Raw genomic sequence first — 121,896 nt, 5'->3', positions numbered from 1 at the left:
TTCTCAAGTAGTGAAGAAGACTTAATGGAAAGCAATATGCAACTGGGTAAGGCAAAAAGGAATTGCAAGTCTGATGAAATAAAGCTGTTCAGGTGACTATTTTTTCCCCATTAAGCCCAATATACTTATCTGCTGTTCTCCAAGAAGTTGTTTGACAGATGAATTATTCAGCATTTGATATATGTTGAGCTCCAGATTGGACTTTTAATGTTAGATGATTTCCCACATCTTTTGGGATAACAGCCATGGGGCTCCAGAGCGTGACACATAGGCTATTTGCAGATCCTGTTGTGGAGAACATCAAGAGCTGGTCTTGCACGAGCTGGACGAGGACTGCCATCACCTCGTTTGACCTGGCGACACTCCAGCATTCAAGGAGGTCTCAGCTAGGGGTTGAGGGCATAGCATATAAATGACATCATCTCCTTCAGCTCCCACCTTTCTTTCCTATGGTTTCAATGAACATACAACAGACGCCCATGCTTGTCCTGGGCTCTAGGAAGAAAGCCTTGTAGCTGGCCTTGCTTGGTTCTCCCTCCCTGAGCAATCTTAGGGCTTACTCCATTCAGACCACATTTCAAAAAGATGTTTCAGGAGATTTCAGGGGAAATAACTACTCTATTTTTTTCTTTCTTTCTGACAGAAGAGGCAAGCACTAGTTGTGCCTATTCTGTATTTCCTTCACTAAATCAGTTGAACTTAAACATCCTTTTGTACAGCGGGCAGCTCAATTGCTGAAGCTTCTGCAATTGCTCCAGCTATGCCTTGCAACAGTTAGAGGAGGAAATGCCCACAAAAGATGAGGGTTTGCAAAGCCCATGTAAAAACATATTCCCCCACGAGGGCCTATTTTCTGTCTTCTGCTCTGCTGACTGCTTTTAAAGCGAACCAATGTGATTGGAAGGTCAACATGGAGCTGTAGCAGATAAACTGTGCCTAGGTCCTCCCCAGGAAGGAGAGGTGTCCCTGCTGGGGTCAGCCGTCCCTCGTACACGGAGACCTAAGACTGAAGGGGAAAACTGACAAGTCAGCTGGAGAGGAGAGCCCATAGCAAGACCCATGAGAGAGCAGCGGGCTACGTAGTGGGCTACAAAGCACCGTGCAGTCTGTGGGAGAAGGCAAGGAACAGCATGAGGAATTCCAAGACTAATGCTAAATGAGAAAGGGGGATACAGCTCTTCCTGAGTACATTTGAGCACTCCTGCTCTGCAAAACTTGGCATACCAACAGCCTGGTTTAGAGGAGAGCTTCAGGCTGCCTGTTGTGGCAAAGACACCCTTGGCTAGACCCCTGCACTTCTATGCAGAATCAAAAGAAATCTGGGGTTACGGGCCAGGGGAATAAACAGATGGTCAGCATGGGGGGAAAGGGACACTTCACTGACAAAGTCCTAGGAGCTGTTGAAATAATTTCCTACACCAAATAGAATTTTTTTGGAGGTCCAAGTACATCGCTGAGGATATGACTTTCTTCATGATAACTATTCCAAGAAAACAGAGGAGGTGGGGATGCCTGAGCCGCATAAACACTGACCGACAAGGCGACGATAATTCCCCAGGCTTTTTTTCTTCAGAGAGAGAAGATGAACTCTGCCCTTTCCTGGATGAATATGATCTATCACAGACCATGCAACACTGTACAGAACGCAGAAGTAAGATGAGTAAACACGACACAAGCCCATGCACGTCTTATTGCAAACATTTCTGCTCTTGCATCTTAGGCACATCAACCTGTTATGAGCTGGATGACCGCAGGCACACAAGAGCCCTAAAAAAAATCCCCTATAATGCTGAGAAATAATCTCTAAAGAAGTTGCGGGACTGAAATGTGGTAACAACTACTGAAATGGTACTGAAAAGAATCTGGATGGGCCCCTGCCCCTAAGTGCTAGTGTGAGGTTGCAAGCACCATACCTGGTTTCTCATACAGCGTGAGATTAAATGTCAGTCATACAAAAGAAAAGGTGAAAGTTAGCTCACACTCAAAGTGTGATTCGCCAAGGAAGTTTGTTGTTAAAAGGCAACAGTTTCAGTAACAAAAAAACACAAAAAGAAAAAAACAAAACACACGTGCTACAGTAAAATTAGGAACCCTTTCTTCTGTCAATCAAATTAGCAACACTTTCTCCTCTGAAGCCCACAGAAATTCAGAAAAAGAGGACAAACAATTTGTGATACAGCTGGTCTAGACTGCTCAGAAACACATCAACAAACAGGTGCACAAATCATCCCCCAAAACACCCGGGGCAACACTGATATGCGACACTGTCCCTAAGGCCTCAGGGAACCCTCTGGTTCCTCGTGAGAGACCAGATCCGCCTCAAGGTCACGGTGTTCATCTTGACGGTCCGGTGCAAGTTAGAGCTGGATAACCGGATACCTTCTCTCCCTGGACGCAGGGGATCACCTCACGACTGGCGACGCATCCGCCAACGCGAACTTGGGCAGCGCGGGTAATAAGGACACAGCAGCACGAGGGTTCAGCCTGAAAACCCGCAGGAGACACCGCCACGCTCGGAGAGGTGGCACCTCCTGCCCGTGGGACAAGAAACTTTTGGGGTCCAGCACCAATGCGGAGTGCCAGGGAGTCGCCCCAAGGGAAGGCAAGGGAAGAACCCCCTCCTCAAGCCTCTGAGCACAGGGCCCGTTTCCCCAGCTCCAGCCGAGCGCGAAGGAGGCCCCTGTGGAGGACGCTCGCCCGTTACCTCATGCTGGGCCTGGCTGCAGGAGCGGCGCCATGTCCCGCCCGGGCACGTCGAGGCCGAGGCGCGGCCACGCGGCGGACGGGCTGGCCGGTGCCCGGGCTGCCCCGCGGGCTCCTCCGCGTGCCCGGGGCCAGGCGAAGGCGGCCCCGCCGCGCCGTCCCCCGCACGGGCCCGGCCACCCCGCTACGGCAGCGCGGGCCGCGCTAGGGCGGCAGCCGCCGCCCCTCCCCGCGCAGGGCCTCGCCCGGCGCCGGCCCGCGCGCAGCCGGCCCGGCCACGAGGCTCGGAGCCGCGGGGAGCCCCCGCCGCGCCCGCCCCGGCCCCCCGGCCCGGCCCCGCACCTCGGGCCGCCCCGCCTCCCCCGCCGAGGAGGTGGCCGCGTCCGCCCCTGCACTGCAGCTGCCGGCACGCCATCCCCCGCTCCTCCCCCCCGCCCCTCTCGGCAGATGGTTCGCCCCACCCCGGCACGGCTTCTCATTGGCGGCCGCGCCGCCTCGAGCCCGCCCGGCTCCCGGGGCATCTTGGGAAGGTGAGTCCTCGGCGCGGGCCCACTCCCCCGTTGGCTGCCGGCCGCGGGCGGGGGGCGAACTACAGTTCCCGAAATGCTCCGCGCGCAGCCCCGGAGCGGCGCGGCCCGCAACCCCCTTCCCCCCCACACCAGCCCCGCGACCGCCCGCGGGACGCCCCTCCCCCCGCCAACGGCCGGCGCGGCCCCGCGCCGCTCACCTTGCCCCGCCGCCGCCTCCCGCTGAGGCCGGCGTGGGCCGCGCATGCCCCGCGCCGCTCAGTGCCGCTCGCCGGGCTCGGTGGCGCCGGCCGCGGGCGCTGCGGCTGCGGCTGCGGGGCGGGGGAGGGCCGGCCGCGGGCGCATCCTCCCCTCGGAGCCGCGGCGGGCGGCGGGAGTCGCCCACAATGCAGCGCGCGCCGCGCCGCCAGCAGCAGGCTGACATCACCCGCGGCCGCCGCCCGCCCCCCGGGCCCGCCCCGCCGCCCGCTGCGGCCCCGGCCTCCGCGGCGCTTCCCGGCCGCTCGCGGATCCCACCGGCTGCCGCAGGCCGGGTCTCCTGCCCCGCTGGAAACGTCCCCTGCGGGCTGCGGGGGGACTCCGTCCCTGCCGTGCGGAGGCTGCGTCCCGGTGTCCTTGGTAGCCGGGGCATCAGCTGCGGGAGAGAGGCCCGCGCGGGTCACCCAGCGCTGAGCAGGGCGGCCTTGGATCTGTGTGGTCACTGTGGGGCTGTCCAGCAATAACCAGGCTGTGTCTGAGCCCGGTTCCTGCCCTACGGTCCGAGCCTGAGCTGCGCGTTGACCTGGCTCAACTTTCCACCTAGCTCACCGCAATCCTGCCCGTGATGTAGACTCGCGGCTGGAGCCGGGTGCCATCCTCGTGGCTGGCTTGCCTGGGTACCGAGCCCTGCTGGGCTGGTGGAGCCCTGGGCCTGAGGACTGGGTCACTGGCCTCCTTTCCATGATCCCCGCATAGAATCATAGAATCATAGAATGCTTAGGGTTGGAAGGGACCTCTAGAGATCATCTAGTCCGACCCGCCTGCATACGCAGGGACACCTAGAGCACGTGGCACAGGACTGCGTCCAAGCGGGTTTTGAAGATCTCCAGAGAAGGAGACTCTACAACCATGAGGATGCCTCTGATGCAGCCTCCCACTCCAGGTAGGACTAACTTCACAGTTAGGTCAGGGTCTTGTTCAGGCTGGTCTGGAAGATCTCCAAGGCTGGAAATCTGTACACATCACCTGGGTTGGCTACTGGCAACAGCGGAAGGGAGAGTGCAGGCACTGACAAGACAGGAAAGCCAGAGAAAACAGTCATTCCTCTTCTTTCCACGTTGGATCCAGAGGCCGTCTCAAGGCACTAGCTACACCAAGGAATGACTCTCTGAGCAGTGGAGACCACAACTCTTTGGGAGTCTCCGAAATCCAAGGATAGACTCCTGAATTGAAACATAATGAAGAGAGAAAGCAATTCCATATCATTTTTTTTCCCTCACAGCTTTTAAATGGCTACAGCCTTTGCTGTTGGGCTGTAAATCCAGATTAGAACTGTCTGCAAAACCAGTCACAGGAGAAAAGGATGAGGAAGTGTAAAAGTGAGGAAAATGAGGTCATTTTGATTCCTTTTGTGTTTCCTTTGGCATGGGAGACTGCGTGCGTGTCTACACAAGGAGGCACTGCGGGGTTTTCTGGTACTTGACATAAGATAGGCTTTCTCGTGGGGAAGCCCTTGGGCTGTGTTTGTGGGAGGATCTGTGTTCTGCCATTTCTGAATGCCTTGGTAATTAATAGATGTCTCCACTTTGCAATTTTATTTTACATTCTCCTCCTGAGCTACTTGTCAGCCTGTTAGATCGGAAATTCATGCAGTGAATGCGAAGGCTGTGACACACTCCATTTTTACCGGGAAAGCAGCAGAGAGGTGATATTCCCTGTCAAAACCAGCGGAGGACTGAGGGCACTGGCTGCACGATGCCAGAACTGCAGATGAGGCCTCCCCTTCAGGGCCTTTCTTCTGCCACATCCCTGTTCCTCACCCACTCCGGTAAATCCTCCGTGAATCCAGCTGCGGAGACATGGGCAGTCCAGGAAGAAGCTCAAGGCTCTCTGAGAGCACGTGAAAGTCCTTCAGACATCCCAGATGGCTGGCGTAAAGAGCGCAATGAAAACCAGGATGCACTTGGACAGGAGGTGCGTTATGGTGGGGTGTTTTTTGTTTTTGTTATGTTTTGGTGCTGAAAAGAGGGCTCATTTTTAAGCTACCCTGAGAGAACCCATTTTAATGATGAGAATTGTTGTAATTTCCCCCTGCTTTTTTTCGTTAAACGCTGGCCTTCACTTCCAGAAAGTCCTACCTGGGAGAAGCAGCCATCGCAAAGTCTCAGATCAGAGTCTCACCTGCCCTTGTCCTGATAAGCAGCCCAGCTGGATGGGGAGACCGCGTGACCTCCAGGACTGGATCGTGACCGTTGAGGATGTTAGGATTTTTTTTTGTGTGTCTGGGGAAGCACGAGAGAGGAAAAAAAAAAAATGAGAGGTGGAAAACGAAAATCAGCCTTAAATGGAGAAAACTGGAGAATGGCAGCGTTCCCAGAAGATTTCAAGGTCTGCAGCAGTCTAGGCAGATTAAATAGCTAGGTTCTCAACCCCCCAAAATTTAATTTAATGCTCAGTTTTTGGATTTAGGAAACCAAACAAGCCCCCATTTGTTGCTTTCATAAAAAGCATGCGGCTGGAAACTTGTTTGTTTTTCCTTTTAAATAAAATTTGGAGCAATTCTTGGGCAAACCAACCAAATGACCAACTTTCTGTACTGCTCTCCGGCACAAGGTGGCACACGTGCAATTGGTTATAACTCCTACCCCCTAGTAAATACACACGTTCAGAAACCAGGGAGGATGCAAAGAATTACACTAGCGGTGCAGCAACACCTTTGACTTTACAAGGCAGCTGGAGTATGTTCGTTCCCCTGTGCTAACTATGAAACACAGCTGAAAACATCCAAAGTGCTAAAAAAAACAAATCCCGATAAGATCTAGGTTATTTGCCTAGATAAGATCTCTGGTGACATTTCTATGGTAGGGAAATTTGCAGAAAACGCTGCCAAGGTCAGGAAAGGTTCAAAGTGGGCCAGAAGGGCAGGTTGAGGTTGTTGCCTGGCGTGTGACGTGCTTGGACCGCAGCAGCTCGCGCGGCTCTGCCTGCCTGGCCGTGACGGTGTCCCCGGGGCCACGGGTAGTCGTGCGGGTGCACCCGGGGCTCCGTGGCGACACGGCGGCTGCTCCGGGCCCGGCCCGGGGCGCTCCTTCCCCGGCGGGAGGTGTCTCCCCGCAGGGGTGTTGCCGCGGCCGGCGGGGCGGCGCCGCGGCCGGCGGGGCCGGGCTGTGCGAGCCCCATGGCGCTGGCGGCCGGCGCGCGGGGGCTGCGCGCCCTCGGCCGCCCGCTGCCCCGCGGCGCCCCGGCCGCCCGCGGCTGCGCCCGCGGCGCCGCTGCGAGCCCGCCCGGCGCCTACAGGGCCTGGCAGGAGCGAGCGGCCCGCGACCCCGCCGGCTTCTGGTCCGAGGCGGCGCGGGGGGCGCTGCGCTGGGACAGCCCCTTCCACACGGCGTGCGAGGCCGGCGCGCCCGGCGCCGCCCGCTGGTTCCTCGGCGGCCGCCTCAACGTCTCCGGTAAGGCCGGCGCCGCCGCCGGGCATCGCCTTGGCCGCGGGGTCACCCGGGGGCTGCGGCGGGGGCGGCCGTTGGGGCCGTTAGTGCCGGCCGTTGAGGCCGTTAGCCGCGGCCGCTGGCACCGCTGGGACCTCCCGGGGTGGCGGCAACAGTCCCCACGGTCCGTGCCGGGACATCGCGGCATCGCCGGCCCCATCGGGCTCTCCCGGAGGTCTGGAGCAGGGCGGCTCCCGCTCGGGCCCCTCTTCGGGGGCAGAATGAGGAACCGGCCTCGGTAGCGCAGTGTCCCGGCGTGAAGTGCCAGCCGGAGAAGTTGCAGCGGCGTTGTGAAATACTCCCAGCTGTAGAGAAAAGGAAAAGCTTTTTTTTTTTTTTTAAATACATTATTTCTGTCTTAAATGAGGAGCCAGTTTGGCTTGTGTCTTCCAACTTCATTGCCCAAAGAAAGAGAAGATAAAGAGAAGGTGCGACCGTTGTTGTGACCGTTCTGTTTCCAAGGCTGCGAATGGCAAGGATCCCCATGCGAAGGAGAAACATCCCATGAGAAACGTCCCCAGCTGCGCTGGGGAGGACTAGGAAGGGCAGCGGAGGAAGCCCCAGCCCCTGTCTAGAGCCTTTGTGTGGAGTCTTTAACAGGCAGTTTAACTTAGGGTGTTTACCTTCACCTCTCCTTTCTGGAGGGAGTGTTTGGAATGCCAGGCTGCTGCTCAGGAACGCAGAAGCTGGGACATCGTCAAACACAGCACTGCGGAGCCACAGAGCAAACCCTCCTCCAGTCTTGCAGGGAACAGAGCCGAGCACTTGTCCACGCGGGAGGGTTCCCAGCTGTGGTTCCCCCATGAAGGGGGGTGCGTGCCCGGATTTCATTGCAGCACCCGAGATCCGGAGAGAAGTAAGGTTTTTAGCTAGGCTTCAGTAAGAGAATTAAGTTATTCCCGCTGAAAGGAAGATCCTGGCTGAGCACAGAGATACTTAAATCTCTTTCTCTCCTCTGGATAGTGGGGCCAGTTGGTTCATTTCTTGCATCTGGCTCTTCTTCTGCAGGCACTAAATGCCAAAGTACGGAGCCTACCGAAAGCGCATCTCATCTAAACAGTCCCTACGTGCTTTTCCAAGCACTGCAGAGGAGGCAAGAAAGCGCATGGAAAACCCATTACAGCATAGCCACGAGGGGAAGGTCACTCTGTTCTCTTCTGTAAAGTGAGTGGAGGACACTTGTAAGAGCAGGAATAAATTAATGGAGTGTGGCCTTGATTCACCCGTGAGTTCTTACTGAGCAAAGAGCTCAAGCTCACGCTTGGCTCAGCGGGGCTTATTGCAGTGCAAATTCCCCCTGAAAGCCAGTCCTGCCACTTGTGAGGAAGAAGAAATGTTGCTGGGGAAACGAATCCACGTTAATATGATTTACCAGTAGCGTGCTACAATACATAGGGGTGTTACTACAATGAGCTTGGAGGTAGGAATTGCTAGGGATCCTGCACCAAACTGCACCTCATCGGCTATGAAATGACAAAAGAGTTCTTGTAGGAAACTATATAATAAATGTTTGAAGCATTCCTGAAGAGAGCATTTGCCCTCCTGTATCATACTAAGATGGTGTGAGAAATTATTTTCCTTAGAGTATTTCTACAGGAATTTTCATTAAAAAGTGAAAGACTTTAAACACTTCCAGGAAGTATGATCTGAAGCACTTGCACTTCTTTTTTTTTAGGGGTCTGCATGGTTCTTGGTCTTTTTTTTTTTTTTTTTTTTTTTCATAACAGTGTATTGAAATAAAGTAGCTGCTTTTAGAAGAATGTAACGAAAAGAGTATGTTTATTATGAGTACTCCAAGTGTAGGCTTGGAGTTAATACCTTGCAGGGTTAATCTCTAACTATGAACCAACAGTGAACATGCCGGCAACTTTCCCAAATGCATTCTTTAAAAGTTCCTTTAAAGTAGGTGCTCTCCCAGTTCACTTGGAGCATCCCAGCTCGCACAGGCTTCCAGGTTCCCTCTACGCTTGCTGGAGGGAGGGACATCTCTCCGGGAGGTAATGCAGCCATCACATTTTGGGAGGTGAAGCCCACAGAATGGCACCTTTCTTAGATGTCTACGTGAGCTGGACTGACACCCTGTGTACGCTCCCTGACTTCACTGTAATTTCTGATCTTAGGCTAGATTCCAAATTTTTAGGTGTTTTCATTTAGGTGAGAGATTCAGCTTTCCCATTATGCCTGGAGGATGAGAGATATTTTGCATGGGTTCTGACTAGAAAACTCAAATAATGTAGTGCTATAAAATGCAAATTAGGAAGAGTCTGTCAGGTTTATGTAGTGAAATGCCCTTCTAGGGAGGACATCATCATGGACAAGTCCTGTGTTGTGGGAGCAGGGAGAGATTTCTTGCTGGTTTACGGACAGCTCCTTTGGGTGTCACTGGACCTGAGCTGACCTGAACTGGCCAAGACCTCACATGGGGTTGCCATCTCCAAGGCAGCTGTAGTTAGTAGAGTGTTACTACAAATACAGTAAAGGACAACTTTTCCCAGGGACATAAAGGAGTGTGTGGCTAGCTAGCTTACCCGCTGATGTTTCATCTTATTTACCTGTATGCTTGGCCAAGCTAAGGTCGCAGGACACCTCCTGTAAGATCAGGCTTTGTTTAAACCTCTGCTTTCTTGCAGTGAATTGCTTGGATCAACATGTCCAGAAGTGTCCGGACAGAGTGGCTTTGATTTGGGAGAGGGATGAGCCTGGATCTGCAGTGCACGTTACATACAGGTACGCCAGCTTCTCACAAAGCTTCACGATGCCTCACAACGTTGCAGGCCTGGGAAGAGAGTTGCTTCTCTGAAATCTGATGTCTGTGATGCTCTGCTTTGTTGCTGAGTCGTTGTATCATGATAAGATAGCTGGAGTCATGTTCCCACTCAGAAGTGGTTTTGTTACCTTCATTTCCTCATGAGGAGGTCTTCCTGATCTTAGATACCTATATAACGTATGGCAGGATAGGAGGTAGAAGGATAGGTGCCAATTAGTAATTGTGGCTACAAGTGCTAGGGTTTGCTAGAAGGTGGCAGCCTTCAAACGTATTTACCCCCTCCATGGTGTGTACCTTCAGTGAGACTGCAGGCCTGCCTGCAAAAATGCCTCTGCATTGACTCTAGGAAGGGTTAAAGGTTGCCCAGATTTGTATGTTCCTTAGTGCTTCCCTGAGGCAGCTCCATGATTGATCACCCACTGGATCAGAGAGCACAGGAGACGTACAAAGACCTGCCATTTGACTCTTAGTTTTACAAACCATTTTCTGCAGCATGAGGACAGATGGGATTCCTGAAACATTTTGACTGTAAATAGGTTTCAGCCTGTTTCACCTTCAGCATTTATCAAGCTTCTAAAAGCATCGTTGATTGGAGGGAAAAACCTGGTCAGCAGGGAGCAATGGGTGTAGGGATAGCTATGAGAGGTTAGTACAGACAGCAGAAATAAATGCTGGCTTTTATGTAATTGTAGAGGAAGCTGCTTGATCTTAATCTCAGCATTGTTATTTGACCTGCTCTGTAAGTATAAGTGGGTCGCAACCTGCTTGGTAGCTTAGCTAAATGCTTTGAATTTTGCTTTTGCCATCCTGTTAGTGCAAAAGGAGGTAGAATCTAGGGTTTCTCCTGGAGCTTGGTGTGATAAATGTACTTTAATGTTCTCTTCATGTCCTAGGTGTGAAAATGGGGTAGATGAGAGGTGGGAATTGGCAGATGTGCTTTGCGCTCTGGTTATCCTGAGAGGATGTGTTTGGAGGAAAGCCTATTCCTGCTTGCGGACCTGGGATTGTAGTGGCTTGAAGACAACTCGCCCACTCTGAAAACTGAGTCCATCTTTATGAACCTGTGTAAAGATATGATACCTAGCAACCAAAAAAGGAGAAAATTGGGTGAAGGACAAGTTGGCAACCTTGGCTGTCAAATTCTGAGATCCATGTCCCTGTTTCTGTCTGATGCTGGTGGTACCCATGGTGAGATGTGGCTGCATTCTGGTGACACATTTTATCAAGAGAATTTCCATGAGGTGGAAGAACAGATTGCTCAACTCTCCACATCTCACTGCTAATCAGGAATAGCTGTGCTGAAAGCCGTGGCATAGTATGGGTGTAAGCAAGGAAAGAATAAAATGTTTTATCTTGAAATAACAGCCTCTCCTGTGGACTTTGGGCTGTATTTTAAAATGTTTTTAGCTGGTAGGGTTTTCCAGGGCCTGCTGGTAGTGACCTCCCACTTAAGTTGACCTTAGTTGAAAATATTTTGAATTGACATCTTGTTTATCTAGGAGTTTTGTTGGGGGATGTCTATTAGAAAAAGGGGTGGTGCAGAAGTTGTGGTGCCAGTTCAGGAATCCTCAGCAAGCCTTCTGCAGTAGGGTCATCTCTCCATGTGGGCTGCAGTAAAGCTGCAGCTGCGAAGGAGATGCTGAACTTCAGGAGGACCTAAACTCTGGTACAGATCTCTGCTTGCTGGGCTTGCTGGCCAGCCTTGAGGCAGATCCTGGAGGCTCAGCTTGGACGGGTCTAGGTTTAAGCCCTAGGCAGTACAGTGAGCCCATTTGCTCCATTATCTGCCTTGCCAAGCTGGTTGGTGCGAGCATTTTCTTCTTCCTGATAATCCTTGGGAGGCATGAGGAAAGATAAAGCTGCTGGTGTGGATGCGCTCCCTACGCCTCTGGGGAGCTCAGTGGCAAGCAAACAGCAGAGTGTTTTCCCATCACAGCTTGCACAGGAAGCGAGCTGCAGGAAAAGGGCAGGAATTGCTTCTTCCTCAGGGCTGTGCACTTGATTGTTTAAGCAGAAAGGCCTCTTCCATGCACTGGCTGGAAATGCAGCAGTGTTTGAAAGTGCTGCCTGAGGCTACTCAGGCTCAGCAGAAGTAAGAGCCTCTCTCTGCCTCTGCTACCCCACTGGCTGCCTGGCTTGCAGCGGGCAAAGCGAGCGCTGCTGCAGTCCTGCACAGCTGCCAGCCAGGCAGGCTGTGTTTATATGACTGTGTTTAAATGCTCCTTCCCACCAGGAAGGGAATTCTAAAACCACCTTCTTGGCAAAGATCCCAAAAAGCATGGGCAAAATCTTTCAGCTTTGCTTGAATGGTTATTGCTGCTCTTAGCAGCTCACCTGTAGTGAGTACCTATCATCTTATAAAAGTCTCTGCTATAAAACTGAATTACTTCTTTGGAAAGCCCTCCCCACTCCATCCCATCTTCCTGGCAGCCCAGGGTTGCCCAAGAGAGAGGCACTAACCTGCTGGAGGGCACCCAGCTCCTAGAGCAACCTCAGCACCTCCTTCCTGCAGCAGAGAGGGTGACTTAGCAGCTTTTCCCACCTGTATCTGTTGTAGCCCAGACAGTGATGTAGCCATCAGGATGCTTAAGTCACTGCTTCTCAGCTTTCTCTCAAATGCTCTCTTTTCGACGTTTGTCCTGTCTCTCCAGCAAGTGCAATTCAGTCTTTTAGGGGAGAAAAAAAAAAAAGGTTCTCTACCCCATCTTGTGCTTTTCTTTTTTCTCCTTTTTTTTCCCCCTAGGAATTTCATTTTCCATCAAGTGGAAATTCAGCTTAATTTCAAATACTCTGCAGTTTTGAATGAGAAGGCATGAGAACTGTTTTTTACTGCTGTGCAGCAGCAGGTCCTGCCACTGTCCTGAGCTTTGGCGGCTGCAATCTGCAAAACAGGGAAGGCTCATGTCAACCTCTCCTACTGCCTGCAGGCTAAAAAACACACTTAAGTGTGGTGGAAGCGTCTGACCCAGCTGGCAGGGTTTTGTCCTGTTCTGTGGATTTGTTGGGACTCAAAAGCATTGAAGCCTTGCAGGGGAATTTCCTGAGGTGTTGCTGAGCTTAGGTTTTAGTGTGCTTTATTATCAGTTGGTGTGCAAGCAGACAGTTCACGGCTGGAGCTGTTGGGTTACAGCCTCTATAAACCCTGACTGCAGTGGGGTTATTTATCCTCTTCAACATTGCCTTGTTCACTGGCCTGCACAGCGTAACCACATGCGAACAAGTGTCACCTAGCAGTGTAAAACTCATGTATGCAAACCCAGAGGAGCAAAGTAATGATGAGTGTGCGGTGAATATCCTGCTAATTGGCTCAATCTGCCTGTCAGCCTTCGGGATGGGTCGTAACTTTGTCAGACTGCTCAAGATCTTGCAGGCAGCACATCAGCTTGCAAAGGAATGGCACCAGTGTGGAGAGAGGGTGGAAGGCCCTCTCAGAGGCAGAGTTGTTCAAAAAGTGAGATATAAGTTAAGGAGAGGAAAGCAGAAGGTACAAAGGGGGCAGGATTTGGGGCCCAGAGCAGCTTCTCAACATGCGAGGATGAGATGTGCAGAGGGGAAATGGTTGAGCACCTCCGTTAGCCGTGTCGCAGCTTCCTCCAGAGAAACCCCAGCCTGCCGGTTCCTCAGCCAGAGCTGCTGCGGGTCAGACTGTGTCAGAGAGAGCAGCAGAGATGGTGGTTTAGATGCCATGTGGGTAGGCTGCATGATGTCAAAAGTTGGGTGTTCCCTAGTGACAGCCAACTGTTTCCTGGCTTTTCAGTGTTGGCTTCCTAAGGTAACTCACCAGGAAATCTTGCCAAGGTGTAAAGACCTACCCCATCCCATGCAGCTCCGGGGACATTTATCTGCTCACCTGGAAATGTCTGCAAGGTCTCGACCTGGCCTTGAGATCCGGTTGTCTGAAGGAAACCTGAAGGGTTGTCAGAGTAGATTTCTTGGCTTATTAATTGAACCTATAATCAAAAAGAAATCATACCGAACCCTAGTTTTTTCAATTATTACACTAACGTGGAAAAATGTTGAGGTGAGAAAGATAGGCCCATTTTCTCTATTTAGCAGGAAATGAGGAAAATGAGGGGATCAAACTGAATCACTGCTCTTGGGAGCTGCAAGGAGGGTGACTAGATTTGTGCATTATCCCTGTGGCTGGAGCATTGGTGCAGGAAGGAGGGATGGGGTGAGGATGCCTGCTCTGTTCCAGGGGACACGAATCAGTGTTTTAAGTTCCAATGCCCTTGGCTCTATGGCCATGAGGTCTGGAGACAGGCTTTGATCCTGTCTCTTCTAGAGTAACTCACGTACAGCAACAGCTAGCAACTGGGATGAGATGTTCAGCTCTTGGGTGTTATATCTATTATTATTATTATTGAGCAACAATGTTATTATATATATTATGTTATATTATAATCATAATAAACCAGTGGGCACAGTTGATCTGAATTTTCCAATAGTTTCAGCCGTATCCAGACTTTGTTTCCAGGAAATAAACTCTTCACTGGAAGAAATACTCAGCTCAGTCTTATGCAGCAGAGAATGTCCTTCATGCTGAAGCTATTTAATTAAAAATGTACTGGTAGAGCCCAGGCATAAGACATTAACTGAACTAGCAAAATATCTAAAAATGCTGTGCAAAGGAAGTTTTGATGCATTTTTTATTTCATGCAGAAAAAATTGGTTTCCTTTCTTTAGAAAGCTGCAGCCGTCTTGCTGCAGTGAAAGATAACATCAGAGTGTCTTAGCAGAAACGTTTCTTTGAGGAGAATGAAGGGCCATTTGTTCCTTTTGCAGGAGTCTTTGTTCCAGACATTGACTGATGGGTTTTGAAAACACAGGCACCGCTAGAGCTGGGATCCGGAAGTTTCTGAATGGAGATGTCATAAAGATAGGGTGAGAAGCACTGTATCGATCAGATTATGGCTTAAAAAGAAATATTGGCCTGAACAGTGATTGACTGGCTTTGCTGAAGGACCAGCCTTGCAGCCCTTGGCTTGTAAGCGATGCTTTGATAGCTGAGGTAAAAGTCTGTGATCAATCCATAGAATGGGCCAGTGTTAGCACTTACAATCTTGTTCATGGGCAAAAAAACCCTGTACACTTTATCTATATAAAGACAAGTAAAACAGTAAAGTTGAAATCTTAACAGTCAAATCAGTATTCATCCAGACCTACTTAGAAAGAGTAAAAAAAATAGTTAAAATTGTTATACACACACTTTTTAGTTAGCACACATTTCCTGGTGTTCTGCTCACTCTTCCTCTGCTCCCTTTTGTCCTAGGTCTCGCTGTTTCCTTCTCATGTTGGTGGGGCTTTACGCTGTGTCATCAGCCGGAGCCCTCTGCCAGTAGGAATATGATGTTCATGTTGAAGGTTTCTTTTCCATTACTCTAGAAGCCTCTGGTTTTATGTTTGCTACCGTGCTTTTACACCTTGATTCTTCTTCATTGGTCTGCAGATCCACGTTACATCCAGCTTTATTGTTTGTGGTGGCTCTTACATGTGTTAGATCCCGTTTCTTTGTTGCCTTTGTTACTACTAACACTACATTTTTTGTAGCTCCAGGTCTGCGTTTCTTTAGCTGACCCCAAGGTGAGTTGATAACAGTATGAGACCTCCAGTGCCCTTTCTCTTGTCATCCCATGCCAATATCAACAATTTTCAGGGCCTCCGTTATCATACCAGGCTTGTATTTTTCTGTACTGTATCATTATATTAGAGTCATAAAACCATGATGGTACCGTAGAAAGATAAACAAAGCAGATTAGTCATAGCCACCTGGTCAATTAGAAAAATTGCTGCTACAGTAAACCAAGAGCAACAAAGCTGTGGATATGTCAAGAAAGGTTCAGGCAGAGCAAGCCTAACAAGCTTCACTCCCGAGGCCTTGCAAACTCAGTACAAACCTGTGACCTGTTCCTAGCAAAAGCAATACTGTGTTACAGGACTGTGGGGTAACAACAGGAGCAAACTGTACTTTTCATGGAAGAAGATTGTTACTCAGCAGCTTGTAGCATGAAATGGCCGTGTGAAGGACTTGTTGCAAAGCTCATGGAAGTGAGCCCAAGAGAGCAAGCCCAAGCTCGCTCTGCATCAGGGTAGTCAGATACAGAGTGGGTATTTATGTGTGATCCAACGTCTTCCTGTTCATGTTCTTCACAGCAGTGTTGAGGGATGGCGCTATTCGTAGTGCTCTTGTGCGTGGCCTATCATCGTGTTTCCTACACCTCAAGCAGGTGTGTCAGTGGGTTAAGAAGTGTTTCCTGCTGAGTTGGGGGGTGCTTGGTTGGACTGGGTAAGTTAAACCCGTCTCTGCAGAGGTAGAGTGAGAGCAGAGTTGAAGTGGATCCACCTGGCATACTGCCATTTCCGTGTGCATTTTGGCTATTTGCTTTTTTGCCTGGTTGCATTCGTGTGAAATCCATATTCAGCAGCTATTTCCCCTCACACCTACAGTTCAAAGAGTGGGTCAGACTTCTTGTCCATATTTTTAGTTGAAAGGTATTTTTCTTCTGAAAGTTAAGACCAGAATCTTCTCCACTTATTATTTTTATGCTCCCTGCCTATGTTCACTGATGCATCAGCCATGTCCTTGGCTTTGCTGCTGTGTCCCATGTGTATGCTTTGTTTTCAAAGATCCCTTTGCCTGTAGTCATGCAGCTTGGGGCCAGTTGGTTGCTGGTTCCCAATTTCTCAGTTCTACCCTGATACTTTATCTACTATCTAGTCCCACCGTCTGACTCATTTGATTTGCCCTTTACAATCTGTTTTGCAGAGGGGCTGTGATCTGTTGTGCATTAACTGGCTTTGCAGTTTCTCAGCTTTCCATGCTCAGAAAGGCCGGGCATTTCCTTTATTTGCAGCACGTTTCCTACCCCAGCGGCTGCTCCACTGAGATCCTCCTGTTTCCCATCAGACCTGCGTGCAGGGAGCCCGCTGTCCCCGGGGTGCTCACTGTGCCTCTTCCTCTGTCAGTCCCAGGTGCTTCTCCTCTCCATTTCTGCAGAACGTAATGCCCTGGTTGGCACAGTTTGCTTTGGTGAGTGAATTGAAATTGTGTGCAAGTGCAGGCAGGAGGCAAGTGTTCGAGCATTGCTTTGGATTTTGCCTTTCTCTCTCTTTGCGATGTGAAGAAATAGCGCGTCTGCTCCGAGCTCCATCCTTTACCAGAAAGGCTAAGGCCTTTCAAGGTAGAGGTTTTTACGCTAAAACCGCTTCTTTTAACCTTCCTTTGTATCCCATCCTTCAGCACAGGCACAGCCCACATGAAGCCGCTGTGGTTATCACTGTGCTCCAGGCCCCAGGGCGACGTGTCCAGCTCTGCTCCGTGTCTGGAGTTGGTGCGTGGGACACGGCGCCTCGCTCTGCACCGCAGGCTTTGGGGTGCGGGCAGCAGGCACGTCCCTTCTCGTGCTCGGGCCGCCTGTCTTGGCCACGGCTTTTCTGCTTTCGCCTTGCTGGTGGAGCGATGGCGAGGCCGGGTCTAGCAGCGTTGCAGGTGGGGCCGATGCAGCTCTGCAGAGCACTCAAGGGGCTCTGTGTCCCCAGTGTCAGGATAGGAGTCTTGACACAGCATTTCCACTAACGGCCTTTCTTGAACCAGAGAGGAAATGTGTGTTGCTGCTGAGAGCCAGAAGACATGCCTGGTGCTCGGGGATTTGTGGATGTTTTTGACAGAGATCTTGGCTTGGCTTTCTCTGCAGCCCCTTCCACCTTTGTGTCCAATCCCTCATGGGCTCCACCTGCAAGGGAGCAGAGCAGAGCTGCACTGTCCCATCCGGGCCTCTTAGAGCACAAGGCAAAGCAAAGAGATCTCAGGCGCACGTGTAAAAATTCCTCGTTGTTTATCAGCATCTCAAACATTCTCATTAAGCAAGTGTTAAACTGGAATTAATCATAAAAGCTGATGGAGGCTTCTGCCATTGCTGTTAACTGAGTCCTAACTGAGCAAGTGAAACGTGGAGCTGTTCAGAAAGGACACACTCACCAGATGTCTCTTGGCATTCCTGTTCAAGAGAAGAGGTTGCAGGTCTAAAACACTCACATATTTTTCCATTGCAGATAAATGTCTTTTATTTTGCTTTCTCACAACTGCCTTTCTGGGACTTACTTCATTTTCTGTGCTCTACATCTGAGCAGCAGCAAAGATCAGTTTTGTTTTGTATTTGTTTTATATTATCCAAATGGAGATTTTTCTCTAACGCAGCATCAAATGAAGGCAAGAGAATATGGCCTTTTAGGACAAGAAGGAAGAACAAATGTGGGAATTCATTATTGTAGGGAGTTGTTTAGTCCATGAACTTCATAAAAGTAGGCAGAAATACAGCTAGCAGACTGCATGTTTATGTAGCCAGTAAGAATGTGCAGTACTGTGTTTATAAAACACTTGGAAAGAGGCATTAAATGTTGTGCTTTAGAGCTTAAGCCAACCTCTAATTATAAGAGATAAGGATGAAATTCAGTGCAGGGGAAAGACACTCAATATCTACCTCCTACAAGGCTGCAATCTTGCTGTTTGGCAGCTGTTAAGTGGCTGATGCCAGAGACTGAGCCGCATGGACATGGGCACCGAGCACGTTGGCTGCCTCTCTAAGTTACTGCGCGTCAAGAATGATCTATTTAGTTAATACTATAGAAATACTCCTAAAACAGGCAACAAAGTGCTGTGGCTGGGATGGGAGGCTGGTTTTCCTTATCTTCAGAAAATGTCAGGGATATAGTTTCCCTCCAGTCATCCCTGTATCTTTCTTTATATCTCTGTTGCTTCCTTGCCCTCGCAGTGCAGATGGGATTTTGTCCTAAACCAGTTAGATGCCAAGTTACTCTCTCAGCCCATGGTTTTGTTGTAATATTTCCATCGTGGAACACTTGAACTTTGCCTTTTTTCCAGCATACATTGGTTTATAAAAAGAAACAAAACCATTTCTGACTGATCAGGAACATTAGTTTTATTTTTGGCATAGCCACTTATTGAAAAGTTACGTGTTCTTTTTTGATTTTCACAGCTGTGCTCAATCCCTACGCTAGTAGATTCATGCTTTAAAGCTTATTTTGATATGTAGGCCCCCCCAAATGCATTTGTTTTTCTCAGTTTTTGCACTAGAATAGCTTGCAGGTGCACCAGCATCTGCAGGTCACACATTGAAGATGACTATGCTAGGGAGCAGGAGATGCCTCTGTCCTGTAGGCCCTGGTATTCACTGAGCTCCTGAATCCAGGTGACAAGTTTTGTTCCTAGCAGACTCTGAGACTCCTCTCAGCATCAGTCAGTGGAAGGCTCTGCTGCCTTCTGTGAGGGTCAGCGCTCCCCTTAGTATAAGATCACTCCTTGCCTGACTCTGTGTCCTGGTTTTATCTGTCTTCTTCTTGGAGTCTTTCCACTGGGAACAGAGTTGTTCAGTTCATGAGATACGACAGCATCTTTATCTGAGGCATGGCTGCAATCGTGATATCCTTGGTGCAGGCAGCAGAAACCAGACACATGCAAGTCCTTGTCCACAAAGTGCATTTTTGTGTCTGAGAGGAATGTTTCTGCTGTTAAGTCAGCACGTCACAGTGGTAAGCACTGTGAACTGAGCTTTTGTTCCTGTTCTCAGTGTTCTCGGGTTTCATTTTGTGAGGAAGTAATTGTGGTTTTCTTCTCGTGGCAGCAATATCTGAAGCTGTGCTGGGCTGCAATACTTTGTTATGTGATGAGGGAAAAGACAAGCTGGTGATCCATGCATGATCCAGCTGTTGCAGAGAATCTTGTAAAATATGATTCACACAAGTGTCTCAGGGCTTAATTTCACTTTTTTTTCCTCCCCTGTGTATGCAAATACTTTGCTTACCCTTGTAATTTAGAAACTACCAGCTGTAAAGTGCTTCCAACAATTCCGTGACTTAAAGGAAACAGCACACGGCATCTTCTGACGATGGCTTCAGCTTACGTTTATCTCACTAGTGTCCCAGTGACTTCTGAAGGAGCCTCATGAGCTGGACACCACTTCTGGAGGCAGAAAGGCAGCCACAAGCTCTCTGGCTTGCTCTACCCCTGCCAGAGCCCATCAACGAGGGAGAGGGAGGTTTCTTGCCAGGGCAGTGGCTTCTCCTCTCACCTGCTCATCCTTCTGCAGCCAGCATGGCGCTCTGTCCCCTTCTGCTTCCTTCCCCAAGGCAGGAGCATTCTGGCCACGAAGAGGCCCGCTCTCCTTTAAGACACGAGAGTCATCCTGCCTTACGCTGCTGAGGTGGACATGATGCCTCACTCCATCCAGCTGCAACCTTTTTTGCTCCCCCGCATAAAAGAGGCTGTGCAATCGCGTGACAACATTGCTTCTGTGCTGCAGGGAACTCCTGGACATGACTTGCCGTCTCGCCAACACCCTGAAGAAGTATGGGATACAGAAAGGGGACAAGGTTGCAATCTATATGTCCGTGTCTCCCCTGTCTGTGGCAGCCATGCTGGCGTGCGCCAGGATTGGTGCCGTTCACACTGTGATCTTCGCTGGATTCAGCGCAGAGTCCTTAGCCGGGAGAATCATGGACTGTAAGTAGATGCCATGGGCGAACAAACCCCTTCAGACAGTGCTCAACATCCTCCAAACTGTGCCATTAGCCAAATTCCTCATTTTCTTGATGGAAAAGGTATATTCTGGATAGCCCAGCGGTCTGAGAAAAGTACTGTGAAGAGCCTTTAGTGGCAGCCACAGTATCCTCTGGCCTTTGCATTCTTTACAAATCACTTAACATTCAGTCTGCTCTAGGTTCCTGCCATACAACAGTAAAGCCGGAGGGAAAACAGGAGATTAGGGATGGGGCCTGATTTATTATTTTACACTATAACCACAGTGTTGCTCTGATATTCACATGCAGTGCTAGTTCTGCAGCCTATATTGTGATCTATGTGTACAGCAATGAAGTACTGGCAACCTGGCCGCACTCTGCTAGCCACCAACATACAGAGCTGTTTTTGACCCCAAGCACTTATGATTAAATAAAAAGTAATACTAAAAATACAGCAGAGGAACAAAATAGCAAGTGACTACATCTTACCAGTTATGTCCATTTTTGTTAGGGCTAATGCAAAGGAATAAATCTCACAACAAGTTTTGTGCTTTGTTTTTTTTAGCAGAGTTGATTTACAGAGAGCAAGTGTTCAGGTTTCTGTCTCACTTCGGTCCTTGCTGTGGAAGTGACAGGCTAAAGAAGCACTTGTCTGCAGCTGTAGTTCTGGAGCACTCTTGGGTTCTTCCATGGCTTCCAGAAAGTTTCTCCACAAGGTGCTTGGAAGTTCAGAAGGCTGCAGGCATCTCAAATTGTGAAACAACCATGTGCCTCTAAGAAAGATGGTGCTGAGCTTGGCACTGTTAAGTGTGGAAAGGACACTTACATGCACTCACAAAGAGAGGATAAGAAAGGGGTGAAAATGCTTGTTTGAAAAGACCTGCTGAAGTCGTAGAAAGATTTTCACTGGTTTCAGTGAACAAGCTGTTAGCCTAGAGAAGCGATGTACACAATGACACACGTAACTAGGGGTAAACTCTTTTGCATGTTGACTTTGACAGGCAGAGATTGAATTAAATTGCAGTGAGGAGTATTTAGACATTGTGTAAGACTTTCAGATATTCCTAGTAGTCAGACATGGGAGCAGACTGGTGGGGAGGTGGTGGAGTATCTGACATTGGAGCGTTTTAGGAAGATTAGACTGCTAATTTCCAGGAATGGTTTAGCTGGGACTGATTCTGCCTTGGGGTGGAAGGGATGGACTGGACAACATCTGGAGGTCCCTATTACCTCTAATCTCTGTAATTTGCAGGGTTTAAAATGGTTTTGCCAGTGGCACAGACTGCTTTTGATTGAGTTATGAGTATTTATCATGCATGATGTCCTAGACATGTTTCCTTGTGTAATGAAAGCAAGGTGCATGTATCAGAAAACAGGCTGGTATGTCCACTAATTCCCTCTTTTTTTAGCTGGATGCAAAGCAGTCATCACCTACAACCAGGGAGTCAGGGGCGGCCGAATCATAGAGATGAAGACAACTGTGGATAAAGCTGTAAAGAACTGTCCGAACATCAAGCATGTCTTTGTGGCTCAGAGGACAGAGAACAAAGTCCAGATGGGTGGCTGCGATGTTCCCCTTGAAGATGTATGTTGATGTTGGTAAACCTTGACCATTTCTTGAAATATGTGGTGTTTACGATGTTTGGGGAGAGAACCATGGTGCTGCAACAAATGTGGGCATCAGCTAACACAGCTTTGGAAGAACCAAGGCAGGGCTCCTTGGAACAAGCGTGCGAGAGGCTGGCTGGATGCACAGACCATGCACACTTCTGACACTGGGCACTGGGCTTTGGTCTGCTGTGGGCTAGCCTGAGAACCTGCAGCCGAGGAAGATCAGGTGGTGCCTGCACTAGTACATACGCACTCTGTGTAGCTCAGTCCTGCAGGTCCCAGGGTTGGCTAGATCATCTTTCCCTCCAACTGTGGCTTTTAGACTTGAGTTCTGCAGATGAAAAGGAGATGCTTTATGGTCTCTGGCTTTTCATTCTTGGATACATTGCCTTTATTTACAATGTGCAGGGACAGCGATTTGAAGCATCTCTGTCTACCACAGAATTGCAGCATGCTGTGTTGCTCCATTTTAGTAGTCTTGCAAACAGAGCCAAGATTTAAGGAATAAGTGTTTCCTGAGACTACTGATATCATTACTCGTGCGATGGCTTGGGCATTTTTGCTGCTGACTGGATAAGAAAGCAGCAGTCATTTTAGTGTGTTTAGCTCTCATGCCTGGGACTCTGCAGGTTAATGCAAAAGCAGTTTTATCAGTTTGCCTGCAGCAAGAGGCAGAAAGTGCTCATAACAGCAATGCCTGGAAATCACCCCTCTGCGGACAAGATAGAGACCCGGAGTCCCTGTGCTGGTCACATGAGATAGGAGAAAGGGTAGGCAACCAGTAGGTGGGTGAAACAGGACAAGGGAGCTTTTAGGCAGAAATTGTCCTAGTTCTTACTCCACCTAGCACATACCAAGTTTCTCCTCTCCCCAAGTCTGCAGATAAACTCAGCTCCTATCCTTGTCAATTGTAGGGTCAACCTTGAAACTTAGCAAGAATTCAACTGTTAGTGCTGTTAACTCTGTCATCCCTGATGTTCGCAGCTTAAGTATCCAGTGGTTGTGCTGGTCTCGCAGCTCATAGGTGCCTTCTGTCCTGTCCTAGCTGTCCATCTCTTCACTTCCCTGCTCACCAATGGCTTTTGGTTTGTCCTTCTGTCTGCAATTCTGTGTCCTTCATACAAATTTTTGAGAAGTAATGAGAATTCAGGGCAGTGTGGAGAACAACAGTGATGCCATACTGATGAGCTGGCTTGCTATTTCACTCCCATATCTCCTTTCCTAATTGAACTACAGCTACTGTGCAAAAGCTTACACTTAAATTTCAGCTCATGTTGTGCTGGAGTACATGAGAACTTAGTATCAAAAACTGGCAAGTCAGCCTGAACTGACAGCATTAAGGGGTTGGAGTGAATAAGTGGGATGAGCAGCGGTGCTGTAACTCAGAGGACAAGGGATAGGTCTCGCCCTGCCAGGTTTTCTTTCTCTATTAAGCTTCATCTATCATACACTTTTAAACAGTTGGATCTGTTGTTATTCAATTCTAAATAAGTGTATTTACAGTATATAATGTTTCAAATAGCTAGAAATCTCTTCCAAGTGCCACGTAGTAATTCTTGCAGGATTCGTTGTTCATCTAGGCCAGTGTGGGGTTTGGGAGCAGCAAGCTAGCTGTGCCTTTTTGCAGCCAGATGTTGAGCATCTGGAATACCACAATGATTACTGCACATTGGTGCACAGCTAACAGAAACATTCAACATCTTCCTGATTTTTTTTTGAGTCTGGGTGGACAAGCTATGGAAAAGTGCTTTTCCAGAGGAAGCAGAGTCCCTTTGTGCTGTTTGTCGTGCCCTGGAAGAAAGGTTTTCTTCTGGTCTAAGTGTCTTACAGGAAAACCTTTTAGAGATGGAGTTAGACCTCCGATCCACAGCTTTGGAGTTAGACCTCCGATCCACAGCCTATCTTGATTCCAGCCCTTTCCATCATGTAAGTGTCGTTACCAGTTTGCCACCCCCAGGCTTTTCAGATGGTGGGAGGCTCAGAAGCAGCAGCGAGCAAGCACATGGCAGGCATTCTGCTGTCGATATCCAAAGTGTCGCTGTCCGTTTTGGCCTGAAGATTTTCCTTGGAATCATTAGACTTGTTTTTTAGTGCTGCTCTGTGCCACATCGTAGCTCTGGCTTCTGTTCTGTCTGGATTGGGCATGTGGGGCAGGACTGGAAGCTGGTTCTCATGCACTTTCTTGCAGGGTCTCTCTTGCAGGTTGCTGGTGAGAAACAACACCCTTCCTCAGGTCTTCGGGGCTGTAGCACTAACAGGCACCCTCTGCCTGTGCGTGTGGGCCCTCGGCAGGCACCACTGCTGCAGAGTGGCTCATGTTTGCAGCTACACTGTGGTTTTCTAACAGCAAGGGCTTGAAATGCCAGCTAGTGCCTACCCTTTTCTTCCTAAAGTGTTACTTTATGTGGTTCCTTCCCCTTGACTTCTGAGCGTGTTAGAGCTGTTGGTAGGGGAACTGGCTGTTATGTGTCGCCAGGAGCTTCTCCACAAGGTGTGTGAGCTACGTGAAGCCTATGATACATCCATTTCTTTTCCCTTAGGAGATGGCCAAGGCAGCTTCCGTGTGCACTCCAGAGAGCATGGACAGTGAAGACATGCTCTTCATGCTGTACACTTCGGGCAGCACGGGGAAACCCAAAGGAATTGTGCACACGCAGGCCGGATACCTGCTCTATGCTGCTCTCACACACAAGGTAACTGAGATCCAGCCTCTGGAAAAGGCCCGCTTGCCTTCTGCCAGGATTAGCAGGAGAGACTGACCAGTGGGGGCCACTGTGTTCTGTGTTCGCTGCCTAATTGGCTTATTGGGTGTAATCAGGCAGAAAAATGCCCAAGAACATCTAATTAATCTTCAGGATTTGTTGCTGGAGAATATAATATTATGAAAACAGGGCCTAGGGGTACGATTAGGAACTGCGCTGTGCTGCTGCTTTTGCATTTGAAGTGTGTTACGTCTTGTAGGCCAAAATTTGCCAAGGCCTTAAAGTGACGTGGATGAGGAGATCAGGTAGGTACCCCACTGCCACTGATAATGTGGGTATTAGTGTATTAGTTTTGCGGTGGGATGCTGGCCCTTTTGCTTTTATTGCAGAGAGCATCTGGACTCCAAAGCAGCTGTGTTGCATAACATTTGTTTCCTAAGATTAATAATCACGTCCATGCTTTTGTACTGTTTTTCTATGTGATCTTGGCTAAATGCTTTACCCCGCTTTCTCTTGAAGAAAATGATCACATCTCTGGTTCCTGAGACTTCTAATCTGTGCTCTGCATGTAAAAAGCTAGCACTGAAACGCTGGCAGGATTGCTGTGAAGAATCTCCATCTGACCGTGTTGGCACTGCCCTCTTTGTAATGACACACAATTCCTTCAGACATTTTATTTCTTTCGGCTGGCACAGTTGAATTTGTAGAAGACTTGAATGTTTCACACACGAATTTCACATTTCTTGTCATGAAGAGTGTTGTTACATGTCAGCTTTTCTAAAGGACTGGGTAATTGCCAAGGCATCTATTTGTTGCTCGCTCTGGAAGGAAAATCTTGCATGCTGGTGCAGAGACTGAGGGAGGCCCAGTATACAGCTATGTTCCCTTTAGAGGTTCTCTTGCCTGGTAGGGAAAGATCTTTGCAAAGGTAAGCTGAGAATTACTTTTTAGATAGAGGAGTCAGCTGTCTGGTGTGGCCTTCCTGCCTCTGTAGGTTTTGATATTCTAACTTTGATTTGACAGGGTATGTCACACACATTTTTTTTTTCTGATATGCTTTCTTTCATTTCAAACATAAAACTGGTTCTGATGAAAAGTCAGGGCCTCTTCACTATCTGTTAGAAGAAGGAGATTTACAGTGGGGAGCATTTTCCGTAACAGAGACAAGATAACGAGTCCCTGAGGAAATCCTACTTTGAATTTGATGAGCAGGGACAGGGGAGCATCTGGAAGGGAATACAGAGAAGGAGTGATAAAGAAGCTGAGCAGCAGCTCAGAACGTTTCTCAGAAAATGTCTCAGGAACTTACCAGTTTCTTCAGCTTTCTGATGGAAACCCGCTTGGATTCATGATGGGGCTGAGCCTCCGAGGCCTGCAGCTCCTCTACATGCAGCTCAGGGTCAGCTCACGCATGTGGCCTGCCGGGTACTGGCTCCTTCGGGCATCCAGGCCTTTGGACTGCGGCTGGCGGGTCCAGTCCTGGCACAACCCCCTTCCCTGCTGCCAGCCAAACATGTTTCCCTTTTCCCTGGTCCCTCTGACTTGCTTCTCCTGCTGGGCTGCTCTTTGTCCGTGCTGCGTGTCCCGTGTGCCTGGCTCCGCTCGCCCCACAAGCTCCCTCGCTCCCCAGGGACGTACCCAAACTAGCGCCTCGCCTCTGAGCCCTGGCGCCGGCCGAGGGGAAGTCAGCTGGGCCTACATTTATCTTTGCAGTATGTGTTTGACTACCAGCAAGGTGATGTTTTCGGCTGTGTGGCTGACATTGGCTGGATCACAGGACACAGCTATGTTGTGTACGGACCACTCTGCAACGGAGCCACCTCTGTGCTGTTTGAAAGTACTCCAGTGTACCCCGACCCAGGTGAGGGAGCGGGGAGCAAGGGTTTGGATGGACCTGGCAGTATAACATGGCAAAAGGAGATGCAGGAAACTGTCCAGTGTCACCTGCTAACTCAGGGGATGTTGTTTCTTTGGAACATGTGACTGTAACATTCAGGAACATCTGCACATCCAGGGTTGGAAAACAAAAAAAAAAAAAAAAAAAAAGGTGCTGTTGGTTTTGCTCTGTACTTATACTAGTCACAGCTTTAGCTGTTAACCTTTGCATTGAGCCTTTGTGGCAGTGTGTTCCGCTGCCAGACAGATAAATGGGCTGCTTGGGATCTTGCAGGTCGTTACTGGGAAATGGTACAAAGGTTGAAAATTAATCAATTTTATGGAGCACCTACAGCTGTACGCCTGCTGCTGAAGTATGGAGATGAGTGGGTGAAGAAATATGACAGATCTTCCTTAAAGACCCTGGGATCAGGTGAGAGGCACAAAATCTTCCTCTGAAAAATACAGAGGGTTCTAGCAGATAAGAACAGACACCAAAGAAGCTTGGCTGACTGAATGGGATATGGTTGTAAATAGATAACAAATAGATAATAAAGCACGTTCCTCATCTGGTTTTTCAGATATAGTCTCAGCAGAAGAGAAAGAAACTGAAGTTGGTGCCATTGCAGTTTAGTGTGATTGTCCATTTCCTACTTTTTTTTTTTTTTTTGGGATTATGTTCTTGGCTAAAACGATTTACCTTGTGATAAACAGCACTGTTTTGACCTTCCCTGGTCTAGGTGGCCCCGGTGATATTTTCCCCATTGCATAGTGCCTTGCGGTCTCTGCCCATCTGAGCAAAAATGCTGCAAGCATTTTGAAGAGAGATCACGCAATGAGCATGTTTTACACAGCAAGGGAGAACGAACTGCCTGAACCCCCTGTGCCTCAGTCTCTTTCCTTTCTTGTTCTGGCTGTAGTGGGAGAGCCCATCAACAACGAAGCCTGGCAGTGGTTCTACCACGTGGTGGGAGACGGGCGCTGCACTCTCGTTGACACATGGTGGCAGACAGGTAAGAGGCCTCCTTGGGAGGATGGAGGCCTGACCCTTCACAGGGCCATCTTGGTGGTGGTGCTGGGTAGGGAAGCGTTAGTGCACTTCGACTTGACCAAAAGAGCCTGCAAAAAAAACCCTTCTTGGTATATTGATCAGATTTTGAAAATCACATAACAGCACTGTAATAAAATATAAAAGCAATAGCTTTCTCCCTGGAACTCTTCTTTGATATTTTCAATGTTGGAAAATCTCAAGAAGTTCTAGCAAATGAAGGCGGAAAACAAATTCCTTGGCCCAGGTGGGAGAAAGCAGCTTGAATTGGAAGCTTAATGGAAATCATTTCCTTAACTGGCCTGACCTTGGGATGGTCTTATCATGGAAAGGCTTTTATAGCACCATATCACCATAAACCATGCTTAAATGTGCCTTATTTGCTTTCTTGAGAAAGATCAGAGTAGCAAGGAAAACTGGGCTGTGTAGACACTGGCTGATTGAAAAGGAATGAGCTACAGCTTGCTGGCTGTGCGTCAGGCACAGGACAAGCGCTCCTCCCCAGCGGGGACGGGAACGAGCACCCTCTCGCAGGAGCAAGGGCACTCAGCACGTTGCAGGTGCTTTGCTATGGGCTCAGTGGAGGAATGCACCTCTTTTTTGGCAACGTGCTTGGCCTGGCTCTGCGCGTTCTCAGTGTCAGTTAAGGGCTGGTTTCCACTTACAGCCCGCTCAACAGTGACTGGGGTACCTGGCTGTGGTCTCAGATCTCTGCCAAGTTGCAGCAGGGAAATAATTCACAGCTGGTTCCTCCTCACCTCCCAGCCAGCGACATACTGTTCCCAGTGTTGCCAAGCAGACCTCTGGTTCCGTGCTCTCTTGGTGCCAGACAAAGCCCCTCACCATCATCTGCACGAGAGAGGCTGCTACACTGTGAGCAGGGCCCTGCGCCTGGGGGAGCCCTGCAGCCCCTTCCCGGCCACCTCCGCGGCAAGGCCTCTCTTCTGGGAACGGATACTGAGCGCTGCTAACAGCACCTGGAATGCTCTTTCCCAAATTCTTGGTGGAACTGTGTCCACACAGTCTGCCAGACTCTGTTGAGGATCCACACAGCCAGTCTTGATGTGATGAGCTAGTTTCTGGCACACAGCCAAGTCACATTTAATCCAGATCAGCTGTGCAGAGTTTTTATTTTCCTATTTAAATAAAACAGCCTCAGAATTCAAAGCAACAATTCTACGTACTACCTACTTCAATTAGTAATCTCTTAAACCATCTGGGCTCTTGCACGCTGGGAAGAAGAAAGCCTGCCTGGCTGCGAGCTGCCTGTTTTCCTCCTCCCGCTGATCCGAGATAAAGTGCACGGAGAAAACAGTTGATTACTGTGGATGGAGATGAGACATGGTCTTTTTTGCCTCCAACAGTTTTGGCTTTAGCTTAAGTTACTGATATGCAAAACCTTTTTTTACGCTCTAAGATCTTTCATTGTTAAAAATTTGAGCTAAGCTGTATTTTTCCTTTTTTTTTTTTTGTCCTTGGAGCAACAACTATCAGGTGAGGGATTGAAGCACATTTGCTGGACAGCCTGTTCATGCAGAGTGCTTGATGCTTACCTTGAACTAGGTGTGAATTTGCAGGCAAACACCGTCTCTTGGAAGCGTAATATAATGATAAATGCTTACAAAATTGATTTTGCTAGAAAGTAGAATCAATCTTCCTCCAGATTTGATGCTTCCAATAAAAAGGAAGCCAAATTAATCATGGAAAGATTATATTTGCCATTTGCCATTATATTATGCCATTGCATAAAGAGAGCATGGAAAGAGATCATCTAAACAGTTTGATGGATGCTGCTTCTGGTGCTGCAGTGTCACTTCTCTCAAACAATTTTGGTGCAGCTTGTTAATTGAACTGTTGTATGCAGTGTCCTCTATGCTCTGTTACTACCCAAAGCAGCAACGTGTTACCTGGTAATAAAGCTCAGCAGGCATAAAGATCAACAAATGAGGATTTAGGAGTCAATTCGAAAGATTTTGGATGAGCAGATGAGTGAGATGCCCATTATGAAAAGCAATTTAAGTGCTGTAGTATGTGCCAATGAAAGAGGCAGAAAAATTATATGACTACTATTGCTGAAATATTAGATAGCAACATCTGTGTGGTAATTGACAGTAATAGGATCAAAGCTGTGCTTAAGTATCAGGTCTGTTGCAGGAGAGACACCAGGTATTTTTACTTTTGTTGTTGGATTTATACCAGAAATCCAGCACAACAGTGTGTATGCAGAACGTATCACAAACAAGAGCAGTTCTTGAAGGACATCTCTGAAAAGGCCCGGGCAGTTCTGTTGCAGGGCTCTTACTTGGACACTGTCCTGCAGTGGCTTTGCTGGCTGTGGCTTTGCTGGCTTCCCTCCTGAAGCAGGCGGAGGCAGAGCGGCCTGTCTAGCTGTGGGGGTTTAAGAAAACAGCAGTGGAGGCCTCATGCTCTACCCTCTTGCCAGAAGTGACCTACCTACTGCAGGAGGGCACCTGTTTCTATACATTACCTGCCCAAGGTGACAACGTGGCTGCAGGTAAAGCGGAAGCACTGTTTTCCTTCTGCCACCTCTACCTCTGAGGAGAGCGGAGCAGGTCTCGAGCAGGGCAGAGCCTCCTCCTGTAAGATTCACTGCCTTTCATCCGTCAGTGGCTAAAACGGGCACTTTTAAACCGGTTGAGGAACCTCCATGCATATGTTCGCATAGGTCTTAACTATTTAAATTATTTTTAACTCACTCCTGCTACTGTGCAGCTGCCTCTGGAATGCGACTTTGCTGATGTGCAGCTGCGGGTTGTGTTGGATGTGACAAAACCCACGTGGCAGAGCAGCTTACGGCGCTGCGTGCAGAACGAATGCCTGCTCAAGAAGAGCAACCATCACCTTAATCACTTCCCCTGCTCTGATACCTACACCTCACGTTCCCGTGTTTTTGTTTCCCTCCTGTGTCTCTGAATTAGTTTTAGAATAGAGAGGATCTCATTAGAGTTGGAAACTGGTCTAATGTGCATCCCAGAAAGGGTGATAAACAATGATTAAAAGGTTCACTTTTGAGTAGAAGATAATCTCAGCCTGCCTGTGGTGGGTGGGTTATTCTCATTTTCTGTAATAACAGTAATTCAGGCTCTTGAAGAGCTTTTTATACTGTCCTATAGAGTGCAGTAAAAACAGCACAAGGAGAAAAATCCCCTGACATACTTTTCCTGTAAAATCCCTTGTGGGGTAGGAAATGGGACTGATAAATACCAGCACCTCACCAGCCCCATGCTGACCTGAGAGGAGGCTGCAAGGATGTGCTTGGAGGTCCCTGTACTCATTGCTGGTTGACAGTTGGAGGAACGGATTTATGAGTGTGTGACTTAGGGACAGATTCTGGGAACAGAGCACGTGGGCTGTACCAGTGGGCTCTTCATCCCGTGGTTTGCCAGGGGTGGGACCATGGGAAGGCTGTTGAACGCACACACATGGTGTCTGCTGCTGCTGCAGGGTCCTCTCTGAGTCCTTGGGAAGCTGAGCTGGATGTCTGATCCGTATGGGCAGCGCTGAGGAGTGATCTGTATGGCCAGTGCTGACTGCAGCACCATGCACACAGGGAAAGGGAAGAGCTTTCAGTTAAACTCCACAAGAAGGGGGGCTCTCTGCTCCCTACCTGCTGAAATATCTCTTGCAGATAGAGTAAGCCTGGGTGGTGTCACTCCAGCTTGCCAGCCTTTATTCCTATGTGTGAGCCTTTCTGGTGCTCATAAAGACCTCTTGGTTTCTCAAGTCTGTGGTCCTTTCAGAGCAGTGTGGCATATTTTTTTTCCAGTGGCTGTCACTTGCAAGGGGCTTCCCTATCCTCATTTTTAACCATGAAGACCTGGCACTTCCTTTCATCCAGCATCTGATAGACCTCAAACATTTTATTTTTCATTATTTTTCCAGAAACTGGTGGCATCTGCATTGCCCCACGGCCTTCAGAGGAGAAAGCTGAGATCATTCCAGCTATGGCTATGAGACCCTTCTTTGGGATTGTTCCTGTGCTGATGGATGAGAGTGTGAGTTGGGGCTCTGCCTGGTGCTCAAAAGAGAACCTGCTGCATGAGTCTGTTTTAATCACCTTCCTGTTGGCAGAGGAGAAGGATCTAGGAGAATGTTTGTTCCTCTCTTAAAATGGTGCAACAGATGAGAAATTTATGTATCCCAGCATATCTCAAATGCCTATAGAGATTGCCAAGGGGGTGTTGCAAGCTGTCTGAAAATCTCTGGAGATATGTTTAGATGTTAGACCCCACTTTTATCTTCTTTCACCACTTCTGGTTAAGAGCTGCTGCTTCTTTTTGTGAGAGTGTCAGAAGTCGCACAGTGGCGCATGGGAGCTACACATGGACAACCAGAGACACAGCAAGGCCAGAGCAGCCAACGAGGCTGATGGAGTTTTCCAAGGGTGTGAGTGCTCTTCTCCAGGCATGAGTCCTTGCGGCTGTGGATGTCTGTGAGAGAAACGATGCCGGTCCGTGAAGCTGAGCCAAGCAATCCCACTCTACACTCCAGTGCCCTGTTAAAGAGAAAAACTTGGAATCCCCTTAGTAAACAGTTTAATAAGGGGATGTGTCAGTTCACTAACACATAGAGAAAAGAGTCCAAGTCTCACTTGCAAGGAGAAGACAGTAGTCCAAGCACTTCCCTGCCAGTCTCATCCCAGACATCCTCTGGGCACATGTTTGCTGTCATTTCTCTGGCCCTCCCTTCTGCAGAATCCCAGGGCTCACTTTTCTTTCCCTCTGATAACTGCCCTCTCCGCTGCGCTGCTGGCCTTGGGGGTGAGGAAGGCACGACCCAGACGGCCTGCAGCAGTCGCGCTTGTAGATTCGTTTACTCCACGCATAGTCCTCCCCTTGCAGCCCGCTGAGCACTGGGCTGAATCTTGCCAGATCAGTGACTCAGAAGAACTCCCCTTCTCTCTGTCACACACCTGATGATCCTTCCTCTGCTTGAGCCTGCAGGGAAAGGTGATAGAGGGAAATGATGTGTCTGGTGCGCTCTGCATTGCCCAGCCATGGCCTGGCATGGCCAGAACCATCTATGGAGATCACCAGTGGTTTGTTGATGCCTATTTCAAAGCCTACCCAGGTAAGGAGGGTGCCAAGGGAGGACAGTTTTAGACTTGACTCTATTATCTTTCAAAAAGATAACAGATATTGGGGAAATCATAATGCCCAGAACAAAAGCCCAGATTCTCTCTCTTTGGGACCATTTAGTGTCTCACTGGGAGACAGGAACATAGGATGGGAAACTATTACTGAAGCATCTTACTGAATCTCACGGTTGCAGTGACAGCTTCTATTGCATCTTTCCTTTATAAACATGGTCACATTTTATGAGGCAAGTAATTAGAAGTGGCAGGGAAAAATCCTTGTGGGAGATTGGAAAAGACGACTGTCTTCACTCAGGGGAGCAGCTGAAAGGGTTCAGGAAGCACTGAAGAGAGATAAGAATCAGAGAGACAGTTTGTCTCCAAATTGTACAAAATGGGACAGAAAGTAAGAATGGGAAACTGATACTGTTGTCATGAAATAAGCTATACCTCCTTATTGCTCGCTACATGTTTGCCTCTGAAATCCTGACTATTTAAAATAGGGCAATAGTTCCTCAGTTTGGAAGGGTAGGAGGCATTACTGAAGGTCCATGAACTCACCGGGAACAGGTCCTGGCAAGATCTGCCCTCAGATTTCACAGCACTGCCTGTTGCTTGCACTGCTACTGTCTGCAGCTGAGAAGTGTCACAGGAAGAGCTGATACGCGGACATGGCTTTGGTGAAGAGCCCACATAACCTGTGTCACCAGCCATGACCTTGTGGCACTGCAGGGTGTTGAAACCACTGGGTTGGGTCTCCTGGTCATGTCGCAGGGCTCGTGGCTGACAACGCAGCGGAGGGGTCGGGCTTCCCCAGGGGCTGCACAGCTGAGTATAGATGTGTATAGAGTACAGAAGCGTAGATGTGCTCTCCATAAGTGCGTCCTGCACCCGAGGCTGAAGCAGTTTGCTGGCACACTTCTCACTGCTGGTCACCCACGTGTCGTTCCTGCAGGTTACTACTTCACAGGCGATGGAGCGTACAGGACGGAGGAAGGCTATTACCAGATAACGGGGCGCATGGATGATGTCATTAACATCAGTGGCCACAGGCTTGGGACGGCAGAGATAGAAGATGCTATGGTGAGTTGTGGACAGAGAGAGGCCCCACGACAGGTCACATGAGCAGCACAAGGAGGACGCCTTGAAAGAAGGGATATGATTTAATACGAGGGCAGGGTCTGGTTAATTTGGTGTGACAGTGTGGCCTTTGAACCCCTGCCCCTCCACATATACCGCTTGATGCATTATGAATAATGAATATGCAGAAGGAAATGGCCCTGTTAGAAAGCAGCTCGCAAACAGGCAAGGGAGAGAGGAGTCACGCCATGCCCAGTGCCTGCAGCTGAGACCTCAGAGCTGGGTTTCCTCTCATCGGCTTTGTGCTGTTGCAGTTGTAATTGTGAATGCCAGTGGAGTCTCCGTGTGGAACAAGCTGTTCTGTCTGTTCCATCCCCTGAGCTAACAACTAACCTTTCCTTCCTGAATCAGTGGTTCATGCTCATCTGTAGTAGCTGAGTGTGCCTGAGAATTCAGCAGCTTAAATTTGAAGCAGCCTTGATTTGTGTCAGCTGTGAAACTAGCCTGTCGCTTACAGAGAAAATGATATTAGCTCAGGGAATTGAAAACAAAAAGTCCTCAAAGGATTTATCTTCAAAGCTTGGCCTGAATATTTATTTCTGTATTATATGTCTTGCTTCCAAATGGCACTTAGAGGTAGCAGTTGATAAATCTGAGCTGTATTGGCAGGGCAGATAGGACTCTACAGTGTGTTCTGTGAATGAATTTCTTGCCTGTGTTGTGTGGAGTTCCAATCATGGCTGTAGAATCCAGTTCCTCTCCCACTATATGTATATGCATGTATGTACATTCATGCACTTATATATTTATGTTGCTCTGCAACATTTTCTTTCATATTTTAATCTACTTAAAAAATCTACTACAGCAGAATCCAGTCTTGATGTGGGATTCAGATCTGTGCTGCACCACCATCATCCTCCTGCAGAAGAGTGTCAGATTAAATTCTAAAGAGCAGCAGCGTAAACCACTGTTGCGGAGCGTTCAGCAGAACATCCCTTCCTTCCCTGGCGGGAAGGCCTGATCCCTCCTATCTCCTTTTGTGCTTTGGGAATGGATACACCAGTGAACTGTGAACTGCAGTGCTGGCAGCTTCGCTCTTGCTCTGCTGGGGACAGTTCCTGTAGCACGGAGCGTTGCAGGACGGTTTTTTTTTTTTTGAGACCTGGCCAGGCACTGGTTGGTGAGACTATAGCCAAGAACATAAAAGAGCACAGACAAAGGAAAGCAGAGCAGTTTTTAGGCTGAAGCAAATTCAGGTTGGGGTGCACGAGGCCTAACAGTGTATGTAAGGGCTACTCCAGTGAGTAAATGCTGCTCTTGGGACATGGCAACGATCACATCAGCTGACTATGTGGAACAGAGGTGCGATCTCGCAATCCTGTTGTGTTTAGAGCAGGATCTGGCCAAGGGGAGATTAACAGGCTCCTCAGCCCTGTCGCAAGTTCTTTTGTTCCTAAAGTTCTTTTGTTCCTAGAGCGACTGGCACAAGCCTCAGGGCTTCAGCCGGTTGTTAAGCTCTGTGTATTTTTGTTTTCCTTTTTGTGAAGGCTGATCATCCGGAGGTCCCTGAGACGGCTGTGATTGGGTATCCGCATGAGATCAAAGGAGAAGGTATGTGAAAAGCAGTGGCTGATGTGACACACACGTATGCATTACTTAATTTCTAGCCCAGGCTATGTGTAAGGGGTGCCTAGAGAAGGGGAGGCCAGCTATCCAGCTCTTTAGGTTGACTGGGATGACCCTGCCATGTAGGGAAACACTATGTGCCAAAGGAGTTCAGGGAGCAGTACTGCACCCAGCTGTGTGACATACAGTTACTTTCATGGCTCTCTCTGGCTTTTTTGTGGCTGCAGAACTGATCTTTGCTGGCCAAGTTTTGATCTCAATTACACTTAGATATTTTCTGCTGAACTGTCATTGTCCCTGAGATTCCCGGCTCATCCACAGATGCTGAAACAAAGTCAAGCTTTCATTTGGGATCTGGAGTTTTACTCTCTTCTTTTGTAGACAGGAGCTCTGATTTTCTTGGGAATATCTGAATGACTTGACAGCTGCATCCTCATTCAAGTGAACTTTGGCACTTTTGCCAGCCAGGTTCTCATATGAGGTAGATGACTTTTGCTCATTTTTCTTCCAGGTGCCTTTGCTTTCATAGTGGTAAAGGAAGAGACAACTCAGAAAGATCGTGTCAAAGAAGAGCTCAAAACCATCGTCGCTTCCAAGATAGCAAAGTATGCTGTGCCTGACCACATTCTGGTGAGTAGGAGATTGTAACCAGGACTAGGAGCAGCAATAGCCACATTAAACAAGTTTCACCTTCCTGTCTGCAGAGCTGGGATTTTTTTCTTCTTTGGAAGGGCAAAGGAATAGTAAAACTGAACTACCTAGAGGGAGCCCTGGGTTGTGGAGGGCAGATAGGTGCAGTTATTTTAATACGCTCTGCATGCCTGGGGATCAGCAGGAACTCAAAAGGGGTGCCGAGAATATTGCAGCTGCTCCAGCTTGCAGAGTAGCTTCTTCCTGGGGCTGCTGCAGTGTGTGCTCTGGGCAAGCCGGGGCTGCCTCGCTGGGCCATACATTGGATAACCATTTAGACAGGATGCACAGAAAGGGCTTGAGAGCTCCTTTCTTGGGAAGAGCTCAGGCAAAGGGGAGCCCACGTGACTGTTGACGGCGTTGCAGCATTACTGCTCCATACGGATCTTGCCCTCAGCTACCCCATGCAGAAGCAACGTGGGCGGATCCCTGTGGCCCTGTGCAAGGAATCATATAAACCCTTGTGAAATATAGAGAATGACCAAAAAATTCAATGCCTCTGAAGGGCAGAATGATGCTCTTTCCCTGCATAGCAGCTGTTAATGCTTCAGAGCTTTCTAGCTGGTTGGCCTGGAGGTACAGCAAGATGTGAGACCTGCTAGTGTCTCTGTACCCTACCTTGGAGTGCAAGGCTCAAATCTGTGCTAACAGCTTTGGACCTGCTGCTAAGCCCTTTGCAGGGAGCTTACCAAAGGCATTTAATGCTCACCTGGCTATGAGGGAAGCCATGTAGGGTGGCAGATGTGATCGGGCAGAGAAAGACATCAGCAAACTAGAGTAGGGGACTCTGTAGCTGGCTTGCAATATTCTGTGTTTTATATTCCTATCCTACACACAGGGTATGTTTGTAGATCGCCTTAACTAAGCTTCCAGTTCAATAGTTAACAGCTTATTTATGACTTGATTCTCCAAAGAGCTATGCATCCTGCAACACCCAGCCTGGAGATACACAGCAATGAGTAAAGAAGGGGAAAGAAATCTACTTAAATGAGAATAAACTTTATAACACCAGAGGTGCTAGTGATACTCTGTCCCTTGGACATAAACTAATGTGTAGTTCCCAGGAGCCTTAAAGGAGCTGTTGCCATGAGACAGCGCCAGGCTTAGGATAGTTCAGCTAAATTTCCATGTGATTTCCAGCTGCTTTGCAAGGGGTGAGGTGTGAGCAGAGCATGATAAGGTAGGTGCGAGCAGTGGCCTCACCAGCAGGGAGCCAGGATGCAGAGTGGCAAGTTGGGACAAGATCAGAGACAGTGGTGACTTGGCAGCTCTTTAGTGATGGCCTGGGTCCAAGGCAAGGCTGGGAAGCCAGGCTGGTGGGTCCATGTCAGACTCGTAGAGGCAGAGGGCTGGGCACAGAGCCACTGGTTGCACAGCTGCCGTGTAGCACAAGCAGGAGGAAGAGGTAAAGCTGAAAAGGGTGAAGTGTCCTGGACCCCGACATCGAGGAGGATCCTGTTCTTTTCCTCTTTCTTTCCTCTTTTGCAGGTGGTGAAACGCCTGCCCAAAACTCGATCAGGGAAGATCATGAGAAGGCTGCTCAGGAAGGTGGTTACTGAACAGTCAAGTGACATGGGAGATACCAGCACGCTCGATGATCCAAGCGTCATCACGGAGATACTAGATGCTTACCAGAAATACAAGAAGGAGAAGAGTTCTTCCTAGCAAGCAGCTCTAGAATCTCTGCCCTCAGGAAATATGGAAGGTCTAAAATAACCACGCAAACAGCATGTTTTTTTTCTTGCTGTTTTTTTGCAAAACTCTGTTCCCTTCTAGAAGAAAAATATTTTCTCTTGCACAACATCACTCAAGATGTCCTGAGCTAGGAGCAATCTGCAGTCTTGCATAATCAATTTGCTTTAACTGAGCTCCCTTTGGCTGCTTTTAGACCTGGCGTAGAGCAGCTGTTGGGGTTTCTATAGGCAATGATGAAATTAATAGTAACTGAGGCAAAGCAAAGATATTAATGTTTCTCATTTTAATGTTCCTGTATAGGGAAAGGTTTTATACAATACATCTGCTGTTTTAAAAGCAGCCCTGGAATACACTCCTTCAATGTTTCCTTCAGCTTGGATATCCAAGTTCAAGTAGTTGTACTTAACTGCAACTCTGGTGCCTCTTCAGCAATGGTGGATATTCTAGTAGATATTTTACATGTGTTAGTAGAGAAATGAGAAGAGCATGGCTAATCTGATTTGATGATTGTCTTTTTTTGTTATTCATTTGTTCTGATACCTCCTTGGGCTTTCCTTCTAAGGACTTCTTTGCCCAAGGTGGGGAGCCTGTGTCCTTTCCTGCCCCATCTGGGCAACCCGGTACTAGCAGTTGGTGCTACAGGACTGAGCCTTTCCCTGCAGTCCCTCCATGTCCTCAGCACATTGCCAGTTGTGTAGGAGGGACCTAGTCACAAATGTTTTTATCCTGATTTAAGAAACAGATCATTCAATGAGTTTTTAAAGTCACCATCCTCTTCTCTACTGATGACGCCAGCTAGGTCAGTGCTGTCCCGTTGTCATTCACCTTTGCAGATCAGGTGAGGTGACCTACAGCTTGTAGATCTCTCTGGTTGGTGGTTTATGTAGGTGCCTTTTTTTCTTGGAGTCCCTGCGAAAAGGGGACAATGTTTGCTTTGCTGTCTCCCAGAGGAACTTTCAGAAACAAAATCAACAAAATCCTGAAGTGCTCGAGGGGGTTGAAGCAGAGAGAGATTTGGAGCAGGGAGATTCTGCCTCTCTCTTGCTGTAATCCTGGAGGGGTTATAGTGACTGTCTGACCTATGTGATTTGTGACCAAGAAACGGTGAAAGCAGTGGTTATTTTAGTCCACTTCTAAATGGTCCGTAATCTTCTTTGCCCCAACACTGACAGGCACTCTAATGTGGAGACAGGTTGGTTCTTCTGCTGGAAGATCTGTCTTAATGCTGTTCTTTTGAGTTGTACCTACCAAAACCTAGCAAGTCTGTCCCTTTCATATGCCACCATGCTGATATTCCAAAGAGCTAACAGCCAGAGGACTACCTGCAAATCCTACAAACCATCGAAACAAGGAGAAAGCAAATCCTTTTAATTCCTAGATTGACTGCTAGAAAGTGATGGTAGTATTCCTGACGAGCAACCTCAGGATATCAAGGAACTGTTGTAATAAAATAGTCCACATCTTACAGATGCTTTCAAAATTGTAACAAATATATTGTGTTTCATTTCTGGACTCTTTTGTGTATTATCAGGGACAAGTTTTGACTGAAGTGCTACTTAGTGTGGGCTGTGAAAAGAATTCACTGGTTGGTCTCCTCTATTAGGTCACTATTAGGCAGTGTAATGCTAGGAGGAGGCTGAATCCAGCAGTCTGATCTGCAGAAGGCTGCAGCAGCTCCATGTCCCTGGGTCCAGCCAGTAGTGAGGTCGAGTATGCATTTCTAGCAGGAATACACATAAAAGAACATGTATACAACACATATATCCTTATAAACATGGCTGGCCACACAGAGCAACACAGAGCCACACACAGCACCAACAGTGGCATCCTGCACCCCTCTCTGGCTGATCAGGATGAAGATCTGCTAGTGAGAAGTATATACATATACCCCATGTGGAGCTCTTGAGAGCTGGGCTTAGACACTCACGGAATCACAGACAGCTGAGGTTGGCAGTGACCTCTGGAGATCATCTAGTCCAGACCCCCTGCCCAAACAGAGTCATCTAGAGCACATTGCACAAGATCATGTCCAGGTAGATTCAGAGTATCTCCAGAGAAGAAGACTCCACAACCTCTCTGAGCAACCTGTTTGGGTGCTCTGTCATCCTCCCAGTCATTTTTTTTTCCTCATATTCAAATGGACCTTCCTGTGCTTCAGTTTGTGGCCATTGCCTCTTGTCCTGTCATGGGCTACCACTGAAAATAGCTTGGCCTCATGCTCTTGACACCCTCTTTTAAGGTATCTGTGCGTTGCGATAAGATCCCCTCTCAGTCTTCTCCAGACTAAACACGCCCAGCTCTCAGCCTCTCCTCATAGGCCCCTATCCAGGCCCCTGATCATCTTTGCAGCCCTACAGTGGACTCTCTCCAGTAGCTCCAAGTCCCTCTTGTACCGGGGAGCCCAACACTGGACACAGCACTGCTGATGCGGCCTCATCAGGGCTGAGCAGAGGGGCAGGATCACCTCCTTCGACCTGCTGGTAACGTTCTTCCTAATGTACCTCAGGATCTCATTGGCCTTCTTGACCACAAGGACACACTCCTGGCTCTTAGTTGACTTGTTGTCCACCAGGACCCCCAGGTCCTTCTCTGCAGAGCTGCTCTCCAGCAGGTCACCCCCAGCCTGTCCTGGTGCATGGGGTTATTCCTCCTTGGATATTAAGGAAATAAGGGGATTCCTCCACAGGCTGGCTGAAGAGCAGGACAAAGGGCGGGGGGAGACTGAGCAAGCCATGAGTGAGGGGGACAAAAGAGTATCTGCCAAGAGGTGGGGGCCTTTACAAATAAGGGAATTCCCCCGCTTTCTTCAGCAAGGGGACAAAGGAGTCAGGTGGCTTCAGGTGAGAAGGAGGGTGGCAGGGAGCTTGATATAGGCAGGCCGGGAAGGCCGTAACTTCTGAGCACCTTGGCCAATGGGAAAAAGGAGAGGGCGTCCCTTGGTCGAGAAATTAGGATAAAAGTGGGGCTGCGTCCTCCAGCAATTTGAGGCTATGCCCGGTGGACTCTTTCTTTATTCGAATAAAGTTTTAGGACTCCTCTGTCTCCTTTTTGGACATTTAATTCTTGACAGCGAGATTTTCCACACACTTCCAACTAGGCTCTGAGTTGAACATGGTGCTCTGAGCTCTGCCGTTCTCTGTCCATTTCACCATGCACTCACTAAACTCATGCTCCCCAAGCTTGCCTAGGAGCAGGTCATGGGAGACGGTGTCAAAAGCCTTGTTGAAATCAGGCAGACAACATCACTGCTCTCCCCTCATCTGCTCAGCCCGTCAGAGAAGCCTATCAGATTGGGAAAGCATGATTTCCCCTTGGCGAATCCATGCTGACTACCCCTGATTGCTGCCTTTCCCCTATGTGCTTGGAGCTGGCTATATAGTAGCGGGCCCCTGGATCCCTTGTCCTCAGGTGCTGGCCCCCAAGGCTCACAGCCCCACGCCAGCCACTGCTGCAGTCCCCCCTCACAGTGTATGCAGAGATACACACACATTGGCAGTCCCCTGTTGCAGGGTTTTGACACTCAGTCTACCCTGTCTTTGATCCTCCTTCTTCCTAGATGCGTCACCTCTAAATGTGCACACACCCACACACCCACAAACAGCTCTGACCTCGCTCCCCTGGTCCCTGCAGCAACCAATTCCTCTGCAGTAACCACACCTGGCTCCTGGGCCAATTTTAACCTCATGGCCAGCTAGTGTGGCTGGGTATTTCCTAGCAGTTACACTGACTTACACACCCTCAGGGACTTCAGCTAACAGCATCACAGACACAGGTACCTTGTGGTCCTTGCTGGCACTTAGGCCTCCACACGCACACAGAGTGGGGAGATTCTCACCCAGAAAATGAGTTGTGGTTGAAAGAGAAGACAGGACAAACCACACTGATGAAGTGCAGAGCAAGGGACAGGCCAAGAGACAGTTGTGAACCACTGCCCCAGCACTGTTCCTAGAGTCACTGTGTCCAGCTTGGCACTTCTGCCTCTGCCTCAGTCAGCTTAGTTCCACGGAGCTGTGTGATCTGGCCCATAAAACCTCCGATCAATTGGCAGAACAGTCAACTTCTGCCGTACGAGGGTGGTGTGCTGCCGAATCCAAGTGGATTCAAATGCTGCTTTTCCAACCGGACTGCATACAGGAGGGGCAGTCTGCATCCCTGACTGGAGCTGGGGAAGGCATTGGCTAATTGACCCTATGGGATTGAGAAGGGATCAGTGAGTTTTTTTGGCTGGCAGAGATTCTCGTGCAGAACAGGGAAGCCACTGCTTGCAGTACATCGTGCTCTCGGTGGCAGGCATGTTGTGAGAACGCAGAGTTCCTGTGCATGTGCTAGCAGCATTTGTTGGGCTTCTTAGTTTACTTCTTTAAATTTTTTCTAGGGACTGGGAAATACAGTAGGAAGGATCATGTTTCCTTAAAATTCCCATCCTTCTGATTGTAGTCTGCTCTGTTTAGAGTAAATAGAGACCCCATGGACCTTTCATGGGAAGTCCTAGATCAAGACAAGATAGAGTTGACAGGAAGTTAAAACTTCAGGAGGCAGTCAGAGCATATATCCTCTATTGCCATTACAAAAGAAAAAACCTCCCCCTCAACTGATTTTTCAAGAGGAAGCAGCCAAGAGCTAATGATTTTGACAGAGAAAAAAAGGTTCCTTTGTTTATACAAGTTATCTCCAAATAGTCTGAAACTTGGCGTGGAGAAGGAAAGATGACCCTTGAACACAACTACAGTTTCCTTTTAGAGAACATTTTCTACATGTGCTCTATAGCAGGATATATGTTGTGGCTGCTTCCTGAAATACTAACTTCCTCTCAACTCTATCATATACATTCATATAATTCATCTGCTCAGGAAAAAAAGGGAAAATGGTGTGACTGTGTCCATCTATTGTGGCAGCGTCTAGTTGTTATGATCTCTGTATTCAGATTTTCATTCAAATAAATACTTTTCTCTGGGTGATGGGTTGGTTTTACCACATAGGCAGCTTGTCCTCCATCCCTTAAGGCTTCTTCTTTTTCATTTCCTAAGACTGGCTTAAACTCTTTCCTGGTTATTTTGGTTTGTCAATACAGACCAAACAAAAGCAAAGGAGTTGATGAGAGAAAGACCAGCTCATGGTCCAAGTGCCTGTGCACTGCTAAACACCTTCAAGAGTGGGAGAACTAGTGGTCACATTTCAGTGAGCTGCATGTCCAGTTTGACTCCTGAGGTCCCAGGGCTCTGCAGTCATTGACTTGAGTGATAAAAACAGAGAACGATTAATTTTCATTCATTACTTTGAACCACACAGATACTAAGCTCCTTGTTTAGTCCTTTTTGGGTGCCCATCCTGCACTACTGGAGGAGGTGTGAAAACAGGGTGCCTGGGGGGTAGATGAGGGGCAGATGAGAGCTGGTGTTAGGTAGTGAGGGAGTGTGAGGCTGTCCCAGAGCTCCATATATTGGAATGAGAAGGAATTTGTTTCCAGGTACCAGAGACCATCTGTCCATGCCAGGAACATCCTCTGCAGGGCCCATATCCATTAAGGAGTGAGGTGGGTTGTGTTTCGCCTCCTGCATATCCCACATGGATAACACTATGGCTGCAACGCATCCACTCGGGATGGATACTGAACATCCTTGTTAGCTGTTACTCATGTTACATCCAGTAGCTGCTCCAGAGAAGCTTCCAAGGGTTGCCTGGAGCTACAAGCCATGGAAGGGGTAAAAAGGCAGTTCCCCATCTCCTCATTGTATTTTGCTGCTGCAGCTGCCCCAGTGATTTATTTACTGACAGCATTTCTTGGTAAAACAGAGACTCTGTTTTCCAGCCTTACACAAGCACAATCAGAGCCTTTCTCTGTAGCCAGTTTCAGTCGCAAAGACTAATTTCAGTCACAAGTTTTGCTTTTAAGCTAAGCCTGAACAGATGGTTATTTTTCAGCTTGAAAACTGATAATTCTGTGCAAGGCTGAGCCTAGCGATAAAGTATAGACGGATGGATTTGGGGATATAAGCATTTGTAACTAGGTACTTTTCAGCACAGAAGTGATCACAGATATCTGTGGCAGGAACTTTCTCGGGCTCGCTCCTATTTCTCTGCAACAGGTGTGTTTCTGCATGGACTCTGCAGACACGAAAAAGTGCTTGGCGTAACTTGGGTTTCCAGACAAGAAGCCAGGCAGCGCCCTCTGCCTTTGGCAGCCAGCCCTCTCTCTGCGGTCCTTTACAAAAGCCACCAAAACCTGCTCGTGGTTTTTGGAGCTGGAGGGGACATTACGGTTAAAATGAAACACCCACCTTGGCCAACTCGCATGGCTCTAACTCCGGCTCCTGCTCGAAGCCTACGCGGGGTGCGTTGCTGTTAAGATTCCAGAGCTCTTTACACTCCTCTCTGGCTTCCTCTTTCACCACAGCCACTTGCCCAGTCATTGCTGAGGAAAAAAAAAAAGAGGAAAAAAAAGATCTGTGAGCGCAGTTTCCTAGTGCCATCTTGTGGCGAGCGCAGCCCTTTCAAGAGCTCTGGGGACCGATGCTAAAAAACGCTGATCGCGGCGCTCAAGAACGGGCTCGGCCCCTGCCGCGATCCTGCCCCGCACCTCAGCGCGCAGCAAGCGAGGAGCAGCGGGCGCCTCCCCGCCACCACAGGACGGAACGGCGGGGGCGGGGCCTGGGGCGGGGCGGCGGTTGGGGCGGGGCCGGGCGCGAGGGGCGGTTGGCGGCGGTTGGGGCGGGGCCGGGCGCGGGGGGCGGTTGGCGGCGGTTGGGGCGGGGCCGGGTGCGAGGGGCGGTTGGAGGCGGCTGGGGCGGAGCGCGGCTGGGGCGGAGCGTGGCCGGGCCGGAGCGTGGCCGGGCCGGGCCGGGCCGGGTTGGGTGCGAGCGGCTTGGCCGCGGCTAGAGTCGGTGCAGGCAACATGAATGAGGCCGAGGGCCTGCGGCAGCGCCACCCGTTCCGCCCGCAGGTGATCACCGAGGACAGTCCGGCGCAGGAGGCTAAAGAGGGCAGGTGGGCCCCGAGTGGGGAAGGTGGGAGGAAAGGGCTGCAATGAGGGTCTGGGGAGGGGCAGGCCTGCTCAGGACTCTGAGGAGCCGGGAGGGTCCCTGGCTTGGCCTGGGGCAAGGGGCCCACCTGCCTGGCTACCCAGGTGGCCGTGGTGGGAGGGCCTGGCCGGGGCTGTGGGGTGGGGAGCTGAGGTCACCTAGCCCGAGGGAAATCTTGCTGCGAAGCGTGAGTGGCTCATGTGGCCTGGCCTGGCCGGGGAGGAGGGAGGCTTTGCTTTGGCACCAGTGTGCTGTGAGGGGCTATCCTGGCTTAACGAGGGTGAAAGGGACTGGGGTTGGGTGTCCAGGGGCTGAGCTGCCATTTGTCAGGCCTGGGGAGAATGGAGGCCATTCTTCTCTCTCTGGTGTTTTATGTTTGCCTGGCTCCTCACTGGGTTGTTTCTCCCCACAGTGCTTTCATCTCAGGAAAGGTGTACTGTTTGGCTTTAAGTCTGTTTATATGTGGCTGTGGTTTAATGAATAACCACCGTTTGTCTAAAAATGACCATAATATGTGGCAAGCTTAAAGAAGATCCCATTCCCAGTTCTGTGTTTCCCACTAGAACTTCAGGCAATAACTGTGCTGTTCTGTTGTGGTTTGCTTGGCTTTCCACTGTATAAAGTGGTTGATGACTTGCAATAGGTGGTGAAGCAAAGCAGTGCCTCTCCTTGTATGTGAGCACACACCTTGCAGCTTCTCCTCCCTGCCCTTCAGGGTCCTCAGAACGAGGCAGTTGCTTTTGGCTGCGTAACGTCCCCTGTAGGGTGATCTGCTTTGGCTGTTGTTTTCTGTGCAGAGTGTTTGCGCAGGCACAACCCTGGCTCTTATTGCTGGGACTCCAACAGAGATGCCGAGAACCTGCCCGATCCTGCTCTCCTATTTTGCGCAAGGCTGGAGGCGGTGGCTCCAGAGGCTGTCCCTTTTCTGGCTGGGTGCTGAGGGAGGAACCAGCCTCTCCCTCCCTTTGCCCCAAATATTCACTTTGAGCTGCTGATCAAAGACAGCACCATGGAAATATGCAAGGCTTAGTTCAGAACCATCAAGCTAAACTATTTGTCCTGATCTAATGCTGTGCGGAGACTTGGCTGTGCCAAGTGGTGTTTCAGAGTTGCTAAAATTGTGGGAGCGGCTTTTCTAGGTGAAGATTGGGAGTTGTTGAGTTTTGTGCTCTGCTTTTCTCTGCAGAAGTCTGACTGATACCTGCAAACGTGCTGAGAATGAACCATTTTCATTCTTGATCAACAATCCATGCCTCATTGCTCCTGCTTTTGGAAAAATTCTGAAATATCTTTGGTTACTTTTGTGCTAAAATGGAAATCTCTGTTAAGTCTTAAGTTCAAGTTAAAAAAAAATCAAATTCTTGTTTTTTAGTCTGCTGTAACCTGTAATGTTTGTAAAAACAGCACATATGCAGTGCGTTACTTCATGTTCCTGTTACGCTGAAACCAGTTAGATACTCTTTTCTCTTATACTGACTATATGTTAAAGTGGACTTTAAAAGTCATTTGAGATGGAGATTGGGCAAAAGTGTTTCAGGTTTCTTTTGTAAAGAGAACAGTCTATAAAAGGATTTAAAAATATATTTTCATGTTAAGCTGTTTTTAAGATACAATCCTATTTCTTGTTTGTGTTTAACAGTACTTACAGTGGCAAGGTGTTCCGCGTGACCTTCTTGACTTTGGCTGTGTCCCTAATTATTCCCCTGCTTGGAGCCATTGTTCTACTGGATTGTCCGATAGACCCACAGCCCATAAGGTAAAGCGTTACTTTGCTTTCAAATCAGTGCTGTTGAAATGTAACTTTTGAATGTGTTCTGCTTTTTCCAGCAACCAAGACTTAAGTCAGCTGTGATCAAATTGCACTGAGGAAATCAGGGTGTGATTGTAATGCTATTTATCCATCACTGTGGCCTACTCTGCATACACAGTTCTTGAGCCACCTTGTGCAGTTGTTTCAGTGTTGAGCAATGAAGGAGCTGAATTTCTTTTTGATCATTAATTTAGAAAATGATTTTTTGCTGTCCAAGCGCTGTCAGTGGAGTTTGTGGCTTACTTGCATATGCTCTTGCCTTCTGTGAGATAAGAACTGCTTTTGCGCCAGGGTCCTGGCTGTACCCCTGATGTTATACTTCTGTCCAAGAGAGACTTCATTTAAAGCTTGAAATAGAAACAAATAACCTGACTATAACCTGACGAATAACCTGACTGAGGGCAGTGTGCCCTCGTTGCCAAGAAGGCCAATGGGATCCTGGGGTGCATTAAGAAGAGCGTCTCCAGCAGGTCGAGGGAGGTGATCCTGCCCCTCTACTCAGCCCTGGTGAGGCCGCATCTGGAGTATTGTGTCCAGTTCTGGGCCCCACAGGACAAGAGGGATGTGGAGCTGCTGGAGAGAGTCCAGCGCAGGGCTACAAGGATGATCAGGGGCCTGGAACATCTGCCCTATGAGGAGAGGCTGAGGGAGCTGGGCCTGTTCAGCCTGGAGAAGAGAAGGCTGAGAGGGGATCTAATCAGTGCGTATAAATACCTCAAGAGAGGGAGTGAGGAGGATGGTGCTGGTCTCTTTTCAGTGGTGGCCACTGATAGGACTAGAGGAAATAGCCACAAACTGAAGCACCAAAAGTTCCACAGGAACTTAAGGAAAAAAATTTTTACAGTGAGGGTGACAGAGCACTGGAACAGGCTGCCCAGAGAGGTTGTGGAGTCTCCTTCTCTGGAGATCTTCAAACCCGCTTGGACGCAGTCCTGTGCCACGTGCTCTAGGTGACCCTGCGTGTGCAGGGGGTTTGGACTAGATGATCTCTAGAGGTCCCTTCCAACCCTAAGCATTCTATGATTCTGTGATTCTATGACAAGGTCTGTTTGGCACTTTGAACCATCTGAACCTTACAGAGGTCTTATATTTAAATGCAGATCTCTTTAAGCAATCTCTCTGTTAAAGTTTATGATCAGCTCAGTAACTGTCCAATGAAAAGGAAGAATGCTGTAAGTATCTCTAGAGTCAAAAGAGCCTGTTAATGTGTTATAGTGTTACTCTGCCACATTGTCTTGCCAGTAGGCTATTAGATGTAAGCTCCCTGGCTGCAAATTGTGATGAAATGCTTTCTACTGCAGTTTACTTAATAAAAATAATAATAATAAAAATCCGTGAAATATATAGCTAAATAGAAAATCTAAAAGTGAACAGGATACTTTTTAAAAAGTCTTTTAAAAAAGGTAGATGGTTCAGAGTAACTGTATTCTGCATTCCTGCCTTTCTTAGTTTAAGTCCCTTTGAAAAGGTCAGAATTACTCTTCCTGTCCAAATCAGTGACTTATTTTGCTCTGTGTTCTTAGACAGTTTGTTAGCTTTGCTGCCAGAAACTCTTCCAATCTTTATGACAGACTAGATGCATCTCCATGATGCTTAGAAAGTGCTTTGAAACAATTCAAGGAGATGCTGTTTAGAGTGATCTCTTCAGTGAAAGGATATACAGAAGTTTTGTTTACCAGTAGACTACTGTTAATTCTATATGCCCCTGGAAATGGCATTCTACTAAAATAAAGAATAAGGTTTTGAAACTTCATATGAGATTCCTGAGGTCTTCTGTAAAAGCAACTTAGAATAAATTAGCCTGTCTTCACAGAATGGTTGTCGGTGCAGAGGACCTCTGGAGATTGTCTGGTTCAACCTACCTGTTCAACAGAGCACACTGCCCTGTAGGCTTCTAAAGATCTCCGGGAAGGAAACTCCACAACATCTCTGGACAACCTGTGTCAGTGCTTAGTCACCCTTACAGTGTAGTAGTTTTCCCTTCTTTTCAGATGGAGCTTCCTGTGTTTTCATTTGTGCCTGTTGCCTCTTATCTAATTGCTGGGTACACTGAAAATAATCTGTCCCCATCCTCTCTGCTTCTTCCCTTCAGATGCTTATACACATTGACCATCAGTCTTTCTAGGCTGAAGAATCCCAGCTTTCACAGCTTCTCCTCATATGAGAGATATTACAGTCCCTTAATCATCTTAGTAGCTTCTGGATGCAGGAGTTGTGTAGGCATCATCTTCCCTAGTTCTTTGGTTGGTACCTGATTAGAAATCCAGCTTACTTGAATCTGGCTATTTATGTGAATAAGGATTTGCAAGATTGAGCCTTATTTTACTGTTTTTAGATTTCATTTCAAGTCTGTTTGTGGTAATGTACAATTTATTCCATTGCATTGGTCTTTCACCATTAGGAAATCATTCAAGTCATGAGAACACATGTTTTGATGTGGTATGAAAGTGTGTGCCCCCCCACTGCTCAAACACTATTGTATCATTTTTTTTCTAAGAATTTTACATTATTTAGTACTTAAAAATGTTTTTTTTTTTCTGTGATCAATGTATTATATGCTGCTAGATTTTTGCCGTATTGTAAAATTACAGACTTTTAAATTTCAGAACTGTTTGTTTAGAAACTTGCAATCTATATGCAGGAAAAACATTCTGATACAAACAGCTCATTTAACCGGGGTAAAAGTAGTAATTTTTGTGTGCTGAAACAGTGCTGAAATCCTTTGCTTTGTGTAAGGATGATGAACCGAGAATGTATTGTTAGGCTTAAAGCTGTACAGACTTCCAGATGTGTCCCAAGAATATGATTGCAGCTTCTTTTCTGAGCAGCAGAACAAGAAATTTATGATCCTTGATGGACAGAGTCCAGTTTTCCATTTGTGACCTGTGCTTTCTATTTTGAAATACTCTTGAGTGGAGAGTTTGGGTCAGGCTTGCAGCAGTTGGCAAGCTAGGTAAAATCAATTGCTTGACTTCTTTCTCAAGTGCTTTTGCAAATCTGTTTGAAAAGTCATGAAATCTGTGTTCTGCTCTACAGCTTGAAAGAGCCTCCCCTTCTGACGGGTGTTCTGGAGCCAAATATCAAGTTACGAAAAGCTGAGCGATTATGGGAAGGTCAACTTGTTGGACCAGAATCCATTGTTAATATTGATGGTAAGCACTGACAAAATAAGCTTTTTAGAAAGGATGTTTAAACGTTGCTATATTGGTAAAGGTGTGATCACCCTGAATAACAATCTCTGGAAGTTTTTTTCCTGTGTTAGAGTGCAATTTCATGCGTTACAGGTGCCATCATGTGCATCTCTCTTAGGGCATGTATGTTTCCTCACCAAATCACAAACCCACGCCTCTTCAGAGCCATTTCCTAATCAGTGGCTAGACCTGTAATGGCATAACACTTCCTCAGTAGGAATCCAGCACTGTGCAGCTGTGGTTCTGTGCTCCTGGAGGGATAAGGTTGGGAACTACCTTTGTGAGTCCTTTTTTGCTTTAACAGGGAAATCAAATAGTGTGCGAGTGGCAGGTGAGGCCATTGCTGCAACATCCTTCAACACGAAAGCAAACATTAGCCATACCTTTTTATTTGCCTACTATTCTACCTCTTAACAAACTAGTAAAATATTTAACATCCTGCTTTTTATTTTAACACAATGAGAAAATGCTCTATAAATTCCTTCATTCCTCAGATTACTTATCTTTGCTGCCTCTCTATGCTAACATTATGCTAAAGTGATTACTTGGAACGACTAGTTCTTTTCTATTCTCTAATATTGTTAGTCCTCTGAGAAATTCCTTAAGGAAATCCTCACACGAGGCCTGGCTCTCCTATGGGTGAAATAGTGTGACTGGAAATAGTTTGCAGAATGTAGAAACCTTTTTGAATGCTGAAGTCTTATTCCCTTTTAAAGTGTAATTAGGAGACTTAAATTTCAGTTACCTTGAAGATGGAAAAGTCCAAGCAACAGACTCTGCTAATCCAATAGTCCTTCATTTGCCATTAAACTTTGATCTGTGGAAGTGTCCAGGTGCTGTGCGGAAGATTCTGGTGAATCTGTCATATGACCTGGCATAAATACCTCAATTGAGCAATGCTTTTGGTTTGGGTGACCGTTAGATTACTTTGTTTCTTGTAGCTCTTCCGCAGGACCGGTACAGTGCAGGAAACGGCAGTTTAAATCTCTTCAGGAGAACTCGGCAATCTTCAGGAACTTGCACAAGAATGAAGTTTCATTTAGTGAGTCTGGTGTGACTGCCAGATGGGAAGTGGAGGGTCAGATACCAGCATAGAGGGACATTGAGGGCATGTGAGGTGTTAGACAAAACAGATTTAATGAGGGAATTGCACTCCAAACAGCGCAGGGAGCCCTGGGCACGGAATGGAGGGCTTGCTGATGGGAGGCTGCTGGATAGACGGATTGGATGACTAGGTAGGGCTTACTTTGTGTATCCCGAGAGTCCCTTTTATCTCCGGTACCTCCTTTCTTATCCTGACTGTGCTAAGCTTGAGTAGTCACTGGCTGAGAAGCAGCTAGGCATTGCTGACAAAACTGCATGTGTGTGTCTGGCCCTGGCTGTTTTTGGTCAGAGTGTAGAGACCGCGCTCCAGGCCTGCCATTGCATCCTCAGCCAGGCACCTGGCTCTCGCCAGGTCTGCACATGCTCTTTCCACAAGCAGCAAGATAGACACGGGGCCTGATCACACTTTGCGATGATGCAGAAATGTGCCTGCAAGGATCAGTCAAGTTACTAGCCATTAAATGGTTATCAGCATCTTTAACTGGAGACTGGGTCAAGTTATACAAAGTAAAAAGCTTTGTGTCCCTCTCATAACTCTTAAGACTTGAATCCTTCCTGTTCTTGTGCTGATGAAAACCTAACTGAATGCATTTTCTTGCCTTGAATCTCTTCAATTTTTATTCTTTTGATGCAAGTGAAGAGGAATGTGTTGATACTTTACTGTATTTTAAGCATAAATTTTGCTTCATGTTAACACTTCTATCATGGATGTTTTCCACTGCAATTTTGTGATCAAGTTGATGTCGACACTTGTCTCTGCAGATGTCCTCTATACTGGGACAGCTGATGGAAAGATTCTAAAAATTGAAGATGGGGAATTACAGACAATAGCTAGAATTGGCCATGGTCCTTGTGGTAAGTGACAGCTTCTGAATGTGCCTTACCTGAAAATGTCTGGATCAGGGCTTTTGTTGATGATGTTATTGTTCTGCCTGGATTGCTTAAGCAAATGTCTATATCACTCTGCAGAGATTTGTAAAAGAAAGATAAAGATTTCTATGAGTCAGGTATCAATAGAAACATGTATAAGCACCAGCAGGGATAGTCAAACAAAGGGTTAAAAATATGCCTGGCGTTGATAACTAAGGACGTTGTTCCTCAACTCAGTTTTATTGCTGGGGATGTTTGTCACAACTGCAAGGCATGCATCCCAATAGGAAACAGGAAGCAATCTTAGCATCAGGAGAAAGACAAGGTTGCAGTATATCACAGATAATATTCCTCTTCCTGGTAGCCCATCCAGAAGAAGAAGAAAAAGAAAAAAGTATATTCTAAATAAGGAAAAATGGGCTGCAACCTGGCTTAATGTTATGGAAGCTGAAGTCAGCAACTTGAAAGAGAAAGGGCACCTCATAACAAATGGGGATTCTTTGAGATATAAAAGATCTGTCCAAAAGCAGTTTGTGTTGCCATTGAAGAGGATGCCAGAAATGCAGTGAGGATGTGACAGCTGGTGCACACAAGTAATTGTATCCAGACAGTGTGGATACCTACTCAGGAAATATATATCTTGAGCATCCAAGTGTGAGTGAATGAAATCTGAGATCATTTGTGAGTGGGTAAAATCAACTTATTTAGAGATTCTTGTAATTAAATATAACCCTCCTTATGTTTTAAAAAAAATATTATAGAAAAAAAATTGCAGTGCATTTTGCTATGCTAGTTTCACTTCACTTCTGCCTGTGAGGGTTTGTGGTGGCTGTACCTGCTTTAGGGGAAACCTTCCACTGATCATGGTAGTTCTGTATATTCACAGGTAAATCACAATTATTTCTTGAAGTCCATATCTCTTTCTGAAAAACTTACTTGGCTCATTTGATGAACTTACTGGAAGCGAGTGAGAATAACTGTTTGTGGCATGTTTGTTAATGGAACAATTTCTATGGGGAAGCTTGTGGTTGACAACCTCAATCTGAGATGTCTGGCTGGTGTTTGTTGAGGCTGTGTATTTGTGCTTGTGTGCGTGTGTGTTTGGTTTTGTGATGTAGAAGCCTATGTTTTGGTGATGGAAGAACTTTAGCCCTGTACTGCTGGCATGTTAGACTAAACTAGGGCTGTTGCTGTCTTTAGCTTGAGTTAATGCACTTAGCATTTGAGCTGTGTAATTTTATGGATCTGTTCACATGGTTGGGCTTAAACTGGTTTGGAAGCAGTCTCTTGGCTAGGAGAGCCATGGCCCTGACTGCAAGTGAACTCACCTGATATAAAGGTGGCCTTCCAGGGGCTGCTTAGGCACTCATGGGATTGGGTGAAAACAATATATCACCTCTCCATTGGACTTGTACAGCTTGTTCCTGGGAGAGGTGGGAAGATCATGCTGTAGTGCTTCTCTGGGGCCACAGACAGGGGGAAGGCTCAGCTGCTCTCTTGCCTTCCTCCTTTGGGGGAGAAAGCAGAAAAGCTGCACCTGACCAACGTCCCCAGAAGGCTCTGTCTGTTTCTAGTGTTGCAGTCTACAGATGTGAGGAATCAAGAACTTCAGAACAACTCAAGTGGGCCTAATTATTCCAGGTTTGTAGCAGCTTCTTTCTTAAATCTCATGAAGTCCTCGGGGCCTGTCCTGAGGACTTGCCTCATCAGAGCTTTAGACATCTCTAGAAAGTTGAAATTGTGTGTGGGAGTGGGGAAAAAAATCTAGATTTTTTTAAAAAAAGATTCTTTCTGTGATGAAGCATCAGAATTGGAATTTCCTTTCATTCAGCCCTACTTAGGGCTTGTCAAATGATGGATAATCCCTAATCTTTTGACCAGTCTAGAGATATGTTTCCCTTATGCCTAATAAGAGTGGTCTCTCATGTGTGTGCGTGTGTGTGTGTGCTGCTGTACTGTTGCGGAGCTGAATTTAACCTTTGTGGGTGGCCTGAATGCCTTCTACTTATTCATTTAAAAAAAAAAAAAATTTTTTTCAATTGTTTTCTAAGGCAGGCCAGAAGATGAGCCAACTTGTGGAAGGCCACTTGGCATCAGAGTTGGACCAAATAATACCCTTTTTGTGGCAGATGCTTATCATGGACTCTATGAAATTAATCCTGACACAGGTATGAATTTACTGTGCAGCAGATCTCTTTCCCCTGACCAGCCTGGGCTCCATTTAGAGTTCTGCAAGGTGCTGTAGCAGGGGAAAGCTTGCTGCCTTTAGAAAGTCGTTTGGAGCTGTCAAGGTGAAACTTGCCATGCAGGAACTTTGTTTTCTTGTAACAATCACTTTGCTCTCTGTCTCCTTGCCTTGATCAGAATTACCAGTTGCTTATCTTCTGGTGGCATATGCTTGAAACTTTCAAAGTAGTAGTGAAGAGCTTTTATTTATCTTCTTGGACTGGTGGAGGGAGCCAGAATTCTAGTTCTCACTTAGTGGAAAGGCTTAGAGTCTACAACTTTGGAAGGATATGATCAAGGTCTCCCTTTTTAACAGTAAACTGCTGTCACATTAGTTCTGTCATACATCAAGAACAAAAACTGTGCACAAGGAGGACGTGAAAAGGTTTAAGTTATCCTTAAATGCTTGGTTCTGATAATTTAATATCTGACAATGTGCAGAGTGTGACAGTCCACTTGAGACTGAATTCTTTGAGGCTGAATTGAGGCTGAATTCTTGCCAACGGTTCTTGTTTAGAAGATATTCCGTTTGTTCTTAAAAACTGATAGGGAAAGATGGAGTAGTGATTGGCTTGCCTGATTTCTTCTGCAAGGTTGGGGCCTTAGTGTGTGCTTGGTTTAAAATGGGCTCTGTAGACTTAATCTGTGCTTCTCAACAGGAAACTTCTACTGCTTTGTTTTTTTCTGAAGAGTATCTCTCCTGGTTGTTTTCTACCAGTGTTGAGTACTTTCCTCACGACCCAAGTCCTTATTACGCAACACATAAACAAACGGAAAAATTGTGAAGTGCTTGTTAATTTTAATATTAACTTCAAAATATTAACCTCCAAAGCAGAGCACACACATCTTGTCTGGTGTTTCTTCTTTTCTTTTTTTTTTCTCTTTGTAACCAGGTGAAACAAAAATGCTTGTGTCAACCAAAACACTAATTGAAGGTCAGAAGCTGTCTTTTCTGAATGACCTTACAGTCACTCGGGATGGGAGGAAAATCTACTTTACTGATTCCAGCAGCAAATGGCAAAGGCGGGACTATGTGTTCTTGGTTATGGAAGGCACAGATGATGGGCGGCAAGTATTTCTTCCTAAAGATGTTTAACTTCTTGTAAACTCAGCACTGGGAGTATATGTGGCCACTCAACTTGGTCTCCAAGTTCTTTTTTTTAAAAAAAAACACTTGTGCAAACATTCTACTGCCCATGAAATAATTGAAATTCCTCTTTTTCCTTTAAAAAGACTTTTAAAGAGTGAAACCAAGATGAGTAAATATTTGTTTCCACTCACAAACATATGTAATGTTCTCTTGTTAGCCTGCTCGAATATGACACAGTGACAAAAGAAGTGAAAGTCTTAATGACAGGATTGCAGTTCCCTAATGGAGTCCAGCTCTCTCAAGCAGAAGACTTTGTCCTGGTGCAGGAAACAACCATGGCTAGAATCAGGAGGTGAGTGACTTTGAAAATATTACTATATCTGTCACCATCCTGCCCCTGTTTTTTTTTCTGTTTAAAAGTATATTTTTTCTATTACTATTATTCTTCATTTTTTCCCCTATGAATTCCTTTTGGGACATGTTTATCACTTACTGCTTAAGTGAAGATGTCTTAGTACTGCTATTTATGACTTTCAGGTATTATGTGTCTGGTCTGATGAAAGGTGGAGCAGATATTTTTGTTGAGAATATGCCTGGTTTTCCAGATAATATCAGGTTAAGCAGTTCTGGAGGATATTGGGTGGCTATGTCAACTATCCGGCCCAATCCTGGATTTTCTATGCTGGATTTCTTGTCTGAAAAACCATGGATTAAAAGAATTATATTTAAGGTAACCACCTCACCCCTCTCCTCTGCAAAGTGTGCGTGAGTTGTGGGAAGGTGGTGGGGAAGTAACCTGCACCTTTATATTTAGTATAGTAATGGAAATCATAAATATTTATCCATTCCTTCCTCGTCACAGAAAGTTTTTCTTTCTTTTTTTTTAATGCTATAATTAAAACTGTATCCAGTTAGAATAGTCTCCACATGTGTTAAGATGGTTCAAATAATGCTAGTTTCCCTAGCATTATTATCAGGTAGCCATCTCTTAAGCTACTTTCCACTGTGATATCAGAGAAGAAAGAGGGGTTGTTTTTGCTCTAGTCATGCAACAACAGAGGGGCTGCATTTGAACATCCCTTTTGTATGGGATGCTATGGAGAGCTGAGCTTGGCATCTGCTGTTTGGCACTACTTGTGCCAGAAAAAGCTGATGTCTCCTGCATCAGTGTGGACATATGTTCAGCACAGTCCTAGAGTATGTTTTTTATTGATTTTTTTTTAAAGTTGATTTTTCAGATGTTAAATTGTTAACCTGTGTACTAGCTGTTCACTCAAAATGTGTACTTATCTTCCTAGCTGCTTCTTCCAGGGAATGTGAAATGATCTTTGACTGTGTAAGTGTCTGAAATCTAATCATATAGAACAATCTGCTAACTTTCTTTCCTTTTTTTATTTTTTTTCCCTAGCTGCTGAGTCAGGAAACTCTGATGAAGTTTGTGCCCAGATATAGCCTTGTTGTTGAACTTAGTGAGACAGGATCCTACAGAAGAAGCTTTCATGATCCCAATGGAGTGACGGTACCTTACATTAGTGAGGCACACGAACACAATGGATATCTCTATCTGGGCTCCTTCCGGTCTCCATTTATTGGTAGACTTAATCTTCAGCATGTTTAATTGTCCACCTATGATGAAGTGCCACCGTCCTTTAATACTGCAGAGGTATGAAGGAAGCATGTGCTTGAGACAATGTGTGACCAAGGATGAAAAAGTGAAGACGTTAGTCGATATATGCAGTAGCACTGGTCTATTGCCATGGAAAAACCTGAACAGCTTGCTGTTAATTGTGGTCTTCCTTGGTTTGATCTGGCTGCTCCTGCTTTGGAATTGGCATGTGTAATATTAATGCCTGTGATGTTGAGCATCTTCATGTGGCTAAATCCAAAAGCCATTGCTTTTCCTCTCCCACCCTTGTTTGGAGCATCTTGAACAAACATAAATCAACTGTAATGCAAATATCTTCTTACACTGGAAAGATCATTGGCTTAATGATGTATCATTTGGATTGAAGAGATGTTGCGCATTTGTTTCCTTCTGTTGTAGAAGCTACTCTGTAGGAGCGATTACAGTGCATGTTCTAATGTCACACTGCAGTGCTGTGGTAGAGGCAGCATCATTCAGACTGTGACTAGAAGTCTAGCTGTACTGCCCAAGTTTCTTCAATTCCAGCCTGTGTAATCAACCTCTGAAACAACACCTGACTGTTAATCAACATGCAGAATCTAATTTGGTCATTGCGTGTGGAGTCCTGTGTTTCTTTATAGCGTCACAGTTGGATAATGAGTGAAAGCTGCGTTTTATGTGGCATTGAAGACCAGTGGGTTTAAAATGGTTCACCAGCATAACCCTTTTTTCCATGGTTCTCCCGTCCTGTAAGTCTCCTGTTGGTTATGTGGGTAGCCTGCCCAGAGAGTAATGGGAGGGAGGAGAGTCAGCCCTAGAAATCCTCTTCCATAAGCTCTTTATGGAGAAATGGTAAAGTTTTTTTGGGGAAATGGTAAAGGTTTTTGGGAAGAGTGGTGTCTCGCAAGAAATGTGAAGTGAAAGGGCTCCTGCAAATTCTGGTCTGATAGCGCATGAGGCCTTTGTAAAAATCTTAGTGTGTAATAATAGCTGGTGGATGATTCCTGATGTCTACAGAGGAAATTGTTTGCTGCCTATATTGACTGATTGAAAGTTATAGATATGTTGCTTAAGGGAAAAAAAAAAGTGTGCTTTTCTCTTCACTGTTACGAAAGAAAAGCCTTTTTTGTTCACACTTTGAACAAATGTATCTTCATCTTATAGGAATATTAAGGGCAATGAGAATGGAAGAGGTTATGATGTTCAGTTGTACAGAAGCTGAGCAGCTTAGTGATTTGATTCCTGCTGTAGGACTGGAGACTTGCCTGCCTTCCCCTCCTTTGCCACTGGGTGATAGTCAAAGATAGATTTTTCTCTATTCTTCAACTTCCCCGTAAAAAAGGCAATAATCAGGATTTACTTGCAACATAATGAAAAGCATCAGTGCTTTCACTGGCCTGCTGTGCTTGTCTTTATTAATGGGAGAGATATGCAAGTGAAGGTGATTCTCTTCTGCTGATGCTCCTGTCACCTTGCACTGTTACCAAGTCTGCATTACTACCAGCACTGCAGCAGCCCTGCGGAGGTGCCAGCTCTGGCTGGCTGGCCCTGTAGCAAGTCAGAGGATGGTCACTTGCTTCATCTGGCAGTTTCAGGACTTAGAAGGAAACTAGGAGGAGAAAGCCAAGCTCTGACCTTGGATGCAGCTGGTCCTTATCTTGATATTTTGTGGACAGGGACTGATAAGGAAGTTAGTGTGGTTGATGCTTCCCCATGATGAATAGGCCTAGGCCAAAACAGTCAGTGCCTTCATGGCTCCTGAAGCTGAAAGGAGTCATTTGCTATCATGCTGGCTGCAGCATTGGTGGTGGACCAGGATGGAAGTGCAGTACCAAGTGGAGGTGTTCAGTATGTAGTTTAAGGATTTTCTGACATTTAGCATCTGTCTGCCTGCAGTTCAAGGAGCCCCAGAGTCTGCAGAGGCTAAAAGCAGCATTCTTCCTGTGTTCAGGAGGTGCTGACTCCTGTTCCAGGTGGGCTGGATGGTATGCCAGCCCATCTTTGCTATGCATGATGATGGTCTGCCCCTTGTAGCTGCAGAATCCAGACAAGATGAAGGCTGATGGACATACAGCTTTTTCATTGCTCAGCCCTGAGGAGTCATGAGAACAGTATGTTCTTGGAAGCTCAGATACTTTTAATCCCTGATGATTCCTCAAATGCAATCCTCACAGAGTAATACCAGCAGCATTAAAATGCCTGGAACAAACACTGGGTAAAGTCCTCTTGGAGCTAGTATGAGACTGCTTTTATGGGCTCATGTCACTTTTGCAGAAACACGAGGCAATGGCATGTTACAATTTCAGATGGCTTTGGACACATCTGTCTTGAGTGACAGAGAAGGCCATGAGAACACCAGCTCCATCTTCTCCTGCTTGATAATAGTGCAAGAACGTGGCACCTTTCCAGCGAGGCTGCTAGTTCTCTAGCATGGATGCATTGATGTTTTTGGAAGAAGCGGGAGCAGTTACAGCAATGACTAAAGAACTTGCCAAGGTGAGATTGTTTGGGGTGGCAGGAAAAGGCAGGAAAGCCTCTCTGCGCATCCTAGAGAAGACCAAGCATGCTTCTGTTCTGTCCCCAGACTTCTCTTAGGACAGCCTTTGAAGAGCAAATAGGGTGTGGGGTTGGAGAGCACTGCCATCTCCTGAAGTGTTGAGGGAAATTTGTGCTTCAGCACACAGCCCTGCAATAAAACAGCCTATGGAGAAGGGACAGAGGTGGGATACACAATAGCTGTGTCTTTTAAAGGTGTATTCTGTAATGCCAGTGGGAGAGTGAGGTTTTGTTGCAGAACAGATGTTTCTACAGGGTAGAAGTATCTAGAAGAATTTACCTGGGCTATTTAAAAAGCTGTTCCCCAGCTGACTGCCCTTCCCTGCCCCACCTATGGCAGATCCCGTGGAAGATGACGCAAACGCACACAACAGTCTTGTGCAAAAGTTGGTGTTTCAGTGTCAGTGGCTGATAAAGTGAATCTGTGCTAAGGCTTTACGATTAACTCTGGGTCTGCTTTGGGTCAGCGACAGATGTGGTGCAGATGTGACCTCCATCTTTTGAGGATCACTGAGCATTGGAACTGATGGCCCGGAAAAGCTGTGGAGTCTCCGTCTGTGGAAGTATTAAAAACAGTCTAGGCAGGGTCCTGGACAACGTGCTCTAGGTGACCCTGCTTGAGCAGGAAGGTTGGACCGGGTGATCTGTAGAGGTCTGTTCCAACCTCAACCCTTCTGTGATTCTGTATAATTTGTTCAGGGATCACAGTGAGATCCTATGGGCCTCATCCTTTGACCTCATCAAATTGCTTTAAGTAAAGCAAGTGCTGTAAAAGAGAAAAGCTGTGCTGAGTGTAATTCATTTGCTTGCCCTTTTAGGGCAAGGGAAATTTAGCAGCAAGTGACTGCACTAACCTAAACACAACAACGGTTGTTTTCCCCTTGGTCAGCAGAAGTCACGTCTCCTCATCTAGCTGTTGTCACAAAGTTAAACTTTGCCTTGTTTCCTTGCGGCTGTGTAAGAGACTCCTGCAGCTGTCCAAGGGTCCTGGAAGACAGTCAGACTGTGAAGTCAGTTACAAGCTGTAAGAGGCCTTTCAGGTCCCTGGTGGGGGATTGCTGATGCCAAGAAATTGCCAAGGGCTGAGTCTATCAGTCAGAGATGCTTTATTTTGGTGGCAGGCAGATTGTCTACTATGCAACTGAAAAACAGAGGTTCTGGAACTGGCAGAACCAGCTCTCCCTTTTCTCCTGAGGCCGCAAACCTTCATTAGATATATTTACTTTCTAGTTGATTAATCCTGGATAAAAGTATGTGCCTTGGTACCGTGGAATAGAGATGAGAGCCTTGATGAGCTCTGCTAGGTATGAACTCCCTGGAGTCAGTTGGTGAGCAGTTAACCTTGGTGTACATTCTAACAAAGATGTCTGTTGGACAGTGACATGGGCTTGAATGCTGCATGTCATTGTGATTAAATGCTTTTTAGCTGCAGTGGTTCTTGGAGTCAGTGCTAGCACCATCTTTCTGTTGTGACACTGTTTAACTGCCCAGATCCTTCCCTAGAAAAGCGCTCTGGACTGGTACTGAGCTCAACCACCTTTAGTTCTGCTCCCTTTGTTTATGCTTATGGTAACTGTTATCTGTGTGGATATGATGGATGCTGCTGCTTCAGCGTGCCTTGTTTATGATAATGTTACAGTAAATGCTTTGCACAGTTGTGAATATGAAACTGAAAAGTTCACACATAGGGACTGTCTGGCTTGTGCTTATCTACCGGCTTGAATCTGTGTGCTGACCTAAGCTGACTGTGCGTTCCTCTTCCCTTGCTCTGTACCAGGCTGTCTAAATGAGGAAACAGGAATCTGTCTTGTCTGTCCTGGGCCAATTTGATAGCAAACCTCTGGCATTGCAGCTGAAGTACCCTGCTGAAATGGAAACAGCAGAGCCCTCTGAGATGCACGGAGCCATCCCCCTGGGACATGGGCTTGCTTCTTGCCCTCTTAAACTTAGCTGTGTCTTGGCTTTACTGCCCTATGGCCACTTTGCCACGGTTACCTCTGTTCTCCCTTGTCCTTAGCTGCAGACAAGTTCATGGTGGCTTATGGAATGGATGATAGCTGTGCCTTGCTTGTGCCACCAGGCAGGTTTCTCAAGCAGAGCTTGAGATTTGCCCAGCTGCAAAGACGTGCATTGCTTAAAGCAGAGACCTGGCTGTGCTGTTGATAGACATACCCGTCTAGGGTCCTGCACTCGGCCTGGAGCCCTCAGTGGCCTTGTCAGATGGAAAGGTAGTTTGAAAGCAGCATGCTCTTGCTAAAAGGTGCCGAAGAGCTGCAGCGAGGCCACGGTTGTCAGAAGAAAGGGGTGTTTTTTTGAAAGGAAGCTTTTTTTTTTTTTTTTTTTTTTTTTTTTTTTTTTTTTTTTTAATAGTTCGGGGCCTTTCAGCTTGTCAGTGCTGGTCTATATTTTACTGATCACATGTCTATGTTTTGTTGCTGTTTTAAGAGAGCAATTATCTGCATTCTTCCTGAGTGATGTGTAAGCAATAATCTGTGCATGAACAGTGAAGGCTGGAGCAACAGTAGATACTGACTGAAACCAGGACAGTGTTCTCCTAGGCTTGAATGTAAGCTATGGGCAACCAGAAACAGAGTATCTTCTCTTAACCTGAATTAAACTTATTTAACTTTAACATCATCAAAAATGTGCTATGGGGTTTTTTCCTTTATTTGTCACAATGCCCTTTCATAGAACAGATAAACTTTTGCTTAAAGTAGGAGCACTAGCTAGCCATTTAGGGGCTGTGGGTACGTCTTGAAACAGCCCCATCCATCCTCTTGTCTTGAGGTAAGATCAATTCTACCTTACTCATTCCTGGCAGATATATCTAATCTCTTCTCCAGCACTGGAGGCTTAAGATTTTATTGTTCTTTTTTCGTGCATGTGCGTATATCCCCCAGGCGCACTATCACCCTGTTGCAAAGCTCTCCTCCGTGCTGAAGTTGTGTGCTATGGGTTAGGCTTCTTCATGGTTGCGTGAAGGTCTACCTCAGAACAAAGCAAGTCTAACAAATCTTCCCAGGTCTGTTCCTGATGCTTGGGCCCGATTCAGCCAAAGAGGGAGGGTGGCTGTCTAGTGAATGAGTGACAACAAGTTCTCCGATGCAGTTTAGTTTTAGACAAACAAAAATAGAGAGCTGGATAGCAGTGAATTCAGTCAAGGCAGGTCTCTTTGGACACTTGAGATTTTAAGCATCTTTCTTGGGAGGGAAAAAATAATTATGTGCTTTAAACAAAAGCTCTGTGGCAGTTCTGTGCGGCTGTTCTCTAGCTCGAATTTGACTTCAGCAATCTAGGAAGGAGAAGCTCTTGGTGAAAATCCTCCCTGTGAGTCACGTTCTTGCAGCTGAAAGGTGGGTCAGTGACAGAGAGCAGTGGAAACGTGTGCTATATTTAACCAAGGCATCATCCAGACCTCGAAATAGCACCGAAGCACCTGCAGATGAAGGGGAATTGGTGACCAGATTGAACTGACTGCACCAGTTCTCAGCCAAGGGGACTGTGTTGCAGCAGCTGAGAAGTGCATCCTTTTTTTTTCTTTCTTTCTTTCTCTCACCCAAATTCTCCCAGGAGAAGTGCTGTATGCCCATGTCTTACTGAGGAAGGATTCCCAGTAAGGCTTCTCTCTACCTTGCTGCCCAGGAAACAGGGAAATGGGGAGCGTGCGCCAAACGACTGTGACTTGCTCGACTCCTTGAGCTGCATTCAGGAGCTGGCCCTGGATGCAGGAGAGCTGCTAAGCTGCTTATCCAGGTAAACTCAGATAGCCCTACCTGACTCTGCTCAGAGGAGGCTTTTATATCTATGGGGACATGGCAGAGCGGATTGTCAGGGTGGCCATGCAGCTGGAGATCACCAGGAGTGACGTGCAGTTGTGGGTACCGCAAGGGAAGGGGACACCTACTTGTTGCAGCTGTTTCTTCCTCTGGAATTTGCAGCTGTCCAGGCTGGAGTGCTCCCTCTTCTCGCACACGGTGCGGCCGATTTCCACGTGCAGCATGTATTTCAGCCCTCTGATGACCTAGAGAAGGCAGGGGCTTCCTTAATGGCAGTGGGAAGAGGTGGGGAAAAAGCATGCCAGTTTTGGCTCTTTTGGCTACTTTGGATCAAGTGCTACATCTGTGAATTGCATGCGGAGTTTGAGCGGAGGTACCTTGCAGTGAATTGCTGTGTGAAATAAAACTGTCCTGCAGAGCAATTGAATGAGAGAGAGGGACATTTGCTGTTTATTTTTTGTCAGGCAGCCCTGAGCAGGCTCAGGGCTCCTGTGCGTGGGGTGTTCTAGGGCAGGGTCGACTGCTAAATGCTTTGGGGGAGCAATAGGATTTGGGCTCTTACCTGCACCATGGCTCTGTCTATCTGCATTTCCTTAAACAGAAAGAGGTCGTTGGAGCTGTTGTTGTACTGGTAAACACCAAAGCGAGCTGCCTTGCGAACGCCAGAATTGTTGGTGTTCATGGGGACAGGGGAGCCGGGTTTCATGGTTGAATGAGGTGGTGTGACGTGCACAGCTAGAATGAGACAAAACATGAGACAGACCGTATCTGCTGGTGCCTGAGATGGTAGAAGGTTCACGTTTGTTCAGGCCCCTGAACCAAAGCTGAGCCTTTGTACTTGTCCTGCACGCTTGTGCTTCAGGAAAGCTCTGCTTGCCTCCACTACAAAGTGTTTTTTTTTTTTTAAAAATGTTTGAAATAGGGAAGCAAACCTATGGGATGAGGTGGCAGGAGAAAGACCACTGTCTCTGCTAGTTGTGTAGCGACAGGGAGGGAGAGATGATGGGGAGCGATGGAGAGGGTGTCCTTGTCCTGCAGCTGGCCAGGGAAGGCCCTGGGGCAGAGCAGGCTCCAGCTCTCTGCTGTGCTGGTGTGGTCAACTTTGGGCAGCTGCTGCGCTGAACAAATGCCAAGGACCTTCTTATCACAGTCATGAGCAGAGAGGCGAGATGTAAAGGAAACAGAGATGGAAGAAAAACAGTTCATGACCTTTCACATCTGTTAGCACTTCTCTCCACACATCACTTAGTGTCCTTAACCATGCAGTTATTTGTCTTCCCTTCCTGTCTCCCAGCTCATCTTTTTAATAGTTTGAAAAATGTCTGAAACTAACACCTAATGCAGATATTTCTTTCTCTTTACACTTCCGCCTCCCTGCCTTTTTTTTTTTTTCTTTAATACACTGATTTCTAGGAGTTTTTCTTGCAAAAACCTGGATAGCAACTGCAAGCGTCTGCTGGGTGGAGAGTAGCTTGGATTCTTCTGGCTATTGGTCTGGTAACACAAGACTCCTTTGTGGCTTGATAGCCCTCAACACCCCTGAATCACAGTGATGTTCCTGTGAGGATGGCTGAAGTTACACTGGGTATATGGCAAGAAGCCAAGGAAATGAATGGAGTGAATGTTTAAAATTGCATGAGTGAGTGAGGGTTGAAAGCAGGAGTCAGCGTCCAAAGTGCCCTTGGTACTGTGACCCCAGTGTCTGGTAGGTCCAGCAATGTCATGCACATGTCAGGGTAGCATCTCTGGAAGACAAGTCCATCACTTAACATGTTTTAAAAGCAATGTCTGGAGATGATAGGTAAATAATTTAGCAAGCTGGACAGGTAGCAAAATTGTATACTCAGACCATGTGTTGTGGACAGGTGGCAGGCTGCTGTGTGCTTTAGTTTAGCACTCTAGTTATCATTAAGGAATACCAGGCATTGCATCTACTTCACCCATTGCATCTTGGTTTGGGGGTATTGCTTATACCTGAGTAAAGCGTTCATAAAACCTATTGAACCCTTGAGGGAGAACTTTACCCGCTGTTTTTTTTACTAGTGAGACAGATTCTTCAAAGATATGTGTGTATATATATATATATATATATATATATATATATATATCAGGAAGGAATATATATGTGTGTGTATATATATATATATATATATATATATATATATATATATATATATATATATATATTTCCTTCCTGATATGCTTTGATTCCAGTTCAAGGTGCGAACACATGGTGAACCACATGGTGCACACTCTGCTCTGAAATAAGGCCATGTTAACTGTTTGGATGACTTTGCCCTACTGTACTTCCAAAGCCCAGAAATCCTCTGGGGTGAAGCACCTGTCAGGAAGGCTTTTCTCCCTGTTCCTGCAGCATGAGAGAGTTTTCCTGTGGATGCTCTCACTAGACGCTGCTCCCTGCTGTCCCAGCCTGCAGGGAAGCAAACATGGATATTTATACATCAGGCTTCTTTTTTATGGGGTACTTTTGAAACCTCTCTGCTGCTACTAGGAATAAGAGGAGGTTTTATCTTTACACTTAAGAAGCAGCTCAGTTCCGTCCTGCCTCCACAACCCGCAAAGGAAACCGCAGCCCAACAGAAAGCTATTGGCTAATTGAGCAACATCGCAGAGTGTGAGCAGTGCATGGGAGCTGAAGTAAAGCTAAAGCAAAACCAAAAGCTTCAGAAAGTTGTCTGCAGTCTCCGTGCTAACCATTTAAGACCAGCTGCAATCAAGAGAGTTTCCTTGCTCAGCAAAGTAAGAGATGATACGGAGTAATGTCTCATTAAAGCCAGCTAATCTGCGCTCAAGTGCCCATCTGTACTTAGCAGTCAAATTGTTGCACACACTGTCTTTAGATTTAATAATCAAGGTCATGCAGAGTTTAAACACTGACAAATAAATTAAAACCATGAGTTTACTTAAAATTCTCTCATGTCCCTAGATAACAGCATTTGCTTCACAGGGAGAAAATATTTCAAGCAGTTGAAGTTTCAGCTGCAATTTGTACCCCACGGTGCTGAGCCAGCATAGGTGGGGGTCAGACAAGAGTTGTTATTTACTGCCATGTGAAAGAGCTGCACCTGAAGCATGAGGAAAACCCATCTTACCATCTGATGTCTTGGTGAAGCTCCAGAGTGCCAAACAGCAAAGTGTGGCAAAGCTACAGGCAAAAGTCGCTGCCATCTCCACTGCTCCAGAAGAGCCTTTGAGACAGAAGTCCCTGCCCTGCTTCCTGCAGCTGAAGATGTGTCTCTCTGAGATGTTCTTATTGGCTGGGGACAGAAGTGGGGGGAACCAGCCTCCCCCACCACGATCACATTTTTGACACTGACTTTGTCTCCTGCTGATGACTACGCACCGCCTAACCCTACCACAAAGCTGCTGCTCGGAAATGGTTGTAACGGTTCCGGTCCTGCAGCTGAATGGGACCTTCGCTTCGTGACCCTTGGGGGTTGGGCAGAAATATGGGTGGGTATTTGTGACACCCTGAGGGTGAGGAGAATTAGTCATGTGCTTCAAGGCTCACAGAGAAATTTTCTGAAGAAACGGGCTGTGAGCCCAGGGGAGATAGACACCCAGCCACGAGCCAGGAGCTACATGTGGGGTGTGCGGGGAAGCCCAGTAATAAAGATGAGCTTGTGGGGCTGGAGTGAGGGGTAACAGTGACTGCAGGCAGAGGGCAACAAGGAAGGGCCAAGTGTGCCCGTTTAAGGGGCTCTATCGAGTAAGGAGAAAAAGCATTTTGGCTTCAGTGACTGGAGAAGAGACTGTCCTGTATTTACAAAAGGCATTTTGAGAGCAGGAATAGGCTCAAAGCAGGCACATTTTTCTCCAGATGTGGAAGAGAGAGAGCACAAGGGAAGGGGGTAGTTTGACTCGTTATGGTGTTTGACCCTTCAGTTCTAGGGATGAACTCCCAAAGGCCAATGCTTGACTTCCAGAGAGAACTCCAGGCAGAATTGGCCCATGCTGAGCAGCTTTGAAGTCTGGGGAAAGGGCTTGGCTGCCAGGCCTTGCATTTTCCATCATGCAGATGACAGATTTAGGAGACTGGAAGATGAACTGAGAGCTCCCAGAAGGGCTGGCATGGTGAACCTCAGTCTGTGTGTGTGTGTGTGTGTGTACTTGTTTCAGGTGAGTCAGAAGGTGCTCTCTTTCTTGGACCAGCAAATGAGCAGTGCTCCTGTCTGAAAAATGCCATTTTCCTGCCTGAAGGATATTCCTAATCCAGGCTATTGTGGGTGGCACAGGGGCTGCTAGAGAAGAATCATTTTAGTGTTTCCTCATAGGAATTAGGTAAACCCCTTGTTGAAATGTCCTACTGAAAAATGAATGGCACAAGCATGGTGAGTCACACGTATTATCAGTCCTACTTGTACAGAGCTTCTGAATCAGGCTCCAGAGTCCATGAAAAACGATGAGAGCGAATGAGAGGGGTTTTCCTTTATTTTGGGTCTCTTTTTGTCCCACGGCCTGTGGTTGTGCATCAGGATTCAGCGCGCTGATTCTTCACTGTAGCCCACGTGCAGTAGAGTTGCCATGTCACAGGGGGCTTGTTCTTCCACCTCTAAAGCTTCTCTGGCTCAGTCTACCAACACCAGAAATCCTGAAAGATGAACCTGGGGGGACAGGCGAAGGATTAAAGAATGTCCTTAGCAGTGACAAGGACTTAGCCTCACTGGATGGCACTAGCATGCATTCTTTTTCAAGGGCAGGCAAGCATTCAGTTTGTGAAAGATAGGCAGTATTTGCCTTTTCAGTGCATTGTGTTTCTCCTACCTCTCGTAGTTCCTGCAAAATGCTGGATGAACACTGGGAGGATTTACTTGCCTTTTGCTTTATGGTTGGGTTCAAGTTAGTTCTGGCAGCAAAATTACTCTGTAGGGAATAGACAAAAGGGAGGTGTGTGAGTAAAGTCTATTCCCTTGGTGTCTTCACTGTTTCCCAGTAACTCTTGAGACTTTTTTAATGTGACTTTGGGAAGGCAGGGTGAGTTATCCAAGAAACATCCCCAGACTGCACAGTGCAATAAGATAGCAGGTATGTTCTATCAATTTGTCTAATGAAAGTGTTTTTTAGGTACTGAGTGAGTGGACATGCCATCAGAAGAAAAATGTTTTCTCTCGGCCCAAAATCCCATCCAGCCTTCATTTCTCTGTCTCCAGATCTTTGTATTTGACATTGTTGTCTAAGAAAGCAGGAGCTGAGTCTGGAACCTTTTTGACGCCTGTGATGTTTGGGAACCCCTTTAGCAGTGGGTTATCAGGTGTCTAACAAAGGCTCAGGTAATCTACTGGCCTGTCCCTCAGCTGGGACACAGGTAGGGACTATCTCCTCTAGTATGACTGAATTGGGTATCTTCAAGACCTTCGTTTATCTTCAAAAACTCTTCTCCACAGTCCCTATCTTACAGGGAGATAGGGAGAGTGTCCTTGTAAGCCTGTGGTGGAATCCTCCAGTGATGTGCCGAGGGAAGGGCCTTGGGGCTCTGGTCACGGCATGACAAGACATCTCCTATGTGTGGCTGCACCAGTGTGAGATCCCCTTTGCCACCCTGCTCTGACACACACTAGGAACTGTCTTAGGCTACCTGCCAAGACTTCTGTCCCTTTTCTTCCCTCTTTGCTTCGTGTTGAGCTCCTGGCCCTTTAAATTGGTGTGAGAGGCCTAGGAATAATCCTGTTCTGGGGCGGGGTTAGCTTTTCTAGAGCATGAATTCTTTCTTTATTTAAAGCAAGTGCTTTGGGTTGCCACCAGGAGCCTGCTGACCAGCTTTGCATGGGGATGATGACTAGGGAAGGCAGAGAGGATGAAGGGATACAGATAGGCAGGTGGGACAGCTGTAGGACAACCAGAGCTGCAAGGCCACCTTGCTTAGCTGCTGGCACTAGAGGGCACCAGAATGTAATTATTCATTATGCCATGGCTCAAACGTCTGATCCCAGCATGTGCCTTGCTCTATTGCGCTTCACAAATGTTGCACTTTTTACAAATTGAGGGTTAGCAGCAAGCCGTCTGAGAGAGGTGAGGAGGCTGCAGAAGAAAAGTTGGAGGTCAGCAGAGGTTGGTTCATGAGGTTTAAGGAAAGAAGCTGTTTTCATAACAGAAGTGCAAGGTGAAGCAGCAAGTGCTGATGTAGTAGCTGCACTGAGTTCTCTAGATGATTTAGTGAAGATAACTGATGAAGGTGGCTGCACTAGAGAACAGATTTTTCATGTAGATGAAACAGCTTTGTTAGAAGAAGGTGCCATCTAGGACTTCCATAGTTAGAGAGAAATAATTGCCTGGTTTCAAAGCTTTAAAGGACAGGCTGATGCAGCTGGTGACTTTAAGTTGGAAGATGATGCTCATTTACCATTCCGAAAATCTGAGGGCCCTTAAGAATTATGTTAAATCTACTCTGCCTGTGCTCTGTAAGTGGAACAACAAAGCCTGGATGACAGCACATCTGTTTACAACATGGTTTGCTGAATATTTTAAGCCCACTGTTAAGACCTACTGCTGAGAAGTAAAGATTCTTTTCAAAATAATACTACTCAGTGGCAATGTACCAGGTCACCCAAGAGTGCTGGTGGAGATGTACAGTGAGATTAATGCTGTCTTTATGTCTGCTAACACAACATCCATTCTGCTGCCCAGGAATCAAGGAGTAATTTAGAATTTCATTTCTTATTAAAGAAATACATTTTGAAAGGTTATAGCTGCCATAGATAGTGATTTCTCTGATGGATCTGGGCAAAGTAAATTGAAATCCTCCTGCGAAGGATTTGCCATTCTAGATACCATTAAGAATATTTGTGAGTCATGGGAGGAGGTGACAATATCAACATTAACAGAGTTTGGAAGAAGTTGATTCTGACACCAATGAATGACTTTGAGGGGTTCAAGGCTTAAGTGGAGGACGTAACTGCAGATGTGGTGGAAATAGCAAGAGGACTAGAATCAGCAGTGGAGCCTAAAGAGGTGACTGAATTCCTGCAATCTCATGATAAAATTTTAATGGATGAGGAGTTGCTGCTTTTGCATAAGCAAATAAAGAGGTTTCTTGGGATGAAATTTACATCTGGTGAAGATGCTGTGAACATTGTTGAAATTACAACAAATTATTTAGAATATGTAAGCTTAGTTGGTAAAGCAGTGGTAGGGTTTGAGAAGATTGAAAGAAGTTTGCTGGTGGGTAAGATGCTATAAAAGAGCATTTCATGCTACAGAGAAATCCTTTGTGAATTGAAGATTCCAATGATGTTGCAGATAAAGTACGTGAGGTTTCATTTTCACAGAATTTGGTGCACACAGTAGATTTTGCAGCATCATTTCTGATTTCCTCCCTTCAAGCCAGGCCTTTGGCCACCCAACACCTGATAGCAGCTTCCACAGGTTCTTGGAATGCCACCAGCAACAGCTGCATGGACCACTCCTCAGTTACACTCCTACAAATGCAATCAGCATCTGGCCTTGTACCCACAATCTTGTTTGCAATTCTGACTCTGTCTTTGCACTTCATGGATCAATGGGGGGCCGTAAGAAAAAAAAAAATTCATTAATGTTTGCAGAGGCTTGGGGATTGACTGAAGATAGAATCTGCATGGATTGCACTTTCAAAAGCCTTAATTAAGGCACATTTAATAATGTCAATAGTTATTTTCTTTTTCCTTTAATCTTTCTTAGATTTTCAAGGCCTTCATCTGATCCCCAAGACAACTAGTTTAGTTGAGTTTGCTTTAATGAAAGATCTGAGCAAGAGGATGATTTTTTGGCAGGAACGTAGAAGTCGCTACATTTTGATTTTAGGGAGACTAGCTCATGACAAAGTGGTGTTTTTTGTTTTGTTTTTTAAAACTTTGGCAGAGTGCCAACAACAGACTTCAGGCCTTGGAGGAGAATGAGGTGGGCATGGTGTCTTCTTCCACACTGGTGACTTCCACTTTGGTGCAGATGCTGAAGTATATGGTACTACAGAGGAAGGACAGCCCAAAGAAGGAGGACTAGAATGAAGAATTCAGGCCAGGACCCAGCTGCTCCTCTTCCTTTCCATAGCAGGAACATTCCCCCAAACCATCTTTCCTACATAGAAAATCATGCAGCAGGAGCTGTTAAGTACAGAGCCACATGAGCAAGCCAGAGGATAAATACCCTCAGAGCAGCTTCTGTGTTTCTTCTGGCAGAGGCTCTGCTGTTCCTTGACACTCTGCCTACGTCTCCTTTGCAGAAATAGCAGTGATTTTTTGCAAACGGATCAAGACTCATGTGCCTGCATCTGTTTTTCTCCAAGTGGTGACTTTTGACCTGACTTTCAATTAAACCCCAAAGCAGGCTGCAAAATCTCGAGGATAATTTGGTTGCCTTGTAATTCTAGATAGGCAGTGATCTGCTGAAGGAAGAGACGCACATCAGTGTCTCGGTTGAAGGAAAGGGGAGCACATCGCTCTGAGTGCTGCCTCGAGGAGGGATTTACCCAAACTATTTCACATGCACTTAAGCACCTTGTTTGCAATTGCATGTGGGGAGTGGAGTTTCACTGGGAGTGGGTGGGCAGACAGCCTGGGATGGGTCAGTCTGTCTGTGTCTAGATAGAAAGATCATTTTGTTACTGCGTTAGAAAGCACCTGGGCAGTGCTGTAGGCTCAGTCAGGTACTCACTGCTGCTACTTGCTTGTGCTTCAGTAGTGCTGGTCTCTGCCATGGGCTAGAGCTTGTTGTGTAGGAGGTTTACGGAAAGCATTGAATTGCCTTGCAGACTCTTCCTGATAATCAGACATTATCTGCTGCAGCTGGCAATGAAAAGTAGTTAGCAAGTGTCTGTTTTGCCTGTGTGAACACTCACAGCTGCTTGCTGCAGCCGCTGCTTCTCCCTTTCCAGGGCCCTGGAGGAAGGGGGCTGCTGTCTCTCGCAGAAGATGGAAGGAGTTGTCCTTGTGGAGGTCAAGGAGGAAGGTGCTGCCATGGTAGGCGAGGTTGTGCTGGAAAAGGAGCAAACATGGTGTGCTTGGCTTTAACACGTAGGTGCTGTGTGGGGACACACACGAGCACTGCCGCAGTGACAGTGTTCTGACCCCAAGGGACACGCAATGCGTCAGCCCTGCTTCTTCTTCCGAGGCAGGGAATGCACTTGTGGATGGCTGCGGGACGCGTGCTTAAACTGTACTCATCAGGAGCGATGCGGGATGCGTGTTAGGCTTAAACATGTATTAATCAGGAACGACCCCTCTTAGGAAGGAGGGCAAAAGGATCTACAACAAACAGGACGTGTTGCACTAACTCTGTGCCTTTTTAGGTAATTTTTATGGGAGAAATTGATTTCAAGGCTCTAGTGAGAAAAAAAAAAAAAAAAGCCATCTAAAGTGGCTGAAGAAGCTGGCCACAGTGGAAGCTTGTCTCAGGCTGGGAGCCTTCAAGAGTGGTTTTCAGACTGATGTGTTTTCTATATTCAGGATGAGTCTTGGCACAAGCCATGAAAAAGCAAGTGCAAGATGGATTGAGGCATTCTGGTGCTGCAATGTAATCCTGTGTCTGCAATGCAGTGCACACTGCAGGTCTCCCAAGATGAAGGAAAATAAAGTCGTGCTCTCCAGCAGTGCTTAAACACCCCATCCATAACTCCATGGAGCTTCTCCCTCTGTCATGTCCCCTCAGCACTGTTGAGACTTGGACCTGACAGTCTGAGCTTGCCTTTCCTGGGCTATTTTTCATCCCTGCTGCATCTTACCTGTTGCTTCAGATCAATGTGGAGCAGCCACCTGCTGATTTGATGGAGCCACCCACTATGATTTCCTGTGGAGCTGGCAACACTGACATGTGCAAAACCCTCTCAGGGTGGGAAGAATGATGTTAGAGATACCCTGCCAGGGAGAGCAGGATATTGGTATGGCCTGGATCTAATTTCAGTCTGCAGAGTAGTGTCTGCTACCTCGGTACCCTGGGCAGAGGGTTTCTCCTCTTGCTGGCCTCCTATAAGATTTGCATGTGGGTGTCCAGACCCAGGGGAGAAAATGAAGATCCCTCTCTTTTCCATCTGCTCTGCGTCTCCTTGGAGTTCAGGCAATGGCTGAAAAGCCACACTGTGGCTCAAGACCCATAAAGCAAGTGATATCTGCTAGAATTCATCATAGAAAGAGGAGATTAAACCAGTACTATAGCAACAAAAGTGAAGAATCAATCTGGGCTTAATTACCTTTTGCAGGGTCTGTTTTGGAGCAATTCACATTGCTGCCCTTCTGCTCCCTGTGTTAAAGGCGGTGCATGCATTAGGTTCTTTAACAACAGCTAATCAGCTTCATAGGGAATAGATCATCCTCAGAACCATAATGGGGAGATTTAAAAAAATAAAAAGGGGCTCATTTGTATAGCAGAGCTGCTGTTTCTGCTCTCACAGTGCTTGGGAAGTCTGGCGTGTGTGTGCAGACGTGCAACGATGTTATTCCCTAGACAAGAAGTGTGTTTTGAGGGTGCTGAAACACCTTCTGTAGTTCATTGTCTGCAGAAGCCAGAGACGGAGAAGTTTCAGGGACCTTCTCTGGAGACAAAAGGAAGCTCTCATAAACACCTCAATCTGAGATGACAGTTCTGAATGATATGAATGACACTTGCTTTTCTAAATGTCGGTGAAGCAAATTAGGTATTTAACAAGCAAAGGAAAATTTTCAGTGAAGGACTGAATACTGTGTTTACATTTTACCAAAGATGTGTCACCAACCTATGTGCTCCAGGACACACCACAAGCTGACTGGTGGTGGTCAGGGATCAACAGCTGCTGGTGCTGTGTTTTTCGAAGGCCTGCGTGTTGTCTGCCTTTGGAGAGGGGTTGGTGAATGTGAAACCTTGGATTTAGTCATGTTGGAGATCTGGCTTGGGAATTTGCTGTGGAACTCTGAAAGGCCTTGCTGAAAGTAAACTTCTCCAGCAAGTCAAGGGAGGGGATCCTGCCTCTCTACTCAGCCCTGGTGAGGCCACATCTGGAGTATTGTGTTCAGTTCTGAGCTCCACAGTACAAGAGGGATGTGGATCTACAAGAGAGAGTCCATCACAGGGCTACGAAGATGACCAGGGGCCTGAAACATCTGCCCTATGAGGAAAGACTGAGAGAGCTGGGCCTGTTCAGCCTGGAGAAGAGAAGGCTGAGAGGAGACCTGATCAGTGTATGCAAATACCTCAAGGGAGGCAGTGAGGAGGATGGTGCTGGCCTCTTCTCAGTGGTGGTCACCGACAGAACTAGAGGTAATGGCCACAAACTGAAGCATCGGAAGTTCCACAGGAACTTAAGGAAAAATTTCTTAACAGTGAGGGTGACAGAGCACTGGAACAGGCTGCCCAAGAGAGGTTGTGGAGTCTCCTTCTCTGGAGATCTTCCAAACCTGCTTGGACGCAGTCCTGTGCCACGTGCTCCAGGTGACCCTGCGTGTGCAGCGGTGTTGGATTAGATGACCTCTAGAGGTCCCTTCCAACCTTAAGCATTCTTTGATTCTATGATTCTCGTGTCTCCTAACCAGCCCTCATGATCAGGTCTTCCTGTATCCTCCTTCGCTGAGCTGAGACAGTGGTAGGTCAGTCTTGGAGTGCTTCAGCAGAGATCAGTAAGTATTTTTCTCTATGTAAAATAACTTTTCTTGTCAGAACATAATCACTTTGTGAAAACCGGTCTGATAAGATCCACCACCAGGGTGAATAACACAATGAGGCGAAACGAAAGCGAGACCCTGCGCAGCCTCCATGTGAGACAGGAGGAGTTGGAGAATTTCAAGTGAACATTGAGGTTTGGAAAGAATCCCCTGAAAGTGCAGGAAAGTTTCCCTTTTCCTTCCATCTGCCAGCAGACCAACAGCTCTAGATGTTCTGAGGGAGGCAGAGGAGACATAGACTGCCCAAGACATCAGTACTGTTCGTGGTAGGCAGCAGCTGCAAGACACTTTCACGTTCCTCAGCGTCTTCCCGCATTACAGTGGGGCCTTGATTCTCATTTCTTCCTTATCTCATTTGTGCTGGCAGTGCTCATGGCGGGAAGGATGGGTGGGAAGTGGAGTGAATGCTGCTTGGGGGAAGTCGGGATAAGGCTCATGTGGTGTGAGCCTGTGGGCGCTGGCACTAAAGAGAAGTGCGGAGGGGAACTGGAAAGTTGGTGCAGTGGGAAATTTCACGGGAACTGGTGTTTTTCTGAGAAAGGCCCAGAATGTATGTACACATTTTCTTCATGCAGCATCCTATGAACACATTTTTTCTCGATGAAGTGGCAAGCTAAAGGGGAAAAGGTAGCACAGTGCTGACCTGAGGTTTTGACAGGAAATTTTCTGTGACGTCATTTTGGTCAAATTCAACCATTTGTTGCGTTTTTCAGCCTAAGGACACCAACGGGCTCTGCAGCCTCCTCCCCTATTTCTCCTGGGGGTTTGTCTGCCGTGCTCAAGCCTGGATCTGATCTGGTGGAACTGTGACCTGGGATCAGACTGGGAAAACAGCTAAGTTGAGAAGAAGAGCTGGTGAGGGAGCAGTGAGAGGCTGTGTTGGGGATCTCCACCCTGTGGCTGGTGCTTTTCAGCTTGTGCTGGTTGGCACGGATGATGGCCTGTCTTACTGTCACCCTGGTGTCTCAGCCTTCTTCTTGCTGCTGCCTGACTCAGGAGGTGGGGACATCATGGAAAGTCCATGCAAGCAGAAGGCCACTTTCCAGTGATAATGTTTTCCCTCCATCTCTCTTCACATCTTGGGAAGACAGAGAGGTCAAATGTGTTTGTGTAAAAAGTCTAGACCAGTTAGTGTGATATGTGTGGACATCACTCCAGCAGTGTGGACACCAGGTATGTGTGGACATCACTCCAGCGGTGCTCCTAAGACAGAGCCCATCTTGGCTTGGATGTGCTCATCCTGTGTTGATCCTAGTGATGTGGACAGTGTGGCAGCAATGTCCAGCCCTGGGCCCACCAGTCCCAGGTGTTTGCCGAAGTCTGTCCAAGATGCAATTGGTCCATGGGTGCTTGTGGTGAGGTTCCGAGCAGGGGCACTGTGTGGAGAAGGGAGCATGCCAGTGGCAGGATGAGCATGAGGCCTGAGGAGGCCGCAGGGAGGCCATCTAGCTAGGGACAAAACATGATGTGGGACAAAACAGCCTAAAGGGAAAACATCCATGGCAGATGTACAGGGCATAGAGACCAGGAAAATGTGTGGTAGGGGAAATGACAACCAGCAAAATAGATCACAAGGAGCCCAACTGCAGGCTAGAGAATAACTCTTTTATTATTTATTTTTATTTTATTTATTTTTTTTTAATTTTTGTCACTCCAGAAGAGGAAGAAGCAAGCAAGAAGCTGAGCAGTGCAGCAAAGCAACCTGCGCACCAGGCCCCTCACTGATGGGCTGGGTAAGAGACAAGGCAGAGGAGGTTGCTGGCAGTTAGTGGGGCTGTGTGAGTAGTGGATTGTCCTGTTCCTCACCTGAACTCCAGAGTCAGGAAAATCATTTTTGGTCTGGACTGTGTGAAAGGTTTTCTCGGATCCACAAATGGTGAAGATAAAGCTTAGATCTTCCAGGTGGGGCCTGTGGCACAGCTTGCTAGATTCAGTGGAAGTCGTCTTTGCCTCTCCAGTGAAGGCCTGAGTGTCCCTGCTGAACAGCATGGGTGCACGTGACGTCCTGCAGAAGGAGGCCAAACTGGGTGGTCAGAGGGGCAACCTTGGCTCGTGGACAGTTCTTTCTGCTTTTCAAGGGCATCTTCATACCTGAAGCTCTTTCATAACATCTTTTGTTATGCCCAACCACTGCTGACTAGGAAACCATCCCCAATTTAGGGAAATATTTATTCCACTTTCAGATAAGTCTTACAGCAAGTACAAATTCAGAGAAAGCCTGTGGTAACTGTCATTCCAAATTTCCCAGCTGTTTGACGCACATTTTTTTTTTCTTTTTTTAAATCTACAGGATTTTAGCAATGCTATACTGCAAAAATCCATACTGATGTACAGGCTGGAGTTATTAATCTGGCAATGGCCTAGGTAAGTCTGTGCTGTATGCGAGTGTATCACTGCTTGGTTCACTCTACTGGCTATGGCATATGGGTAGAAATGAAGTGATAAAGGTGCAAGAACGCTTTACACCAGAATGGCTAATTCTGTCTCCTGAAATGGAAGTGCTTTGGGACTTTCGGGTAACTTTGTTCACGCTCCAGAAGCTGTCCCGTATGAGTTACATTCAACAGGCAAAGCAGAGAGCTTTGGCCCATGGACGAGGCCTCCTAGCCAAAGCCTGGATACACTGGTGGAAAGCACATTAGCTAAAGCCTCATTTCAAGCTGTAGAGCATAAAGCTTAACAGAAGGCAGTTCTCCAAAAAGACCTCGCCTGGCCTGACATCGTCGTTTAATGCACAGTTGTCTCTGATGTATTTGTGCAGTATTGCCTTCTGCATTGCTCTCTTGTCTGTGCACAAGCTCTGTACCTCGAGGTTCTTTTAGTTACATCTTCAGATTTCACTTGTTACTGGAGCTTGACATATTCCTAGCGCTCTCATTAAAATGAAAGAGAAGTTTCTTTGCCCACCTCTGCTCCATAGTCTTTTGCATTGCTGCATTTTATGCTGTGCACATTCAAAATGTAATAAATTCAGTCATTTTTGCTGTGAATGGTAATTCCTTAGTAATTGCCATCTATTTCCTTTTTATTGGTAGCAATGCCTTAGCTTTACAAATGCAAGATCTGAGCTATTCTGGCAGTGACCGAGGGAAAGCTTGCTCAATAAAAGTAAAAACGCGTTTGGGAAGTTGTAAATGAGGCAGGCACAGAGAACTGACCATTTTGTTTTTGGCTAAACCTGTTCCTCAGCAAGCCCATGAGGGGATTTAGGGCCTGGAGAGCAGGGAGCTGCCCAAGGATGAGTCCAGGGAGGAGCAGGAGATGAGTGGCACCTTTCTGCATCCCTCCTCTCCACGAGGCTTTAGCTGCTCAGCTGAACGCCTCTGTGCATAGCACAGCTGGAGGGCGCCTCAGACCCCCAAAATCAGGTGTGGTGGCTGTTTTAGCCGTGTCACCAAGCAGTGTCTCCAGCCCAACCTGTGACCTGCCGTGAGGGGAGTGCTCCCATGCCCGCTGACAGCTTTTGCAACAGGCTCTTACTGAACCGCAATCTCCTGGTTCAAGCTGACTGCAGCACTGGGAATACTGATTATTATTGTCATTTTTCATTTCTTTGGCAGTTTGCATCTTTTGATCTATCCACACCGAAGGCAATAAGGCCCCCAAATCCCTCCCACCCACATGCACATACCGCATGGAGTGGTTTTTTTTAATAGTCACCTTCAGCAAACTTCAAGAGAAATTCTGAGTAATTTTCATCTCCATTTCACCATAGGATCATTAAAGTGAGACAAGCAAAGCATTTCAGAATAAAAATGACAGAAAAAAAAAAAGGCAACTCTTTAAATATTAGCAGCTTTAAATTAATGTTTGATAAGATTCCATGTTGACTTTTGATTACTGGTACCTTTTACAAGATTCAGCTATAAGACGTGAATCTTTTATTGTGCATTCCCAGGGAGATAAAACAGTTATTGCTAGTGTCATTTGGCTTCTGTACCTTTAGCAAAATGCCTGTTCTTTCATTGCCATATGCTACCAAAAGGAATAAGATTTTGATTACCAGTCAATAAAGTGCCTTCATTTTTTTTTTCTGGTAATAGACCTGAGAGAAGTTATTTTTACTCACTAGCTATATAGTGCCCCTTAAAGTGGCAGTGGTTAGGTACGTGCTGGGGTTGCTGAAGGTCGGGTTATGCTGTTAGTGGTACTCGCGTTTCCTCTCTGTCCCTCTGGTTCTAGCGGTGGTTTCTGCACAGGGGGATCCAGGGTCCTGCCAGCCCCGTGTGCTGGGTGGGCTGGGAGTGCCAAAGCGGGGCCAAGGACGCTGCTTCAGTGCCTTATTTATGAAGCCTTGCTCCAAGCATCCTGCTGTCGGCAGCAGACTTTCCTCGAAGTTGTTCTTGGGAGATGGCTTTTGCTCCCTGGAGAGGGCCTGTAGAAGAGCATTAGCCTCCACGCTTGCCTTTTGAACATCGCTGGCTTTCACATTAACATTTGAAGAATGAAATAAAGGACTGAACAGAGAAGTACCCATCAGCGGTGGGAAAGCAAGAAAACTGTGGCTCTGTTTGCAAGACCTGGGCAGCTTGAATCAGTGGATTATGGAGAAGACTGGGGGCTGGTGGGATGACTGACTACACTCATAGAGGACTGCATGGAGCTCCGGTTTTGTAAGGAAAGGCATTTGGAGAAGAAAGCACAGAATCCTCGAGGTGATGCTGCGCCTCCGACTTGGAAAGTTGAAGCACTGAGGAAAAACTGCAGCTGGGCAGCACTGGAGTCCCCATCTAGGGGTATTTCCTTGTCCTGCCTCAGCAGGTATGAGTCAGTGCAGAAAAAACTGGAGGGAACTGCATAACTTTTGTTCCATCTTGGCCCCGAGTCTGTCATCTCTGAAGGCCTCTTCTGAATATTAGTATTTTTTTCTTATTACGACTTACTGCTCAGTACTTGAGAGCTCTGCATTTTCCAGATGTCCCTTTGTGGGGATTGCTGTAAAAGAAGTAGGATGTGATGCCTCCGTGGGCTGAAGACTGCGTGGCACCATGCTCAGTGCAGTCACTGGTGACACTGATATAGCTAAAATGCAGGTCCTGAACTGGCGCTGCCCAGGTGAGCGTGGAGCAGGGCTATTCATCCAGCCATTCCCAGGGGAAACAATGTGCTGGGATGCACACGGACAGTGTCCCGAAGGGGTATAAAGGCGCATGGACATGGGGTGTTCTTGCTGAAGCTGAACTGAGTCACTGATGTAATCTAGACTGTGCAGAATTAACGGAGAGAAACGAGAGACAAGGATGGTTCTGACCCTGCAGACCTCCCTCTGGGAAACAGTTCTGGGTCATTGCCCTGCACTAATTAAACTTCTGGGAAACTCTTTGGTTTCTGAGCATGTGGGTGCTCATCTGTTGGGGGCATCGTGAAAGGGAACAGCTTTGTCAGAGCCTTGGTGCTGCATGTGTCTGGCAGAACGTAAAAACATCAGGGAAGTAACAAATGCTTCCATTAGCACCTAAATGGCTCTGTGTCTGCAGATGACAAATATGCCACTTCTGTCAAAAGACACCGTGTGGACACCATTCAGGGAAGCTAAATATGGGCTGATTCAGCACAAGGGACATATGTTGCTTCCTGCAGAGGGACAAATCCTGTTACCTTCCAAGGGACAGAGCTCACCTCCTTGAATCACGCTGTACTGCTGAAGGGCCTGACCCCGCTTTCTCTGGGACTCCCCACGGTATCGTATGGGTTCTGGGCAATTTAGCTGCTACCAGAGTTTGGGAAGCAGAAACAGTTATTACACTGTGGCCTGCAGGAAGCCATGGGGAGATGAAATGGCCTTGAATAAAAATATGAAATTCTCTCCCAAGGAAGAGAGGAAGCTGATGGCCAGGAGGTCAAGCAGGAGAGTGGTGATTAGTTTGACTCGTGGATCATGGAGGCTGATCTAAATCCACCTGTGGTGCAAAGCTCTGGGTAAATGGAATCTGAGGGCCATGGGTGTTTTCTAGGAAAATATAAAGCATCTTTCACCATTTTCGCAGAGGTGAGAATGTGTTTGGGGTGTATTGGTCATATTGTTGAGGATCACTTGCCGAAGCAGGTAGGACCTACTGTCTCCAGGCCCCCAAGCAGTGACAACTAGTCTGGGCCTTTTCCATGAACTGGTGTGTCCTGGTGGGCAAGGAGGTTTAGATCCAGCAGCAGATTCTGGGCAGGGAGAGCAGTTTGCCTGTGTGAGAAAATCTGCAGTGTGGGGATGATAGGCACTGTCTCATGGCAGGTACCCTCTCGTGGTAGGTACCCCTACTTTGATGACAGCCCTTTACAGGGCTTGGACAGAAGAGGCTTGGAAGATTTTATTAATAAAAAACTTTCCTTGGGAGTGTCCTCCATCGAAGATACCAGCCTCTCTGCACCAGGCCTGGGGGTCGTATCTGGATTTTCAAGGATTCTGTGCACTCTGAAGAGATTAAATCAGCTCCTGGGTCCGAGATGTAGCTGTAGCAGAGCACCTGTATTTCTTAGTGCGTATACTAAGTCAATCAGTCTGCATGTTGCGGGGAGGAACTACCTGATGGCTTTTTGACTGTTGCATGGTCTTTGAGCCAATGACTTTAGCACCCAGACAACAAATCAATAGGCTCTCTTTTAAAAGTGGTGAAAGCAAAGCTGGTTTAATAGGAAATTACAGGTAACCGGGATTGACGGCAAGAAGTTGTTTCTAAATACGAGATATCTTTGCAGTGGGTCATGTTTCACACAGCCTGTATTCCCAGCTGCTGTGTGCCACAGACCAGCGTGTGTTTGTAAAACAGGCTCTGTGCAGTCCCTCCTGGTGCGGAACCCCTGGCAGGGATTTCCACAGTGCTGCTTTTATCAGCATGCGAAAGCAGAAAGCAGGGGAGGAAGGGTTGCTCACATCCCGTCCCATGCTATTCCCTGCTATTTGCTGGGATTTTGTCTTTGGCAGCACCTGAAATTGCAGCTCCTTAGGAGTTGCTTCCCTCTCTACTGATAGTAATGCATGTACACAAGTGTTTGGCACTGGCTGTCCTGATAATATTGGGATTATTTGCAATAGGTTCCTGACCCAAACTGTTAGACTCCCATAATAGTGTGGCTAATAGACCCCAAAGCCTTTGCCTCTTGTGCGGTCTGTCTTACAGGCCAGCTGGTACTCACCATACTGGTTTGCTGGCCAGTTGACATATGGTGTTGGCATCCAAAGACCAGAAATAATCTCTGAGCCTTAAGGTGGGTGCTTTAAAAAAGCATAAAAAGCTGGGTAGAAGTGGACTCAAGGTATTTATAATTGGGGAGCATTGAAGAGCGCTCAGGTACAGACTACGGTGCTAGTAGTAGGCTGCTCCCTTTGTGCAAGGATTGAAGTTAAGGCAGGTCTGCTGAGGTGCATGTGTGTTGACCCATGGAGACCCTGGCGTCTTGGAGTTCATCCTTGGATGCTCCGAGATGGTTGAAAGTTCTGGGAAGCACAGAAATACTTCTGTGTGTGTGTGCGTGCCCAGCCAATTGTGTCTGTTTGGGTAACAGAGGCAGCTGGTGCCCAGCAGGTCAAGAGTTACTGTTTTTGCCTTTGCTCATCATGTTAAGCTACATCTGGGATCCCAGATTGCACAGCATCTTGCACCAGACCCTGGGATGGCGGTTTCTAGCCAAAATCTTGCTGCTAGACACCTACCTACAGAGCTGTGTGTCCCAGAAACAACTAGTTTCATGTTACCTTTTGACTGACTCTGAGCTTTTGAACTCCATTTCTTGTAGCTGGTGACGCGGGAAAGCACAGTCTGCCCTTCTGGGGGAAGTTTGCTGTCTCCTTGCAGTCTGCTGCTGCTGTGGAGGTGGGTGGCTTCAGGCGTCTCTCAAGGCTCTGAGGGTTCCTCTGCCTCGTAGTGTTGGCAGGAAGGTCAACCAAGCGCCAGGGCAGCTGAGGGCTCTGGGGGAATGTATTTCAATATGGTACCACAGTGCCTTTTATGGGCTCTTTGTTGCAGGGCTGATCTGCTAGTGGATAGGAAGACTTAATCCAAAAAATCAGGGAAGTGCTGCATGGTGTCAGATCTTCCAAGCTTGTGTGCTCATACTCACCATCAGATCATCCTGTATACCCAGTGTTTGATGTTTGATGCTGGTTTTGCATTTCAGTTCTGAAAAATGCGGCCCAGATATGCTCTTTCTTGTAATGTGATTGCAAAGTGATTTTGCTTCTAAAACACCATGACATTGATTTCCTACAAAGTGACACTGTTGTCTCATTATCTAGATTCACTTGTTATCTCATGGATTTTAATAGAGAAGATCTGGAAGTAATGATTAACGTCTTTCCCCTTACACAACTCCAACAGCAAAAAAAAAGAAAAAAAGCACCATGTCATATCTTAACATGAGCTTCAAAAAGAAGCATGGAAAAATAGTGTTTGGAAAGTAATTTGTGTTATTGCCGGCTTCGATGGCAGGGAGTCTGAAGACAAAAGGAAGGCAATGGAAAAGGAGGAGTGTGGGGGGAGATGTTGGATGGCTGAGGTATTAGCATCAAACAGGCAGCCACAGACCTGCCTACCAAGCCATAGCAGGTGCGTCCACACATCCAAATATCCTTTCCTACAGCTTCAGCTGCAGTCTGTGCTGTGTTAATTTTCCCTAAAGGGATCTTACCCATATTTGGGCTTTTAATCTCCCAGCTCCAGAGGTTCAGCATTGCTCCCCTCAGTACAGTGTGACATGGGATAATGGAATAAAGCATGGGATTTTCCAGCATGTCTTTTTGCACCATAAAAAGCCATATTTTCACCAGATATTTAGCCATGTGAACTTAATAGATGTAAAAAAAATGCTGCTTCTGAATTTCTGATGTGGAGCATGAACTTCTTAGCTTCAGCACAAGTAAATACAGGGGAGGGAGAGAATATAATGTGTGCATGGAACATGTCAAGGAAATATAAAGTGGAGGGAAAGAGGCTTGGGAATGGGTAAGGATACTAGGAATAAGGCTTGTCTGCTGTGGGCTGGGGAAGCTAAGCAGCTTGCTGTCAGTACTTCAGGGTGAGCAGAATACAGGAGTTTGTGTATTCACAGATAAGGAGATTCCCCCGCAGCCTGGCTGATGAGCAGGATAAAGCGGGGGGAGACTGAGCAGAGCCATGAGCGAGGGGGACAAAAGAGCATCTGCCAAGAAGGAAATTGCTCCCTCTTCTTTGACAGGGGGGACAAGGAGTCGAGTGGCCTCAGGTGAGAACAGATGGCAGGAGGCAGGGAGCTTGGTGAGGCGGGCCGGGAAGGCTGTAACTTCTGAGCAGCTTGGCCAAGGGGGAAAAGGAGAGGGCGTCCCTCGGTTGGGAAGTTAGGATAAAAGGGGGGCTGCGTCCTCCAGCAATTTGAGAGACCCCACAGGGATATGCCTGGTGGACTCTCCCTTTATTCTAATAAAGTTTTAGGCCTCCTCTGACTCCTTTTTGGCCCTTCAGTTCTTGACAGCGAGATTTTCCCACACAAGGGTGCAAGCTGAACCGTTTTGTCCGCGTTGTCAGCTGCTTTAGAAAGTGGCATTAGCCTCAGATTGATCGGCCCATTAGCAGCATGAACGATCAGGCTCATTAGCACTAGCAGGAGTCTGTGCCCTCAGAGGCTACTGCTAACACGGGTGTCAAGCAGCGGCGCACGCGGCAGCGCTGGGGGGGAGCCTGCTCTCCCTGCGCTAGGAAATCACGCTGGGGGACGTGGACAACCTCACAGCCCCGCGTGCCCCGGCCAGTACATGTCACAACTCACGCAGGGCAACAGCCTGAGCTGTGCTCTTGCTGCTCCCATCTGCTTTTCTTGCAGAGCATCTTGAGTTTGAGTTGCAAAGGCCCCCCCTTCCCAGGCTCTGCTCCATGGTCTGGATTTATGTTCTTGCTGCCATCTCCCAAACAGAGGCCTTAGTTCCCTGCCTTGCATATGTGTCTGCTCTTTTTTTTCAAGGAGAAAAGGAAACAGGACAGTTCAGAGAGGGCAAGTGGAGTTTCAGGGCTGGAAAGGCAGCGTGCAGAAGCAGGAGAGGGGAAGGCATGGTATTATTATTGAACTTTCGTTTTGGCTGTCTCCTGGTCCGTTCAACCTTCCTTCTAGCAGCCTGCTCCTCCTTTGACTCAGTGACTGGGTACACGGGAGGTTCATCCGTTGGCTTTGCATCCATTGCAACATTGGCCTCTTTGGAAAGGCACAGACTATCAAAGCTTGAAAGGTTCAGCATAGTAACCCCTGTGGCTTCATATGTACATCTCACATGAACCTTCTGGTCTCAGGCCAAGTACTCCTGAGGTATTTCAGCTAACTGGGTCCCAGAATAGGAAAGGTTACGTGAAGGAGAACAAATGTGCAGAATTGCTTGGAGAAGTTCTAACTAGGTGAGAAGCCAGTGTGAAGAGCTGTGCCTAATTGGTTTCTGAGACCCAGAAAGCCACATAATGTCCTCAGGCTGTGCCTGCCTTTATTTAAGTGGGGTAGGTTTCTGGGATCCTTGTGAGGGACAGAGCTCATGTGACAGCGAATGAAAAATGTGAGGCCCGAAGCAGTGCCCTTATGTTAAGTGCACTTAACTTCAGCTTGGAGGAAACCCAAATTCCATGCAAAGGCTCTTGGGAGGCTCTCTGGAGACAGCCTTGCTGCCTTGTCCTGGGAAAGGCACCGCGGTCATGGTTGGCCGCTACTTCACGTGGCTGCCTCCCTCCCTCGCCCTGTGACTTGGCGCAGAAGAGTCAAGAGGTGACACCTTTTGTTCCCTTTAAAGTCTAAACAGGTCAGAAGAAAAGCTAATTATGAAAGAGAAGAGAAAGGAAACTTGGAGGTGTATTTTATGATCCAGGTAAATATCACAACACTCCAGTGAAGTACGGAGTGACAACAGCAGCTGAAACTTTCAGAAATTTCTTACTGAGACTCTATGTTGGGAGGCTAGCATAAAGCCTGGTTGTTTGATAGTAGTGACAAGTTCCTATTTACTGGGCTGCATTGTGTTTTACCATTGGTGGTGGCAGCTGGATTCAAGGAACTGACCCTGAAAGATGTGATTTCCTTCTTTTAGTATTTTGCAGTATTTTTGGATAAATGACTGATGTTCTTAACTGATCTTTATGCTTTTAAGAACTATGCGTGGCCATCTGTCTCCAATTAGTCTTTCAGCCCTGGAGTCTTCTCTCTTTGAAGTTCTCCCACTTCTTTTTTGATACATTAAAAATACAAGGAACTTCAAAGAATTCGGGAAGTTTCATTCTCCCTGTTTAAAGCAGTATAACTTCACCCCTGTGGGAAGAGGTGGGATCAACTAAGTGATGTGAGGTTTTTCTTGGACTTCCTTCCCTTAAGAACCATTATCCAGTCATGCAGATTTGAGATCTTTCTCCATAATGCTGTCCTGTAGACACTTCTTTATTCTTGTTAATATTCTTAGGCCAGGGCCCCTTCAACCCTGCGCTGTTGATTATGAGGTCTCTCTTGTCCATGTCACACTGCACACTTTGCTTGCCAGCCTGGTCCACCACTTCCTTTTTCAGCTAAGGGATGTCCCCCATCTCCCTCCCAAGTCATTCCTAGTTGGAGCTCTCCTTGCCAGGTTGACAAGCCTGTTGGCACAGATGGATTTACCACACTTAATCAGGTGGATCTCTCTCTCTCTAGCAGTCCTCAGCCCTCAAAAAGGTTCCTGTGATGATAAAAGCCAAATCCCTGTTGTCAACACTGACTGTGCAACCAGTTGTTGATGTGCGGGATCCATCCACTCTTCTTCAACCATTTCCTCCTCCCTCTTCCCCTCCACAGTAAAATCAAGGAGAGCACTCCCCAACACACCCCAGTCTCTACTGGAGAGCTCAAAACGTACAAACGTACACGGATGCAGCCTCTCTTGGGAACCTGGCCCAAGCTGAGATCTCTGGTGTGCCAGGTGGCTGTAGCAGTTGGTGCTGGAGACTGTGCCCTACGGTGCATCATCGCTGTTGCTGAGTACGTGTACACTGTCCTCCACAGAATTTCTAGCTTCTTTCTGTGTGCCCTGCTGCACAGACCACTTTCACAGAGCACTTGGTGCTATGTGAAATGGTGCAAAATTCACATAATGGAGGTAAAAAGCCTCTTATTCCCAATTTCAGGAGTGAGAAAATCATGCGGCACGGAAAGACTCCAAGGACACACTTGCAAAGGAGAGGTTAGTTCTGCTTCAGTTTCCTCCAAGCTGCATAGAGCTCTACATTGAAAATCACCACCTTTTCATCACTACCATTTCAACATGGCTGATAAAGGCCAAGGACTGCTTATCCAGCATGCAAGAATTTGGCCAGAGCTCAGCTGGTGCCTCTTTCTATGGTTCAAGCAAAGTCACTGGAGTGGCAATGACCTTATAGGGCCAGAGGATTGGAATAGTTACCTTCTTGTAGCATGCTTGTCTCCCAGGAGCACTATATTCGTATGTGTGTTCATGTCATGAAGAGGTTGCAATTATCTCTGTGTCTGTTGGCGTGAGGAGAGAGAGGCAGAAAAATAACCAGTAAAGGCATCAAGAGCTTGACTTGGACAGCGATGGAGGTGAAGGGAGAAAGAGACCTTCTGGCAATAACCAGGAGAGAGAGACAGGAGTACTCTTGGGGCAGACGACTGGATGGAAAAGCAGACTTGGAATTAGAACAAGGAAAATGCTTTTTCTCTGAACCACACTTGCAAGAGAGAAGACTTTTGAGAAACACTCTTTGTAAATAGATCAGCATCCAAGAAAATCTGGCATGTGCATTTGCTTGCTCTGGCTAATAGCAACAGCCTTGAAAATCGGTGAAGATGGGTTAACTGCTTACTCTAAGAAAGTCAGTAATATCATGCTGGGAATAGCATCCAGTCAGCCAGGGCTTAATGTAACATGGCATGTGTAAGATTTCAAAGCTTGATGCCATCTGCTCACAGAGACCATTGGATCGTTGTAAAGATGTCAACAAATAGGCTTGAGATGTGGTGAATATGAGAAGGGAAATAGCAAGCTCCAGGCTGTAGGAAAATGAGGATTTTTGTGTGACTTTTGTGTTCATGAGATTGCTTGTCTGTTTTGTTTTTTTAAAAAAACTTTTCCTTCCCACTGCCTTTGGGGAAATGCCTGCAGGAAGATAGACATGAATCCTTGAGTTAAACTGAGAGAAGTGTGGTAATAAGATGAATTGGATAAAAGATAACTTTCATGTAGGTTTTGGAGATATCACCAGTTAGGGTTGGTAGATTAGAGAGGAAAAAGGGAAGCAGCATTTTGGCAACTATGAAGTAGCATTTTGGCAACTATAGCTACTGGTTATAATGATTCTTTAATGCAACTGCTAGTATCATCAGTGAGATTCACAGATTAAAGAAGAAAGTGGGGGGTGAGGAAGAAAAGAAAAGATGTGATTTAAATCCTAGACTGTAAGCCTATATAGGAGTCTTCTTTGCTCCAAGAATCAAGATAATTGTGTTTTGAAAAACGTTTTTGATATAACATTAATTTTGACCTTTCTGTGAAGTGTGACATAAGCATGTTTCAAATGGATATTCATCCCCAGCACCATTTCTATTATCAACTAATAAGATTTGAGTGTTGTGTTACAGTTCATAGCTAAGATATTTAAAATAAACAACCTCTCTAGTGCTGCTGTTTTCATGCTATAATGGAGATGCTTAGCACAGACTGAACAGGTTTATCTTTTCTTTCTTCTCTATAGAAAATAAAAGTTCAGTGATTTGCAACAACTGCTGCTTGAATAGATGCAAAACACTTTGTGTGTATGGAGATTGTCTATCACAGTGTTTTGCTCCTTTAAATGGTTGCTAACTAAAGACTATTTTTTCCTGTGCCTGTGTTCCATCTTCCCTTGTGACTGGTAATGAAGGTAATTTCATTGTTCCTGGTTACTGGTTCATTCTTGAAGAAGAAGTTATAAGGAAGATGGAGCCGTGCTGGTCAACGTAACAAGCAGCCATGGTCATAAGCTGACACTTGAGATGTTCAAACTGGACATCAGCAGCGAAGCTGCTTCCCTGTGAGGAAAGTGCAGCCCCGGGGCAGGTCACCGTGAAGTTGGGGTGAGGTTTTCAAGACTCATCTAGACAAAGCTGCACCTGACCCAATCTCGTTTTGACAGTAATTATGCTCTGAGGGGTATGTGGGACCAGAGATCCAGATACTTCCTCCTTTACACCAATGCTTCTGCGTAGGATCACACTTTTCTGCTGTGATCTCCACGGTTGGGAACCAGCTGCATAAATTTTTCAGATGCATTTTCCACCTGGTGACACTGGGAAGTGAGAGCAGAAACAAGCAGACTGGTAGCCAATGTAGCGTGAGGGGAAGCTTTGAAGTGCGGCAGTGATGGGACAAGGCTGCAACTCAGCTGTGTAGCACCTGGACTGCAGATGACAGGCCTGCTGGGGTCAGGTCCCAAGCCCACTGACTTGAACAACCTTACCTTCTAGGAAAGCATCCCAGAAACAGATGCCTACCCTCTGTTTTCAGCTCAGTATTTCCTCATCACCATTTTTGGGAACGACTGATAAGTGACTGTCCTTGAAAGTCAAGAGGTGGAACAAAACAAGTGAAGATGGGGACAAGTGGTGGTGCTGCTGGAACGAAACTGCCTCTGGATCAGCGTAATGACAAGGTCGCTTGGCAGTTTACTGAAGACAGGTTTTGCCTATTTTAGTTGATTCCTGTTTCACTCCAATGTCCTTTTTGCAATGCTCATGTTGATGTGTCTTAGGCGAAGTTCATAAGGATGTTGTAAGGATTAGCTATTAGATCCAACCGCTTCAGCAGCGGAAGCCTGAGAAGTTGAGAAAACTTGTTCTGAGCCTCAGACTAGCCTGGGAGATGTCAGAGGTGTGAAGAGAATGTTTCATTGGGAATCCAGGGTGCATATACACCTTTATAGTTTCCCCACTGACTCATTTCACTTATTTTTGTGCTGAACTACTGTGTTTTACTTAAGTTCATTACTGAATCCCAGTGATGAAGTCCTGGGTGAATGTGAGAGAAATCCTTATGAAGTTATTAATTGTTATTTTGCTGAACTCCCTAGTTCAGCAAAACTGAACTGAACCTCCCTAGTTGGTTAAATAGAGTGTGTTATGAAACCTATGATTCAGAAATTATTCAGAAAGCCTCTTTCCTTGCCCTCTCTTCTAGTTCCACAGATTTGCAAAGAAGACTATGTGAACACACAACAAATTTGGGAAGTGCCTAAAATGCCAGACAGCAGCAGGGGGGAAAAATTACAGGTACTTTTATGACATATGTGTTTTGAAGACAATTCTTTCTCAGACCAGCTATTCTGATGTTCGTGATACAGCTGTGCTGGGATAACTGCTTTGGTGAAAAGGCTTGAAACCTAACTCAGTTATGTTGTCAGAGCCAGGCACAGTGGCAGGAGCTATGCATTTGTGAGCTACACAAGTGGAGTTTGTCTTTAATTTGGGGAAGGAAATGGTTTTAATTTTTGTTAAATTTAAAGCATGTTGAAATAGGATTTTTGCTAAATAAAAGGAAAGAGGGAGAAGGAATGATTTTGCTAGCAGGACTTCAGTATAATAGGCCTAAATACCAGTGCTGAACTAATTTCTGTTTAAACTTTAGGATATTATTCAGAAAAAAAAAAAAGCATCAGGGCTAACCACCAGAAGTGCTTCTTCAGAGGCTTTCAAGTTGCTGGTCTGCTTCAGGGGGATTGTCTTTGTTTAAATAAACACCATCCCCACATCTTCCCTCCTGTAAAGAACACTAGAACTGTGACTTCATCTGTCGCAGACCACTGTGTTTTAAAAGCATTTCACCAAGAAATCTTGGATGAAATGATTCTGTTGGCAATCTGTTGGAAGAGCACCTGCTTGCCGATGTTGTTGCTGATGGATTAATATTTCAGACTTACTGTAAAAGAGGCTTTTTTCCAGAGTGATGCAGGACAGTGTAGCAGTGCTTGAGAACTGTCTCCCAGTGCTGAATTTGTCAGTTTAAGCCCCATTTCTGTTGCTGGAGCAGAAGGGAAAGATTTGGTATAGGAAGTGATGTGTGAAGTGATGCTGCTGGTTTCCACCACACTGATGAATGTGGTTGGGATGAAGGGTGGTTAAGTAATTTTTATTTTTCCCTTCAAAATAACCCTCTGAATGAATAAACTAAGAATAGATCAACCTCACAGACTTTTTCCCTTAATAAAATGCAGTCTGCAAGTCCTAATCCCTTGGAATGAAGGGGGAAAAGAATATGAGAAAAGGAGTATTGTTAAATTAAAATACATAAGCTGCAGCAGTTATTTTTGTTTTCTTGAAATTGTCGGCCTTATCTTTAGCATGCCCATGCACTTCAGATGATGACAACCCACTTCTGTAGCCACTTCAGTAGTGGGTGGTCATCCTTTGAGCCTGCCTTGTGGTCATGAAGCATTTCCAGGATGTGGAGGCTAGAAAATTCAGGACAGAGCTCCTGGGAACCTTTCTCACTGCCTCTTCGGCTTAGATATTGGGATCATGTAGGAATGGAAGCTTCCCTGATCTTCTTGATATCCTTTTTTCAGTATCCTCGCTTTTCCTTTTGGATGCAGGAAGGATACCAGAATAGCAGAGTGATTTAGAAGATGCTCATTTCTGTGGGTGTGACAAGGGCTGGACATTCTGCACACAGCCTCTAGCTTGTGCAATTTCCATGCAGACATTCCCTGCAGCAGTTCAGGAGCTGCCTGGCACCAGTTGTTTTGGAGGTGCTGCATTTTCTTACAGAGGAGGAAACAAATTTTAAGTAATTTGGGCATAGCCTAGAATAAGTCCAGAGCAGATACCACAGGATCCAAAAGCTGGGAGGAAATGTGAAAATATATTCTTCTTCCCACTTCTCAGCAGCAGCTGGGTCTTCTAGTTCTTGCTTTCTCTCCCTCTCATCAGTCTGGGGAGGAAAATGCATGGGATACTGGTGGAGTGTTTTCTGCCCTTCAAGTAATGTCAAATGCCCCATAGTCACTGAGAGTGGAGAGCAGAATGTATTGACCCACTAGCTCTAGCACGGGGTGCGTTTTTGGCCAGCCACTCTATTGGCTTTCAGAATTGTCATTCAGTTACCATAAAAGTGAAAATGCAGTCCAAGCTGCTTCAGTATTGCCTGCTAATTAGGCACCTTTCTGCTGGCAGATGTGTTGTTCGCAGGTCTGCTTATCCTTAAAAAGAATCTTTTTTGCTCACCCCTCTTTCAGAGATAAAGTCCTTTCGGTGTCTGTTACAGTTAACTTTCTGCCATGGATAATTGGATTTTACATTGTGTGCAGAAGCATTTCAACCGTGGGGCTGAGAGACACGGTAGTGCAGCTTCTTACTTTGACAAGGCAAACAGGTCAGCCTTTCCTCTAAGTCTGGGTATGTGCTAGAAATCTGCCTGCTGCAATAGGTCAGTCTTTTCATATAATCCCATTAAGCGTGTGGAGTGCGGAGTGTTCTTCTCAGGGAGTGCATAGAGCAATGCGCTTTGGAGCAAGATGAGAATGACAAACCTTTTGGGGTTGGTTTTATGCTTGAGAAAGTGCTGTGCTTTTAGGAGAAGACGAAATGAGACATGGGAGACATCCCAAGCATCATTGCTTCCTGCGCTGGGTTTACAGACTGAGATACTGCCTGAAAACAGCATGCAGTGTGTAGAAAGAGGTAGTTTAGCACAGCACTACAGAAATGTCATTTGGGAATCCCAGGCACCTGGCTTAGACTGATTCCCATGCCTGGCTTTCATTGCCCTCTTTGTATCCTTTTTCTTTTTTTTCTGGATACGGGGTAGCATTATGGTGCGGCATTATGGTGCAGAGTGGGTTGATTTCTGACCATGTGGTGGTGCATGTTGGGAGGCTCAATAGATGTTTCTATACAGCACATATTCAGTTGGATTTGCAATCCTATCAGAGGCTAGGAGTGCAAGTTGTTTGTCTTGAAGAGCTTGCTCCTTTTTGGCCATTGTGAATGAAATGGGTTGTGCTTTCCAATGGATCGGGCCCTGTTGAACTCAGTGGCTTCCTGCAGCAGCACATCTGGTTTGCATATCTAGCCCTGCTTCTGCAGAGGCCAAGTTCATGCGAGTCTATCCCTGGGCAAACCTGGAACTCCTCACTTCTCTCTCCCCTTTTCTTCCCTCTTTTCTTATCTCCCCCTTTCCACCTCTTCATGTCGTTTTTTTTACTCTATCTTGCTTTTCTTTACTCTTTAGTTCTCCCTTTCCCTTCTTTTCTATCTGCCTCACACCCTTTCCTCCCCATTTCTTCTCCTTTTCTCCTCCTTTCTTCTCCCTTTCATTTTTCACCCCAGTTCTCTTCAGTATTTTCTCCTCCTTTTATTCCTTACCACTCTTTTCTCACCCTTTTTCTCTTCCCCCTTCTGTCTCTCTCACCATTCTGTTCCTCCCATTCTTATATCCCCCTTTTTTCTTCTACCCTTTTACCCCCTTTTCTTCCTTTTTTCCCCTTCCATTTCCCTCTCCCTTGCCCCCATTCCTGTGTGTCTTCATTAGTTCCCCTCCCTGATTTTTTCTGTCTTGCTTCATTTTTTGTTGTCCCCCCTTTCTCCCTCCCTTCTCTCTTTTTTCTCCCTTCTCCTTTATTCCCACTGTTCATACCTGTCAATTTCTCCCTTGCGTCTCTCCTTTTTTGTTTTTAGCTCCCACCCGCTTTTCTCCCTTTTTCTTCTCTCTTTCCTTAACTCACCCTTCTTTGCTCTCTTTACTCTTTTGCCACCGCTTTCCTCCCCATTTTTTGCCACAACCCTTTTCTCCCCCTTGCTTTCTCCCCCTCCTTTCTCCCCACTTTCCTTATTCCTGCCTTCCTCACTCCTTTCTTTTCTATTTTCTTTTTTCTATTTTCTTTCTTTATCTATATCTCATCATTTATTCCCTTTCCTTTCCTCTTTCTCTCCCGCTTCCTCCTTCTCTTTCTTGCTCTCTTCTTTGCCTTCTCCGTTCATTTTGCCTTTGCGGCCCTCTCTTTCTCTCTCTTCTCTGTCTCCCTCTCCTTCTCGTTCTCCTTCTCCTCCTTCTCTCTCTCCTCCTCCAGCCCCTTGGCCTTCTCTTTCTCAGTCTCCTCCTGGCTCTTGCGGCTCTCGCGGCCCGCAAGCAGCAGGCAGGAATGGGGGAAGCGGCAGCCGCGCAGCTCCGCTGGGAGCACCCGGAGGAGCTTGCGGGTGCAGAGGCGGCTGCCAGTGGCGCAGCCAGGACGGCAGGTTCCTCTTGCGGGGCCTCCTTGTCCACGGGCGGCTGTTGGTGCCGAGCTGCATCTTTGTGCGCTCGCCCGGGGCCTCCCTGGGCCCTTGTCCTGTCTCCCGGGCCGCCCGCCATGGGCAGGGCTGGCTCCGAGCGGCTCCTGCGCGGCGTGCGCAGAGGAGGCAGTGGAGGAGCAGAGGCGCAGGGGCCATTTCCGCGCCTCCCGCTGGGGCTTCTCACTCGGGGCTGCTGCAGGGCCTTGGGGACTGGCAGGTCGCCCTCCGCTGCAGCCCCTGGGCAGGGCCCGGCAGGAGCGTCCTGGAGAGCCGCCTCTGCATGCGCTGTGCGGAGAAAGAGGCTCTCAGCTCCCCTGTGCGGGGCCTCTGAGGAGGGACAGGGCCACTTGTGCAGGGAGAGGCCCCAGCCCGGCCCATGGCAAGGTGCAGCCCTAGCAAATCTGGGGGTGAGGAGCAGGTCGGCAGCGGACACAAGTGCCTGTGGGGACAGTATCGTGCAGGAGGAGAGGGAGCAGCGCTGTGAAGGGCAGAGGGGTGCGAAGGTGGAGCATGGGGGATGCCTTTAGGGGAGCCCTGTTGCCCCTCCTGGCGAGTGTTGCAGGAGGAAAGCAGTGCCTTAAGGTCGTGGGCTCCCTGCTGCTCTTGGCAGTGCCCGACGCGTCCTTGCAGTCCATGAGCGAGCCGGCACGCTGCTGGGTGCCGGTCCCCAGGGCATGGTCCTACCTGCAGAGCTGCCCGTGAGCTCAGGGGCCTCCGGAGCTGCCTCAGGTCCCTGGACAGAAGTGAGCGGCTCTGGGAAGGGGTGGCGAGTGCTGAGCGCCTGCGGAGGAGCCGGCTGGCTGTGGGAATGGGCCCTGCCACGAGCCCTCCCAAAACTGGGGTGGCTGCCGCCGTCGCGCAGCACGGTCTGGGCCAGAGGCAGCCCCCGCTCACCTGCACCGCCAGCAGGGCCTCCACGACGCGGGGGGTCAGCGAGCCCGGCTGGGCAAGAGAGCAGAGAGGCCCCGTGAGCAGCCGCTCGTGGACCCTTCCCCAAGGCCCCGGCGCGGCGCTGGGCCCACAGCGCAGACCCCCGCGACACTTACGGGAGCGTTGAAGGCCACGACGGTCTCCATGAGGAGCCGAAGGGAGGCCAGGCGGGTGAGCCGGCTCGCCTGGGCTCCCGGGCTTTGGCTGGGCACAGGGCAGGGACGAAGGCAGAGCTCGGTCACTGCCAGCCCCTCTGCTCGCTCCCCCCACAGCAGCCGCGCGCCCCCACGCCGCCGCCCTGGCCCCGCAGCCCTTCCCGCAGCGCTGGCTGGCGGCAGCGCTCTGCGTCGCCCCGGCCCTGCTGCCTGCGCAGGGGCCTCTTCCTGGCTCCCTGTCCCGCGGCTCCAGCGCTGCCTCCCGCGCTGCGGGCAGCTCTGCAGCGCCGGCAGCCTTGGTGCTGCCGCCGGCACGCGGAGCTCCCCGGCACGCCTCACCTGAACATGGTGCTCAGCCAAAGCTCCTTGGCCTCCTGCGTCCTGCAGAGGGAAAGAGAAGCAGCGTCAGCGTGCGCTGCTCCTCCTCCTCGTCCTGGGCAGAGGCCCAGGGCCCCAGTCACATCTCGCGTGCTGGGCATGGCTTGCGAGCCCTCAGCGTGTCCCCAGCACTCACCCAAAAGTGAGCACGCAGGGGCCCATGGGCCAGATGAGGACGAGGCTGTTGGGGCACTTGAGGCCCCCAACCTCCTCCTCATCCTCCCGTCCACACGCCGCCTCATCCTTCGTGGACAGCACCCAGAGCTCCCGCAGTGGCACCTGGTGCTTCACGAGGAAGGTGGATCCCCATCTGGCGGGAGGAAGAGCAGGGACCGGCCTTGTGGCTGTGTGCTGGGGGCGGCCCCAGCGCCAGCACCCGCACGGGCCCTTTGGAGAAGTCCGCGAGGGTTCAGCTCCAAGCCCTTCTGCCGCCCAGTCGAGGGCACGTGCGTTGGCGTCCAGGCTGCAGCACAGGCAGGTGCCGCTTTGCAGAGGTGCAATGAGCAGCCCCTTCCCGCTGCATCCGCAGGGAGCATCGAGGAGGCGCTTTCTGCTGTGGCGGGAGCAGCGGTGCGCAGGGGCAGGTGGCAGAGGTGGCTGCAAGGAGGGCTCTGGCCACTCTTGTTACCTGAGGCTGGCGACGGCGATGGCATCCGGAAAGAGCAGGAGAGTCCTGCTCTTGGTGCGCTGGCGCCGGGTCACCAGCGCGCGGTCGCAGAGCAGGAGCCACGGGCTCCTGCGCGACACAAAGGCGCCGAGTGGCGCCGCGGGTCGGGAGGCTTCCCCGGGCACGAGTCCGTGGCCTGTGGCAGGATTCGCGCCGTGGGGGCTCCCAGACCCTTGCTGCGTGCCCTCCGTGGGGCCATGCGCGCCCCGGGCGCCGCAGCACATGGCCTGGCCCATGGTGACCCGGCCAGGCAGAGGGCTGCGGTGCGAGCCTGTCCCGCGCCGATGCAGAGCAGGCGCTGGTCAGGGCGCACCGAGCCTGCAGCACTGTCTGTGTGCCGAAAACCCGCTGGGCTGGGAGCCTGCGTCTCCCTGCTGCCCCGCACCGGCACAGCGCTGCACTGGGGCCCGGGCGGCACCGCCGGCCTTATCAGCCGGGTGCCAATAGGGCACATTGTGATGTGCCGGCCGGGTCGAGGGGCAGTGCAGGGCATGGGCCAGGGCTGTGGGCGCTACGGGGATTCTGCTGCTGCCCGGCAACTCTGCCACTGTCACAGTGTCCTGTCTGCTTGGGCTGGGCACCGCTGGTGGCTCCTGCGATGCCCCTTGGCAGCTCCTTTGCTCTCTGGGTACGGGGCCTACATGGCCAGTGCCGGCTCCTGCCACGGAGAGCCTCTAAAAGACGTGCTCAGAGACAGGGAGCTGCCTCTGCGTGTGCCACCAGTGGGGACTCCTGCACGGAGGGTCATGGTGCCCAGGTGAAGGGAGCACACGGGTTTGGGGACCATCTCGCTGCTGGCTTCAGCAGCCAGCTGGGTGTCGGTGAAAAGCCCCAGTGCACAGGCCTCCCTGCACACCTGCAGCATCCCTGTTGCTGCTTGGATTTGTGATTTAAGAGAGTGATGCAGCCCCATACCGAAATCACAGTTCACACAATCACAGAACGGTTGAGGTTGGAAGGGATCTCTAGAGATCATCTAGTCCAACGCCCCTGCTCAAGCAGGGACACGTTGCACAGGGTGGCATCCCGGCGGGTTTTGGAGAGCTTCAAAGCAGGAGACTCCATTTCCTCTCTAGGTAGCCTGTTCCAGTGCTCTCTCACCCTCACAAGAAAGATGTTCTTCCTCATACGGAGATGAAACATCCTGTGTTTTAATTTATACCCATTACCACAGAGAAAAGTTTGGCCCCGTCCTCTTTACATTCTCCCCTTTGTAGTTCATGGGGACCAGCCTTAGCAGTAAAGATAGAAGCAAAGAAGACATTTAGTAACTCTGCCTTCTCTGCATCCTCTGTCGCCAAGGCACCCAGCTCATTCAGCAGCAGGCCGCTGGTTTCCTTAGTCTTCCTCTTGCTGCTGCTGTGGTTGTAGAAGCCCTTCCTGCTGTCCCTGACATCCCTTGCTAACTCTAACTCCAAAGGGACCTTGGCCGTCCTTGTTGCTAGCTGTGTGGTCAACCCGGCAGACATCAGGGTGAGTGAAGTCCCCCGTAAGGAGCGGGGCCTGTGATCATGAGGCTAGTTCAGGAGTACACTTAGCACAAGAGAGCAATTGCAGTGCATGGCTCAGTCACCACACCGTGGGGGTGATCCCCGTTCCCGGTCTCTCGACAGCGCTCACCGTCACGCCGCGGGACATTCGCTGTGGCCAGGAGTGAATGCATTGGCTGAAGGCAGCTCAAGCCCGTGGTTCTCTTGCCAATTCCTGCAGTTGTCGTGCAGGTCTTGCACTCTGTGAAGTGCCTGGGCTTCTGCTCCTGCGTGTCCTGAGGTGCTTCCAGGCCAGCAAACGGGCACTTCCTATTGCTGGGACCCCCAGGCCAGTCCCAGTTAAACGCTGGCAGCCAGCCCCAAGGCAATCCCTGCGTTTGTGCTTGAAGGTGCTTGGAAGCTCTTGCTTGCCAGTTGGTCCCTTCTTTCCCTTTTCCTCCAACTTTTCTCCTCCTTTCTACGCATTCCCTGCTTTTTTTCTTCTCCCTGACCCCAAATTTCCCCTCATATGCTCTTTTTATGCTTTCTTCAGACTGGTTTGCACATAAAGAACCAGGTAAGAGGGCTCTTTCAGTATATCCTCGATGCGTGCGGGGGCAGGCATTTGGATAACTGTGCCTTGTTCATCCAGAGCAAGGGGCTGTTGGTCTGTGCTGAGGCTGTCGTCTGGGCACCTGGCTTAGATTTATTGCTGTGCCTGGTTTTTGTTGCCCTCTTTGCACCCCCTTTTTTTTTTTTTTTCTGGATACGGGGTGGCATTATGGTGCAGCATTATGGTGCAGAGTGGGTTGATTTCTGACCATGTGGTGGTGCATGTTGGGAGGCTCAACAGATGTTTCTATACAGCACATATTCAGTTGGATCTGCAATCCCATGAGAGGCCAGGAGTGCAAGGTGTTTCTCTTGAAGAGCTTGCTCCTTTTTGGCCATTGTGAATGAAATGGGTCGTGCTTTCCAATGGATCGGGCCCTGTGGAACTCAGTGGCTTCCTGCAGCAGCACATCTGGTTTGCATATCTAGCCCTGCTTCTGCAGAGGCCAAGTTCATGCGAGTCTGTCCCTGGGCAAACCTGGAACTCCTCACTTCTCTCTCCCCTTTTCTTCCCTCTTTTCTTATCTCCCCCTTTCCACCTCTTCATGTCGTTTTTTTTACTCTACCTTGCTTTTCTTTACTCTTTAGTTCTCCCTTTCCCTTCTTTTCTATTTGCCGCACACCTTCCTCCCTATTTCTTCTCCTTTTCTCCTCCTTTCTTCTCCCTTTCATTTTTCACCCCATTTCTCTTCAGTATTTTCTCCTCCCTTTTTTCCTTACCACTCTTTTCTCATCCTTTTTCTCCTCCCCCTTCTGTCTCTCTCACCATTCTGTTCCCCCATTCTTATCTCCCCTTTTTTCTTCTACTCTTTTCCCCCCTTTTCTTCCTTTTTTTCCCCTTCCATTTCCCTGTCCCTTGCCCCATTCCTGTGTGTCTTCATTAGTTCCTCTCCCTGATTTTCTCTGTCTTGCTTCATTATTTGTTGCCCCCCCCTTTCTGCCTCCCTTCTCTCTTTTTTCTCCCTTCTCCTTTATTCCCGCTGATCATTCTTGTCATTTTCTCCCTTGCTTCTCTCCTTTTTTTTGGCTCCCACCCACTTTTCTCCCTCCTTTTTCTTCTCTCTTTCCCTAACTCAACCTTCTTTGCTCTCTTTACTCTTTTGCCACCGCTTTCCTCCCCATTTTTGCCACCAGTCTTTTCTCCCCCTTGCTTTCTCCACCTCCTTTCTCCCCACTTTTCTTAACCCTGCCTTACTCACTAATTTCTATTTTCTCTTTTCTATTTTATTTCTCATCATTTATTCCCTTTCCTTTCCTCTTTCTGTCCCGCTTCCTCCTTCTCTCTCTTGCTCTCTTCTTTGCCTTCTCCGTTCATTTTGCCTTTGCGGCCCTCTCTTTCTCTTTCTCTCTCTTCTCCCTCTCCTTCTCCTTCTCCTCCTTCTCTCTCTCCTCCTCCAGCCCCTTGGCCTTCTCTTTCTCAGTCTCCTCCTGGCTCTTGCGGCTCTCGCAGCCCACAAGCAGCAGGCAGGAATGGGGGAAGCGGCAGCCGCGCAGCTCCGCTGGGAGCACCCGGAGGAGCTTGCGGGTGCAGAGGCGGCTGCCAGTGGCGCAGCCAGGACGGCAGGTTCCTCTTGCGGGGCCTCCTTGTCCACGGGCGGCTGTTGGTGCCGAGCTGCATCTTTGTGCGCTCGCCCGGGGCCTCCCTGGGCCCTTGTCCTGTCTCCCGGGCCGCCCGCCATGGGCAGGGCTGGCTCCGAGCGGCTCCTGCGCGGCGTGCGCAGAGGAGGCAGTGGAGGAGCAGAGGCGCAGGGGCCATTTCCGCGCCTCCCGCTGGGGCTTCTCCCTCGGGGCTGCTGCAGGGCCTCGGGGACTGGCAGGTCGCCCTCCGCTGCAGCCCCTGGGCAGGGCCCGGCAGGAGCGTCCTGGAGAGCCGCCTCTGCATGCGCTGTGCGGAGAAAGAGGCTCTCAGCTCCCCTGTGCGGGGCCTCTGAGGAGGGACAGGGCCACTTGTGCAAGGAGAGGCCCCAGCCGGGCCCATGGCAAGGTGCTGCCCTAGCAAATCTGGGGGTGAGGAGCAGGTCGGCAGCGGACACAAGTGCCTGTGGGGACGGTATCGTGGAGGAGGAGAGGGAGCAGCGCTGTGAAGGGCAGAGGGGTGCGAAGGTGGAGCATGGGGGATGCCTTTAGGGGAGCCCTGTTGCCCCTCCTGGCAAGTGTTGCAGGAGGAAAGCAGTGCCTTAAGGTCGTGGGCTCCCTGCTGCTCTTGGCAGTGCCCGACGCGTCCTTGCAGTCCATGAGCGAGCCGGCACGCTGCTGGGTGCCGGTCCCCAGGGCATGGTCCTACCTGCAGAGCTGCCCGTGAGCTCAGGGGCCTCCGGAGCTGCCTCAGGTCCCTGGACAGAAGTGAGCGGCTCCGGGAAGGGGTGGCGAGTACTGAGCGCCTGCGGAGGAGCCGGCTGGCTGTGGGAATGGGCCCTGCCACGAGCCCTCCCAAAACTCGGGTGGCTGCCGCCGTCACGCAGCAAGGGCTGGGCCAGAGGCAGCCCCCGCTCACCTGCACCGCCAGCAGGGCCTCCACGACGCGGGGGGTCAGCGAGCCCGGCTGGGCAAGAGAGCAGAGAGGCCCCGTGAGCAGCCGCTCGCAGGACCCTTCCCCAAGGCCCCGGAGCGGCGCTGGGGCCACAGCGCAGACCCCCGCGACACTTACGGGAGCGTTGAAGGCCACGACGGTCTCCATGAAGAGCCGAAGGGAGGCCAGGCGGGTGAGCCGGCTCTCCTGGGCTCCCGGGCTTTGGCTGGGCGCAGGGCAGGGACGAAGGCAGAGCTCGGTCACTGCCAGCCCCTCTGCTCGCTCCCCCCACAGCAGCCGCGCGCCCCCACGCCGCCGCCCTGGCCCCGCAGCCCTTCCCGCAGCGCTGGCTGGCGGCAGCGCTCTGCGTCGCCCCGGCCCTGCTGCCTGCGCAGGGGCCTCTTCCTGGCTCCCTGTCCCGCGGCTCCAGCGCTGCCTCCTGCGCTGCGGGCAGCTCTGCAGCGCCGGCAGCCTTGGTGCTGCCGCCGGCACGCGGAGCTCCCCGGCACGCCTCACCTGAACATGGTGCTCAGCCAAAGCTCCTTGGCCTCCTGCGTCCTGCAGAGGGAAAGAGAAGCAGCATCAGCGTGCGCTGCTCCTCCTCCTCGTCCTGGGCAGAGGCCCAGGGCCCCAGACGCATCTCGCCTGCTGGGCATGGCTTGCGAGCCCTCAGCGTGTCCCCAGCACTCACCCAAAAGTGAGCACGCAGGGGCCCATGGGCCAGATGAGCACGAGGCTGTTGGGGCACTTGAGGCCCCCAACCTCCTCCTCATCCTCCCGTCCGCATGCTGCCTCATCCTTCGTGGACAGCACCCAGAGCTCCCGCAGCGGCACCTGGTGCTTCACGAGGAAGGTGGATCCACATCTGGCGGGAGGAAGAGCAGGGACCGGCCTTGTGGCTGTGTGCTGGGGGCGGCCCCAGCGCCAGCACCCGCACGGGCCCTTTGGAGAAGTCCGCGAGGGTTCAGCTCCAAGCCCTTCTGCCGCCCAGCCGAGGGCACGTGCGTTGGCGTCCAGGCTGCAGCACAGGCAGGTGCCGCTTTGCAGAGGTGCAATGAGCAGCCCCTTCCCGCTGCATCCGCAGGGAGCATCGAGGAGGCGCTTTCTGCTGTGGCGGGAGCAGCGGTGCGCAGGGGCAGGTGGCAGAGGCGGTGGCAAGGAGGGCTCTGGCCGCTCTTGTTACCTGAGGCTGGCGACGGCGATGGCATCCGAAAAGAGCAGGAGAGTCCTGCTCTTGGTGCGCTGGCGCCGGGTCACCAGCGCGCGGTCGCAGAGCAGGAGCCGCGGGCTCCTGCGCGACACAAAGGCGCCGAGTGGCGCCGCGGGTCGGGAGGCTTCCCCGGGCACGAGTCCGTGGCCTGTGGCAGGATTCGCGCCGTGGGGGCTCCCAGACCCTTGCTGCGTGCCCTCCGTGGGGCCATGCGCGCCCCGGGCGCCGCAGCACATGGCCTGGCCCATGGTGACCCGGCCAGGCAGAGGGCTGCAGTGCGAGCCTGTCCCGCGCCGATGCAGAGCAGGCGCTGGTCAGGGCGCACCGAGCCTGCAGCACTGTCTGTGTGCCGAAAACCCGCTGGGCTGGGAGCCTGCGTCTCCCTGCTGCCCCGCACCGGCACAGCGCTGCACTGGGGCCCGGGCGGCACCGCCGGCCTTATCAGCCGGGTGCCAATAGGGCACATTGTGATGTGCCGGCTGGGTCGAGGGGCAGTGCCGGGCATGGGCCAGGGCTGTGGGCGCTACGGGGATTCTGCTGCTGCCCGGCAACTCTGCCACTGTCACAGTGTCCTGTCTGCTTGGGCTGGGCACCGCTGGTGGCTCCTGCGATGCCCCTTGGCAGTTCCTTTGCTCTCTGGGTGCGGGGCCTACATGGCCAGTCCCGGCTCCTTCCACAGAGAGCCTCTAAAAGACGTGCTCAGAGACAGGGAGCTGCCTCTGCGTGTGTCGCCAGTGGGGACTCCTGCACGGAGCGTCATGGTGCCCGGGCGAAGGGAGCACATGGGTTTGGGGACCATCTCGCTGCTGGCTTCAGCAGCCAGCTGGGTGTCGGTGAAAAGCCCCAGTGCACAGGCCTCCCTGCACACCTGCAGCATGCCCTGTTGCTGCTTGGATTTGTGATTTAAGAGAGTGATGCAGTCCCACACTGAAATCACAGTTCACACAATCACAGAACGGTTGAGGTTGGAAGGGACCTCTAGAGATCATCTAGTCCAACGCCCCTGCTCAAGCAGGGACACGTTGCACAGGGTGGCATCCAGGCGGGTTTTGGAGAGCTTCAAAGCAGGAGACTCCATTCCCTCTCTAGGTAGCCTGTTCCAGTGCTCTCTCACCCTCCCAAGAAAGATGTTCTTCCTCATACGGAGATGAAACTTCCTGTTTTAATTTATACCCATTACCACAGAGAAGAGTTTGGCCCCGTCCTCTTTACATTCTCCCCTTTGTATTTTCATGGGGACCAGCCTTAGCAGTAAAGACAGAAGCAAAGAAGACATTTAGTAACTCTGCCTTCTATGTATTCTGTGTAGCCAAGGCACCCAGCTCATTCAGCAGCAGGCCCATGGTTTCCTTAGTCTTCTCTTGCTGCTGATGTGGTTGTAGAAGCCCTTCCTGCTGTCCCTGACATCCCTTGCTAACTCTAACTCCAAAGGGACCTTGGCCGTCCTTGTTGCTAGCTGTGTGGTCAACCCAGCAGACATCAGGGTGGGTGAAGTCCCCCGTGAGGACCAGGGCCTGTGATCGTGAGGCTAGTTCAGGAGTACACTTAGCACAAGAGAGCAATTGCAGTGCATGGCTCAGTCACCACACCGTGGGGGTGATCCCCGTTCCCGGTCTCTCGACAGTGCTCACCGTCACGCCGCGGGGCATTCGCTGTGGCCAGGAGTGAACGCATTGGCTGAAGGCAGCTCAAGCCCGTGGTTCTCTTGCCAGTTCCTGCAGTTGTCGTGCAGGTCTTGCACTCTGTGAAATGCCTGGGCTTCTGCTCCTGCGTGTCCTGAGGTGCTGGCAGGGCAGCAAACGGGCACTTCCTCTTGCTGGGACCCCCCAGGCCAGTCCCAGTCAAACCTTGGCAGCCAGCCCCAAGGCAATCCCTGTGTTTGTGCTTGAAGGTGCTTGGAAGCTCTTGCTTGCCCGTTGGTCCCTTCTTTCCCTTTTCCTCCAACTTTTCTCCGCCTTTCAACCCATTCCCTGCTTTTTTTCTTCTCCCTGACCCCGAATTTCTCCTCAAATGCTCCTTTTATGCTTTCTTCAGACTGGTTTCAACATAAAGAACCAGGTAAGACTGCTCTTTCAGGAGACCTCGATGTGTGCGGGGGTAGGCATTTGGATAACTGTGCCTTGTTCATCCAGAGCAAGGGGCTGTTGGTCTGTGCTGAGGTTGTCGTCTGGGCACCTGGCTTAGATTTATTGCTGTGCCTGGTTTTTGTTGCCCTCTTTGCACCCCCTTTTTTTTTTTTTTGGATACGGGGTGGCATTATGGTGCAGCATTATGGGGCAGAGTGGGTTGATTTCTGACCATGTGGTGGTGCATGTTGGGAGGCTCAATAGATGTTTCTATACAGCACCTATTCAGTTGGATCTGCAATCCCATGAGAGGCTAGGAGTGCAAGTTGTGTCTCTTGAAGAGCTTGCTCTTTTTTGGCCACTGTGAATGAAATGGGTCGTGCTTTCCAATGGATTGGGCCCTGTGGAACTCGGTGGCTTCCTGCAGCAGCACATCTGGTTTGCATATCTAGCCCTGCTTCTGCAGAGGCCAAGTTCATGCGAGTCTGTCCCTGGGCAAACCTGGAACTCCTCACTTCTCTCTCCCCTTTTCTTCCCTCTTTTCTTATCTCCCCCTTTCCACCTCTTCATGTCGTTTTTTTTACTCTATCTTGCTTTTCTTTACTCTTTAGTTCTCCCTTTCCCTTCTTTTCTATCTGCCTCACACCCTTTCCTCCCCATTTCTTCTCCTTTTCTCCTCCTTTCTTCTCCCTTTCATTTTTCACCCCAGTTCTCTTCAGTATTTTCTCCTCTTTTTTTTCCTTACCACTCTTTTCTCATCCTTTTTCTCCTCCCCCTTCTGTCTCTCTCACCATTCTGTTCCCCCATTCTTATCTCCCCTTTTTTCTTCTACTCTTTTCCCCCCTTTTCTTCCTTTTTTCCCCTTCCATTTCCCTCTCCCTTGCCCCCATTCCTGTGTGTCTTCATTACTTCCCCTCCCTGATTTTCTCTGTCTTGCTTCATTATTTGTTGCCCCCCGCTTTCTGCCTCCCTTCTCTCTTTTTTCTCCCTTCTCCTTTATTCCCGCTGATCATTCTTGTCATTTTCTCCCTTGCTTCTCTCCTTTTTTTTGGCTCCCACCCGCTTTTCTCCCTCCTTTTTCTTCTCTCTTTCCCTAACTCAACCTTCTTTGCTCTCTTTACTCTTTTGCCACCGCTTTCCTCCCCATTTTTGCCACCACTCTTTTCTCCCCCTTGCTTTCTCCACCTCCTTTCTCCCCACTTTTCTTAACCCTGCCTTACTCACTAATTTCTATTTTCTCTTTTCTATTTTCTTTCTTTATTTCTCATCATTTATTCCCTTTTCTTTCCTCTTTCTCTCCCGCTTCCTCCTTCTCTTTCTTGCTCTCTTCTTTGCCTTCTCCGTTCATTTTGCCTTTGCGGCCCTCTCTTTCTCTCTCTTCTCTGTCTCCCTCTCCTTCTCCTTCTCCTTCTCCTCCTTCTCTCTCTCCTCCTCCAGCCCCTTGGCCTTCTCTTTCTCAGTCTCCTCCTGGCTCTTGCGGCTCTCGCAGCCCGCAAGCAGCAGGCAGGAATGGGGGAAGCGGCAGCCGCGCAGCTCCGCTGGGAGCACCCGGAGGAGCTTGCGGGTGCAGAGGCGGCTGCCAGTGGCGCAGCCAGGACGGCAGGTTCCTCTTGCGGGGCCTCCTTGTCCACGGGCGGCTGTTGGCGCCGAGCTGCATCTTTGTGCGCTCGCCCGGGGCCTCCCTGGGCCCTTGTCCTGTCTCCCGGGCCGCCCGCCATGGGCAGGGCTGGCTCCGAGCGGCTCCTGCGCGGCGTGCGCAGAGGAGGCAGTGGAGGAGCAGAGGCGCAGGGGCCATTTCCGCGCCTCCCGCTGGGGCTTCTCACTCGGGGCTGCTGCAGGGCCTCGGGGACTGGCAGGTCGCCCTCCGCTGCAGCCTCTGGGCAGGGCCCGGCAGGAGCGTCCTGGAGAGCCGCCTCTGCATGCGCTGTGCGGAGAAAGAGGCTCTCAGCTCCCCTGTGCGGGGCCTCTGAGGAGGGACAGGGCCACTTGTGCAGGGAGAGGCCCCAGCCCGGCCCACGGCAAGGTGCAGCCCTATCAAATCTGGGGGTGAGGAGGAGGTCGGCAGGGGACACAAGTGCCTGTGGGGACGGTATCGTGCAGGAGGAGAGGGAGCAGCGCTGTGAAGGGCAGAGGGGTGCGAAGGTGGAGCATGGGGGATGCCTTTAGGGGAGCCCTGTTGCCCCTCCTGGCGAGTGTTGCAGGAGGAAAGCAGTGCCTTAAGGTCGTGGGCTCCCTGCTGCTCTTGGCAGTGCCCGACGCGTCCTTGCAGTCCATGAGCGAGCCGGCACGCTGCTGGGTGCCGGTCCCCAGGGCATGGTCCTACCTGCAGAGCTGCCCGTGAGCTCAGGGGCCTCCGGAGCTGCCTCAGCTCCCTGGACAGAAGTGAGCGGCTCCGGGAAGGGGTGGCGAGTGCTGAGCGCCTGCGGAGGAGCCGGCTGGCTGTGGGAATGGGCCCTGCCACGAGCCCTCCCAAAACTCAGGTGGCTGCCGCCGTCGCGCAGCAAGGGCTGGGCCAGAGGCAGCCCCCGCTCACCTGCACCGCCAGCAGGGCCTCCACGACGCGGGGGGTCAGCGAGCCCGGCTGGGCAAGAGAGCAGAGAGGCCCTGTGAGCAGCCGCTCGCGGGGCCCTTCCCCAAGGCCCCGGCGCGGCGCTGGGCCCACAGCGCAGACCCCCATGACACTTACGGGAGCGTTGAAGGCCACGACGGTCTCCATGAGGAGCCGAAGGGAGGCCAGGCGGGTGAGCCGGCTCGCCTGGGCTCCCGGGCTTTGGCTGGGCGCAGGGCAGGGACGAAGGCAGAGCTCGGTCACTGCCAGCCCCTCTGCTCGCTCCCCCCACAGCAGCCGCGCGCCCCCACGCCGCCGCCCTGGCCCCGCAGCCCTTCCCGCAGCGCTGGCTGGCGGCAGCGCTCTGCGTCGCCCCGGCCCTGCTGCCTGCGCAGGGGCCTCTTCCTGGCTCCCTGTCCCGCGGCTCCAGCGCTGCCTCCCGCGCTGCGGGCAGCTCTGCAGCGCCGGCAGCCTTGGTGCTGCCGCCGGCACGCGGAGCTCCCCGGCACGCCTCACCTGAACATGGTGCTCAGCCAAAGCTCCTTGGCCTCCTGCGTCCTGCAGAGGGAAAGAGAAGCAGCGTCAGCGTGCGCTGCTCCTCCTCCTCGTCCTGGGCAGAGGCCCAGGGCCCCAGACACATCTCGCGTGCTGGGCATGGCTTGCGAGCCCTCAGCGTGTCCCCAGCACTCACCCAAAAGTGAGCACGCAGGGGCCCATGGGCCAGATGAGGACGAGGCTGTTGGGGCACTTGAGGCCCCCAACCTCCTCCTCATCCTCCCGTCCGCACGCCGCCTCATCCTTCGTGGTCAGCACCCAGAGCTCCCGCAGCGGCACCTGGTGCTTCACGAGGAAGGTGGATCCACATCTGGCGGGAGGAAGAGCAGGGACCGGCCTTGTGGCTGTGTGCTGGGGGCGGCCCCAGCGCCAGCACCCGCACGGGCGCTTTGGAGAAGTCCGCGAGGGTTCAGCTCCAAGCCCTTCTGCCGCCCAGCCGAGGGCACGTGTGTTGGCGTCCAGGCTGCAGCACAGGCAGGTGCCGCTTTGCAGAGCTCCAGTGAGCAGCCCCCGGACGCTGCATCCGCAGGGAGCATCGAGGAGGCGCTTTCTGCTGTGGCGGGAGCAGCGGTGCGCAGGGGCAGGTGGCAGAGGCGGTAGCAAGGAGGGCTCTGGCCGCTCTTGTTACCTGAGGCTGGCGACGGCGATGGCATCCGGAAAGAGCAGGAGAGTCCTGCTCTTGGTGCGCTGGCGCCGGGTCACCAGCGCGCGGTCGCAGAGCAGGAGCCGCGGGCTCCTGCGCGACACAAAGGCGCCGAGTGGCGCCGCGGGTCGGGAGGCTTCCCCGGGCACGAGTCCGTGGCCTGTGGCAGGATTCGCGCCGTGGGGGCTCCCAGACCCTTGCTGCGTGCCCTCCGTGGGGCCATGCGCGCCCCGGGCGCCGCAGCACATGGCCTGGCCCATGGTGACCCGGCCAGGCAGAGGGCTGCGGTGCGAGCCTGTCCCGCGCCGATGCAGAGCAGGCGCTGGTCAGGGCGCACCGAGCCTGCAGCACTGTCTGTGTGCCGAAAACCCGCTGGGCTGGGAGCCTGCGTCTCCCTGCTGCCCCGCACCGGCACAGCGCTGCACTGGGGCCCGGGCGGCACCGCCGGCCTTATCAGCCGGGTGCCAATAGGGCACATTGTGATGTGCCGGCCGGGTCGAGGGGCAGTGCCGGGCATGGGCCAGGGCTGTGGGCGCTACGGGGATTCTGCTGCTGCTTGGCAACTCTGCCACTGTTACAGTGTCCTGTCCGCTTGGGCTGGGCACCGCTGGTGGCTCCTGCCATGCCCCTTGGCAGTTCCTTTGCTCTCTGGGTGCGGGGCCTACATGGCCAGTGCCGGCTCCTTCCACAGAGAGCCTCTAAAAGACGTGCTCAGAGACAGGGAGCTGCCTCTGCGTGTGCCGCCAGTGGGGACTCCTGCACGGAGGGTCATGGTGCCCGGGCGAAGGGAGCACGTGGGTTTGGGGACCATCTCGCTGCTGGCTTCAGCAGCCAGCTGGGTGTCGGTGAAAAGCCCCAGTGCACAGGCCTCCCTGCACACCTGCAGCATGCCCTGTTGCTGCTTGGATTTGTGATTTAAGAGAGTGATGCAGTCCCACACTGAAATCACAGTTCACACAATCACAGAACGGTTGAGGTTGGAAGGGACCTCTAGAGATCATCTAGTCCAACGCCCCTGCTCAAGCGGGGACACGTTGCACAGGGTGGCATCCAGGCGGGTTTTGGAGAGCTTCAAAGCAGGAGACTCCATTCCCTCTCTAGGTAGCCTGTTCCAGTGCTCTCTCACCCTCCCAAGAAAGATGTTCTTCCTCATACGGAGATGAAACTTCCTGTTTTAATTTATACCCATTACCACAGAGAAGAGTTTGGCCCCGTCCTCTTTACATTCTCCCCTTTGTATTTTCATGGGGACCAGCCTTAGCAGTAAAGACAGAAGCAAAGAAGACATTTAGAAACTGTGCCTTCTCTGTATCCTCTGTCACCAAGGCACCCAGCTCATTCAGCAGCAGGCCCATGGTTTCCTTAGTCTTCTCTTGCTGCTGATGTGGTTGTAGAAGCCCTTCCTGCTGTCCCTGACATCCCTTGCTAACTCTAACTCCAAAGGGACCTTGGCCGTCCTTGTTGCTATCTGTGTGGTCAACCCAGCAGACATCGGCGGGGTGAAGTCCCCCATAAGGACCATGGCCTGTGACCGTGAGGCTAGTTCAGGAGTACACTTATTAAAAGAGAGCAATTGCAGTGCATGGCTCAGTCACCACACCGTGGGGGTGATCCCCGTTCCCGGTCTCTTGACAGCGCTCAACGTCACACCGCGGGACATTCGCTGTGGCCAGGAGTGAATGCATTGGCTGAAGGCAGCTCAAGCCCGTGGTTCTCTTGCCAGTTTCTGCAGTTGTCGTGCAGGTCTTGCACTCTGTGAAGTGCCTGGGCTTCTGCTCCTGCGTGTCCTGAGGTGCTTGCAGGGCAGCAAACGGGCACTTCCTATTGCTGGGACCCCCCAGGCCAGTCCCAGTCAAACGCTGGCAGCCAGCCCCAAGGCAATCCCTGCGTTTGTGCTTGAAGGTGCTTGGAAGCTCTTGCTTGCCAGTTGCTGAGGAGAGAAAAACCGTGGACTCAGAACGATCCAACGTGAATCAACCTGAAAAAAAACATTTATTGAAACAAAGCCCTCCCTTACATACCAGTTCTTTCCCCACGCGCCCGTCTCATCCGATGATTGGCTCGAGCCTTTCTCCCGTTTGGTTGTTGTCGGGCTCTGTTGATCTTCCTTTAGGTCGCAGGTTCCAAGTATCCTTTTGTTCCGGGCCAGGTGCTTACTCCTACATCTGGTATGGCTGGTTCATCAGGCAGCCATTTTCCTCCAAGAACAACTCCACAATTCCCACTTTTGTTCTCGAAACAGCCCGACCTTCCTTAAGGCTTTTTCAATGATATTAAACACATGTCAACAAGCAAGGCACAATTAACAGAATACAACACAAAATCAACAACACCATCCCCGCACCTCTAATTAACGATTGTAATCATCCCGAAGTTCCAATACACCTAAGAAATTGTCCAACCGTGACAGACCCTCATCCTGTGTAACTTTATGCAAAATCTTTGCGTGATCCCAAATGCCTTGGACATCCGTAAGTATTTTGTCGCCACAATCATCTGTCTCCCCTTCATTATTAACTGAATAGTCAATGCAACAGGATGATAAGTAAAAGGCCAATATCATAGTCAGGATCCCAGCAATATGTGTATGTTGGAGTGACTTTTTTGCTTATTGTTTTTGAAGCTTTTTCTGTCTCTTCTGGCAATGCTGGAGGTGCGTCTGCACCCCCTCCTCCCTTTAACAGTTTCATTAAAGGGGCTAGTTCCAAACTGGTAAGACCGCAAATTGCTCTTACCCAAGTTAAATCTCCCAGTACCTTTTGAATATTTATTATTTATTGTAATATTATTATTAAGTATCAAGTATTTATGAAGTACTAAGTATTAATATTCAAAATACTTAATAAGTATAGCTTGCATAAAAGGCCTATGCAAACCGTATTGTTGTACCGACTTAAGCGCCTCCTTAATCAGATCCCATGACAGGGGCACCCACCGATTTGCTGATTTTGACCCCCCATAACTACCGTATAGGCATTAGGAAGGAATTCCCCTTCTACTATTGCATTTTGAATAATTCCTTTCCAACGTTTCTTTGCATCTTATCCTTCAAACCCACCTCCTCCACCCCCCTCATCGTCTCCTCGACCCCGTCTTTTGTTCTCCTCCCAGCTCGTAAGCGCAGCCGTTAACGGTTCGTTTGCCCGCCCTGCCCGTCCCGGGGGTGCGAGGGGCGGCTGAGGTGCAGGAGATGGAGGTGGTGAGGGCGGTAGGGGTGGGTAAAATGTTGTCCTGCTGCTATCGGGCTGCTATCTCCAACCTTTTCCCATACTTCAAAAGCATTTTCTGGTTCAGCAGGGAACCCATTTTCTCGACACCAAATTAGTAAGTTCCGCAGCATAAGCTCATCGTATTTAATTCCTCTCTTAGAGAGTATATGCAGGAGAAGTTTAACAATTGCATCTTCTTCTTTTGTGATTCCTTGACCCCATGTCCCGCCCCAGCTGCTCACCTCACAGGGTGTCCCGTTGCAATGTACTTTCTTCTTTGTCCCCGGCCCATCCTCTGAGGGTGTCCCGGTCTCAGTCCCGCTGAGCCCTCCTCCAGCTGGGCCTCTCCTTCGGGGTTCCCCACGCACCTCTTCAGTTTGAAGCTTCGTGCTGTATATCACATCGGGGTCACCATCTGAGGAGAGAAAAACCGTGGGCTCAGAACGATCCAATGTGAATCAACCTGAAAAAAAACAGTTTATTGAAACAACACCGTCCCTTACATACCAGTTCCTTGCCCGTGCTCCCGTCTCATCTGATTGGCTCGAGCCTTTCTCCCGTTTGGTTGTTGTCAGGCTCCGTCGATCTTCCCTTAGGTCGCAGGTTCAGAGTATCCTTTTGTTCTGGGCCACGTGCTGACTGCAACGTCTGCTATGGCTGGTTCACTGGGCGGCCATTTTCCTCCAAGAACAACTCCACAAGTTGCTCCTCCAACTTTTCTCCTCCTTTCTACGCATTCCCCGCTTTTTTTCTTCTCCCTGACCCTGAATTTCCCCTCGTATGCTCTTTTTATGCTTCCTTCAGACTGGTTTCCACATAAAGAACCAGGTAAGACTGCTCTTTCAGTAGATCTCGATGTGTGCGGGGGTAGGCATTTGGATAACTGTGCCTTGTTCATCCAGAGCAAGGGGCTGTTGGTCTGTGCTGGGGCTGTCGTCTGGGCACCTGGCTTAGATTTATTGCTGTGCCTGGCTTTCCTTGCCCTCTTTGCAATCTTTTTTTTTTTTTTTTTTTTTTTTTTTTCTGGATACGGGGTGGCATTATGGTGCAGCATTATGGGGCAGAGTGGGTTGATTTCTGACCATGTGGTGGTGCATGTTGGGAGGCTCAATAGATGTTTCTGTACAACACCTATTCAATTGGATCTGCAATCCCATGAGAGGCTAGGAGTGCAAGTTGTGTCTCTTGAAGAGCTTGCTCCTTTTTGGCCATTGTGAATGAAATGGGTCGTGCTTTCCAATGGATTGGGCCCTGTGGAACTCGGTGGCTTCCTGCAGCAGCACATCTGGTTTGCATATCTAGCCCTGCTTCTGCAGAGGCCAAGTTCATGCGAGTCTGCCCCTGGGCAAACCTGGAACTCCTCACTTCTCTCTCCCCTTTTCTTCCCTCTTTTCTTATCTCCCCCTTTCCACCTCTTTCTCTTCATCTTGTTTTTTTACTCTACCTTGCTTTTCTTTACTCTTTAGCTCTCCCTTTCCCTTATTTTTTATCTGCCTCACACCGTTTCCTCCCCATTTCTTCCCCTTTTCTCCTTTCGTTTCCCTTTCATTTTCACCCCATTTCTCTTCAGTATTTTCTCCTCCTTTTTTTGTCCTGACCACTCTTTTCTCACCCTTTTTCTCCTCCCCCTTCTGTCTCTCTCACCATTCTGTTCCCCCCATTCTTATCTCCCCCTTTTTTCTTATACTTTTTCCTCCTTTTCTTCCCTTCCATTTCCCTGTCCCTTGCCCCCATTCCTGTGTGTCTTCATTACTTCCCCTCCCTGATTTTTTCGGTCTTGCTTCATTATTTGTTCCCCCCCGCCCCTTTCTACCTCCCTTCTCTCTTTTTTCTCCCTTGTCCTTTATTCCCGCTGTTCATTCCTGTCTATTTCTCCCTTGCTTCTCTCCTTTTTTTTTGGCTCCCACCCGCTTTTATCCCTCCTTTTTCTTCTCTCTTTCCCTAACTCAACCTTCTTTGCTCTCTTTACTCTTTTGCCACCGCTTTCCTCCCAATTTTTTGCCACCACTCTCTTCTCCCCCTTGCTTTCTCCACTTCCTTTCTCCCCACTTTTCCTACCCCTGACTTCCTCACTAATTTCTTTTCTATTTTCTTTTTTTTTTCTATTTTCTTTCTTTATTTCTCATCATTTATTCCCTTTCCTTTCCTCTTTCTCTCCTGCTTCCTCCTTCTCTTTCTTGCGCTCTTCTTTGCCTTCTCTGTTCATTTTGCCTTTGCGGCCCTCTCTTTCTCTTTCTCTCTCTTCTCTGTCTCCCTCTCCTTCTCGTTCTCCTTCTCCTCCTTCTCTCTCTCCTCCTCCAGCCCCTTGGCCTTCTCTTTCTCAGTCTCCTCCTGGCTCTTGCGGCTCTCGCGGCCCGCAAGCAGCAGGCAGGAATGGGGGAAGCGGCAGCCGCGCAGCTCCACTGGGAGCACCCGGAGGAGCTTGCGGGTGCAGAGGCAGCTGCCAGTGGCGCAGCCAGGACGGCAGGTTCCTCTTGCGGGGCCTCCTTGTCCACGGGCGGCTGTTGGCGCCGAGCTGCATCTTTGTGCGCTCGCCCGGGGCCTCCCTGGGCCCTTGTCCTGTCTCCCGGGCCGCCCGCCATGGGCAGGGCTGGCTCCGAGCGGCTCCTGCGCGGCGTGCGCAGAGGAGGCAGTGGAGGAGCAGAGGCGCAGGGGCCATTTCCGCGCCTCCCGCTGGGGCTTCTCCCTCGGGGCTGCTGCAGGGCCTCGGGGACTGGCAGGTCGCCCTCCGCTGCAGCCCCTGGGCAGGGCCCGGCAGGAGCGTCCTGGAGAGCCGCCTCTGCATGCGCTGTGCGGAGAAAGAGGCTCTCAGCTCCCCTGTGCGGGGCCTGTGAGGAGGGACAGGGCCACTTGTGCAGGGAGAGGCCCCAGCCCGGCCCACGGCAAGGTGCAGCCCTATCAAATCTGGGGGTGAGGAGCAGGTCGGCAGGGGACACAAGTGCCTGTGGGGACGGTATCGTGGGGGAGGAGAGGGAGCCGCGCTGTGAAGGGCAGAGGGGTGCGAAGGTGGAGCATGGGGGATGCCTTTAGGGGAGCCCTGTTGCCCCTCCTGGCGAGTGTTGCAGGAGGAAAGCAGTGCCTTAAGGTCGTGGGCTCCCTGCTGCTCTTGGCAGTGCCCGACGCGTCCTTGCAGTCCATGAGCGAGCCGGCACGCTGCTGGGTGCCGGTCCCCAGGGCATGGTCCTACCTGCAGAGCTGCCCGTGAGCTCAGGGGCCTCCGGAGCTGCCTCAGCTCCCTGGACAGAAGTGAGCGGCTCCGGGAAGGGGTGGCGAGTGCTGAGCGCCTGCGGAGGAGCCGGCTGGCTGTGGGAATGGGCCCTGCCACGAGCCCTCCCAAAACCCGGGTGGCTGCCGCCGTCGCGCAGCAAGGGCTGGGCCAGAGGCAGCCCCCGCTCACCTGCACCGCCAGCAGGGCCTCCACGACGCGGGGGGTCAGCGAGCCCGGCTGGGCAAGAGAGCAGAGAGGCCCCGTGAGCAGCCGCTCGTGGGGTCCTTCCCCAAGGCCCCGGGGGGGTGCTGGGCCCACAGCGCAGACCCCCGCGACACTTACGGGAGCGTTGAAGGCCACGACGGTCTCCATGAGGAGCCGAAGGGAGGCCAGGCGGGTGAGCCGGCTCTCCTGGGCTCCCGGGCTTTGGCTGGGCGCAGGGCAGGGACGAAGGCAGAGCTCGGTCACTGCCAGCCCCTCTGCTCGCTCCCCCCACAGCAGCCGCGCGCCCCCACGCCGCCGCCCTGGCCCCGCAGCCCTTCCCGCAGCGCTGGCTGGCGGCAGCGCTCTGCGTCGCCCCGGCCCTGCTGCCTGCGCAGGGGCCTCTTCCTGGCTCCCTGTCCCGCGGCTCCAGCGCTGCCTCCCGCGCTGCGGGCAGCTCTGCAGCGCCGGCAGCCTTGGTGCTGCCGCCGGCACGCGGAGCTCCCCGGCACGCCTCACCTGAACATGGTGCTCAGCCAAAGCTCCTTGGCCTCCTGCGTCCTGCAGAGGGAAAGAGAAGCAGCGTCAGCGTGCGCTGCTCCTCCTCCTCGTCCTGGGCAGAGGCCCAGGGCCCCAGACGCATCTCGCCTGCTGGGCATGGCTTGCGAGCCCTCAGCGTGTCCCCAGCACTCACCCAAAAGTGAGCACGCAGGGGCCCATGGGCCAGATGAGGACGAGGCTGTTGGGGCACTTGAGGCCCCCAACCTCCTCCTCATCCTCCCGTCCGCACGCCGCCTCATCCTTCGTGGACAGCACCCAGAGCTCCCGCAGCGGCACCTGGTGCTTCACGAGGAAGGTGGATCCACATCTGGCGGGAGGAAGAGCAGGGACCGGCCTTATGGCTGTGTGCTGGGGGCGGCCCCAGCGCCAGCACCCGCACGGGCGCTTTGGAGAAGTCCGCGAGGGTTCAGCTCCAAGCCCTTCTGCCGCCCAGCCGAGGGCACGTGCGTTGGCGTCCAGGCTGCAGCACAGGCAGGTGCCGCTTTGCAGAGCTCCAGTGAGCAGCCCCCGGACGCTGCATCCGCAGGGAGCATCGAGGAGGCGCTTTCTGCTGTGGCGGGAGCAGCGGTGCGCAGGGGCAGGTGGCAGAGGCGGTAGCAAGGAGGGCTCTGGCCGCTCTTGTTACCTGAGGCTGGCGATGGCGATGGCATCCGGAAAGAGCAGGAGAGTCCTGCTCTTGGTGCGCTGGCGCCGGGTCACCAGCGCGCGGTCGCAGAGCAGGAGCCGCGGGCTCCTGCGCGACACAAAGGCGCCGAGTGGCGCCGCGGGTCGGGAGGCTTCCCCGGGCACGAGTCCGTGGCCTGTGGCAGGATTCGCGCCGTGGGGGCTCCCAGACCCTTGCTGCGTGCCCTCCGTGGGGCCATGTGCGCCCCGGGCGCCGCAGCACATGGCCTGGCCCATGGTGACCCGGCCAGGCAGAGGGCTGCGGTGCGAGCCTGTCCCGCGCCGATGCAGAGCAGGCGCTGGTCAGGGCGCACCGAGCCTGCAGCACTGTCTGTGTGCCGAAAACCCGCTGGGCTGGGAGCCTGCGTCTCCCTGCTGCCCCGCACCGGCACAGCGCTGCACTGGGGCCCGGGCGGCACCGCCGGCCTTATCAGCCGGGTGCCAATAGGGCACATTGTGATGTGCCGGCCGGGTCGAGGGGCAGTGCCGGGCATGGGCCAGGGCTGTGGGCGCTACGGGGATTCTGCTGCTGCTTGGCAACTCTGCCACTGTTACAGTGTCCTGTCCGCTTGGGCTGGGCATCGCTGGTGGCTCCTGCCATGCCCCTTGGCAGTTCCTTTGCTCTCTGGGTGCGGGGCCTACATGGCCAGTGCCGGCTCCTTCCACAGAGAGCCTCTAAAAGACGTGCTCAGAGACAGGGAGCTGCCTCTGCATGTGCCGCCAGTGGGGACTCCTGCACGGAGGGTCATGGTGCCCGGGCGAAGGGAGCACGTGGGTTTGGGGACCATCTCGCTGCTGGCTTCAGCAGCCAGCTGGGTGTCGGTGAAAAGCCCCAGTGCACAGGCCTCCCTGCACACCTGCAGCATGCCCTGTTGCTGCTTGGATTTGTGATTTAAGAGAGTGATGCAGTCCCACACTGAAATCACAGTTCACACAATCACAGAACGGTTGAGGTTGGAAGGGACCTCTAGAGATCATCTAGTCCAACGCCCCTGCTCAAGCGGGGACACGTTGCACAGGGTGGCATCCAGGCGGGTTTTGGAGAGCTTCAAAGCAGGAGACTCCATTCCCTCTCTAGGTAGCCTGTTCCAGTGCTCTCTCACCCTCCCAAGAAAGATGTTCTTCCTCATACGGAGATGAAACTTCCTGTTTTAATTTATACCCATTACCACAGAGAAGAGTTTGGCCCCGTCCTCTTTACATTCTCCCCTTTGTATTTTCATGGGGACCAGCCTTAGTAGTAAAGACAGAAGCAAAGAAGACATTTAGAAACTGTGCCTTCTCTGTATCCTCTGTCACCAAGGCACCCAGCTCATTCAGCAGCAGGCCCATGGTTTCCTTAGTCTTCTCTTGCTGCTGATGTGGTTGTAGAAGCCCTTCCTGCTGTCCCTGACATCCCTTGCTAACTCTAACTCCAAAGGGACCTTGGCCGTCCTTGTTGCTAGCTGTGTGGTCAACCCAGCAGACATCGGCGGGGTGAAGTCCCCCATAAGGACCATGGCCTGTGACCGTGAGGCTAGTTCAGGAGTACACTTAGCACAAGAGAGCAATTGCAGTGCATGGCTCAGTCACCACACCGTGGGGGTGATCCCCGTTCCCGGTCTCTTGACAGCGCTCAACGTCACACCGCGGGACATTCGCTGTGGCCAGGAGTGAATGCATTGGCTGAAGGCAGCTCAAGCCTGTGGTTCTCTTGCTAGTTCCTGCAGTTGTCGTGCAGGTCTTGCACTCTGTGAAGTGCCTGGGCTTCTGCTCCTGCGTGTCCTGAGGTGCTTGCAGGGCAGCAAACGGGCACTTCCTATTGCTGGGACCCCCCAGGCCAGTCCCAGTCAAACGCTGGCAGCCAGCCCCAAGGCAATCCCTGCGTTTGTGCTTGAAGGTGCTTGGAAGCTCTTGCTTGCCAGTTGCTGAGGAGAGAAAAACCGTGGACTCAGAACGATCCAACGTGAATCAACCTGAAAAAAAACATTTATTGAAACAAAGCCCTCCCTTACATACCAGTTCTTTCCCCACGCGCCCGTCTCATCCGATGATTGGCTCGAGCCTTTCTCCCGTTTGGTTGTTTTCGGGCTCTGTTGATCTTCCTTTAGGTCGCAGGTTCCAAGTATCCTTTTGTTCCGGGCCAGGTGCTTACTCCTACATCTGGTATGGCTGGTTCATCAGGCAGCCATTTTCCTCCAAGAACAACTCCACAATTCCCACTTTTGTTCTCGAAACAGCCCGACCTTCCTTAAGGCTTTTTCAATGATATTAAACACATGTCAACAAGCAAGGCACAATTAACAGAATACAACACAAAATCAACAACACCATCCCCGCACCTCTAATTAACGATTGTAATCATCCCGAAGTTCCAATACACCTAAGAAATTGTCCAACCGTGACAGACCCTCATCCTGTGTAACTTTATGCAAAATCTTTGCGTGATCCCAAATGCCTTGGACATCCGTAAGTATTTTGTCGCCACAATCATCTGTCTCCCCTTCATTATTAACTGAATAGTCAATGCAACAGGATGATAAGTAAAAGGCCAATATCATAGTCAGGATCCCAGCAATATGTGTATGTTGGAGTGACTTTTTTGCTTATTGTTTTTGAAGCTTTTTCTGTCTCTTCTGGCAATGCTGGAGGTGCGTCTGCACCCCCTCCTCCCTTTAACAGTTTCATTAAAGGGGCTAGTTCCAAACTGGTAAGACCGCAAATTGCTCTTACCCAAGTTAAATCTCCCAGTACCTTTTGAATATTTATTATTTATTGTAATATTATTATTAAGTATCAAGTATTTATGAAGTACTAAGTATTAATATTCAAAATACTTAATAAGTATAGCTTGCATAAAAGGCCTATGCAAACCGTATTGTTGTACCGACTTAAGCGCCTCCTTAATCAGATCCCATGACAGGGGCACCCACCGATTTGCTGATTTTGACCCCCCATAACTACCGTATAGGCATTAGGAAGGAATTCCCCTTCTACTATTGCATTTTGAATAATTCCTTTCCAACGTTTCTTTGCATCTTATCCTTCAAACCCACCTCCTCCACCCCCCTCATCGTCTCCTCGACCCCGTCTTTTGTTCTCCTCCCAACGCGTAAGCGCAGCCGTTAACGGTTCGTTTGCCCGCCCTGCCCGTCCCGGGGGTGCGAGGGGCGGCTGAGGTGCAGGAGATGGAGGTGGTGAGGGCGGTAGGGGTGGGTAAAATGTTGTCCTGCTGCTATCGGGCTGCTATCTCCAACCTTTTCCCATACTTCAAAAGCATTTTCTGGTTCAGCAGGGAACCCATTTTCTCGACACCAAATTAGTAAGTTCCGCAGCATAAGCTCATCGTATTTAATTCCTCTCTTAGAGAGTATATGCAGGAGAAGTTTAACAATTGCATCTTCTTCTTTTGTGATTCCTTGACCCCATGTCCCGCCCCAGCTGCTCACCTCACAGGGTGTCCCGTTGCAATGTACTTTCTTCTTTGTCCCCGGCCCATCCTCTGAGGGTGTCCCGGTCTCAGTCCCGCTGAGCCCTCCTCCAGCTGGGCCTCTCCTTCGGGGTTCCCCACGCACCTCTTCAGTTTGAAGCTTCGTGCTGTATATCACATCGGGGTCACCATCTGAGGAGAGAAAAACCGTGGGCTCAGAACGATCCAATGTGAATCAACCTGAAAAAAAACAGTTTATTGAAACAACACCGTCCCTTACATACCAGTTCCTTGCCCGTGCTCCCGTCTCATCTGATTGGCTCGAGCCTTTCTCCCGTTTGGTTGTTGTCAGGCTCCGTCGATCTTCCCTTAGGTCGCAGGTTCAGAGTATCCTTTTGTTCTGGGCCACGTGCTGACTGCAACGTCTGCTATGGCTGGTTCACTGGGCGGCCATTTTCCTCCAAGAACAACTCCACAAGTTGCTCCTCCAACTTTTCTCCTCCTTTCTACGCATTCCCCGCTTTTTTTCTTCTCCCTGACCCTGAATTTCCCCTCGTATGCTCTTTTTATGCTTCCTTCAGACTGGTTTCCACATAAAGAACCAGGTAAGACTGCTCTTTCAGTAGATCTCGATGTGTGCGGGGGTAGGCATTTGGATAACTGTGCCTTGTTCATCCAGAGCAAGGGGCTGTTGGTCTGTGCTGGGGCTGTCGTCTGGGCACCTGGCTTAGATTTATTGCTGTGCCTGGCTTTCCTTGCCCTCTTTGCAATCTTTTTTTTTGTTTTTTTTTTTGTTTTTTTTTTTTTTTTCTGGATACGGGGTGGCATTATGGTGCAGCATTATGGGGCAGAGTGGGTTGATTTCTGACCATGTGGTGGTGCATGTTGGGAGGCTCAATAGATGTTTCTGTACAGCACCTATTCAATTGGATCTGCAATCCCATGAGAGGCTAGGAGTGCAAGTTGTGTCTCTTGAAGAGCTTGCACCTTTTTGGCCATTGTGAATGAAATGGGTCGTGCTTTCCAATGGATCGGGCCCTGTGGAACTCGGTGGCTTCCTGCAGCAGCACATCTGGTTTGCATATCTAGCCCTGCTTCTGCAGAGGCCAAGTTCATGTGAGTCTGTCCCTGGGCAAACCTGGAACACATCACTTCTCTCTCCCCTTTTCTTCCCTCTTTTCTTACCTCCCCCTTTCCAACTCTTTCTCTTCATCTTGTTTTTTTTACTCTATCTTGCTTTTCTTTACTCTTTAGCTCTCCCTTTCCCTTATTTTTTATCTGCCTCACACCGTTTCCTCCCTATTTCTTCCCCTTTTCTCCTCCTTTCTTCTCCCTTTCATTTTCACCCCATTTCTCTTCAGTATTTTCTCCTCCTTTTTTTTCCTGACCACTCTTTTCTCACCCTTTTTCTCCTCCCCGTTCTGTCTCTCTCACCATTCTGTTCCTCCCATTCTTATCTCCCCCTTTTTTCTTCTACTCTTTTCCCCCCTTTTCTTCCTTTTTTTTCCCCTTCCATTTCCCTCTCCCTTGCCCCCATTCCTGTGTGTCTTCATTAGTTCCCCTCCCTGATTTTTTCTGTCTTGCTTCATTATCTGTTGCCCCCCCACCTTTCTGCCTCCCTCCTTTTTTCTCCCTTCTCCTTTATTCCCGCTCTTCATTCCTGTCAATTTCTCCCTTGCTTCTCTCCTTTTTTTTTTTTTTGGCTCCCACCCGCTTTTCTCCCTCCTTTTTCTTCTCTCTTTCCTTAACTCACACTTCTTTGCTCTCTTTACTCTTTTGCCACCGCTTTTCTCCCCATTTTTGCCACCACTCTTTTCCCCCCTTGCTTTCTCCACCTCCTTTCTCCCCACTTTTCTTACCCCTGCCTTCCTCACTAATTTCTTTTCTATTTTCTTTTTTTCTATTTTCTTTCCATTTTCTGTTTTCTTTGTTTATCTATATCTCATCATTTATTCCCTTTCCTTTCCTCTTTCTGTCCTGCTTCCTCCTTCAATTTCTTGCTCTCTTCTTTGCCTTCTCCGTTCATTTTGCCTTTGTGGCCCTCTCATTCTCTTTCTCTCTCTTCTCTGTCTCCCTCTCCTTCTCCTCCTCCTCCTCCTCCTTCTCTCTCTCCTCCTCCAGCCCCTTGGCCTTCTCTTTCTCAGTCTCCTCCTGGCTCTTGAGGCTCTCGCGGCCCGCAAGCAGCAGGCAGGAATGGGGGAAGCGGCAGCCCCGCAGCTCCGCTGGGAGCACCCGGAGGAGCTTGCGGGTGCAGAGGCGGCTGCCAGTGGCGCAGCCAGGACGGCAGGTTCCTCTTGCGGGGCCTCCTTGTCCACGGGCGGCTGTTGGCGCCGAGCTGCATCTTTGTGCGCTCGCCCGGGGCCTCCCTGGGCCCTTGTCCTGTCTCCCGGGCCGCCCGCCATGGGCAGGGCTGGCTCCGAGCGGCTCCTGCGCGGCGTGCGCAGAGGAGGCAGTGGAGGAGCAGAGGCGCAGGGGCCATTTCCGCGCCTCCCGCTGGGGCTTCTCCCTCGGGGCTGCTGCAGGGCCTCGGGGACTGGCAGGTCGCCCTCCGGTGCAGCCTCTGGGCAGGGCCCGGCAGGAGCGTCCTGGAGAGCCGCCTCTGCATGCGCTGTGCGGAGAAAGAGGCTCTCAGCTCCCCTGTGCGGGGCCTCTGAGGAGGGACAGGGCCACTTGTGCAGGGAGAGGCCCCAGCCTGGCCCATGGCAAGGTGCAGCCCTAGCAAATCTGGGGGTGAGGAGCAGGTCGGCAGGGGACACAAGCGCCTGCGGGGACGGTATCGTGGGGGAGGAGAGGGAGCAGCACTGTGAAGGGCAGAGGGGTGCGAAGGTGGAGCATGGGGGATGCCTTTAGGGGAGCCCTGTTGCCCCTCCTGGCGAGTGTTGCAGGAGGAAAGCAGTGCCTTAAGGTCGTGGGCTCCCTGCTGCTCTTGGCAGTGCCCGACACGTCCTTGCAGTCCATGAGCGAGCCGGCACGCTGCTGGGTGCCGGTCCCCAGGGCATGGTCCTACCTGCAGAGCTGCCCGTGAGCTCAGGGGCCTCCGGAGCTGCCTCAGGTCCCTGGACAGAAGTGAGCGGCTCCGGGAAGGGGTGGCGAGTGCTGAGCGCCTGCGGAGGAGCCGGCCGGCTGTGGGAATGGGCCCTGCCACGAGCCCTCC

The 121,896-nt window shown here is 49.7% G+C and overlaps 3 protein-coding genes across 3 annotated transcripts; 2 read left to right on the top strand and 1 right to left on the bottom strand.

The window, feature by feature from the left end:
* The first annotated feature begins 6,606 nt into the window (after positions 1-6,606).
* On the top strand, positions 6,607-38,135 carry ACSS1 (acyl-CoA synthetase short chain family member 1). The gene is made up of 14 exons (XM_088531250.1): positions 6,607-6,880; positions 9,547-9,643; positions 20,003-20,202; positions 21,629-21,804; positions 24,371-24,523; positions 26,246-26,393; positions 26,703-26,840; positions 27,328-27,420; positions 31,359-31,471; positions 32,420-32,546; positions 33,506-33,633; positions 35,178-35,241; positions 35,768-35,886; positions 37,435-38,135. The coding sequence occupies exons 1-14, from the start codon at positions 6,607-6,609 to the stop codon at positions 37,609-37,611; spliced, it is 2,007 nt and encodes a 668-aa protein (XP_088387376.1). The 3' UTR covers positions 37,612-38,135.
* Positions 38,136-44,512: 6,377 nt separating this feature from the next.
* Positions 44,513-56,665, top strand: APMAP (adipocyte plasma membrane associated protein). Its single transcript, XM_088531249.1, has 9 exons — positions 44,513-44,625; positions 46,300-46,416; positions 49,507-49,622; positions 51,528-51,620; positions 53,687-53,803; positions 54,755-54,929; positions 55,169-55,303; positions 55,489-55,681; positions 56,360-56,665. The coding sequence occupies exons 1-9, from the start codon at positions 44,534-44,536 to the stop codon at positions 56,567-56,569; spliced, it is 1,248 nt and encodes a 415-aa protein (XP_088387375.1). The 5' UTR covers positions 44,513-44,533; the 3' UTR covers positions 56,570-56,665.
* Positions 56,666-62,489: 5,824 nt separating this feature from the next.
* On the bottom strand, positions 62,490-66,124 carry CST7 (cystatin F). The gene is made up of 4 exons (XM_010226733.2): positions 66,021-66,124; positions 63,470-63,642; positions 63,036-63,152; positions 62,490-62,567 (listed from the first exon to the last, which is right to left on the bottom strand). Exons 1-4 carry the CDS (start codon positions 66,094-66,096, stop codon positions 62,490-62,492), a joined length of 444 nt encoding a protein of 147 aa, XP_010225035.2. The 5' UTR covers positions 66,097-66,124.
* Between the last annotated feature and the right edge of the window lie 55,772 nt (positions 66,125-121,896).

Source organism: Tinamus guttatus, unplaced genomic scaffold (genome assembly GCF_059628265.1).
Source record: "Tinamus guttatus ecotype Peru unplaced genomic scaffold, ASM5962826v1 Tinamus_guttatus_pri_ptg000403l, whole genome shotgun sequence".
Classification (NCBI taxonomy): Eukaryota; Metazoa; Chordata; class Aves; order Tinamiformes; family Tinamidae; genus Tinamus; species Tinamus guttatus.
Note: the sequence above shows the minus strand (reverse complement) of the source record. Positions and strands in the feature narration are given on the sequence as shown.

Excerpts from the sequence above, each read along its gene's own strand:
- ACSS1 (XM_088531250.1), top strand. The coding sequence starts at position 6,607 with ATGGCGCTGGCGGCCGGCGCGCGGGGGCTGCGCGCCCTCGGCCGCCCG. Across the intron at positions 6,881-9,546 it reads CGGCCGCCTCAACGTCTCCG|TGAATTGCTTGGATCAACAT; the intron begins GTAAGGCCGGCG and ends GCTTTCTTGCAG. Across the intron at positions 32,547-33,505 it reads CTATTTCAAAGCCTACCCAG|GTTACTACTTCACAGGCGAT; the intron begins GTAAGGAGGGTG and ends TCGTTCCTGCAG.
- APMAP (XM_088531249.1), top strand. The coding sequence starts at position 44,534 with ATGAATGAGGCCGAGGGCCTGCGGCAGCGCCACCCGTTCCGCCCGCAG. Across the intron at positions 49,623-51,527 it reads ATCCATTGTTAATATTGATG|ATGTCCTCTATACTGGGACA; the intron begins GTAAGCACTGAC and ends TTGTCTCTGCAG. Across the intron at positions 55,682-56,359 it reads TTAAAAGAATTATATTTAAG|CTGCTGAGTCAGGAAACTCT; the intron begins GTAACCACCTCA and ends TTTTTTCCCTAG.
- CST7 (XM_010226733.2), bottom strand. The coding sequence starts at position 66,096 with ATGGCAGCGACTTTTGCCTGTAGCTTTGCCACACTTTGCTGTTTGGCA. Across the intron at positions 63,643-66,020 it reads CTTCACCAAGACATCAGATG|CTGTGCACGTCACACCACCT; the intron begins GTAAGATGGGTT and ends GTCTCATTCTAG. Across the intron at positions 62,568-63,035 it reads GGAAGAAACAGCTGCAACAA|GTGCTTCGGTGCTATTTCGA; the intron begins GTAGGTGTCCCC and ends CTTCATCTGCAG.